The following is a 144,179-nucleotide window of genomic DNA, read 5'->3' on the forward strand; positions in this document are numbered from 1 at the left end:
ATAAAGTAGCTGCTACCTGATTGTAAAATAGCACCTCCCTGACTAGATCTAAAACAGATTTACCCTGTCCACTGCCTAACCAATATAATTCTTGTGTATATGGAAAGTCCAGTATGTGATGATTTTGACTGTATCTTGTAGGACCAGTTAAACATGCATTAAATAGGGATCATACCCAACGTTCATATTTTCTCATACAGTTTGTATTCCATTTTCGGGGGCCTCCGTGGCTCAATTGGTTAGCGCGCTAGCCACGATGGCCACGATTCTCTCACCAATGCGCTCGCTGTGAGTTCAAGTCCAGCTCATGCTTGCTTCCTCTCCGACCGCACGTGGGAAGGTCTACCAGCAACCTACGAATTGTCGTGGGTTTCCCACGGGCTCTGTCCGGTTTCCCCCCACCATAACACTGGCTGCCGTCGTATAAGTGAAATATTCTTGATTACGGCGTACAACACCAATCGAATAAATAAATAAATATTCCACTTTCGCGCAGCGATTCCATTATAACGGAGATTATTGGCCAAAAACAAAGATAAAAATCGCTGATCGATTGTTTGGCAAAAAATTTCGAGCAAAACCTTAAACGCAAATGCTAAGATAACGGTGTGCATGTACGATACGCTGCTCCGTTATTTCCTGTTCATGGAAATCGGCTGGGACAGTCCATAAACACGATTCACAGAGTGTGTGCATATACCCTATGGCGTTGATTTAAAATGGCGCATTACTTTATGGCGTTTTCTTTCTTTGCTTCTTTATAAAACGATGGAAGTGCTGTCTCACCCAAAGGCCATTACGTGTTACGTATTTGTTGGTTTGTTTGTTTTTAAGGGTGTGTGCAAAAGATAAACCACAGAAGCTTCCTATATTTATTTATTTGCTTGATGTTTTACACTGTACTAAAGCAAGCTTCCTGTATGCGAGGTACATATCACAGAATATCGGTGGAAGGTGAAAGGTGATCAGCGGACATTTATGGAATGCGCAAACAACCACGCCTGCGTCGTTGACCGCTTAATGTCACCAAAGCTGCACGAAATGCGCGAGCAGGAGAATCTCCAAGATACCCGTCTTTGTCTTTTCGTGTCATTGAATGGTACCAAATGCCATATCGAAGACACCACACAGGTACCTATTACGAGAGCTTGGCAAATAAAAACACAAGGCGGCTCAGACTCATTATTCACCTCATTAGTTCTAATAATGTTTTACATAAATTTAATTTTCGCTCCTTTTGGTCCAACAATATGTATTAAAATCAATGAGAAAATTTTGACTGCAATTATAACTGGCTTTAAGGGTTTCTGCCCCATCGTGCTTGTGACATTGGAATTTCATGTTAGACACTCAGACGTCGAGTATCCCCAGTGGGTGGATCTTGGCGGTAAACGGCTTCTGCAAGTCTCCAAATCTCATAACACAGACCTTTCGAAAGCATACTTTTTATTTCAACAATAAAAACGCAAGGACTGAATGGTTAAAAACCGAGTTTCTTAAAACATACTTTGTACACTCTAGACCATGTTTGAACTGAAATCCACTTCAGTACATAAGATCCTGACATCTAGACAGAGTTGTCATGGTTTAAAACAAAAGAGATCACATATGTTATCAGATGGTAAATCTAACCTTATAAGACAAAGCGTCAAAGAAAATGAAACTTAATATACGGAAGAAATTGATAGACCAATAATGATTTTGTTCAGATCATCACTGAAAGACATCATTATTGCACTACAACGCAAATACTGTAAGATTTCTTAACACTGTGCTCAAGTTCAACAAAAAGTTGAAAGATCATGGATTTGATCTTACAAACTTTTTCAAAAAAGAAAACAAAGCAAAAAAATGTGTTTCAGCGATATGAATAAACCCAACAACAACATTTCAACAAAAATTTACGATAGTGACCAGGGTGAAAAATAAAAATGAACAGCACAGAGATGAGACTAGATGGTATTCATAAACGCTCATGCATTTAAAAATATTTATATAAAACGGTATTACTGTTAATAATAATTTGTGACAAGCTTGGAAAAGTTTTGCCAAACTTGTTATAATATACGATTGAAAGAAGATTATACTTTTGGCCTCTGTTTTGACAAAGGGAGTGGTTTCCCCTTTGATATCGCAGGCAAATTTGATACATCACGTAAATCCCAAGTTTTAAACCTCTACCCATGCAAGCTTGCAAAAGCATTCGAAAGAATTTCTAAATTTCCTTTATTAATGTAAAACACACATGAAGTTATGCAGTTACAAAGGAGTTATTAGAGACTGTGATAAGAAAATGTGTATCTGAAATTAAAATGGAATGAAATCACGTCTGAATACTGAAAGTACTGTGCTCTTCAAGTTTTTTAAGTAATTTAATTATGTACAGGGGCCTACAGGAATATTGAACAAAATACCATGTAAATAACTTTTTTAACTATATGGCCAATGTAATGTACTGTAATACGATGCTATCCCTGTAATTCTTCAGAGATAAAACTTAAAGCAAGTGGCAATATCAGGGATACTGCCCAATGCCATTGAACGTAGGCAACACTGGGCAAGCACGGAGTCCAAGATCTCAAGAGCTTTAATTCACTGCAGTTACCAAAACATCATACTTTACAGTTATAAGATCCGAATACACTATGGACTATTGTTGGAGCTTTTGTGTACCTGCAGAATATGGCAAGGGTAGGCTACCACTAGCCAAATGCCAAAAATTGAACACGTTTGAACGCACAAGGGTTTCATCTTGTTGAACACGCCGTCAAGTCCGACATGTCACGCGACAATTCCTTCTGTACAGGTTCGTTCATATGTTTAGATTAGACCGAAAAAGGCTGATATTCCAAAGACTGCTTTAAAGCTAAAATCCTTCTACATCATCCAGATGCACTGATAGCGGTAACCTAAAATATTCATTTATACATGAAGATGACAAAAAAGTACAAATTGATGTTCTATCACATGAGGCGGTGACAAAAGCTGGGGCGACACTATGATTGATCTAGTTAACTTCAAACACACGAGGAACAAGCATCCGAATGTAGTTTGACTCGCGTCATCGCAAGCTAAAGTAAATCCGATCAGGGTCCGTGAAGTAACAGCTATCCATACAATGCTCCAATTTTGTTTGTGTTGTTTTGGCGATGTGCGATTTTGGAGAGGTGTTTGAACAGCCATGCTGATCCAGTTCAAAGCAAGTGAGCTTTACATAGGTTATGACGGCCCGAGTGCCAACCTCAACATTATACAAACCTGACCAGTCAGGAGAAGTTTCTTATCATTGCAGTCAGCTGATTACTTGGGTATAACCTGACCAATCAGGAGAAGTTTCTTATCATTACAGTCAGCTGATTGCTTGGTATGACCTGCTGACCAACATCAATCTTTCTGACCATTTAAGCACCATGTTACGTTCAGTCACAAATCACTTCTTTGCATGTTGCAAAATGGAATATAAAAACAGATTTTGGTGCAAACTAAAGCTTTCCACATTTTGTTCTGTGAAATGGGAGTAATTGTACTGGAACATTGAAAAACATAGCTACATAAAATTTAATCCTCATAGCTCCATGATCGACGTTCCGCTGAAAATTTTTTCAGCTACAGCTCATCCAAGCTAGGCAAATCATTGGCATTTGTTTGTTTATTCATTTGATTGATGTTTTACGCCATACTCAAGAATGTTTCACCTATATGACCACGAAACCCACGATGCAGCTTGCTACCTGACCTTCACACGTACAACCGGACAGGAAGCCAGCATCAGCTGGACTTGAATTCACTGCGACCGCATTGGTGAGAGGCTCCTGGGTATAGTGTCTTGCTGGAACGCTAGGCACTAGACCACACAGCCTCCTCCCCCCACCCCCCATCCACATTTGCACCAAAATGTGTGATGAAACTAAGCTAGGCATACCATCAGCATCTGCACCAAAATGCTACGCTCATCATTTTTTAAACAATCGACGCACAATGTATTTACACGCACTCTAAAGACGACACTCAAACTGGATCATCAACATTGTCTCTACTGCGAGACTTTTTCGATGACGCACTCTTGGTCTTGAAGGCAAACCATGACCGTCGTTTCACATTTGGTGAACACTTCTTCCTCGGGGGTGTGTCACTGTTTGACCGAAGACGGCACCTACGCAAATCCAAATGCTCCACGGATGGCAATCGAAGTCGATCCCCATTCTTGGGTTTCGATGAGCTTTCTTGTTGCCGTTTAAAAACAAAACGTGTTTTAGAGTCTGAATGATCCCGATCAAGACAATGGTCACTTTTTGACAACCTGATTGGTCGCTTACTCTCCAGATATGGTTTCGGTGAGTTCAAATGATCCGTGCTTCGTGAGGTCACAAGTGTCGTCACAGGCCACTCATCTTTTACAGGATCCACCGAAATAACTATGTTGGTCAAATTTGGGTCTGACGGGCCAAAATCTGAAGACTGACAGCTCTCTGAGTGTCCATTGAGCCCGTCTCCGAGGGCTTCACTCAAGCTGTGTTCGCTGTCCCACACTGGTTCTATGCTGTTTTTGGAGGAAACAGTTTCATTATCATGTGACTTCTGTGTTTCCAGCAACCGTGGCAAGCCCGTGGCTTCTTGACTTTCTGCAAAGTCGCTTTCCTGAGAACTACAATGATCCTCTTGGAACCCGGAGTCTGTTTTCCGAGCCACCTGGTGGCCGTTCTGCTTAACAGGCTGAGTTCCACTGAGCACCGCTTCCATTGGATTGCATGAAACGTTCACGTGTCCAGACTGATTCCCCTTTTCCAGAATGCCCTGCAATCTTGTCCCGTTGGGTCTCGCATTCTTGTAGGCTTCCTGGCGAACACAGACGATTTTCCCGTCTTTCATGACAACCACGGAGCCGTCCTTTTTGATGATTGAATTACCCTTGGAGTTTTTCGGTGCCTGTTTCATCAACTGTGTAATGCTAGCCTTCTTCTCCCTAGAACCGTACACTCTGGTGAGACTGCTGGTGGAATTGTGGCGACTTTCTAATCCCGTCACACTCACTTCTGATCCCAGTCGACTGCGCACAATCGACCCCCTCACGGACCCCCTCACGGACCCAATAAACGCTGAGAACCTTGTTTTAAATGAGGGACTGCTAGGGTTGATGGTGTCTGTAAACAGCCAGTGAAAACAGAAAAGTTAGCAAATAGAAGGAAAACTAGAAAAGTAAACAAATAACATATTCAATGCATTCAACGCACTTGAAAATATTGCTATTCTAAAAACAACAATTCCGAGTTAATAAAAGTTTAATATTAAAATTATGGAGAAATGTAGATTAGAAAAGCAAATGTACCGTACTTGTCCACATTGTAAAAACTTATGAGAAAAGACTGCTCATGAAGTGTTGTTAAGTGTAATGTTAATGAAAATTACTTTAAGAAAATCTGAATATGACATCATTATCTAACAACAGGGGTAATCCAAGTGTAAATCACAGCTACAAGGCGTATGGAATGGGTGGGAATAAACTGGGGTGTTTAGGACGATGGGCACATTCCAATGACAAAAGGGCAAGGCGTTGAAGGGAAAGGTGATTACCCTAGTGATGTAAATATATACGATACACACTACTAATCGTAACCAACAAGTCCAGAACAGCAGAAGTATGAAAGTACAACGTGTTTGAAAAAATAACCGCATTATGTTTAAAATTTGGTTTGGTTAAAATAAAATTATTCCAGAAAGCATTTAAAATCCCAGCTTATACACTAGGTCATTGGGCATAAACCTGGCTGAAGGTTTACGAATGTGATTTACGAATTTATTCAGTTTGAAATTAAAAATTAATTCACCATGTTAACTGAGTAAACTTGTAACAACTTGCTCAAGATGGTTAACGATGACAAAAAAACTGCGGAAAAGTGGACTGACTAAAATCTGCTGTAATGAACTCCTTAAATATTTATCTTCAAATTCTGTAAATACCCACAACCTGTAAAAGACAAACGAATGCAAAGTTCTTAACTTCCTGGCAAAACAAAAGTGGAAGTTTAAAGTGGAACTGAGTTTATTTATGCTAGTTCACAACTATACAAATCACTGGCTATTCTAAAATGCTTTAAAAAGCATCCACCTATGAAAGTTTTGTGAGGTGACTCCATCAATCAACACATAACTGTACTTAAGATTTACCAGCAAGACGATTGCCACTGTAATAATGGATACTTTTATAATTATAATTTCACACAATATTACCTCTTATTGCTCCTCATTACAACTGACCTATGTTTTACATCTTGTATAAAACTTTAATTTGACAATTACTTTAAAACTAGGCTTTGATTTCAGGACGATTGTTTGGTACGCTGTAAATTTCAGTCCTACGTTTTGTTCTATCAATTAATAACCGTGGCAATCTATGTCCCGTTCTTTAAGCTTGCTTAAACAGTTGAAAAGAATCGAATTGAACTGAAGGAGTCATTTTCACTTTCTACAAAGTCCAATTCTTGTAAATGAGTCAACAACAACGACAATAATATTCATCTATGAAGCAACATAAAATCTGCGAGGAAATACAAGCACGTGCAAAACAGTAATCCTATGTACGTGCACTCTAATGCACATGCCTGCCAAACACATGCAATCTCTTACTCTCTGACAATGAATCTGATCCACAGTTGGCTTTTCTGTTCACAACAAGATAATAGATACACATTTTATACCATCACGCAAATATACATTCCTCCATTTTAACATACAGCCTTGGACTAAAACCGTTTCCTATAAAAAGCCTTAGGAAATGAAATGGGCCTGTGGCAGATACTCGGGATATCGGACAAGGTTCCCACGGAATGGAATCTACGTGCATATCTACATGTCAATCAGGTGCCTCTATTGACAGTGAACCTTTCCGAAAGTATGGCTGGCTCAGGTTTCTTTGATAACTGAAGGTTGGTTAAAGGTCACTGGTCTATGAAGTCACAGACATGATGGTTGAGATATCCTGATTTAGCCTAATAGGTCCGGGGGTGGGGGTGGGCGTGGGGGAGGGGGGATATAAGAAACAGTTTTAATCCTCAACATATCAAAGCCTAAGCTCATCAAATGCATGTTGACAGAAACAGTATAACCAAAAGACAATTTCTATTCAACACGTACCACTTTAACTTCTCAACCATTTGGAATATTGTCCACTCTACATAAATTTGGACTAACCAAATTCCTTATAATTATGTCAATGCCAAATTTCAGATTAACCAGGAAACAGATAAAGTAAATATGAAATGGTTGTGAGTTTTAAGGGTACAATTATAGGGCATAACATCAGGCCTTCACAATAAACTAGAGAACTGCTTCATACTAGACGCAATTCTTAGCTTGTAACTTTGTAAATTCATTTACAACACATTTATTTACGCAAACCACAAAAAACTCACCCACAGCAACACTTCAGTCATTTAAATTACACATATTCTCAATGCTAACACCACATTATGACTGTATTAAAACATTTACTTTGATAAGAATTTGACAATATAGCTTCACAATCTTTTTTTACCCATGCTTTTTAGACACTACACTACTTTATCCAGTCATGTCAAGGACTCAACTTCTGGACTGTATAAAACACGATACAAGTATACGGTGCAATATATGGTATCAAGCTTTTATAGATGTATCATTATCTACCAAGATCCGATATATACCTGTAGCTCTCAACCAAAGCTTTATACCTATAATACTACCATATCAGGTTATAAATTATGTTAATACCCACTTGTCCATTCCTTTGTTTACTTTATTGATGAGGTACTAAATGATGCACTGCAGAATGTTTAACTTACCACCGGGACTAATATAATTGTTATCTTAGTCTTAGTTTATACATCCAGTTTTAATGCTAGAGTAAAATTGTTATAAAATGTACATAATCAGTATTTCAGAGGAGGATATTTATACGATGCCAAACCCTTAATTGTTAAGATTCTGCAAAACAAATTCCTTCCATATTATCAAGCTATCTATTCCTTTATATGTGGTATCAAGAAGTCAGTGTAGCATATGCACAAGTTGTTATACGGTCCATCATGAAAATACTGTTCCGAATTAAAATCAGATGGCACCCACACTGGAAACTGAGCATGTATATATAGATAAGAAAGAAACCTGGGAAGAAACCATTAAGTCTAAATAGTCCTGCACAAATGGGAAAAATAGGCACATGCTGGTTTTGAACCCGTGCATGTATGTAATCTCTTGCCTGATTTAAGATAAAAATATTAACCATATCAGACAACTTCAGAACACTTCCACCCTTTTTAAGATATGAAAGATTAATAACTGCTTTTTTCAGGGGAAAGTGAAACTGTGGTTTCATAGAATCCTCCATTTTGGATTTAACTGGATTCATGATTTACACAAAATATAACAGTATACATTTATATGAAGAAATAAGTAAGAACACCATAACACAACATTTACAGGTATTCAGAACCAATACACATATATTATATGTATATCACATAGCACAGCAACGAGATAGCCACAGGAAATACAGAAGATTATCAACAGACAAAACTGCAATAATAAGCAGTACCAGACTTCTGGCATTAGCATTATGTAACCGTGGCATGCAGCAACCAATATTATAAGCCCACAATATCTCCATTATCATCAAATTTTCACTGAATTCTTATACATAATATAAATGTATTACATTATAATAACAACTGCATGGAATGACAGAGATATTCCACTACAAAAATATACTGTATTTCACCTAAAGTTTGGCATTTTTCACGGGAGACATTCTGATTGATGCATTCACCTTATAGGACAACTAAAGGGTTTTTTTTTTGTGAAATTTGATTAATTTCTGATCAGCAAAACTTATGCGTTGACATCAAAAATATCATCTTAATATCTGAATGCGCTGCTGAAAGTGAATTATTTCAGGCCAAACTTTAGGTGAAATACAGTATACAATAAACGCAAATGACACTGTTCAAATGACAACAATTGTCATACTTGATTTGAACACTGCCAGGAAAAGTCTGAAGTATACATTAATAATGTTGGTGCAATAAACTGTATCTGCATGTGTGTGATATAGAAAATATATATATATATATATATAAATATATATAGCATGTAATGTAGAGAGTTATTTATTCAAGCTCTCTTGAAAAACTTAAAAGTAATTTTGATGCCCTCTGATCATAAATTAAATTGTGACAATTAGGTAGAATTGTGACAAGGAAGTGCAAACAAGTTCCAAAAGCTGTGATTTAGAAATATTTAAAAAAGTGCTTGTAATAAAATTTGTGACAGATGATTCAGCACAACAGTCTAATACATTTCAATGCTGACAGATAAACATCTTTGATTTAAACTGTGAATTACAATCATATGTTCTCTGTTTTTGGAAGAACCCATTTTCTTTTTCTACAGTACTTTTAAGTTTTAGCTGCAAGAAGCAGACTCACCACTTACACAGTAATTTTTTTATTTATATTTTTAGGACTGATTTATTTATTAAATCATTTAATACAAGCCAGTCTTAATGAAGCAGATCAAGACTTTGCCGTTTTTCAATGGACAATGTTGTGACGGCCGTAAACCACAGTTACTTTATAAAAAAAATTCCTTAAAATAATATATTAAATAGATGAACAATTTGGGATTGTCAATCCATATCATTTTCAGTGATATTGATGATCAACCAATCAGATCGCTGGTTCCAACCCGTATCACTTTTGGTTATTTCCCATTGGCTACAGAAATCCTTGACCTTGAACAGCACTGGTAAGGTCATTCCGTGCAGGCTACTTTGAATGAATGAATGCTGCCGGTTTTATACATGTATGTAAAATTTTATAGATTTAATTGGATTAATATATTTAAAATTTTGCAGATGCATGGGCATTTGCTTCTTTAATAGTTGGTATTTGAGCCAGATAACATTCCAACTTTTGTTACAAGCTGCAAAAAGCCACTCTTCAAGTAATGTGTTAGTATTGGTTAGTGTTAATGATTATAGTTTTATCTTTTGACCTTTCCATTAAACAGGCTTTTATAACACACATGTATGTATGTATATAAGTCGCTGCAAGGTCATGGTTTATAACTTACATATCTCCAATAACATTGAATTAATTGGCCAATTTCCTCATAATGATAGAGTCACTGAACTAAATCTCTTCTCTTTTCTGTTGGTAGCTGTAAACTACAACTACCTGTACATATAGGATGCTCCATGTTGTCTTATTCATGCTTAACCTCTTGCACTGCCTCACCCCACCCACCAGACAAAAATTAACCATAAAACTTCAAGCTTAAACCTCCTCAAAATATCTTTTGGAGTTAACCTGGACACTAAAACCAATATAATTATAATGAAAAAAGATCTAGATGAAACAATAGTTTTGTTGAAAAAAATCCTTTTTTTTTTATTTAAGTCTGAAAAAGAGGAGCAATATCACAGACTACACAGACTGACATCACTACACCCCCGCCACTGTAACTCCTGGAGCTATACAACAACAACAACACATTCAAGGATAGGAACCCTGAGTTAACCATGGTTACTAATTTAAGGAAATATACATTTGGTTGGGGAAGTTCTACATATTTTCACACCCTAGCTCTTCAATCTTTTCATTCCACGACTTATTCTTTTTTATTTTTTTTATTTTTTGTCTTTTCAATAAGACAGGTAACAGCCTGTTGCTTCAACATATTTCTTCATGTAGAATTAATGGCCTCGTTTGAACAGAGTCTGGAAACAAGCTCCAGAGCGCATTTGCAGTGTATCTGGAAGCAGATACGTAAAGGGAGTAAATGCAAATATCATCGCACGGTCGTTGTCACTAAGCGCCATCTTGTTTTCCTGTCATTTCAAAACTGCCACGGCCAGAATTTTGCTTGGCATTCAACTAAAAATGACATGCCTATTTATGTCTCTCATTTCCATCATGTTTGCATGAAAAAAAAAAAAAACAGTTCCACACACATGATGTACGTCAAGCATCAGGCTTTATGTTAAGGTGCCAGGCTGAAGAATGGACTGATCCTTCTGTTGCTCTGTTAGCAGACTGAGCAAAATTTGTCATATTTACTGTGAAATAATTACTCTACCTGTTTGGATGATCAACTTATAATTATAGTAAAGCTTATTAATTGACTTATAAGCTAAATATGCAACACTTAACAACATCCAATTCCATTATGTTACATGTGCACTTTTTGGACCACGAAAAACTAAAACAACAGTTCCGTATGCATCAAATATAACGCATTATCATTTCTTTCAACTTTTGTGAAAAGATTGAAGAGTTGGGTTAATGTGGACAACACAGGGAAATACATGTACCTTCAGGGTCATGCAGGAAAACCATATTCTCATGATGTTAAAGTCTTCCGCTAAACTTTTCTTGATTTTGGTATGCACAGCATCTAAACGTTTTGCTCTTGGTGCTATTTAAATTTTACCTGCTGATGTTTTTTTACGACTTATTTTAAGGAGAAATATTAATGGTTAGTATTTAATGAGCAGGTAAGTCAATAATTGAAGTAAAATTAAACTTGAACAGTATTAGATTCTCAGAATAGACAGGTAAGTTTGGGAGAAAATATTACAACAACATGCAGTGTTATTCTTGAACCCACAGAATTAAGGTAAAATAAAAGATATACACATATATAAACAATAAACAAAAAAGGTTACAGAATGGCTCCCGGGCCTACCTCACTTTACCAATACAAAAATACCAGCTCACAACCAGTAAAGCATGATGGCCAACTTAGCGGCCGGAGTTAAGGTGTTACCTCGTTGATCTGACCATGGAGGGTAAAAAATAAAGAGAGAGAGAGAGAGAAAAGAAGAACACTTAAGCAAAGTTGATCTGCAAAATCAATGTATAGCATCCCAACCATATTTACAAGTCATTCGCTCTCCATCTATTCCACAGGTGTTGCAACATATTAAAATAGCATATTACATGATACCCTCAAAAATCATTAGAAATTTCATTTGAACACGTTGAACTGGAACTGCCTTTGTAAAACTAAATAAAAAGGTTCACTCAACTTCCCAGCAGGTTCAGAAGTCTACAACATGAAACAATCAACTTTAAAAAACACACAACATTTTTTAGGATAAAATTTATGATAATAAATACTACTTTAAGACGGTTGTCCAGAGTTTTTAGTTGTGTATTTGATGACCTGTAATTTGACAGAAGCACTTGAACACAGCTTTACTAAAGCTACAACATAATAAATTAAAGGAACACCCCATAAAACACATTGGGTTTCTATTCCTGCCAGCTCTGGTTACAACTGAAAACAACTGGCCTAGATGAAACACAATTTTAACATTCTGAAGATAAGAGATATTCAGTTAATTCCATGTAGATTTACCATGATACTTTGTCCTATAGCTCACCCAGGTCTACAAGTTGCTCCTGCATGTATTTAAAACTAATAACTCGCTTAGCACAGAACTATCATGAATCTCAAAATATCCTTTGAAGTGAAAAAATGTTTTCTTTCCACCAAATCAGTGCATGCAAGATCTGGTGAAGATCTGTGACCATGTGTTTGTTTTTCATGCAAGGACATAACACTAAATAATTACCCTACAGCAACAAAAAACAACATTCTATTCCAAAAAGTGCTGTACATTTTTACAGGGAAATCTGATTCCCGCAATCATTATAAATATCATACTGAACACCCAGACTTCGACGTTTCCCTCACCACAAGATGGCTAAGTACTGCCAACGCAATGTTAAACTTGATCACTCTTTCATTCAATACTTTCACTATAAAAAAGACATCTAAAAAGGGAAATCAAATCAACACTTGAATGTTTCTATGTGAAACAGAGAGTCAATTCTACATGTATATTATATATACATGTGTATTTATGGCAGGCATCTACCTCCTATCCCTAGAGTTAACCAGTTGGCTTCATTTTGTTTCAAATTCACAGTGTTACGCATCATATCTGGTGGAATTTTGGCTTTTGACAATAACGTGCACTTTTTGTACATACAAGTAAATATTACATTTATTTATTGGGCTGGGACTTACATGTAACGCCATAACAAAGACTATTTCTATTTGATGACTACAGTCAGGATTATTGGTGCATGATGAAAATTTGTCGGAGCCGTGAGAAAACATCCACCCTCCACATCCTCACGTATTCGTATCGATATGGAAATGAAACATGGTACATGACATAACACACAGATTTCAATCATTTGCTCAGAACATTCCTGGTGTCTTTCTGATATTACTGAAGATTGCTTATTAGCCATTTCTCTTATTTGTATGAATTCATATTAATTTCAGGCTTTATACACTTTCTAAGTTCTTTGGTGTGTCATTTTGAATGTTGTTTTGGGAACTGGCCCTGTGGTTATACTGATCTTGAACGTCCATTTTGGTGGAGGGCTGGTATATGAATGTCTGTTTTGGTAGAGGGCTGGTATATGAATGTCTGTTTTGGTAGAGGGCTGGTATATGAATGTCTGTTTTGGTAGAGGGCTGGCATATGAATGTGTGTTTTGGTAGAGGGCTGGTATATGAATGTCTGTTTTGATGCCTAAATAACTCTATCTTCATAAACGTGAACTTGTTTTTACAATGGACAAAAACTTCAGACCTGTGATCGTCCAGACATGAAAGGATGACAATTTCAGAAAATATGAAGATGAAATTCATATCTCAAGCAGATAATTTAATATTAATAATTTACTTCCGTATTGTTAGTTTCACTTTGTGAGCTCCAACCCAGTGGTTCCAACAAGTCTTCAACCATATGTCAGGATAACACAATCTTACAAACAACTTGGACAATGACAAACATATTCATGCAGTTTATTATTTTTCCTGAACCTGTCTTACAGATGTGTAGGCGTCCTGTAATACAATCTGGGATCAAATTAAGCCAATTTTTTACAACGCAAATGAAAGGGTTTGGTCTTTAATTAAATTTCACCGTCAACGTACATAAAGGATATCCAGTAACACAGATACATAAATGAATGAGTCTCAAAAGGCAGCAGGTGGAATGAAACTTCCGTTACAATGTCCAATATAAAATGCAGGCGAATTGAATTGGATTTATTCCAATTTTTCCCCTTCCCTCAGTTGAAAACAAATTTGGCCCTTGGAGAATAATGAGGTTTCTGTATGAATGAGATTGCTTTACGAGTGAGCCACACAAAACGATCAATGGTTTTAATATCAGTAAATGGGTTTGCAAAGTTTTTCATTATATATCACTGCCAGTGTTTTGAAATTTGACCTAAAATAAGGTTACTTTTGGTGCTGACACTTTTTCTAGTAGGTCGTCACCTGACATTCCAGCGAATTAAACATCTTTCCACAATAAAAGAAAACAGGATCAGGAAAAAAAGAAAAACTTAGTATTTAAACTTAGAATTTTGGGTCAAATACAGTAAATGTAACTGTTTTATTTTAATTCTTTTTGAGTTTTTTTTATAATGAGCAAAACTACTATTAACCTGTTAAAATGCCTTTTCAGCCTGCACATAACGGCCTTAACACATTGACTGCTGGCTACGAGATATCTCGTGTCAGCATGTTTTACCCTATATGCCACTACAAGATAACTCATACTGATACACATGGTGATGTTTTGCACCACTGATCAGCTGGAAATGGTGATAACACAACTGGGACACTTTTGGCTGTTTTAAGCAGTTGTGTTATCACCATTGCCAGCCGATCAGTGTTGCAAAACATCACCATGTGTTTCAGTACGAGTTATCTTGTAGTGGCGTATAGGATAACACATGCTAGCATGAGATATCTCGTAGCTGGCAGCCAGCGTGTTAAAATGACGCTTTGGAATTTAAACTGAATCTTAAGCAATTCAGTCAGTGTGTTTTTAACAAATTACAGGCTGTGTATAGATTGTTGGAGTTTAGTTCTGCTAACACATTAAAATAAGCTACAAGTTTACTATAATCCATACAAAATAATACAACGATTACCACCAAGCGTTCGCTTTGTAAAACTTCAATGGTACCGGTATTTTATAAATGCAAACAAAATTAAACTTCCATAAACTAATATGTACAAACTTCCTAAATTATGTTTTATTCATGCATGTTTCACTTACTCTAAATTATGTCTGTATAGTATGTAAAAACACAAATGTAACTGCAAGAACATCGCTAACTGCGAAGACTGATCCACTGGCTATCTAGTCAGTTTGTTCTCATGAAAACCAAACCACGAGAAGAGTTGTTTCCCTTAGATAGCATGAATGTTGCATATATAATGTGAACTCACATAACCACATCAAGGAAGACACATTTTTCAAGAGAGAGGACAAAACAACACAAACAACAACATTCATTAGGTGAAAAATGTCCTTCACCACAACCCTGAATAAGAAGCAAATACAAAATACTCAGATTGGACAAATCACAATATTAGTCAGTAAAGGAGAAACAGCCATAGAATTATTAGTAAGTACATGTTAGAAGTCACAGGTCAATTGTACAACGCTTTTGGATAAAAAGAAACAATTTTGACACCTTAAATGTCTTTATATAACTTGCAATGTGCCCGAAAACACATACATGAATTTTACATTCTCAAGTTTTTATAACGCCATTTTGGGAAATTCGAAAACCGGAGATCCAGCTGGCCGACTTCTCCAGAACTGACTAAGGGGTGCCAGAGACGAACAAAATGGTGGGTGAAATTGGCATGAAAATTTAAACCTTACTCTTCATAATTCCGTGATCCGGCATGATGGAGATTTTGAACCGTGGACTATATGAGTAAATAAATCATGGAATGTTGTTACAAAAACACATCACACAATGGTACTATTACAATCACGCAGAACATGTACGTAGGGTAATTATTTCTACAGTATTTTAACGATGTTTCTTTGTTTTTAAGTGCCAAAAGCCCAGGTTAGGGTCTGAAAGGTCGCTGGTTCAAACCCCAACAAGGTCATGTGCCATATCAAAATTATGACAGTACCATTAATTACTTCTCCCTCTAAGGGTGCCATATAGGAACATATGTGTATCCACTGTGTACTAAAGGCTTATTTGAATCGCGGAATTCATTTACCTTGTTTTACAGAGCTGAATATTGATTTGGGCATTTTAAGCAGTACTTAACAGTTTTGGGGCTGGTAACCAGGCAGATAGAAGGAGAAAAAGCCACTCTAGCCCACCTGACAAATGTGTGTTGGTACACCTGACACAATTAGCTGTTATTGAGCCAGCGGATTCAGCAGGTGGATTCAACCTTCATACTGGTCAAAATTAAACCTTGCTATCTGGCAGTGGTCGTTTTGCCAGGTTGATCATTAATTACCAAGATGATTAATAATTACTAATACAGTCCTTTACTAACATCAAGATGATCATTAATTACCATGATGATTAATAATTACTAATACAGTCCTTTACTAACATCAAGATGATCATTAATTACCATGATAATTAATAATTACCAAGATATCCTTTAATTGCCATGATCATTCTCCACTATCAAGATGATCATTAATTTTCAAGATGCTAGTTATTGTTTATTAGATGTTCACTGATTTTAAGATGATTCATTAATTGCCACAGCAACAATATATCTTGTAAAACCCACACTGATCAAATGAATTCCACACTCACTCTCAGATGTAAAGCTTTCTTAACTGAAAGATTACCAAACCAGACTTCACCAACCCCCTGCCCTCCTCAAACCTACATGTGCAACGGCTCAAGATATAAATGTAATTTTCCACCAAAAAAACCCTTAAGAAAACAGAACAAACATTTTCTGATGCACAGATCTGTCAACAATAATTGTCTACTTCTTTCCAGAATGAAGAAATACTGAAGTAGTGATGGTCAAATCAAATTCCACTTACATACCTAGCACACATCACTTCCTCCCCAGTGACGTTTGGAACCCAGCACATTTTTTCAAATGTCTGAGAACTCTGAAGTGGCACTGAGAGAAATAATTTATCTGTCTAACTTTGATGTAGGCCAAACCCATCAAGACCACTGGAACCCTTCTCGTAATCCCTCTGAGGCTCTATATCTTTCAAACACAATAACGAATGCACTGAGCTCTTTCAAAATCCCATCAATTTCTCACCATATGGCACATTGCAGAGCTCAAACAAACCGCAGTGGAGGTGACCCAACATGGGCTACACTAGTCACAGCAGTAAATCACATCTCAAAGGAACTAATGCTATAAATCCTCACCTGAGAGACAAAAAAATGCCCTAGGATCAGTGGTATATCAAACAATTTAACTTTCCGACACTTTTTTTTTGGCACCAGCACCAAAATCTCCAGAAATAAAAGGCAAAATAAGAAAATATTTTATGGTGTCCATATAATTTAGCTATAAGCTTACTGTTTCTCATCCAGCTGATCCACACACAATGACTTTAGCACAAAATGTGAGACAATTTCAAAAGTACGGGTTCGAACAGTCCAGTTAATAACAATTCAGACTCCTTGTAATCCATACATGCACACTTTGACACACTGTAAGATAATTCAATGGCTCCCGTTCAAACAGAACAGCTAAAAGCAATTCAAGTTCCTTGCAAACAATACTTGCACACTTTGACACACACTGTAAGATAATTCAATGCCTCCAGTTCAAACAGAACAGCTGAAAAGAATTCAAGTTCCTTGCAAACAATACTTGCACACTTTGACACACACTGTAAGATAATTCAATGCCTCCAGTTCAAACAGAACAGATAAAAGCAATTCAAGTTCCTTGCAAACAATACTTGCACACTTTGACACACACTGTGAGATAAATCAATGCCTCCAGTTCAAACAGAACAGCTAAAAGCAATTCAAGTTCCTTGCAAACAATACTTGCACACTCTGACACACACTAAGATAATTCAATGCCTCCAGTTCAAACAGAACAGCTGAAAACAATTCAAGTTCCTTGCAAACAATACTTGCACACTTTGACACACACTGTGAGATAATTTCAACATAAATTAACTGGAAAAGTTCAGTTAAAATAGTGCTGGTCCCAATTCTGAATCCACGTGCTCCATCAAATTCCATTCAATTTCAACACCTTTCAACATCAGTTAGACCAATTCAGTTCCTTTGAGTCCATACATACACAACTTGACACAGTCTGAAACAAATTTCCAAACTCTTAATTGGTTGGAATAATTCAGTAAAAAATGATGCAGATCCTTCTAAATGTAATAACCCATCCAAATATATTTTGATATAAATCAGCTGAGAGACAAACACTTCTTCCACATACTGTGCCATCATCAGTACATCAGCTGAGGGACATACACTTCTTCCATGTATTGTGTCAATGTCAGTACATCAGCTGAGAGACAAACACTTCTTCCACATACTGTGCCAACATCAGTACATCAGCTGAGAGACAAACACTTCTTCCACCTACTGTGCCAACGTCAGTACATCAGCTGAGACACAAACACTTCTTCCACATATTGTGCCAACATCAGTACATCAACTGAGAAACACTTCTTCCACATATTGTGTCATCATCAGTACAGCAGCTGAGAGACAAACACTTCTTCCACATATTGTGCAAACGTCAGTACATTAACTGAGAGACAAACACTTCTTCCCCATATTGTGTCAACGTCAGTACATCATCTGAGAGACAAACACCTCTTCCACATACTGTGCCATCGTCAGTACATCAGCTGAGAGACAAACACTTCTTCCACATACTGTGCCAACGTCAGTAAATCAGCTGAGAGACAAACACCTCTTCCACATATTGTGTCAACATCAGTACTGTTTGACCAACTTATCGCCCGGTCACAGAACACATGGGACAGGGAATTTTCCAGATTCGGCTTGGAGACAATCACGCCTAAAGACTGACAGTGCTCTGTCACATGTTAGTTTCACCTGAAGTTCATTTTCACTTGCTTTCCACCAATACGACATACATGTCACATATAGAAAAGCTCACCAGTACAACTTGCCAAATCACTAATGTTTTACTCCAGGCACTTTTTCCCCACCCAGAATATACAGGTACCCAGAGAAAAATTCTGGAATGTGGCATTAAACAGCAACCAATCCAAAAAAAAAGTTTACAAAACAGTCAAAAGATTTTGAGAAACTCTCAGTCGCATTTTGATAAAATTCATGCTTAGTTTACATAGTTGTTTAGTTTGTCAGATATGAAATATAGCAGATATTTTAATACCACAATGCATCAGAGAATCCATAAGCAGTTGTCATGGCAACCAACATCCTGACGATCCATTCCATGCTGATGTTGGGACATCTACATACATGTTACCGCACTGAATTCTGATGCAGACAACTTCAAGCTACCAAATACAGCCTATCAGAAAACACTTTGCCAGAGATTATCAAACAATCTTCAAAATGTGTAGAATTCAAAATCTTCTTCAGTAAATAAAAACATTCTCAACATTATCATTTTAACTGACAATCCAAAATCAGTCAAATCTTTAAAATGAGAGAACCTAGTCTGAAACTTTTCATTTCAAATTTTGCATGATGACCTCTGATATGTTCTCCTTTAATTAAAATTAATGCAGGTATTTCAGAGTACTGAGTCATGCTACATTCTTTGCCAGGTGCAAGAGACAAGCATACAGATTAGCCAAGGACCTACTTTTTTTTTTTATCTCTTTGTCGAGCGAATGTGTAAGTGAGACACCCTGATTTACGAGTCTGGCTAAATCTATGTACGAAAGCTATTGTAGATCATGCTCAGTGAGATTCCCTGGTTTAGGTAGGCAGGGACAACATACAGGTGAAGTATTACATACATGTACGTTCATCATATCTACGAACTGGGTGAACACACATAAGTGATGGAGACGGAAGGTGTTCGTCTGCAAACACAAAATGGGCAATACACAAAAATGATGATCGGTTGTTTCTTTGTTCACTTGCTTTGGGTTTAACATTGATTTAACCATTTGACAAATTTTATCCTATTGGTGCTTCACGCTGTACTCAAGAATGCTTCATTTATACCAAGGTGGCCAGCATTATGATGGAAGGAAACCTGGCAAATTCTGGAGGAAATCCACAACCAGGTTGCTGTAGACCCCATTATTTAAGAGATGATATCTTAAGGGTGTCTCAATGTGGCCAACCAGTACCAAAGCTGACAAACTTCTAGTGCAGTCTAAATGTAATTCCATCCCAAGGACACTGAACATGAAATTGGACAGGATACCGCCCAGTCACAGTATACTGACACCAGACATGGCACCTCAGTCACACACAGTATACTGACACCAGACATGACACCCACCCAGCCACAGTATCCTGACACCAAACAAGACACCCAAGCAGCCGCAGCATACTGATACCAGACATGACATCTCACCCAGACACAACAATGTATAGCCAAGATGTCCCTTATCAATGTAGAGCATGACCTGCTTTAGAATTGAACTTCCGTCCCCCGTATCGGAAGACAGTAACTCTATAACTGAAATGAGTTGTGGACTAAGTGTTTTTTTTTTTCCTGCAAACAGACTAAATGTAACCTACTTATACTGTTAGTTACAGGGTGACTCAGTGACAGGATACACAAATATACGGTGTCAGTAATCCTCATATTCACACCTCACCCAATATGAGGATAAGTGACACCATATACCTGCATATCCTATCACAGAGTAATCTTATAACAAATTTATCCTGCAAAGACTCATCAAGAGGTGAGAGGTGTGACCATTGTATGCACAACCAACAAAGGGTGACACGTTTGATGTCGTCTGCAGGATTCGAGAATATAGCTGTACCCCGTGTGACCATTGTTGTCCAATGAAAGGCGGAGTATTCTGTCTGATGCAGGATAAATTCATATATGTTTATAAATAGGAGTACATGTGAATGATACCTCAAAACACACTAAAGAGTTTGAAAATGTACCTGAATGATCTGTTTGATTGAACGATTGTTTTAAGAGCATGGAGAGCTGAAAAGCAGGTTCAAAGCTTCAATGACAAATTGATTTGATTAATGAAACCCCAAAGTCAACGGGGATCAATGATGATCCCATGAAAAGCATGAACACAAGAAACATTCAAAAGGCTCACACATAAATTTTCCATACATTAATTTTTGTCGCAGACATGATTAATGATTTACGTTTTAATTTCAATGTAATTTACATGTTTTAATTTTAATGTATTTTACATTAGTTTCAATTTAGTGAACTTAATATCTTTCTATCCCATAGAAAGGCACAAACAAACAACATCCTTTTAATATGATACCGCAAGAAACAATTTCTTAAAAGTTTTTCCATAAATTGGTACATTAATTTTAGGGGGATTATTTTCATAATCTCACTGTCTTATATTTGTTCCATACACTAAGTTACAAAACATATGTCTCACAAAAAACATAGGAAAATGGATTAGCTACGTTTGTGACAATGAACTTCAACCGACAACAAGGGATGAATGGAATATCTTTGAGAAACTCAAGAATAAGCCATGTCAGCATTTCAGGAGTCCCGCGAGCTCACGCAGATATGGATGAGCACTGAATTTACATGTACCGCTCACAGAGCGGCTCTGTCGGCCCTACCGCGCTGTGAGCAGCTACCGCAAACTCACTTGTTTTGGCTGACTATGAGTTCGTGACAGCCCCCACCCTGTCTTGTTCAAACCTGAGTGAACTCAATAGACTCCTGAAAATACCTGGCTCCTAACAGACAAACTCATTGGTGGAGTACTAATGTTTCGAACTTTAGATGTCCAGCCTGATTGGTCACAGTGGTTGCTACGCAAATCAAAAACTTTGGATTAATCATAAGCTGTTACAGACAACATCCCTAAACTATCCCATTACCCTTTTCTGATTTTGATTTCAAATATAGAGAAATCCCAAATGTCATTAACTTCAAATAGATAAGACATCTGCCCAATTTAATGACTGCCTGAAACTCTATGTGATTATCAAAACCTCTTCCCACAGCGTCATTGCTGCGTCCTCATGCAGAACAACTCTGAAACTCCACACTGCAACAAAACCTCATTCATTTTTAATTTCCAAGTATCTTTAAAGAGAACAAGGTCATGAGTCACACTTAATTACACACCAGACTGAAATTTTATGCCTCCATTTTCTTTAAATATTGATACGCGTTATCACAATTGCTACCGCTGGAACCTGACTCCGATTCGTATTGATTTTTTTGTCCAATGCATCTGTTATGTATCGTATGCAGGACTACACTAGGTGTGAAAATTTACAGTGATCTTAGCACGGCAAATTAGATCAAAACTTATTTTCTACATCAATTTTATAACACCTCACAAAGATATCACAAACTTTCTATTCTAATTCCATATATGTTCTCTGAAACAAAACTGTCTTTCTGCATGAAAACAACCTTCTGACTTAAATAATACAACTATGCGGTAAATACCACAAAAAGGGTAACAAGACTAATATTCCCTTTTGTCACAATCAAGAGCATCCCTCAACCTTTTCGCATATACAAGAGCAACTTTCAATGCAAATTACGTACATTTCAATTTGACTTTGGAAACGAAACAACAATGGTGGGACTGGGCAGTTTCTTGGCTTCATACGAAGTATAATATTCTATCGGTCTACACAGAATAATGACTTCAAATTATGCTTGAATAAACACCTTGCAAATATGCGAAAAGGTTGAGGAATTACAACAATCATTTACATCTTTAATACTTGTAATACTTAGTTTTCTCTCACACATTACATGCAATTTCCACAAATCAAACCATAAACGTTAAAAAAAAAAAGATATATATAAATGTTAAACTGTACATGACATTGAAGTTTGTCCATGGCTACTAAGAGTTGTTCATTTTTCCTAAATCTCACAACTGATTTTAATAAAGTTTTTTGAGGTTTGTTGAAAACATAGGACCTTTGGTATCCTACTTGAAAAATTTAAGTTTCAGCACCAAAAGTCATTTAAAATTTAATGTTCCTTAATTTTTAAGTCATTTACATATGATACACATAGTTATATGTATTAAACCGACATCAGCCATCCCTTCAAGATAATTTATGATATTTAATCTTCATAAGAACAATCAACATACATCAACATTTAATATTCAGCTAAAATACAATCAAAAAATTTCAACCCTAATCTGAATGTTTTGTTTTTTAATATCAGCATTAAGGGATGACGATATGAAATAAAGTCCTTAATATAAAAGTTAGTGGCATACGTACCATCACTGACGACAACAGCAGCTTTTCGACATAGTATCTCCATGTAACCCTCCCGGAAGGAAGGACTTCTCAGTGCGTAGATAATGGGGTTACATGCACTGTTCAGGTAACCAAAGGTGTATGCCTAAAGCAAGTAATGAAAACATTTTATACCATTAAATTTACTTTAGAATTACATATTTTTAGAGGACAATGGCAGAATATACTTAGTAATTAGATTTGTGTTTTCCGCCGTACTCAAGAATATTTCACTTATACGATGGCGGCCAGCATTACAGTGGGAGGAAACCGGGCACAGCCCAGCGGAAACCCACGACCATCCGCAGGTTGCCTGCAGACCTTCCCACTTATCACCGGAGAGAAAGCCAGCATGAGCTGGACTTGAACTCATAGCGACCACATTGGTGGACAATGGCAGAAGTTTGGATACATGTGTCTGTACTATACAGAATGCTGAGTGAGTGACTGAGAGCGTGCACTGACAACTCACATCAAAGGCCATAATGAACATCCTATGTACACCATTTATGGCACTCAATCCCTATCTGTATTCCCATTAACAGATGTAAATGACAATAAGTTGTGTCATTTTCAGCCGTAACTATAGGAGCACACAGCTGATTGGTGGGTTACTCATTCCGGTTTTTGTCACCGTGTTGTTTGAGATAACTGATTCATTGAGCAGGGACCAATCAGAATAATCCTATCTTTAAAACTGGATCATTCCTGTAATTAAGGGGCTGGGTGCAAGATGAAATGAAATACTATATTGTGGGAATCTGAGCCTTATTGAGCTATTTAATACAAGGTGGGGGCCTCTCCCAAAACTAATGTGGCTAAAAGACATAATATTTATTTATTTAATTGATTGGATAAGAGGTTAGAGGTCATCAGGAGGCCTCGCTGGCTTATTCGGCTTGTGCGTTAATCTCGTCTCAGCTTTTCAGTCCATGAAAAAAGATGTTGAGTCTTTGTCCCCAGTTCACGCTGTTCTGTCTGCAGATTCATAGAATCTGAAGGTTTGGCAACTACACATACCTGTCAAAAGGAAGGTGTTCCCCAAAATACCAGAGCACATCGTAAATTTTTAAAATTAAATGAATGTTTGTCTCAGTTAAATCAGTCAGAGAAAGGTTGAGAAAGTTGGCTTTTCTGTTGACATGGCTTTACACGCAATATTAAACACTGAAGATATGTTTCATGTCAACATCAGGATGTGCTGTAACATTAACGAGTTTCTGTGTAATTGTGTTCAACTAAACATGTCAGAAGAGCCGGTAGAGAACAGGTGTACGTGCACTAGCAGTAGTCTCATTACCAGAACGCACCGGAAATGCAACTGTTTGCGGACAAACACTGGGAAATTGATTTCCTCACAAAACATTCCTTTGAACCTGTTTGTGTAAGGATTTGGCGTTAACTCTGGAAATCATGTCACATCTGTGCAGAAATATCCTTGGTTAAATTATCTTCATTAAACTGTAAAGCTGTCACTTAATTACCATCTGGCATCTGCGAGCTGAATTCAGGAACTTTCAAGAGCATGTAAAGTCCAAGTTGTCATTAGGTCATAGTTAATTTGTTAATTAATTTCTTATTATTAGGTAAATCAGCTACCTGTGATTAGAGTGATTTAGTGAGCCAAGAGCCCCGACCATAATTAATCATTTTCTGACTCATTATTCTTCTCGTTAAAATTCATCATGTGACAATTAATCACCCACAAAACAGAGAATTATAAAATCTGCCAGATTAAAAGTTCACATGAATTCTACAAATCTTAGACAAACATATATATATATATGCAAATAGCTACATGTACATTGTTCTCGCCACGATATGACTGAAATATTGCCGATGTGGCGTTAACCCATAATCATTCATTCATTTTGTATGTAGGCATGGCTAAACCTACAGAGCAATACATGTATCTCAGATTTTGTAACTTTTGTAATTTAAAAATATATACAAAAGATAATACACTGTGTCTTTCAATTTTTCAAAAGTTCTGTCAAATGCGCCATTTCTCTGTTCGTACATGTGTAGATATTATTTTGTCACGTTGTACTACAACACCGCTGGAAATTATTTCAAGTATTTTAAGTCCACATTATTAAAAAGTTACAGTGTTAATTTACATGGCAGTTTTGTCCCGCACCAAAAAGTCGATCCCCTGTCAAAGCATTATTTCAACTGCGACATTGTCCCTATCTTGCTGCTTGTTTCTGAGGTTGTATCGGGATATATCACTGATTACAAACGGTATCATACTGTGTGAGAGCCCAGCATGACAAGAATGAGAAAAACACTCGCATTACACAATCTGGACTCAAATTGCTCAACTTTTTTTTACTTGGCTAGAAATTAAAGGAAAAGCCTATATAAAATGAAGTCACTGTTGCCAGAGAATTAAACCATGGAAAACTCAAGTTAAATATCTTTGCTCTTTTAATTCTTTTAATGGGGCAGAATCAAATGCACTCAGACATTTCAGTTAAACAGATAGAAAATTGCCCTGTGACAGGGTTTTTATTTATAATTTGAGGAGGTCCAAGCTCAAAAGAAGGCAGCTGAATTGAAAGTAATTATGTTGCAATTATTCTTCATTAAATGGTCATAACATCCAAAGTAGACGGCTACATGGACACAGTAGACAGCTGTCTGCAGCCTGCTACGAGCCCTTTTTGAACACCCTGCTGTGATGTCATCAACATATTGCAATACAAACATGGCACGTTTTTTTACGCCTTCCTTACAATTCAAATATATATAAATGGACTTAATTCTGTTTAAGAATGTCATAAATATGTAAGTATAAAAAATATTTTTATTGCCTTTTTCTCGAAGGTTTTTTTTTTAAGAGCAATGGACTCTATAATCCTGCCATCTATAGGTCAGCCCTACTGGTGTGTTATTAGACATCCTTCTACAATCCTGCCATCTGTAAGTCAGCCCTACTAGTGTGTTATTAGACATCCTCCTACAATCCTGCCATCTATAGGCCAGCCCTACTGGTGTGTTATTAGACATCCTCCTACAATCCTGCCATCTATAGGCCAGCCCTACTAGTGTGTTATTAGACATCACTGTACAACCTCAATGGCCAGGCACTGACAAACTGCAGCAAGAGCTTGAACAGGGTGTCAGCCTCAATGGTAGGGACTGACAAACTGCAGCAAGAGCTGGAACAGAGTGTACAACCTCAATGGTCAGGGACTGACAAACTGCAGCAAGAGCTGGAACAGAGTGTACAGCCTCAATGGTCAGGGACTGACAAACTGCAGCAAGAGCTGGAACAGAGTGTACAACCTCAATGGTCAGGGACTGACAAACTGCAGCAAGAGCTGGAACAGAGTGTACAACCTCAATGGTCAGGGACTGACACACTGCAGCAAGAGCTGGAACAGAGTGTACAACCTCAATGGCCAGGCACTGACAAACTGCAGGAAAGAGCAGTGCTTCTGCTGAACTGAGTCAGGAAGGGTTTTGTCTACTTGAAATCTGCAAACATGCGCATGAACATGCTGGGATTCCTTCGAATAAGCCATGTTGGGTTATTAAACACTTCATGATTTTGTGAGTTCACGCAGAATTAGATGAGACATGGTAGGGCCTCTCCCAAACTAATATGGCTAAAAGACATAATTTTTACTGCACCTTCATTTAAATGTCAACATGCTGTTGATTTATTTATTTATTTATTTGATTGGTGTTTTACGCCATACTCAAGAATATTTCACTTATATGATGGGTGGCCAGCATTATGGTGGGAGGGAAACCCAAGACCATCTGCAGGTTGCCACCAGACCTTCTCACTTACGGCCGGAGAGGAAGCCAGCATGAGCTGGACTTGAGCTCACAGCGAACGCATTGGTGACAGGCTCCTGGGTCATTACACTGCACTAGCATGCTAATCAACTGAGCCACAGAGGACACCGTGCTGTTGAGTCAACAGACCCAACTATGCTAGATGTACATTCAACAATATACATTCAATCCAGCAACTACAGTAAGGGGCCCCACCTTGTCTCATCCAAATTTGAATGAACTCGCGACACTCCTGAAATGCTGACTGGGCTTATTTTAGATCGCTATTTTGGAGCATACACTGTATAACTTCCCTTTGCATTCTGGGTTAGCAGTCTATACCAAAAAAAATTTGAAGCATACCAACATAATTAATTTGTATATCTAATGCAAATGTATATACTTTAAAAACAGATGAGCTCTGATATCACACACATGGCTGGTGATTTGGGGACATTTTGAATTTTACTGTCACACACTTGGGGTAAAGTTCTTCTATTTAATATACGCACAGGTTAAACAGTAACATGAGTTGAACATTGTGTACATGTACTTTCATTGGGCTAATGTATATATACAGCATATGTAAACATTGAAACCAAGACAATCTCTTACCAAAGCGTTTATTATTGGTGGGTATCCATGCTCATTCTTCCTGTACGAGACGTAAGATGCGTAGACGTGATATGGCAACCAACAGCAGATGAAACAGGCAAGTACAATAAACAGTGTGATAGTGACCTTCTTTTGCTGAGCTAATATCGTGTCTTTTTCTAGCGTAGAATTTGCTCGCATTCGCTTTGTATGCTGGCGAATTTCAATAAAGATCTTGGTATAGCAAAAAGTCATGACACCTAAGGGTATGAAAATGTCCGTCACTTGAATTATGACATGGTGGATGTACGCCTTGAGATCTCTGGGATATGCCGGCCCACAGTGCATTGTACCATTCTTGTAGAGCACTTTTTGAAGTCCCGTCACCGTTAGCACCGAACAAAGCATCGCCCATAGCCATGCAGCCGCGATCATCATCAGGATTTTACGCACGGTGAGGAAGCGGCTGAAGGGGCGGGTGATGGAGAAATACTTGTGAACACTGATGTACATCAGTAACTGGTTGGATGTCATCAGACAGAGAGCGTTCAAGAAGCCATTAATCACACAAATCGCATTGCTGAAGATCCACCTGCCATGGATGATAGTGATCAGAGATATTGGCATCGGAATTAGACCTACTAAGAAATCGGCTATCGCAAGATTTACCAAAAACATATTTGTGCGTGTCCTCATACCGCGGTGCCGTACCACGACACTAATCACCAAGAGATTTCCTCCAATTGAAAGCACGATGAGAAGACTCAAAATCACAGAAAGCACAATGGTTGTCGGAGGGTCCCAATATGACACTGTTCCCGAGGAATGGCCGTAGCTCACTGTACCATTCCCATCATCCTCTATTCCTGTCTCCACGAATCCTGAAGAAGAGAAATAGCCATCGGGTGGCTTTAGGGTGCTGAATGATCCGTTACTCTGGGGCAGCAACACGGCCGAGTAGTTCCAAGCGGCCATCTTGATGTCTAATTGCTCTGGTGTTTTACGTCCTCATTCCAAACATTGTGACATCCGCAAAGATATTCTCAGCAGGAAGCTAATTAAAAATTTAAACAATATACAAGAAATAATTCCAGTTTGGAGCACAATAAAGTTTTCTTTCAAAGTCTACAGATTCTTGCAATTACTGGTCACAATTCCAGAACAACTTAGGACACAAATCGTTTCATGTATATATGACCAACAATGGAATTCCAAGAGATCAGACACATGTATAGGGCATCAATTTCAGAATCTGATTATGCCTAAGTCATAAATTGGTCCAAATCCCATAGGTCCTCTTAAAATGAAAATCTTCTCAGAAGTTCTGATCTTCCAAAATGAGACTGAAGTACACTTTTTTTTGTAAAATAGCACCAAAAACTGACTCACAAAACAGCTTAGTGGGATTGCCAAGTTGTCCACACTTTCACCACAAACACGTAAGCATGTGAATCAACTCTGAAACGACCTTTTGCTGAATACTTCCACTCAGTCAGTCCAATTCTCTGTAATTTTCTCTAATGTTCCCTCCAATTTTATACTATCACTTCCTCTTCTGGCCTCTTCTGGGATGTACTCTTCCTGTCCTCATATACAGATTGGCACTACACAGTGAATAAAAACATGAGAATTATGTATTTTAGACACAATTTATGCTGTATTTCAGACACAATCAATGCTGTATTTCAGACATAATTAATGCTGTATTTCAGACATAATTAATTCTGTATTTCAGACACAATTAATGCTGTATTTCAGACAATTAATGCTGTATTTCAGACACAATCAATGCTGTATTTCAGACACAATCAATGCTGTATTTCAGACATAATTAATTCTGTATTTCAGACACAATTAATGCTGTATTTCAGACACAATTAATGCTGTATTTCAGACACAATTCATGCCGTATTCCAGACATAATTAATGCTGTATTCCAGACATAATTAATGCTGTATTTCAGACATAATTAATGCATGCACATATTATTGTAACATTACCTGAAATTTCAATCACTAAATCAAAACACTCAAGAATACAATGGCGGCCAGCATTATGGTGGGAGGAAACCCGGCAATGCCTGGTGGAAAAACCATGACTATCCACAGGTTGCTGGCAGACCTTCCCATGTATGACTGGAGAGGAACTCACAACTCAGACAGTCTACTCAGATGAAAACAGCATTTGAGATGTAATTAAAAACAAGACAAAATAGCCCAACAACAACACCACCATCCACCAATGTAGATATGTGCTGGATGCAGATAAAAATAGGTGAAAAACTGCTCTTTAGTCAATCAATTCTTACAGAATTGCCATGGGAGAAAAAGCATGTAGAGAAAGAACAGTGGTAATGAGTACCTGGAGCTGTTCAGATGGAAAATAGAGATTTAAAATGAGATGCACGAAACTTAAAGTTTATAAAGTTATTAAATTTATTCATTTATTTCATCGGTGTTTTTATCTCTTACTCAAGAATATTTCATTTATACAATGGCGGCCAGCGTTGTGGTGGTATGACCTCACTGCTAATTTGCCGACGAACCATGCAGTTGTATTCAGCGAAAAAACCGAGTAAAGACCTCTCCTAAATTATTCAAATCTTGCAGCCTCAGAATCAGGATAAAGGTCTGAAACTGACTCCATTAACCTCTGTGAACGGAAAAGAACACTAGAAGCTGTGTGAATGTCTGCATCCAGATAACAGTCACATCCTTATGAACAGGAATCTCATCGGAAACAATACCATATAAATCGTCACTGCAAATGACCCCGTAAGATGTTTCAATCAAAGTATACAACCTTAACAAAACCATAACGACAAATTACGACAGAAAGGATGGTATTCCAAAACACTGATGTAGACCTATGCTATTTTCCCACACTGTTTTTACTCTCATTTTAACACGACTAAATAGTATTACTTTGTGGGGCGTCTCCCTCTATCCTGTCTCACCTGCTGGATGCGACAGTTGTGGGGTCAGCAGTCATATTTGTCCTTTGTCCCTGTATAACTGTTTTTATGTATTGTTTTTTGTTTGTTTAAGGCCAAATTTTGTACAAATTGACTGAGTTACCTTTAATCAAATAAAGATATAAATATCATTATTCTATCACATGCTTCTTGAAAATAAGACGTACTTTTACAGGTACGTGTGACACATACATGCATTATCTGGAATAGGAGAGTTTTAAGTTCACACTCTTTTGTTGCTAAAGGTCGCTCAAGGACAATGTAAATGTTTGGAACGTTTCCAAACTGCAGAGTTATTAAATTCATGTGCACAAGATTTTATCTCTCCTAGTGTAAGTACCTCTTTATACATATACATGTAACTGTAGGCACTGAAGTAGACAAATACTTGAATATAGGTCACCAAAAGCATTGGCAATACTTTCACCTTTAACCATATCACCCTGTTCTTCAACAGGCAGATAAATATAAAACTCCTTTCCCACTTCTGGTTTTCTTGCTGTTGCGTCCATTATGAGTCATATGATACAATTCATAGCTATTGTACTATACAAATTCTTTACAAAATCTGGCGTTTTTTTTTTATGATTACACCTTTTTAGGGAATAATTCTATAAATCTCCATATAATATCCAAAGTTTTAGTTATTTTTTATTTCTTTATTGGATTTGTGTTTTACGCATTACTCAAGAATATTTCAATTATACAATGGTGGCCCCGAATCCTAAGGTATACACATGTGTGCATCTTTACAGACCTTTCCATTTGAGGCCTTACATATGGTACAGGGTTTACTGATGTAAAAACTACAAGTCTAACATTCATATGGGCAATTTCTCAAATTTTTTTTTTTAAAAAGCCCTTCTGACCTAATTTTCATGAATAATGCATGTGCATGTATCCATGGTAACAAAACCACAACTTTTAAGTTATTTGTTAGCAAGCACGGAAACTAAACCAACAAACATTTCCTTGTAAAACCACAAGTTTACATGCTGACCAGTACCTTGCCCGGCTTTCTGCATCTAACTCATACATTTCCTATTGAATATTTCACACCCAGCTACATGTACATACTCTAACAAAACCTTTCACACTCATGGTAACAGGGCATATTTTGACCTGTCGTTTAGTGCATGAAATGTGAATAGCTTGTCTTTCCATAACTTTCCTTGAAATGCACAGTAGAAAGAGGATACCAGTGACCTAATACTAAATGTCGAACTCGATACTAAATGTATTTTTTATACATATAGCCCAGAAAAGATATATATGCACAGATATGAATAAACCTTTGTTCTGTTTCACATAAAAAAGCCTGAGCTAACTGTAAGGCCACACGAATTACATGTTTTGTTTTAAACGCACAGCAGATTAAATGAAAAGCAAAAACTTTTCTTTCTCTTTCATTACTCATGTGGTGTGCAATATTACATATACTGAATTCGACCTACATTTTCATCCATGATTAAGCCATTGAATTTGCCTCATTCTAAGAGCTCTGTTAATCTTAAAGGATACATGAAATGCTTCCGTTTTATTTCTTAATGTGCAGGCTATTATGTGTAATAACATATAACTGTACATACAGATTTTTCAACTTTCACTCTGGGGGGTAAAAATGGCTTCGAAGTACAGTCTTCTTAAGGCCCCAGTGGTCAGTCTGGAATTTAAGCAGTTTTAAAGCAGTGACCTCAGCTATGATCCTTGTTTAAAAAGAACTCTGTTGGGGACAGACCGAACAAGTCTGGGGAACAGATGAAAGGAGGCGTGTGTAGGAGCGCTAGCCTGGAGGCCATGCAGTATCTTTGTACATATCACCTTGCCCACAGTGTAGCAACACGGTTCACTAAGCTCGGGGGACTTTGGGGGGGGGGGTTGTTCACCGAGTTCCGAGCAAGATCAACAATGACGTAACTCATAACAATCCAACAGCTGACGGAAAATATGCATAATATAGAGGGGTAATTAACAGGTATAAAAATACCCCCATTGCATTGCATTATGAAAAAAATTACAATATTATTTACATGGCAGATTTGTCCTGTATGAAACAGCTGATAAAGGATATCCTTGTGTAGTTGCTTATTTCCAGGCATATATTCACAAACATTGTAATTTTTTCCGTGCGCACTTTTTTAAGCAAGATTCATCAAGTTAACACAATGAAATACATTATTATACTTAACACTCTTTCAATTATTATTTACTTTACCTAATTTTTTTTCCCCAAATTTAACAGTTGTTTTACATAGTAGAAATGAACATTCACCAATCTTATATGGTCTAGGAAAACTCATGAGCCTCTCACCAATGTGGTCGCTGTGAGTTCAAGTCCAGCTCATGCAGGCTTCCTGTCTGGTCCTGTTGTGAAGTCATACCAGTAACCTGTGGATGGTCGTGGGTTTGTGCCGGGCTTTGTTCAGTTCTCTCCCACCACATTGCTGACTGTCGTGCAAGTGAAATATTCTTGTGTACCTTTACTTATTTATTTATTTATTTGATTGGTGCTTCACGCCGACCTCAAGTATATTTCACTTATAAGACAGCAGCCAGCTTTATGGTAAGCGAAAAACCGGGTAAAACCCACGACCATCTGCAGGTTGTTGACAGACCTTCCCACATACACCCAGAAAGCAGGCAAAATGAGCTGGACTTGAACTCATAGCGACTGCATTGGTGGGAGACTCCCAGGCCATGCTGGCGTGCTAACTCCCTCAGCCATGGAGGCCCCATCAAAAAAATAAATGAAATGTGAGATGGAATTAATATACATATGCATTTCTATCATATTTCCAGGTATTAGTTAACAGGTTAAAACAATGTTAGCAAAGACAAGACTTACATGTAGGCCTATTCGCATATCTGATTGCAACTGTTAGCAAACTTACTTGTATGTGACGTGTTAATATCCCTGCAACTTGCGGATGATCTCCCCACCACCACCCCCACCACACCCCCAATAATGCTGGCCGCCGTGATGTAAGTAAACAATTCTTGAGTATGGCGTAAAACACCGATCAAATACATAATTAAAAAAATAAATAAATAAATAGAAATAACTAGCTTGCTTATAAAGAAGATATGTAAAACAGAACATAAATAAATGTCCAGTGGGCAGCATTTAAACTAGCTGTCAGTCTTTCCTTTTTCATCACCTTGTACATGCTGACAGGGGTTGAATGTAACCGTCACTATAAATACAACTTTCTACGTGCCTTACAATAGTACTTAGGGCCCGGGGGTTCAAAAGTGTACAAGTTAACACTGGGAAAAGGTCAAATTATATGTTTAAAATTTTAGTCAAACTTAGCAGCAATTGCAGTTGTCCAAAGCCAAAGCATAACATCAGAGGGCTTAGTACATAATTAATATACTGTTGCGCAATTATTTTGGGGGGCGAGGTACAGAACTGAAAACCTGGTATTTATTCAGCACTGATTGGACCCAGTCTATACCCAGAGGAATGTATGTACAGCTTTCTAGACATCTGACTACCCAACACAACAATATAACGCTCTATGATGAAAAGCCTGGTGTAAACACCCCAAAAATATGCCTCATGACTTGTCTCAATCCTTTGTTTTTGTTCAAATCCAGACAATTACACCTAATCAGTTACACATCCTGTTACAGTTCAACGCTATGTAACGAATTTCCTCGTGTAAAATCATAGGTCCTCAATTTATCTTATGATTTATTGCCAGTTAATTATACTTATGAAAAATCAACCCATCTATTAATTAGGTGATTTTCATTTGGATATTGGTAATTAACATGAGTCCTCAGTTAATCTGTAAATATAAATACAAAGCTAATAACATTTTTATTTACATTTTCTTTCCTCCCATTCGATATTGATAGAACAGAATCAATGACTGGCCAAATACAATATGTATGAAAATGTACTGAGCATTTATGTGGCCTTTTAACTGAAAAAAAAAACTAAATCCGTTCAAGACTGAGTATCACCGTGTATGTCATTATGTATACTGGCCTTTACTTGAGACACAGCATATATGAGAGCTTGAACAAAAACATACCTGTCCAGAGACAGAAATTCGTACCTCGTTAACAAAGGTGACAAAATGCCCAGCTAAGTTCACCCAGGTGTGAAAGCTGTTTGTACACACACACACACACACAACTTCCAAGCCTGTTGTGAAATAGGTCAGCCTAGAGGTCACTATGGCCAAAGTTTTACTGTAAACTGACCACATAGTGGGTTACAGGCTTGATCACTGTGTTGTGGTTAACTATTGTGGTATTGACACATGCATGCTTTATCTATATGTATGCTGATCAATGTATACATGTATATGTGTATAGTATTTCTCGCTACATAATCTTCTCACAATTGGACATATCCACAACCAAATCTGCTGATCAACTACCAGCCGCTAAATCAGCGTACGATACTATCAGAGAGATTTGTAGGCTGCATTCCTCAGAGACTATTCAATCGGGATCAATTTCATCACGTCAGCAAACGACATACAAGTACTACCATTCAAGGCTTCCTGCCTATACATCTAACTTAACCGCAAAACAGTTACCCTTATTCCACAACAGTTTCGCATATGAAAGAGCAACCTTCGGTGCAGTTTATGCACACTTTGAATTTCATTCTGCAAACAAAAGTACATTTGTTGGATTGGCCTGTTTCAGGGCTTCACAAAAAATATAATTTTATAAGTCAATACAGGATAATGACTTCAGAATATGCTTGAATGAAAACCTTGCAAACATGCAAAAAGGTTGAAGGCTCACAGGAGTCCCCACATTTGCAACATAAATCTATCACACAGCACTCTGTACTCTTTTGTACTCTTCACAAAGATAACACTAGTCTCTATGCATACAAATGAACACAGTCACCACCTGAAGTCAATCTATAGCCATAGTCATCCCTGTGTACATCACGACTTATACAATTAAAGGGGCTGATTTTCTGCCCATACATCGAATGCTCAGCTCTTCTACAATAACTGTTCCCCCCCCCCCTACCCCTTCATAAATATGTCTGAACCTTTTGTACCATACAAAGCTACCACAATACACTTAAATACAGTACACAGCAGACACTTGAACCCTTTACAAATTGCCAATCACGTAAAAATTTGCCGGCCTTACTTATATTTCAGATGCTATTAATACCACTACACCATGTCTAATACTCACGCATTGTCACTGTATAAACAACCCAGGAGAGAGCTGTGCTCCTCTACACCACTTAATACACATCTGTCTATCCTGTAAGAGTTCAGGCAGGCTAGGCCATATATCACACATGTAGACCCCTTTAAACGCCTCTAAGACATTCAGTGGCAGTAATTTAGTCCATTGTGACCACCCAAAAGGTAGAAACAGAGCCAGGCTATCTCAGGGTGTCCATGAAGCCTGGGTGGAGCTAACACAAAGCACCCACCAGTGACCTCTATAAGTTTTACTGTAAGACTGGGTCAGTGTATAAGGCTAGCTCTAAGAGACTCCTTGTCATCCTTGTCACCCATACCACCCACCACACCTTCTGGGTCCAGTTGCGTCACAGTATCCCTAGTTTAAACAGTAGTTCAAAACATTCTACATCCGGCTCTCTATGTCCTTAACTTCACTGCCCATAAGGTTTGAGGAAGAGAAAGCGGAACGAGCCAAGCACGGTGAGGTAGACCATACTCAGCTATGGCTACATGTAACCCAGATTTGATGATTGCCTATAGCTGTCACTTGGTGGTTCCACATGAATGTTTACTGCCTGGCTGCCTTCCTCGTTGATTTACAAGCATCTGGCAGGGAAACAAACTTATTTAACAATTAAGAGCCAGGTAACAACTAATGTACCTCCTCCCCCCTCCCCCCCTAAACCCCCTTCCCTCCCCATGGTCATGATCCCCTCAGGGCACTTTCTTAATTCACTTTCTTGTTAACAGCACTTTGACGCAAGTGTATACTCCTAAAGTACACTGAGATATATATATATAGCACATCAATAGATTTTGTTGACAGGCAATTCACGACATTTTGTGCTGCCATCATTACAGTTACTTAAAAATTTTTCTCTTGGTTATAATTGTATATTCTTATATCCTGGGAGGATTTAATTTTTATAGCCCATATATAAATTCATTTGCTGTTTCTAAATTTGCCAATTCATGTAAATTTTTGCCAATTCATTAATATTTTGTCAATTTATGAATATTTGCACCAATTTTCTTTCCATTTAATACAATAACAAATCATGAAATAAAAAAAAAGGCTAAAAAAAAAAATCATTCAATTTTATTATCATGAATGTATTAATTGTAAAATTCCCTATTTTTTATGAAGTGAAATAAAAATCAAATGAAATCAAAATACATCACACATGTGTGTAGGTGTTTATATTGTACTGGTAGTATTCAGTAATAATATAAAATACATGTATTACTGAGTTCAATAAATTAGTGGTTATGTCTCTGTATAGCTGTAAATCGGTGCAAAGAGATAATTAAAACTGCTCATAACATTATTTAAGTTATATTTTGCCACTTTTTTCATTTCCTTTCTGTTTCCATAGATTTACAGCCATACTGGGACAGTCACTAATTAATTATACTCTGTAATTATCCCTTACTTTTATCATATACATATATACTGTATACTTCTCATTTAATGATTATAAAGATGTAAAACTGCTGTATACAAAAACGAAAGAACACCACAACATAAACATGAAGTATCTCAAGCTTTCACACATGGTGGTCCTAAACGCTGAATAACTGAACAAACAATTTAATTAATTAGCAACACTGTTTTACGTATATATATATATATATATATATATATATATATATATATATATATAAACTTTATTTTCTGAGGGTGACAAATGATGAACATTTAGTCTGTCAGTTACAAAACTGTTCTTCCCAGAGGCCCTCAGAGGCTTTTTGTTTTACTATCTAAAACAGTATTTCCATATATGTATGAATAATAGGTTTTAAACCCCTCATGGTATCCAAATTTTAAAAGTTACATGTAGCTTTAATTATATATCACTAATTCACTGCAATGTTATATCTACTAGATTTATCACTTAATATTTCTCTACACGTGACAAAGGGACAATCTCTACACATGCATCAAAATAAAACCTTTTACGTTTTTAAATATAATTCCTTTTTTTATGATTTTTGGAGAATTAGGTAAAAATACTGAACGCAGCATGACCTATTTTGAGGCACTACAATTTGAAACTAACATAAACATATTTTAAAATGAACCCAAGGATGACATATTTAAATCTTAGTGAAACATTAAGAAAAAAAATAAAACAAAATCAACACACAAAAAACATAAATTTACAGTTTTCCCATTGTATATCTAACCAATATTACACTAATTTTCATCATAAATTGTTTAGGAGCACTGGTACTTTTTAATAAGCAGGAAACTATAATGATTAAAGAGCAGATTGACAGATCAATTTATTTATTAAATCTACAAAAGCTTTGCTTTTGGAAATATCTAATGTTATCAAAATGATTTATTTATTTATTTATTTGATTGGTGTTTTACGCCGTACTCAAGAATATTTCACTCATACGACGGCAGCCAGCATTATGGTGGGTGGAAACCGGGCACAGCCCGGGGGAAACCCACGACCATCCGCAGGTTGCTGACAAACCTTCCCACGTACGGCCGGAAAGGAAGCCAGCATGAGCTGGACTTGAACTCACAGCAACCGCATTGGTGAGAGGCTCCTGGGTCATTACGCTGCGCTAGCGCACTAACCGACTTATCAAAATGACAATAACCACAAAAGTTAATGGAACAAAGTTATTGTTGAAATATGCATTTCAAGGAGAGTGCAGAAAAATATCACTGTTAGAAGTAATTATTCCTTACTCTAATCTGTCAACTGTATCCTGGAATTAAGAACTAATTACAGTGTAATATTAAGGGCACAGGTTTGAATGTTAAACATTAAAAAAAAAGAAAATTTTCGAATGAGCAATTTATTCAAAGATTAATCATTGTTCACTGATGGCTGAAATGACCCAGGGGGAGACAATAAGATGCCAGTATAAAAACAATCCAACTCGAACAAACCCCTAAACTTTTTAGAGAGTGTTAAAGTATGAGAATGCTTGTGGAGAAGTCCCAGTATATTTAAAATTGATTTACCTCACTCCATCTAACTTTCAGATTCAACGTGTATAAAAGTTTTTAGAACCAACAACAAGCGAACTTGTCACTTCAATTAATTAAGCTATGTACATTTAACAAGGAGTGACCTGTACTTCACTGAACTGCAACCTAAGTTAGTCATAAATAATTAGATGTTTATGACAAACAACCTGTGATAATCTTCTGAAACTTATCTACCTGCTCAAACTTATGATCCGATAAATCAAACAGATTAAAATCATTACGCATCTTCCCGCCTTTCCACTGACTGGTCAGATCTGTTTTTTACCTTTCACCAAACACCCTGCTTACGAACACGACATTATTAACCAATGAGATCGCTGACTGTCGACACAACAAAGGAGAAAGATGTTTATCAATGAACTCCTCTATTCAATGAGAAAGTTCTGCATACTAATGAGATGTGAGGCCAAAAGTCGTGGACCACAAATCAACCATGAACACAGCCACAAGCCTAAGCCCTTGAGCTAATTAACCTGTCTGTGTGACATCATACAATGACTGTGGGTATTTCAATCAAAAACATTACGCTGCCCTCACATAACAAGAGGAAGCATATATGTCACTCGTCGTCATATGACTGAAGAATTGTTAAATATGACGACAAACCCCAAAGCAGCATACATTTGTCACTTTAGACATTCAAATAATACATAGCCTTGGGGTGGGCTAAAGGATTTCTCTTTTCTCTAAATTGTAAATTATAAAGGGACTTTAATGTGACAACATACACGAACATGTTAGCCCTGACTTCGTACAATACCCGGAAACAAAGCTCTCACAGGTGGTGGGCCTTAATTAATGAGCAAATATTATATTTTATCATTTCTATTTTTCATTACATTTTGCAAGGATTTTTAAGCTCACATTTAAAAGCTGTTTTTTTTTAAACACCTTTTCTTTTTAATCACCAAACTTCAGGTGAAATATCGCCATGATAAGGCTGAAATATTGCCGATGTGGCTTTAAGCCATAATCATTCATTCAAGTTCAGTTAGACCCTGAGTGATACTTCAGTTAGCAATTTTCCCCTGACCTACTTAACTGTTACAAACTGTATCAAAACTACCCTTAATTTGTTGCAGATAAATAAATACCTTCACTCAGAGGAAATGACCATTTTTTCTGAAAACAGTGAGGCATTAAAACATCTAAATTCTAAGGAGGGCTTTACAGATCACACTAACTCTGACGTCACAGGAAGCTTTCCAACTCTAACCACAACACCGAATGTTGGAATAACTCTTTTTACCCATGAGTGAAGGATTACTAAAATAAATTTCCAAAAATTCCATCCTTGTGGTGAACATCAGGAAAAAAGGTGATGTGACGTCAGAGTTCCTCACTACCGTCTATATGGTCCATAAAGCCTAACACAGTTTTCAAATAATTTAATGCTTTTCAACACTCTCAAAAAAGTCTGAAAAAATAAATGACAGTATTTTTTCGCATAGTTTTCAGTTGTCTATACGATGACCTTTACTTTGTATTATATTCTGTATTGTTTACATGGGCAATCCATGAGTGAACAGTGCACTGTGGACTGCATGCATAAAGGATGCAATCAAATCCATAAACAATCAAGAAATTGACTTTCAGTAAAACAATAATTTGAGAAATGTGCCAGTGGTTGAACTGTATCAACATAGCGTGTATAAATTTAACCCTAACACAAGAAACCCTTAAGTATATATGTATGCTTTGGGTTTTTTCACTCATATCAGAATGGGGAATCATTTATATATGGTTGTACATATAATGTGTCATGTTGTAGCAGGGTGACTCCATGCTGTCAAAATGCAGACATGACACCACACCCAGAAACATTATACTGACACCAGGCCAACCAATCCATTTTCCTTGTTCTAACCTCTCAGTGCTCTCAGTGTTCTAACCTCTCGTTCCACACGAGGCAGCAAAAAGTTCTATTTTTAAAGTTTTTGGTACATGTACGACCTGACCCGAGTTAAAGTTTAACCCTATAAGATTTATGCAGGTAAACACCCCCTTAAATAAGTACTATATGAGCATATCTAGAACATAACACCCCCTTAAATAAGTACTATATGAGCATATCTAGAACATAACACCCCCTTAAATAAGTACTATATGAGCACATCTAGAACATAACACCCCCTTAAATAAGTACTATATGAGCCCATCTAGAACATAACACCCCCTTAAATAAGTACTATATGAGCACATCTAGAACATAACACCCCCTTAAATAAGTACTATATGAGCCCATCTAGAACATAACACCCCCTTAAATAAGTACTATATGAGCATATCTAGAACATAACACCCCCTTACATAAGTACTATATGAGCATATCTAGAACATAACACCCCCTTAAATAAGTACTATATGAGCCCATCTAGAACATAACACCCCCTTAAATAAGTACTATATGAACCCATCTAGAACATAACACCCCCTTAAATAAGTACTATATGAGCACATCTAGAACATAACACCCCCTTACATAAGTACTATATGAGCCCATCCAGAACATAACACCCCCTTAAATAAGTACTATATGAGCCCATCTAGAACGTAACACCCCCTTAAATAAGTACTATATGAGCCCATCTAGAACGTAACACCCCCTTAAATCAGTACTATATGAGTACATCTAGAACATAACACCCCCTTAAATAAGTACTATATGAGCACATCTAGAACATAACGCCCCCTTAAATAAGTACTATATGAGCACATCTAGAACATAACACCCCCTTAAATAAGTACTATACGAGCCCATCTAGAACATAACACCCCCTTAAATCAGTACTATATGAGCCCATCCGGAACATAACACCCCCTTAAATCAGTACTATATGAGCCCATCTAGAACGTAACACCCCCTTAAATCAGTACTATATGAGTACATCTAGAACATAACACCCCCTTAAATAAGTACTATATGAGCCCATCTAGAACATAACACCCCCTTAAATAAGTACTATATGAGCCCATCCAGAACATAACACCCCCTTAAATAAGTACTATATGAGACCACTTAAGTATTCAGTGTCAAGAGTACTTGGGAACACAAGACCACTTAAGTATTCAGCGCATCTAGAACATGAGACCAGTGCAGTACTCAGTGCATCTAGAACATAAGACCACTTCTGTACTCAGTGCATCTTGAACATAAGACCACTTCTGTACTCAGTGCATCTGAAACATGAGACCACTTAAGTATTTCTGAGTGTTAGGATCATAAGATTGCTTAAGTATTCTGTGAATCTAGAACATAAAAAACCTCCTAGGCACACCGATCTAGATAGATCATGAATTAACAACTTTAAAAAGTAAGTACGTGTATAGGCTAGCACATCTATGGAGAGAACACCAAAGATTTCTAAAGAATTTGTGGGATTACCATTTAACTGCCTAGCAGCTAACAATAATATTTAATAAATCAATCAATTTCACGTTTAAGTCATTACTGTTCCCAAGTACACATGAACCTGGTTACGTGCATTAAAAAAAACATAGAAAATTCAAATCACCAAAAAAATCACCAAAAAAAATATGTAAAATACATATTTACATTTTGTAAGCATGAATGCTTGAGGTTTAACGTTGTACATGTACTTAATAATTGTTCAGTCATATGATGAGGAGGAGTTTTAATTATGTGTATACATATATTTTGTGTTTTCTTGTGGCAGGGCGACGAAATTGTTTTGAAGCTGTCCCTTTTAATAGTGATGTTAAATCTTTGTATCTGCTCTACACGTATGTCCTTCGTATTGCATTCTGCATACCTAAGCCCTACCCTACCCCAGACCCGCCAGAGGGTCTGTAAACGCAACAAAATCAATATCAGACATGCATGATTATCAGGTGAGTAACTGCATATGAAAGTGCGACAGCTATTTTAGCCCAGTTACTATTCCTGTGCACAAAAGCTTTTCCTTTTCTCGAAACCGATCAATTTGTCGTTTTGTGGACGGAATTAAGCCCCGCTCTTTTAGCCCCGAGAACTTCTAGCAACTGGAAGAAAAGATTACTTGCTCAAAATATTTCACCTGGTGACTTTTTGTCGCCCTGTTATATCAGGTGCGCTACCAAGCAGTACAGAAGTTTTAAATTTCTCTCATAATAAGTCTAGGGCTTCAATTTACCTATATGTAACTGAAGACAGCAATAATAGTGCTTGACCACTGAGCTCACGTCTATTTCCTAATCTGTGATGGTCATGCAGTTTTATAGGTAGCAAGAGTTTGCGTGTTAAACCAGCAACTTTTGACAAGCTACTAACAAACTTTCCTATGTGTAATGTACAGGCTTAATTCCCACCATGTTATCCCCACGATGGCCAATGGTCACTAACTGTTACCAAGGGGTAATGAGAGGTAGGGGACAAAACAGAAATTACCAGCAACTTGCCAAATATTAGGGCTTACTCAAAAACACCAATGCATGGTGATCATAAAAATGATGTAAGTAAAAAATTTCTTCAGCATGTAAGGTGTTATATACACACACATGCAGCAAAATGACATATAACCATAATTCTCCAGGAACTTGCCACGTGTTGTGGCTTGTTGAGGAACTCTGATGTCCTCCATTGATCTTGTAAATGAGGTTAAGTGAAGAGCATGGTGTTGTACACTGCAATGACACAAAAATTTAAGTCTATATATAACCACCTGAGTATCACCGACTATATACATCATCAACAAAAAATATAAAAAACTGAAACTCACTTCATTAATTCAAATTTGCAATGTTTCTGACATGATAAATTAGAATCCTTACTGGTCTGGACATAAAGCTTACGTAAGCTTAGAACAACCTCATTTATGATCCACATCCTGCACTCGACTGTCAAAACAAATATAAATATAACCATTGGCCTTGCTTCTGACGCTGAAAAACCGTTGGATTTTCCTAAAGTGCATGCACAAATAACAATCTGTCACACATTTATAAAGCTCAGAGGGCTTTTTGGAAATGCTTTGAATCTGCACACATAAATAGCTGCAGGTTTGATAATATCAAATACTGATCTTTTACGTGATATACATGCCACGAATGTCTATGATCATGTACGCTGGCTGATGAGACAAAATAACTGACTGTAAAATCCTCTTTTTTAAGTTCATCAGTCATTAATAAAGGATAATTACCTCATCTGAGGTAACGAACTGTAAGTTGACCTTCATCGTGGGGTGCCTTGTGATCATCAGAGCTTCAGCAGATGCTATCATTAATCACTTACGTGTAATTACATACTAGCCCTGTTCTTGTATGCTCACTGGTGCTTGATTTTTGTTACTGTCGAGTTTCTCAATCTGAACAAGGGCAATATAGCAGTGCATATAATGGTGTTATTTATTAGGCAACACCAATTCTATTATGTGTTTTACTAGTGAACTGACCCTCAAATATCCCAAAATGTAATAACAGTAAAATTTTATTTAATCTTAATTTGGTATGATCATGTTAGTATGTTCCAACAGGAAATGTTCATTTCAAACCACTTGTGTCATTGTGCTTCATCTGTCTATGTGAAACTTCGATCAGTTCAATTAACACGCAGTATTTTTTAGATAAAACCCTTACCATTTACTTAAACACTGATTCTAACGCAAAATACACTAAGTTTGCGATATTTAATATGTACACAGCGAATCAGTGAAGAAACATCCCCCTTTACATTGCTCAATGTCCTTATTATACTGGACCGCGGCAATGATGATCGCAGAATATCACAAAAGCTACGCCTGATGTACCTCGTATAGGTGAGCCAACAACGAGGATTCTTCCAAAAAAGGTAATATTGCTGTAATTCTTCAACCTTTTCAAATGTTTACAAGGTGTTTATTCAAGCACATTCTGAAGGCACTATTCTGTGTTTGACTGATAAAATTATATTTTTTGTGAAGCCCAGGGACCAGCCCATCCAGCAAATGTAGTTTTTGCAAAATTCTATGCAAAAATCAAATTAAAAATTTGCATAAATTCACTGAAAGTGGCTCTTTCGTATTGGAAAAGGTTGAGGAATTAGGGTAAATGCTATGGTTATAGTGTAATAAACTTGAACCGCATCATACTGTGAAATACTCTTGAGCCTGTGCAGTACAAACACAGACAAACCCATAAATACCACTTATGTTTCAACATCACCCAATTAAAGTGACAAAATTTTGCTTTAACCATGATTTATTGTCATCCACCACCTTCTCCACTACCAACACATTTTGCAAACACTTCCCCACAGCACAAAAAAGAAAACTTTCCAGGAGAATGATGAGTTTCAAAACGAGGTGACCAGGTTTTGGCAGGATTCCATTAGTAAACAGGGTAATAACCATAAATAAGAGCCAAAATTTACGCCCATGTTGATTGAATGGCACAGAAATCGTTCAAAAAGACATCATACATTTCTACTCGCGAGAAGAAGTTGTTCATGCTGGCAGCCAGAAAACAAAAACTGCAAGTCTTTAGCCCATCCAGAACCCAAAATGACACAAATGTGGAGACTTCATTCCATCTCCAAGAGATAAAAGTAGGAAACGGTCTGGATTATTGCGAGCACTTGTGATGAAAATAAAAGACTTCTAAGGATGAAATGGGGAGAAATGATTTGATATACGTCTCATAAAACACAATCACATCTATCTTGATCACAACATCAGCCTTATCACTTCGTCATTCAAGAAGTAGAAGAAGGAATCAGTACAGGCTTTATTGTTCTTGGTTTCCACCAAAACATATATGCCAAAAAAAGTAAAAAAACTAAGATCTTGGCTCAGGACTGAAAGCTAGTGTAAACAATTAAACTTCCCCGAAGATAGCTTAATTTTATAAAATTATTTTTGAACCTTTGTACGTCAGTTTCAAATTTAAAATAGTATACTGTATCATAGTTGTATACTAATACACTTAAAGTGAACATAAAGTCAGCCCATAAAGAATAAGAATAAAGTAATATTCCAGAAATGTTCTAAAAATATTTTTAAAATTCTACACCACTTATTGACAAAGTAAATAGCAAACAATTATCAGTCCCTAAGAACTCATTTGGTGACTAAATTTTGCCATGTCATGGCAATATCTAGAGTGACGTCACAAAACCTAGGAGCTCTCTCGTACCATTGGTATAAACAAAGTGACAATGAGGAAATACCAAGAAAAGCACCTGTTACCCAACCAAAGAGTGTCAGCTCTGTTCCCTGTTCAAGTGCTGATGTTTTTTTAGCTTGGTGCTCGATCAGGGCGATGATTGTGGACACAAGCGTCGTATTCTAGTGGCCCTGCTTGTCCTCGTCCTTCATGGGTGTAAGCATTTGGCCTAGCTGGCTGCACCAAAATCTGGGAATTTACCAAACACAGCCGGGCCTTCTGACTGATAACAAACCCTGTCATTCAGATTTTGGGAAGATATTTTCGTGATAAATCTGACTTTGCTAAGGAAAATAACGCAAAGTCGCTATATTTTTCTTCAAGAAATGACTCTCCCGAGGCGTTTTATTTGCCAGCTCACCCTGACAAGTTACTGCAGTATTTTGCCCAACATGTACGCATTGTGACAAGGGCAGCCGTTCTCAGTTCCCTATTCATAAATGTGTGGTTCAAAATGCATCAGTTTAACACTTTGAGTAACCGCAAAATCCAATTTATTGCATTGATATCTGTCTATCCACTAAAAACCACACTGACAATCGAGAGCTGATAGGTTTTTTGACACGACAGCCAATTATTATGCGACGCTTTCAATGCTCTTGATTGGCCAAGTTTATAAGGGCTTCTACAACATGGCTACTTGGAGTGAATTGTCCATCAGTGCCAAATACCCAAAACTGAACTTCATCTTTCCGGCTTTCAAAACTTTATAGAACTTTTAACATATTTTTCAGTGATAACTATGTCCTATATCATTTTTTCTATATACATAAAGTAACAGACTTTATGTTCACTTTAACCATTTCATAATTTTGCAATGATGTCATAGCTGCTCTGAGCCAATCATCAGCACACTCTTTAGTCACATGACCATAGAGCAGTGGAGGGAAAAACAAACTGAATTTATTACCCAAGGTAAGGTACATGTAGGCCTTGAATAAGATTTTAGCATGAATAATGAAAAATATAGCTTTTAGGTAAGAAGTTTTTATGGATACGTAATTAGAATGTGTCAAACCTTCAAATATGATAGCCGTAGTGCCCTGTAGAACTTTTATCTTTAGAAATCAGCAAAAATCAGCATTTCATCCATTTAGTTCCATGTGATTCATTACCTACTGATTCTTCCCAAAAACCCAGAAAATCAAACCTATGAACTTACTTCAGATACAATTTGAAAATGTAATTTATAAGATTTTTAAGATAAAAATGTGTTGTGGTACATATTTACTTCACAAAAATTATTAATAAAAATTACCAATAATTAAAGCTGAGGTTCCTTACAGCGATACTGGTGACCAAGCATCAAGGCCCAATTGAATGTCAAATAACAAAACACTATGACAGTAATGCACCGAACTAATCTGTTATGATCGGAAAAATTAAGCTTTGAAAACCATCTGCTTACTAAACAGATGTTAACACAAACAACGATGAATAGCTTTATTCAAATGCCAAAGTGCATAAAGAATGGACAATTCAACACAATCAACCTGCATGTACAAAATGTAACAGGCAACATGGAGAAAAAGCATGACAAAAATGAAAAGTAATCAACTGTGATTGAACCCCACACTACCAGATATCATATACAATGCGTTTAGTGCTGAAAACCACCACAGCTTCTTGATCGAGTTAGGCTTTAGGGATCATCGCACCTGGTTAAGTATGTACATTTCAGGTTGCTTGTCACATGGTACGCAATCACCCCCACTCTAGTGTTCCATCTGCTTTGCCTGGGCTCAGTTCAGTGTTGAGAGCTGACGAGGTCAGAGTGCATGCAGGTTGCTTGTCACATGGTACGCAATCACCCCCACTCTAGTGTTCCATCTGCTTTGCCTGGGTTCAGTTCAGTGTTGAGAGCTGACGAGGTCAGAGTGCATGCAGGTGACAGGAAAAGTTAGGAGAACATAAAGATATGAAATTTTGTTATAAACAGTGAGAAGGAATAAGCTGTGTTTTGTGTTGTTTTATTTAACGAAAAAAAGGTCCTCAGTCCAAAGCCATGGCGAACGACATCCTAAAACCTGTCTCTTCCTTGTGAACATGTAACGTCTGGGCCTGAATAGAAACTGGAAACTACAATATTTCTTTAACAGTTGAATTCGGCCTAATGAGAATAACATGTCGTTTTTTTTTTTTATTGTCCTTACTCAAGATACATGTGTGAATTGATATTTTTCATAAATTTCCCCATGGCTTTGAATTTATATTGGTGATAGTACATATATAGTAATACACAGTTAACTCCAAACTCTATGTTAAATGCACAGGCTTACATTTCTATTTCTGAAGTAGGGTGGTGTCATTTAAATATTTCTAGCAAGAAAACTATAGATCATATCTCAAATCTGTTGGCATGCACCAGAAACTACATGTCTTGGGCAACAATTTGGTGCAAGTTTCAGATTTGTAACTTTTGTAGTTCTCAAGTTACACTGAAATTACCTGACAGAAAAAAGTTTTTGACCATATTTCAAAAAGTTACAAATTCAAAAGAAGACATGGGATCAGCATTGCCAAATTCACAAGACTACATGAAAACATTATCAAACTTAGACACTTTTAATGATGTCATAAGTTCAACCAATGGCGAGCTTCCAAAGTTTTCAATGCATGTCCAAGATTTTTTTAAACTGGGATCACTCTACAAGTATATCAAATTTCAAAAAAATCCGTTTGTTGGTTCTTGAGAAGAAGATTTATAAAGGTTTTCATCAAAATCCAAGATGGCAGTCACGTCACATAAAGTTAAACAAAAAAGCCAAAATTTGCCTTGCAACCTTGTTCCTAAAATCACCAAATTTCAACAACATCCAATAAAAACTTTTCTTTTTACTACCCTTAAAGCTTTCAAAAAGCTTTCAAAAAAACGTAAGGAAAATAATAAAAATCCGAACGATTTCAATAGGTGTCCCAGCACAGAGTACTTGGCCTCCTAATTAATCAGATAACATTCTTTCAATACATCAAAACTTGCACTGGTATATAGTGGCTGTATGCATACATGTATGTCAATGTGACAAGCTGATCCATACTCCTTTATACAGCGCATGAGCTGATCTCTACCTTTTCGCTTTACATCACTGCCACCAATTTTGTACACAAATCTTGAACAATGCTGAGGTCACTGGGGTCACGGTGATGAGGCAAGAAGTGATGTCAGAAAATTAAACAATCCATCTCAACTTTTGCCTCTAATAACACTTTATACACATGCATTCTCTTTATCTACAGAATGTACAACATGATTCTAACCAAAACCTGAAACAATTTTATTGATGAATGCTGACTAAATAGTTCCATAGGAGGAGACAAATCATGAGGCTAAGCCTAAATAAGCCTACGCGCTTGTCTATTGGTGGCAGTGATGTAAAGTGACAGGTAGAGATCGACACATGCGCTGTTAACGGAATATGATTTATTTCTTTACTTGACTGAATGTTTTACGCCGTACCCAAGAATATTTCACTTATACGACGGCGGCCAGCATTATGGTGACAGAAAACCAGGAACGGAATATGAAGCTGATGTCAGTTCAGATTTATAATGCGGGTGCAGAAAGGACATTCATTTCCACTGTTGTAAATATTCCTGAAAATCTGACTTTTTGCAGAACTTGCCAAGCTTTTACAGCAAAGACCGATGCTGCACCAGTATCAGAAGTGTAAATCATTTCCTTTTCACACAGGTCAAGAGTTAATCAATCATAGCACCTCCACAATAAAAGAATGTTTTGTACACAGGAGAGCTCCACTGTACCGAGTATGCGAGTGTGCACATGTATAGATACACACAAGTACAAATCAATTCAACCGATCTCTTAGAAGGCAACATGTTGGCTTCTCTAGTTTAGAATTTGAACAGCATTCAATGAGAGGAAAATAAGATCCCAGAAAAGCATAATATTTCCTATTTTTTGTCTAATTTTGTTCACTGATTTATGAACACTGAGGTATTCAAATCAAAATTCTTGTTTTATGGATTTATTTATTTTTCATTTTTTTTTCTATTTGTAATTTGGCCAAAGGATCCAAAAAAAAAAATATGTATTACATATTTTTATATTGAATTTCAATTTTTGACCTCAATAAACCAAAACTGGCCTGGTAGAATCAGCCCTGGATACATCACACATGAAGGCTGCAAAACACCTGTTTGTCACAGAATATTAGCACCATGCTGACCAGAACTACAGTCTATCCCTATAAATGGTAAGCATCCACACAGAAATTAAGGTTGCCAATTTTATAGTCAAAGACCAAAGACGCCTCAACAGTCAAACAGGGTTAAGGTAGACCCTATATTTGCGTACAAGTGTGTTTGTTACACAGGGAGTGGAGTTATCCAGCAAGCACGGAGTGTGGGGGAGGGCGTATTCTCCACAACAAAGTTTATTTACTCGGGCAAAAAACATCGAATTACGGATGTTATTGGAACAAGATGGTTTTGTTTCAGTGGACGGTGCCAAAAGGCAAGCCTATAAATTTCTGTCAGGATGTGTAAAAGAAGCTGCCTAAAGCTACATCGAACCTTCAGTAACCTTTATCTAAGTACATCACTGCCGCCGTCAGGGATATAAAGACATTCCAGCTGAGACAACACTGCCGACAAAACATGCGCACATGAACGTTACCAAATTGCCACAAAACACAAACACAGGCCGGCTAGCATTACTCCTCCATTACCACCAAGAGTTTTGAAGAGGCAGTAGTAGTGTTGATGGACTAAAATGAACTGAGTTGACATAGAAGCATGGCATTACATAACCTAGCTAAACACTGATAAACAAAAGAGTACACCCTGATATAGGCCCTACTTAGTTATTCCGTCAGTATTTAGAGCCGAGCCTTGGCAATCAAAAGCAATTTCTCTTTATTTACTTCAAGAAAGCATTCAACACTATTATCCATACCTACCTGTTGAAGGAACCACAACTGTACAAATCTGACCGAACTGCAACTAAATTCTGCAGCTTCTAACTATCACAACGTAGTCAGAGAGTCTATGTGGGAGGAGAGATATCTGATTCTAGTGCTATATGCTCAGGTGTTCCGCAAGGTTCCATCTTAGGCCCTCTACTGTTTATCATTTATATAAATGACCTCCCTCTACATAGAGCAACATCATGTGTCTCTTGAATGTTTTGGTGATGACTCAACTGTATATAGCTGTTCCATCAAGCTACCTGTAATCTGTGATCATACTACTGATGAAGTAACTAAAAGTAAATCCTTATGTAATAAAAACCACATGTTCATCAATCCAAACAAATCTTAATGTCTGCTAATTGGAAGTATGGAGCATTTAAGACAAATTCTGTGCATTCTCAATTCACAGATTCATTAACGGTACAGCCCTTGAAAGAGTTGCTCATACAAAGCTTCTTCTTGTTTGTATTGATGAAATTTTGTCCTGGAACAATCATTTTAAAAATGTAAGTGTGAAAGTCAGTCAACTTTCAGGCATTCTTAGACGTTCTAAGAACCTTTGGAGTAAATTCTCTTGCAAGCAACGAGAAACGTACCAAACTACAGAAAAGAGATGCTCACATTATACCATGTGTCAATACAACTGTTCCCAGCACAACTGTCTTTAGTCAAGTGCAATGGATGCCTTTTAGTGACAGAGTTAATTTTAGAGGCCTTTGCCTCTTTTTTAAAGCCATCAATAACCCAGCGCCAAGTCATCTAAAAGAATTGTTTTTTGCCAAACAAATATGTCCACACTACTACACTGCTTTCAGCAAGCTATAATATGTACCTTCCTAAACTCAGAACAAGGTGTTTCCAAAATGGTTTCTCAGTCCTGGGTGCAGCTTTATGGAATTCTGTACCAAATGAAAAACAGGGATCAGACCTTCAGAAAAAATTCTCAAATCCTACCATTTATGTAGATTAAGGCTTATGATCGAGTAATGATATTTTTGTTATTATTTTTTAACAATTTTGTTGAAGTCCATGCTGTTATTATTAGAACTGAAAATGTTTATCGTTATTGTTTATTAAGGTCAAATCCCTGTTACACTATCGTTCACGTGTGCATCGTTTAAACCAAAATGGGGATGTAAATGAGACCATCTCCCACTCGCCTGGTTTTTGCTTTGTAAATGTGTGTAGAGGATTCCAGCGAGCAGGTGGTGCCCGAACGGGTCGGTAATGGGCCGTCTCTCACTACCCTGTCTCACCTGCTGTCTGGGACAGTTGTCCAGGGGGCATTTGTCCTTTGTCACTGTCTAACTGTTTCTAGGTATTGTTTTGTTTTTCTTTGTGAGGCCTTGGAGAAGAACAGTTTTGTACAAAACTGAATGAGTTACGTTCAAAAAATAAAGATTATGTTACATTCATTATTATTATTGCTTTCTTTTTATCTTGTCTAATTCTTAAAACTTTGCTTTGTGACCAATTAACAATCCAGGAGTTTCGAGTTCAAACTCTTTATCACTGAAGGTCAAAACATTCCTACTGTATCATGTGACACATTCATGTGAAAATATTAGGCAACCTTTGTCGATGTAAATTTACCATAAATCTGTCTTGCACAGATTTTGTGCCTGAGTTTCTGAGGCACAAACGACACATCATTCCTCTAGAAACTTCTTAGCTTCACAAACATTCAGCTCCTCAATTTTCTACATAATTCATTTCCTCTCAATAACTTTACATGAAAATTTTCACGTACCCATGTCCTTGTAAATGTCATCAAAAATAGCTGCCTAACATTTTTGACAGTCATGACTTGTCACATGATACAGAAGAACATTTTTTTTACCTTTGACCTTTATTGTCTCCCTTGTAAACAATCACATTTTAGATTCCATAAGAAAGGCATTATACATTTACATTTCAAAATGTTAGGAGTAAATTTAATGTACATCGCCTGTACCTACTGATCATGAAACTATTCGTGGGAGGGTCACGTAGCAACATGCGGACAGTTGTGGGTTTCCCCTGGGCTCTGCCCAGTTTCCTCCCACTATAACGCTGGCCGCTGCTGTATAAGTGAAATATTCTTGAGTACGGAGTAAAACACCAAATAAAATAAATAAATAAATAAATTGAAACTATTTAATCATTTGGTTATTCCTTAAGGTCAAAATTTTCACTTCTATGATAACAGTCATTTTTATGGGTGGTGGAAAACGCAGTGCCCTGGATATGTCAAATGGACATGCATGCTAATTCCATATTAATGGTAATAAGTCTTCGATCTTTGATTGAGTCTATGACTTCAGAATATGCTTGAACAAACACCTGGCTAACATGCCAAAAGGCTGAAGAATTACAATAAGTGGTTGTCAAGAAAAACAAGAGTGCAACGTTACATATCTCAGGTTGTGGAAAATTCCTTGATTTGTAACAAACTGGTATTCTCAAACAAATGGAGATATTTTCATCCCAGATATCACACCATTAATCTGTATAAGGCTGAGGGTTAAAATGTAAAGAAAATCAAATTTCAAAATTGATATCTTGTACTTTTTATCCCTTCATTTACATCATTCCACACGTGCAAATTTCACTACAGCCACCTTTCTCATATCTACAACGCTACAAAGAACAAAAGATGTTCATGTATGGGGGAGACACTAGTGTGACTGAAAATTCAGGGCCGTACCCATATGGAAATAACTGAAAGCTGAAGGAAATTCTGAAACACGTTTTATAAAAAGCAACTCAAAATGATGCTTTCTGAAGGCTTTTATGTGTTTGAATCAAAAAAAAGGAAATATGTATTGATAAACCAAAATATTTCAATTTACTTCCTAGTTTCCATACAGCTTGACTACAGTGTGGGTACCCCAATGTTTTATGAAATTAAAATGGTTCTACAAATATGGCCCTGCAATCCACCAGGACAATTCAATGTACCACGTTTTAACCTGCAAATCAGTTTGAGGATGGATATGGCCCTGCAATCCACCATGACAATTCAATGTACCATGTTTTAACCTGCAAATCAGTTTGAGGATGGATATGGCCCTGCAATCCACCAGGACACTTCAATGTACCACGTTTTAACCTGCAAATCAGTTTGAGGATGGGTATGGCCCTGCAATCCACCATGACAATTCAATGTACCACTTTTAACCTGCAAATCAGTTTGAGGATGGATATGGCCCTGCAATCCACCATGACACTTCAATGTACCACGTTTTAACCTGCAAATCAGTTTGAGGATGGATATGGCCCTGCAATCCACCAGGACACTTCAATGTACCACGTTTTAACCTGCAAATCAGTTTGAGGATGGATATGGCCCTGCAATCCACCATGACAATTCAATGTACCACACTGTGACCCACAAATCAGTTCGGGGATGGATAGAGTCAAGATATCCACCATGACAATTCAATCTACAAGGTTTTCACCTACAAATAAGTCTGGGATGTACTAACATCACAGGTGATCTGACAGCTTACCATATATGGGTAAATCAATTTACGCATTTTCCTGCCATCAAACATTTCAGCGTCGCCAAGCTTTGCAGATGACTATTGACACAACTCTGATGTCATAATTAATGCTGGAAGGAGCACTATGTATCTCTCTATAACTGTACAACTTCCCACAATTATTCATACAATTTGATCGGGAAATATGCTACCTGCCCTCAGAATGATCGTGAGCCTGGCTCAGAAGTTAACACAGGGAGGGAAATTAAATAGCGATGTGTTTAATCTGATGGGAAAATATCTGCCTCAAACAGACAATGTATCAGCCCAAATCAAATCACGAATATTGTGAGTAAAAGCGACCAATTTCCGGTTCCTGGGATCAATTCAGTCATCACAATCGCATCAGAAACTCCCCCAGAATCCAACACCTTCCCAAAGCGACGGTCCTAATTAATTAGCCAGCTTTCATAACTGAAGCATTTCAATGTGGACTCAAGGGGTAGAATTATCAGCATTAAATCATCATAACAGGCTAATCGCCGAATTATCTCGAAACGTGAAAAAAGTGTCCTGACAACCTCACGTGCCTTTTGCTTGAGTGCAACAATCAAGAAAATCAGATATCAATAAATTCCATTAGGATAAATCTGGACTAAAGCCAAGATAAAATCCACATAAAAGCCAGCAAATCGCCCTGCTTTGAACAGCTGTCAACTTTTTGGTTCTGTTCATACCCATTACTATATTCACATAAACAAATAGATGTAGTTAATTCATAACCTTTTTCCACAAATCAATTATAACAAAAAAATAGAAATTAAACAAAGAAAAAATATAAATCTATGTTAGTTAATTCAAAAACTTTTTGACAAATCAATTATCAAAAGAAAAAAAAAACAGAAATTGAACAAGAAAAAAACAAAGCTATGACCTGAGGTCCTTTTTTTTTATTTCAGTTCTTTAATGAAAACAATTTATATCTCTTTATAAATCAATTTACTGACAAATAACACAACACTTTTCCGCACCTTATTCTGCCATAGCTTAATAGCTGTTCATATGATGGGGTATCTCACATTATGTGACCAAATTTGATTTGATGTTTATTTGTGCATTATTGCATACTTGATTCATTTCACGAATATATTATATAACAGTTCAACATCTGTAAGCAAATTGCTGTACAACTGGGCGTTATAAGTCTTCCCCCAACATGTACTTCAAAGAGACCTGAAATACTGATTTCTAAAGGTTCTCAAACAAATGATAAATCTTCACAAAATCACAAGTTTTAACTGTTTAGACAAATTCTACAGCATATGCTACATAGACACAGTCATGCATGTACTCCTGATGCCTAATTTAGTGACAAATATGAGCTTTAACTACACAATTTAATCTGCTTTTCTCACACAAATGATAAATCTTCAAGATTTCATAAAACTTCAAATTTAAACTGTTTAGACATATATTCTACAGCACATCCTGTACATACTCCTGATGCCTAATTCAGTGACAAATATGAGATTTAATGACATAATTTAATCATTATTTGCCCACCCTGAGATTACTGGTTCAAATTCAGCTGAATTAAAACACGTTTTACATTTGGAACATGCTTGGGATGTGCTGCAGTAGCTGATATAAGCCCCCAAATAATTTCAAATTTCATCCATGACTAACTTTCTCTTGTATTCTTCATGGCCCTAAAAGTTCCAATGATTATAAAAATGTATAATTAGTTTTGTCTGAAAGTTGGAAAAGGGAAAGTTTTAGCACCAAAAAGAATATTTTATGACATTTACCAGCCTCTAAAAACGCACATTTGTTTGTTTATTTATTTATTTATTTATTTGATTGGTGTTTTATGCTGTACTCAAGAATATTTTACCTATACGACAGCAGCCAGTATTATGGTGTGTGGAAACCGGGCAAACCCACCACCATCCGCAGGTTGCTGGAAGACCTTCCGACTTACAGCCGGAGCCGGAGAGTAAGCAGCATGAGCTGGGCTTGAACTCACAGCGGACCGCGTACATTTGTGAGTGAATTTGACCTCAGGGTAAATTCACCATTACTTGTTAATCACACACATTCAAAGAAAATGTTGTTCCTTAGCTCTAAAACTAAATCTACAGTTAAACTACAAAATCTTGAGTAAGAAACTGCAAATTAACACTTTGGCAGAAATTTGTTCAACTAAGAATGGGATCCAACTTACTGTTCGATCTCTATTACAGAGTAACCTGATGACCAGCACAATTTTTTGCCCCCAAAGCTCATATGAAAACCCTAGATTAATCTAATAATATGTAACAAGTGCTTGGCAGCGAGGCATCTTCTAAGCGAAGCAATCTGGTTTAAGAAAACTGCTTCTGGCCATCCATCCCTTTTGGCATGCCCATCATTATTAAGTTCAAAGGTCAATATCCATGTCAGAGGTGAATGACAGGACTGGATCTTGTGCTGTAAGCCTGGAGAAGTGTGGCGAACCAAAATACCAGGCTGCCCCCTGGTGAGGAAAATATGCCCCAAGGGAGGATGATTGCATCTAACCAAAGCAAGGTCACAGACATCAGAGAGACATAAAAGGGTTGTTTAAAGGGTAAAGTTCCTAATTATTGACAGACACTAAAAATTCTCCTTAGATGGTGCAAAACAGCAGAGCTGGGTCAGGGAGACATCAAGTGTAGAAAATGTCAAAACAATTCCTTACGATTCCAGGCGGAATCATTAGTGATGTCCATTTAAGCACGCTTTCCTTCAGACCGGATTCAAGTATACTGTTTCATCAGCATGGCCAAAACAAAGTAAATGTGTTGTATTTCATGCAACTAGAACAGCTACTGTCCAAGTAATGAAAATTCAAAATTCATCCTTCAATGTTTAAGACACAATGTACATCTACATGTAAATGAATGAATGAATCAATCAATCAATCAAGAAAAACTGTCATTCAAAGCTCATGTCACATGGACACTTTTAAACACTTTATTCGCTTTAATGTCAATTTATAGATCATGTTATTTCTTTCTGGATTCATTTTTGGGCTTAACTAATGCACATCATTATTATAAATAAAGAATAAATGTGGACATAAATAGGTGTACATACTTTCAAAAAACTATTTTTCAAAAGCGTAAAATTTAGATGTCAACCTGTTACAGCAATAGCAGTGGGTTTCCTACATGGTCAGATCATCAGATAGCTGAGATTACCCTATGGCTAATTAGTTCCAGCCTGGATTGCTAATTAGCTCCAGCTGGATTGCTAATCACCCATGTCTCAGGGTCCAGCACAAGGTGGATGTGCACTTGTGAGGGTGCATGTACAGCCCTACAACGCTGAGGTCACATACATGATGTACATGTGGACACAGAGGGGTTTCGCGTAACGTCATCACCTTGGTAGAACAATAGCCAGGTAGCCATACTGGAGTCCTGTTAACATGGGCTGGTATAGCCATAGTACTCCAATATGGCTACCAAAATTAGGTCACGCACTCTCTCTATACATGTACGCCATTAACCTCCATAAAGACCAAACTGTACAAACTACAACACTGTAGGTTGTCACACTGAGGTGGATCAATTCAAGTGAAATCTATATTTACCATAAAAAACAGCTAGTATCAAGTTAAATTTCTGAACCTTTCAACATTTAATTAAAACACAAATTTCACCAAAACAAGAAAATGATCCCACGACCATAGGAATTCTGTGACGTATTTAATGACAATTTAGATGTATGTATCCATGACAAACCCTGTAGCAACCTGTATATAACCTGCATAATGACTACTTTTTTCATATATTTGCAAAATCATTTAAGAACAAGAATTTTTAAATTCACAGATGCAAGGTATGCTATTTTAACTGCACAAGACACCTGGTTTCCGCACTCTCCTTATGACTCGCACCTTACCCCAGCCTGCATGACCCAGGACTGATGTAACTGTACCTGCCCTCCACTTAACCCCTAATTCCTCCCTATCTCTGAAATCCTTTTCCTAACCCCCCTTACCGCTCCCTACCCCTCTCCAATCCTCTCTTAATTCTGTACAGGCCCTCCACCCGGGTCTCTGATTATTATTGCTCCCTGAGCTAGATTCTCTTGGCTGTCAGATAAGGCTTAGACACACATCTGGTCATACATAACCTACAGGTGCTGTCCGAAGGATGATTTAACCGGTTAAGACCTTGATAGTGGACCATATAAAATCTTGTGTATTATAGGCCTCATCTTACCACTGCTTCATGTTTCTGATACCTTATGGTATGCAGGTAAAACTAATAATACAGTAATTCTTCTTTTGCTGTTTTCAAGATGTTTATTCAAGCATATTCTGCAGGCATTATTCTGTGTTGGACGGATAATATTATACATCTGTGAAGCCCTGAATCTGGCCAACCAACCAATGTAGTTTTGTGTCCAAAATCAAGTTACCGTGCGCATAAATTGCACTGACAGTTGTGAAAATGTTGAGGAATTAGGGACTATGATAACTTTGAAGTATAAAATGAATATTATTAGATATTTTATTAAACTCACAAAAATGACTGCAATGAATAAGTAAGCAGCATAATTAAGTTTTCAAAAAGCAAATTTTAGATCATCCAGAAAATTCTTCAAATGAGATTTTTTAAAATAAGTTTCCTGCAAATATCTTGGTCTTTTTGAGGTTGTAAATGTCCAGGTCAGGAAAAGAAAAAAGGTATTTAAAAAATACCTTATCTAATTACTCTACCTCAAAATCTAATATCATGAAACAGGGGCAAGTATTCGACACAAATCCTTTAATTACATCCGGGTAAACAGTAGCAAGTATTCGACACAAATCATTAATTAACATCCAGGTAAACAGAGGCAAGTATTCGACACAAATCCTTAATTGACATCCAGGTAAACAGTGGCAAGTATTCGACACAAATCCTTAATTACCATCCAGGTAAAAATGAACCTGACTGCCAGAGTTAATTGCAAAGCACAAAGATTCTTCTGGTGTCACTTTTGCTAATGTTTATCATTCAATATACAAATATATATACATACCTTTATTACCAACAGATTCCTCACTCTTTGAAAACATCTCCGTTTTGGGGGCCACAACATACAGTTATCACAAAAGGATGAGGGATCCACAAGTACAAGGCGTCAACAAAGAAATCCCATGTATACTTGGGCTCTCTGAGATAACCAAGACAAACACCCTTGATGCTTCTCTCACCGATACCTATGATTTATGCCAAAAATAAAGTCAGCCATCCCAAACATACCACTGACAGAGACTGAATGTCATACTGTATAGACAACCCACGTCTCACTCTGACCAGATGGTGAACTCCCTATGTACCTAGCAAACTTTACGTTCAACCTACACAAAACAAAATGATCCAGTCAAAAACAAAAGAAAGAGCATGTACTGAAGTGCGAGCTGGGATGAGCCATATTGCAGGATTGTTATGATATTAAGCACCAGCATCCTGGACCTTTTCAGCCTCAGTAATTGGCAATAATTAAGGTAAGTACTTCAAAATTAATCTCTAACACCGAAGGCCCGTGCTGCACCCCAATGTTGCTTAGTTCTGACACAATCTGAAGAAACACTTGTTACCCCGAAAAAAAAAGTAGTTTTTACAGCTCTCTGGTGTAAGAATGTTTCTTGTTATACCACTGGAAAAAGGTAAGCCAAACTGTTAAAAAAAAATTCCCGCTGGTTATTAAAACATGTTCACATGGCCCACACCAATTTGTTATTCCCCCAGTGGTCAGCCCGATTTCTGGACATTACCATACCCTAACATTTAACCGACACTTCAATCCTTCCATACTATCCATCAATCAATAGATACATGAGGCCTCTCCATCGTCTCAAGACTGGCTTGTCTCATCCTGGTGTCCATGAAGAGGACAGTTCAGGCGTAAAGGAACAATTTTTTACGACCATTATCAATGGTTATCAGAGTGATAAATCGTGGACCTAATTACAGGCTGGCTGATGTCAAAGTATTCCAATGTAGCTAGCTTAAGTCCATACCTCCTTATATATATCACTTGGAATGAAACATAAAAGTAATAATGCACACATATACCAGTGATTTCAAACAATGTCATCAATTTGGGGCTTTTCCCCGTGGCTGAGGGGGTAAGTACGCCAGTAAGTAGGCAGCAACGAACAGTGATATAGTTTGGAAACAGTAATCTGATTGGTTGATCATCAAATGTCAGTGAAAATGACATACACTGGCAATCCCACAAGAGTACATGTAACAATTGAGATGGATGTGAGAGCTGTATACAGAGCTAAATACAGCTTGATCCAAAAACACTGATCAAATAGATAAATGTGATCAAGCTGTGCAAATTTCATCATGTTTAATCCAAGTTCTTTTCCTTCAATAAGTATAACTTTGTTGAAGTTTTTTTTTTTTTGAAAGATTTTCACACCCTGTAGTGAAAATTAGAATATTTCTTTTATAAGTACTGATTGAAAACATGCCTTTCACAAATAAATACAAGTGACAAACTTTGTCGTAAATCGTGACTTATCACAGCTGTAATTATGACACAAATTTTTTGACAAGTGGGTGTACAAAATATTGGCAGAAAGAAAAAGATATCACATGGATTTCAAGAAAAATGGCTGCAACAGACGGCCCTGTGGATAGTGCTGAAAATCAAGAATTTCTCCTCCAAGGCTGGAATAAATGCAACACTTCATGAGTCTGAGAAAATGACATAAACAAGCATCTTCACTGCCATCATGTCTGCCTGCTGCCAATTCTTTGAAAATCCAACATTTATTTACATTTATCTGATTGGTGCCTTACGTCATGCCTGAGACGATTTCACTTGGGCAATGGCAGCCAACATTATGTTGTGAGAAGAACCGAGCAGGAGCCAATTACCATCCTCATACTTACGACAGGAGGGGAAACCAGCATGAGCTTGACTTGAACTCACAGCGAGTGCACTTGCGAGATGCCCTTTATTCACTGCGATGCGCTAGCAGGCTAACGACTTAATCCATCTATCTTTCATCAAGTTAATAGGTTGCTTCTAACACGGCTTGAACTCCAGAATCAATATACACAGCTACTTTTGCATGTCCTCATACCTATTCACCTTTAAGATAAACATTAGCCAAAATGGTCTTATCGAACTAAAATCAACCCTGGGAACATACGTAAAAGGGTTTTTGGTATTTCCAATTAAAGCTCTACATTCTTCCAATTACATTCCAAATTCTACAAACATTTTTATTGAGGATCAGACAGAATGTCATATTCACCAGGTTAATTCATTCAGCTTTCATGAAAATTAATCTGTATAGATGTATTCTTTACAAATTCTTTGATTCTTTGATGTTGATGTTGCTCTATTAGGATTACATTACATGGCCTGCAGCAGCTATCAGAGATTATATGGCATCAAAAAACTATATAAAAATACATATATTCATTATTTCTTTCAATGTCAATTTGTTTTCTCACCATACTGAAAAGTAACTCACTAAAAAGAAAATTTTCTACTGCCCAGTAAAATACTGAAATTGTGTAGTGTCTTTATATGAACCATCCAACAGTATGTATTCTGCATATATATATATATATATATATATATATTAGCACTTACCTCCTTTAAAACGATCTGCAATTCCTCAAAAAGGCTTGAGCTTATTTGGCATAAGCAATCTGGCAGCTTCAGTTGTACCTGTGAACAAGAAGAAAGATCTATCTATCTGACTCGTGTTTTATGCTGTACTCAGGAATATTTCGCTTATACCCCTAGGATAAACCCACAACTATCCGCAGCTTGCTGGCAGACCTTCCCTTGTACGGCTGGATATAAGCATATGAAACAATGAGGTGCCAGAGTGGCATAAAAACATCAAGCATGAATATATATCACTTATACCACTTTTTTTAAAAATGAAAGTCCCAATCATACAACAGAGCTAACATAAACCAGGCAAAGAGCCAACATATGGCTCCATGAAAAGGTATGAGCTAAATCAGATTAGAAGAATCCCTTTAATATCCAAAGTAAACACTTTCTCGCCAGGTCCAGACAAAATTCCCATTAATGCACTCACAATGGCATCAGATTTGATCAGCTCAAACAATTAACAGTTTGAATTATGTTGGAGACAGGTTTGATCCCTGAAACACAGTTCATTTTCAACCAATCCATGAACTGGAGAAACCATCCAATCAGTACCGACAATATCTTTGTTTATGATCTGTTGTCATATTCCACAACCAACATCAACAACTGACACGCACACATCCTGAACCCAGCTGATGAAACACAAAGCTGTGTATTAGGATGCTGCTATAAAGAATAATCGGAAGGTAAAAACATTCAGATGAAGTTTGGAAGATAAGTAGGGTAAGTCTGTACAGACCAAACATACAGCCAGACCACCAGCAGGCCTCCTTCCTGAACATGACAGCTTGTTCTACATCTACTGCTGAAATCACACCAGGAGATTCCAGATTATACCCATTGGTGTGTGGGCTATCTTATCAGGACATGTTTTGGTGGCATATGTGTTCCACTGGCCCAATGACTGAAGAACAGACCATCCCAACACCATGTTGGGAACTCCAGCTACATCTGTGCCAATATTTTCTCCCCCACAAAACCCCACCCCAACCATGGCGAAACCCCCATCCCCCATGAGACTCCCATCACCCCCACTCCAAAAGGAAACAAATGACTTATCCAACCATCTTCTCTTAGATCTCCTAAGGTACACCTCAACAATTTAACTATAGGTCACTATATGTACTATAAGGAGACTGTGATGTTTTATATTGAAGGGGGGAAAAAAGTGTGAAACAGTGTGAAACAGGATCTCAAGCCATTCAATTGCTACATCAATAAAGATTCTATCCCAATCTCTGCAACATTACAATGTATCAGTTTCTGTTGTAAGGTCGTCTGGTCTTTATTGTGGCCTCATGATCATCAGTTGTAAACAGCGTTTGATGCTATCCTACTGACAGGTTCCCCCCCCCCCCTTCCCCCGCCATTGTAACAGCTAAATTTAATTAATCCTCACATTTCCCCCATGTATTAATAATAAATATCTCAAGACAGATAAGGTATAAACCACTAAGAAAAATAAACCAGGAGTCCTGAATTGACATTATGTGGATAACTCTATCAGATTTTAGAAATTCAAAAAAGATCATGGTTATATCATCACACGATGCTAATAAATGTCAGTTTGTTTCATATTCTATGTTTAATTCCATGCTGCTTATCTTTCTATTCTCCATAAGCCCACAACTACCCCACCTCCCCACATCACACCGCCTCCCCACATCACACCACCTCCCCCCATCACCATCCTCACCCACACCCACCCTACCACCACCACCGAATCACATCATCCCCACCCCCATCCAACACCACTCACCCTCTGCTCATTTAGCAAACAATCTGCTTTATATTTATACCCACATAGTGCTTGACTGACATTAGATAAAAACTTCCCTCTGGCTTCTCCCTCTTTTCCTGCTTCATGTTACAAAACTACACCCTGCACTGTTCATTAGATAAACACACTCTTGCACTTAGCTGTAAACTGCTATCATCTCAAACCAGACAGGTTATCTGGCATTTTCAAACTGACATGCAATTTCTCGAAAGTTTGCTTGTCTCAAAAAAAGTCTCAGAAGGTCAAACACCGAAATTACCCCCTAGTTACATAGAGACTATTAGTGCTAAAGTGAATACACACTCTCATTTACCACTCCTGCATGTATACCGGAACATGGTAATGAGACCGGAGTTGTGTCCATGCCAATGTAATTAATAAAGAAAATATTTCCTGAAAAGTTTCTTAAAAACTGCCTTGGAATTACGATGACTAAAGATTACTACAATATATTAATTTTCAATGTTTGATCTGTGTAAAGCATATAGTTACATTTTATGACAGAACTTTCTTCAAATTTTTGTGGGCCCGTGGCTGAGGGTTTTAGCATGCCAGCGCGGCACAATGACCCAGGAGCCTCTCGCCAATTTGGTCGCTGTGACTTCCAAGTCCAGCTTCCTTTTCGGCCATACGTGCGAAGGTCTGCCAGCAAATAGGAAAAAAATGTGATCAATTCTTTACCACGAACACAGATACTCTTGTCAGTAAAACCATCAATTTTCCAAGACAACATTCCTGATAAAATGATGACTAGAAATCGTATTCAAGTCTGAACTGGGATACCCTCCAATATGTAATTACCCATCAAACTTGGCTCTCCAAGCAAAAAAAAAGGTGCAATAAATTTTGCTTTGAACCATTTTGTCTGGAGACAAAATACAAAGTTGTGAATCATGGGATATTCTGCCCAGACATGGAAATTTGATGATGGCTGCAACATTGGTGTTCAGGCAGCCTAGTCTGGACGGAAATGATTGCCTCTGGCAGAGACCCATTCATCACATCGCTGTGACAGCCTTAGTCTCAGATCAGTAAAACTAGGGTAGGTTTGTCTGCTTATTGCGACTGTCTCCTAAATATGAACATAAAACTTGTATACCCTAGTTCCCCAACCTTTTCGCAAATTGAAGATCAACTTTTAGCGCAATTTATGCACATTTCTAGTTCGATTTTGGGGAAAAAAAATACATTTCTTTGGATTGTGCAGTTTCAGGGCTGCATAACAAGTACCATTTTATCAGTCTACACAGAATAACACCCCCAAAATATGCTAGAACAAACACCTTGCCAACATGTGAAAAGGTTGATGAATTACAGTATTTCAATGCCCAAACCCGCCTCCCCCCATCCCGCCTCTGCCCTTCCTCTAGTTAAGCTTGTCTGTACCAGAAAACAAAAAAGGTGAACAACAAAATTATACCAAGCATGCAAATTTTGGGTATACAATTGCACAGATTTTCATTCCTTCATGCTACTAAATTTGCTGACAAGGCAAGTTTTAATAATGATCATTAGCTAATACATGCCCAGAAAATACACAACAATACAAACCTTTAGTTAGAAGTTCAAAGTTCAAAGTTCAATTTGTAACTTGTAAAACTAGAACAAGTAAACTTACTCAAATTCTGAAGTTACGAGTTACAACTTGAAACTTCTACTCAAGGTCTCTACTGACATACAAGCTTGACCTCAAGAACTGTACATGTATTTCTGTGCATACAAGTGGCATAAACCATCTTCCACCAAACACGGTAATTTTTATGCCAAAACTACATTTTTACCATTACTTTTCACTCAGTTCTGTTCAAGCCAATATTGTATCATGGTAAGGGAGGTGAATTTACTCTATGTTTCAGTTTTCAAAAATTATGTCCTTTATGGTTATAGAGATGGAGCAAAAACTCCATGTAACTGACACGCGTGTCTGCAGCCATCACATTCACAGGTATTCTGTTACCAGACACCAATTGTGGTACTGTTGTTGCTGTTTAGGTTTAAATCATGTTGTAACACATATATTTCTACATTAATTCTGACCCTAATTCTTCAACCTTTTCAAATGCCTCTGCATCAATATTCTGAAAGACTGTGATAGAACTATATATGTATTGCAGAGAAATAATCTGCATACTTCTAAGAAGTTCGAATTTTAAGTGATACAAACGAATCATTTTAGCATAATTTTCATAATAATTTTGTATGCATTAATTCCACTGAAAAAAGTAAGTTGAAAAGGCTGAAAATTTACAGTACAACAATGATTTATTTATTTATTTATTTGATTGGTGTTTTATGCTGTACTCAAGAATATTTCACTTATATGACGGCGGTCAGCATTATGGTGGGAGGAAAACGGTTACAACCCGGGGAAAAACCACCACCATCCACAGGTTGCTGGAAGACCTTCTCACGTATGGCCAGAGAGGAAGCCAGTATGAGCTGGACTTGAACTCACAGCGACCGCATTGGTGAGACACTCCTGGGTCATTACGCTGCACTAGCGCTTTGACCGACTGAGCCACGGAGGCCCCAAGTACATCAATGAACCTGTGTAAGTACCTGTACAGGTATAAATGGCAGCTTTAATTAGTTTTCAAATCAAATACATGAATCGGGCTGTGTTTATAATACACAAAGGTTCCAAGCGCGGATTATACTTTCACTTTCTGATATTTTCCATGGTTTATGTGCCTGAAGATGTTTTTTTTTTTTTTTACACTTGGATTACTGCCATGTATATTCCATCCCACACCCTACCATGTACCTTCAGCAGACCCTGTCTGTGTGTGTGCTTTCTGATAATTTGGATATAAAACATTTCACAGTGCCCAGCCAACAAACACCAGCTTCATAAGCAAAATGAAGCCCAGCTGCTTGATGCAGCCTGCAAATGAACTATCTATGCACTCATCTTTACAGCAGCTACACATGATAGCTGTTGGTCCCTTTGAGATTTGAAGATCATCTGCATATGCTTAACATCTGAGGGTTAAAAACAGATGTTCCTGAAACCCCTTGGACACCCAATCCCAACTCATTCTTTTCCTTTTTTGCTCAATTTTCATGGAAATACAGTAGAAATTTTCCTGTAACGTTACCCAAACCTTGTTAACTTTTCCAGATGGCCAGCAGTCCAGAGCATTAAAATGTCTTCAAAATTAGAAGATATGTGACATTTAACAAACTTTTACTACACACAGAGTACTGAGTATCCACTGAACTGTTCTAAACGCAGTAATGAAAAAAAAAGAAAAATAACGCACCCATCAGGACCACTAAGTTTTACATCATGTTCAATGCAAGACAGCCATTATAGGTACTTCATTCAAAGTAAACCACAGACTTTGTACGTACGTGTAACTGACAATTTCTCTCATGAACACATGCCTATTTCACCTTTGTGGAAGGCCACAGATCTGCAGCGAACATCATGTACGACATCACCTGAATGCCAACCACTTACTGGCCCTGAAGACCTGAGATCTGCAGTGAGCTGCATGTAACCAATGGTGCCTACCACTTATTGGCCCTGAAGACCCGAGATCTGCAGCAAGCTGTATGTAACCAATGGTGCCTACCACTTACTGGCCCTGAAGACCCCAGATCTGCAGCAAGCAGCATCTAACACATTACCTCAACCAATGGTGCCTACCACTTACTGACCCTGAAGACCCCAGATCTGCAGTGAGCTGCATGTAACCAATGGTGCCTACCACTTATTGGCCCTGAAGACCCGAGATCTGCAGCAAGCTGCATGTAACCAATGGTGCCTGCCACTTACTGGCCCTGAAGACCCCAGATCTGCAGCAAGCAGCATCTAACACATTACCTGAACCAATGGTGCCAACCACTTATTGGCCCTGAAGACCCCAGATCTGCAGTGAGCTGCATGTAACCAATGGTGCCTACCACTTACTGGCCCTGAAGACCCCGGATCTGCAACAAGCAGCATCTAACACATTACCTCAACCAATGGTGCCTACCACTTATTGGCCCTGAAGACCCGAGACCTGCAGCGAACTGCGTGTAAGATATTACCTAAACAAATGCTGCCAACCACTTATTGGCCCTGAAGACCCCAGATCTGTGGTGGGTAAATTTAACCTGATAATTTCCTGTCCGAGCATGGCTATATTCATTTATTTATTTGAATGGTGTTTTACGCCGTACTCAAGAATATTTCACTTATATGATGGCAGTCGGCCTTATGGTGGGTGAAAACAGGGCAGAGCCCGGGGGGAAACCACACGACCATCCACAGGTTGGTGATAGACCTTCCCAAGTATGGCCAAAGAGGAAGCCAGCATGAGCTGGACTTGAACTCACAGCGACCACATTGGTGAGAGACTCCTGGGTCATTACGCTGCGCTAGTGCGCTAACCGACTGAGCCACAGAGGCCCCCAGCTTGGCTATAAAGATTCCACATATCTCAACTGAAACAAAATACGGTAACTATTTACCGGATGCAAAATGCACAACTTTCTACTATATTCATCACACCATTATCATTTTATAAATGAATACTTATTTAAAGTAGCCACACAGCATGCCCTTAGGGAACACATAACCTAAGAAACATGTAGCATTATCTATCCGGGAGGCCAGTGTTTATAGACATTAGCCAAATGTTCCTCATGTATGCAGCCTGCTGGAAGATCCACTAGCTATTACTTCTGGCATGATACACTGACATTATACTAATAGAATTAGGATACAAAAAACTAGACATTATTCACATGTTTGGTACAGAGACTTAGCTAGAATACACAGCACAAGAAAGGCCAGACACTCAACTGCACAATACTGTAACCCTTCAATCTTTCTGCGTGTTTACAAGATGAATTGTGCATGGTACACCGCAAGCCTGATGGGGATGACTTACAATGTCTGAGATATATTGCATAACTGCCACAAAAGTGATGTATTGTATTTCACTTAAAGTCTAGTCTTTTTCAAGGGAGTCACACACATTCTCATTGATTTTGATTGATTCATGCATTTTTTTTTTTTTTTGGTGAAGTTTTTTTTGATTTATTTCTTCTCCAAAAAAAAAAATTCAGTGTTGTCATCAAAACTATCACTACAAGGCCTCTATGTGCTTCTGAAAGTGCATTCTTACATACCAAACCTTAGGTGAAACACAGTAAATAGCCTCAAGGTCAAATACCAAGGTCACATAAAACTAATTTATAGATTTATTTACTTGACTGGTATTTTATGCCATACTCAAAAATATTTTACTTATGTGACAGGGGTTAGCATTATGGTGAGAGGAAACCAACAGAACTCAGGAAAAACCCACGATCATCCATTGGATGCTGGCAAATCTTCCTATGTACAAACGGAGAGGAAGCCAGCAAGGGCTAGACTTAAACTCACATTGACCAGGTCACATAAACTGAATTACACACTCTAAATGCCTCAGTGCAGACATCTTTGTGTGCTGTAAGTTATTTACATGCATTCAAGAGTGTTTGCAAAGAAATGGGCGAACAGACAAACGGACAGACAGACAAATGGCCACCTCTACAGAAATACCCCTTAGGCCAATTTTGGCAGAGAGGTTAAATAAATATAAATGATATTTCTGCCCCATTACATCTGAAGGAAAGACTTAGTATACCGTAAAATGAGCAGATTGCCAAAAACTGGAAATACAGACAAAAATAAAAAGGCAAAATAGTAAAAAATTGTAACAGGGTGATCTATAAGTGCTGTTTACATCAGACTGGAGGGAATTTCACTTTGTTCAGTTATCTACTGGAAGAAGCATGGACTCCAAACCCAGAGATTGCTGGTTCAAATCCCCAGCTTGTAAGCCCTGTCACACCATCAAAGTGTGATTTATCATCATGTTAGTATACACTTGGCACCTGTCCACGAAGATAAAACTTCGAAACACTGATTTACAGAGGTGCGTGTCTCAACCTATCATGTGATTATGAATTCTGCAGCTGTGTATCACTCCCCAATGTAAAAATACTTCATTTTGATTGGATTACACATCAATATCATTCCAGGCAGTATAAATGCCAGCATACAAATGTGAGAAAGGTGAATTTCATTAGCTGGCGACATGTGTATATGCTCAACTGATTATATGTCACATTTGTTGAGACAGCGAGCAATTGGTTCTGTAACATTTAGTGTCCAGATTAACTGATAGCCCTGCTATGATCAGGGTGCATATGAACTGAATCATCCCACTGTACACATCACAGAAACTACCATCCTACGGTAATCCCTCTGCACATGCCACACTCTCGCAGCGTTCAAATCTTCTTGACAAAGGACTTTCTCTTTTTTTGCAGTGATTCTCAAAAATTTCTGTTTTCTACTTTTTTCCTCCATGTGTTGGACATGTCGACGGACATATTTGGGAAGAAAATAGCAACCAATCAAAAAGATTAAGCCACAGACCTTTGGCCAGCTACATACCCATCTCAAACGTACCCAAATTACATATGTGGGTGACTAATTAGTGATGCTGTTGTTGACAGGCTTGCAGTTTCCAGCGAACACAGAAGTTACACGTAGCATCATCAACAATTCTTTCCAACAAGAACAATGGATGCTGGGAAAAATCCGTCCTAGAATGGTATCGAACCCCGATCTCATTGTAACCTATGGATTAAATGGCAAGCACCTTATAACCATGTGGCTACCGTTCCTAATGAATTGGCTCAGTTGTCAAACGTGTCACTCTCTCTCTAAACCAGAGGTTGTGGACCAATGAGGTCACAGAATGTGCACCTCCTAGCATCAGGTTGTTCAGGTGCTCAAAAAAGTGCAATGGTTTCTTGCTTTATATTTCAGCATTGATGTGTTACCCTGACCTACATATATGTCATATGTTAAGTGTTACATTTCCGGCCCCGAGGATCATGATGTAATCTTACACTTACCTTAATACTTCAGATTTTCGCATATGTCAGAGCAATATTCAGTGCAATTTATGCACATTAGTAATTTCATGTTGGAGACAAAACTACTTTGGTTTGATTGTCCAATTTTGGGGTTTCGCAAAGAGGTTAATTTTATCTGTCAACAGAGAATAATGACTTCAGAATATGCTTGAATAAACATGTGAAAAGGTTGAAGAATTACAATAAGTCAAAACTTCAAATCACTTCAGATTTGTTATTTCTTACATAACGTGGTCAAAAATACTGTTTAACGATGTCAATTCTGTGTAAGCTATTGTGAAACAATAAAATTTCAATAAAAATAACGGAAAGGAACAAACAACGCTGAAAGATTTGACTGTATAGCTGACTTAAGTCTAAGATCATTTTGTGATCCCGATGAGAGACTCCATACTGCAAATTCTCAATGATAATAACAAAATCAGTCAACGACTATAAACAAATACCATTCTTTTACTTGGACAGCATGTACAATCCTTGTAATGATAACTATTTTCAAAGCTTGATTTACCGCAGATTGAACAGACTGCGAGACATCTGAGAAATTAATTAGGATCTAATCTTCCATACTGATACAGTTTTCAGACCCCTAGTTAGCAGTTTATAGTGTGGCACAGCGCCATGTCTATCAGGAGGTTTGTCATGCCTCTGTGAAGCCACAGTGCAGTGCATCCTTCCTCCAAAGAAAACTTTATTCGATTTGCTGTCCTTTTCTGCAAAACTGCATCACTATAAATACTTTCATCGGTTGTCATATTATATTGACTGAACAATGCTTCCGATTGAGGGACGATTTTTTCCCTCCAAAATCCGAAACCTTTGTTAGCCTCATAATTCTTTCCGTTAAAGGAGGTTTCTGAGATTCTCACATTCAGCCAACCACGCATATATAATGCGTGACCGTGGATAAACAAGCTTGCATCAACAAGTTTGCACAACATTTAAACTTGAACGTTAAACCATTACCAAGAGCGGCCCAGTTAGGGTGGGCTGGAGTGGAAGCATCATTCCATCCACAAAAGACTAGCCACAAAAAAGAAGTCTATTCCATCTTTTTTTGCGAACTGGATGAACACAACTGTGAAAGCAGCAACAAGGACAACTTCCGAGTCGGCCCGCTGTCTTTAAGATTTATACAATCGAGGATAAAAGCTTTACACAACTGCACAAGAACTCCTTAAATATAACAGTCCAAACTATTCAAGAAAATGAATTCTTATTTTTTTTTTTGGTAATTTTTGAGAAAAAACAGGATTCTAATGCTATGAATGTTACAAATAACTGAAGTAACTGAATGAAGTGACCTCATTCACAGGACAGTTTTGTTTCAAATTCCTTACCCAATACTATTAGTAATATTTCCTAAAAAAATAACATTCATGTCCATGGTGCTATTCGTAGTTGATGCAGTGGAAATCATAAAAATTAAAATAAATCAAAAAGATGTATCAAATACACTTAAATACAATAAATAATTTCTTACTGTTTAGATCTTCAATTAATAAGGAGTACGACATTTAGGAAAGTTCTTTCCCTTTAAGAAATGCATGTAATGCTATACTTATAAGGTATCTGCAAACAAGGCTTGCATGTGTGTGAAAATATCAATATTGTATTATCAGTGGAAGAGCTTTAGTTAATACATGGCATGGTGACCTGGTATTAATATTGATATATATTTAAACTATGATTTTAAATCTAAACTGGTCTTGAATCGTAACATGGGCATCTGCAGCGGTGGCAATTTCTTGGTGGCCGGGGACTGGCACCCAGCTTTTCTGGCTGAGACACGCCTTTCATAAATCCTGGCTGGGGTGGGTTTTATCTGTCACTAAATAAATTACGTGTGGATGCATGCACATGTAACTATATAACCCGATTATTACCTTGAAGTAAAAGTTCATATGTAGGATGTTTGATGTTTGATTTAATCAGCCAAGTTCAGTGATCAAGAACACGACTTTAGTTTCCACTATTCTATTCATTATTCATCCATTAATGGCTCTTTCACGTTCGTTGCTAGAAGGCTGCAATACAGAAGTGCTATACATGCAACTTTTATACGGCATTCTGTGCAGCTCAAAACGACTCACCAAATAAAGAGGGTTCAAAAACCCTAAGAAATGAAACATCAAATATAATTAATTCACCTTTAGAAATGCAAATACCTTAACTACATCTACAAAACCAATTCTGCAAAAGAACAGCATCTTTTCATTTCTTTGGAATACAAGTTCACCATGGGAACACAAATGAATTCTTGGCATTACACAGAAGAGATGATCATGTGACTTGCAGCCCCTGACGAAGACCATGTTTGATCACAACATGCTTACAGTCCTGTTCTTGCCCCTCACATTTCCTTTACATAATCCATGAATAAATGCAAATTCGAGCCAGCTGTGAGATTTCACAGAAAGTCAAAATCATCTTGCCCTTTGGCCCGTCATCATTGAAGGAATAACCCATGTGAAGGACAGGAGATCAAAAGTCTGACTGACCAGTGAATGACCTACTGACAGAGAGAGACTTTACTGGAGAGGTGTTTATCCCAGTTTAAAAATGATGTCATAGACTGTACATATTTATACACAATGTACACACTGTACGTCTCTACACACAATGTACACACTGTACGTGTCTACACACAATGTACACACTGCACGTGTCTACACACAATGTACACACTGTACGTCTCTACACACAATGTACACACTGTACGTGTCTACACACAATGTACACACTGCACGTGTCTACACACAATGTACACACTGTACGTCTCTACACACAATGTACACACTGTACATGTCTACACACAATGTACACACTGCAAGTGTTTACACACAATGTACACACTGCAAGTGTCTACACACAATGTACACACTGCAAGTGTCTACACACAATGTACACACTGCAAGTGTCTACACACAATGTACACACTGCAAGTGTCTACACACAATGTACACACTGTACATGTCTACACACAATGTACACACTGCAAGTGTCTACACACAATGTACACACTGCACGTGTCTACACACAATGTACACACTGCACGTGTCTACACACAATGTACACACTGCACGTGTCTACACACAATGTACACACTGTACGTGTCTACACACAATGTACACACTGCAAGTGTCTACACACAATGTACACACTGCAAGTGTCTACACACAATGTACACACTGCAAGTGTCTACACACAATGTACACACTGTACATGTCTACACACAATGTACACACTGTACGTGTCTACACACAATGTACACACTGCACGTGTCTACACACAATGTACACACTGCACGTGTCTACACACAATGTACACCCTGTACATGTCTACACACAATGTACACACTGCACGTGTCTACACACAATGTACACACTGCACGTGTCTACACACAATGTACACACTGCAAGTGTCTACACACAATGTACACACTGCAAGTGTCTACACACAATGTACACACTGCAAGTGTCTACACACAATGTACAGATTGTACGTGTCTACACTGCACGTGTCTACACACAATGTACACACTGCAAGTGTCTACACACAATGTACAGACTGTACGTGTCTACACACAATGTACACACTGCAAGTGTCTACACACAATGTAAACACTGCACGTGTCTACACACAATGTACACACTGCACGTGTCTACACACAATGTACAGACTGTATGTGTCTACACATAATGTACACACTGTACATGTCTATACACAATGTACAGACTGTGCGTGTCTATACACAATGTACAGACTGTGCGTGTCTATACACAATGTATAGACTGTGCGTGTCTATACACAATGTACACACTGCACGTGTCTACACACAATGTACACACTGTACATGTCTACACACAATCTACACACTGTGTGTGTCTACACACAATGTACACACTGTACATGTCTACACACAATCTACACACTGTGTGTGTCTACACACAATGTACACACTGCACGTGTCTACACACAATGTACACACTGCAAGTGTCTACACACAATGTACAGATTGTACGTGTCTACACTGCACGTGTCTACACACAATGTACACACTGCAAGTGTCTACACACAATGTACAGATTGTACGTGTCTACACACAATGTACACACTGCACGTGTCTACACACAATGTAAACACTGCACGTGTCTACACACAATGTACACACTGCACGTGTCTACACACAATGTACACACTGTACGTGTCTACACACAGTGTACACACTGTACGTGTCTACACATAATGTACACACTGTACGTGTCTATACACAATGTACAGACTGTGCGTGTCTATACACAATGTACAGAGTGTACGTGTCTATATACACTGTACACACTGCAGGTGTCTATACACACTGTACGTCTCTATACACACTGTACGTGTCTATACACACTGTACGTGTCTATACACAATGTACAGACTGCATGTGTCTATACACAATGTACAGACTATACGTGTCTATACACATTGTACGTGTCTGTACACAATGTACATGTCTATACACACTGTACGTGTCTACACACACTGTACACATTGTACATGTCTATACACAATGTACACACTGTACGTGTCTACACACAATGTACACACTTATAAAGCAGCTAAATTAATTCTTAAATCTAAACAACATAAACATAGTCTTGAGGACCTGCTTACAAATCACAAAACTTTTGCCAACACCAGTGCTCTTCTAAAATATTTCAGCAAGAATGGACAATATAGAAGAAGACATTCCTCAAAGATGCTGACACTGACTTTAAATCCTGATATTTTAAAACTTGCCCTAAATCACCTAACATTTCATCCGTGAGTGAGTTGATCACTTCTGTAATTCTGAAAGATTTATTGATTGTATAAAGGTGTGATATCCCACTGGGAAAATGTAAGTTTCAGTACCAAAAATAAGGTTTTGTGACATTTGTATTTGCCTTTGAAATTGCACTTCTCGGATCTATACATTAACATATGACACTGTTCTCAGGTGTCATTCTGGTTTTGACATTCTGCCCCACAGGTATTGAACAATGAAAAAACTCCATAAACTCTTTGTAATAGCCTCTTTTACATGATCCAATTAGTTGTATCACCTCATCGAACTCAGAGAAAGTGATTTGTTGAAAAATGCTAACAATCGCATGAAATATTCATTTATTTATTTGAATAGTGTTTTACGCCATACACAAGAATATTTCACTTATACGACAGCGGCTAGAATTATAGGGGGGAGGAAAACGGGCGGAGCCCTTGGGAAACCCACACCCATCTGCAGGTTGCTGGAGACGTTCCCATGTACGACCAGAGACGAAGCCAGTATGGGATGGACTTGAACTCACAGCGACCAAATCAAATGGTAAGAGGCTTTTGCATTATTGCGCCATGCTGGAGAGCTAACCTCTCGGCCCATGGAGGCACCTGACAAGCTAGTCAAATTGAACGGGTCAACTGGACAATCACACCATGTGAACACAGCACATTAAAAAACGTAGCCTATATAGAGTTGCATCAACTAATGATTCTAAATTATCCTAGGAAGTGGCATAAAGTCTAACTAGGTATTTGTAACTACAGGCTTTTCAGGTGATTGTAGGTAAAATGTCTCCATGGCAACAGTCAAAAGTCTACAGGCAAATAATGACTAACCCTTCATGTCTAACCACTCTGGCATATGTTAATTTCTGCCTTTCTCCTTAAAAGCAAAAGAAAAGCTTAACTGACAAGGACCATTTGTCTGGGCTATTTCCACACTTCCCTCTAAACAACAAAAATGTCCAACATATTAGATGTAATCATAGAAGAACTGAGTATTACGAGAAGGCTATGCTGTACTATGTTTCTATTTCAATCCTTGAACAGTTGCATGTTTTTTAATTCTCCATCCCATAATCCAGTATTCCTTTCTTATATCCACAGTATTCAAATACTATAATGGCAATACAAGTGAAATTAACAGCTTATTACCACTGGGAACAGCTATAGTGGAGAGAGGAAAATCTTAAAAATTCCATCCCCGGAGGCTGGGAATGAGCCAATTAAGACCTCATGAGTCCAAGGGATTCACAGATCTTGTCCTTTGCCTGATAGACCAGGTACTGGAGTTACTAAACATAACACTATAACTCTGATTATAGAGTCCTGAAGCTGGGAAGAGAGAAGAAACATGATCATCTAGCCTAATCTCCCACCCACGGCAGGGCACTCAACCCCTCACTTCTCCAAAATGTTTTACACGTTTGCTACTCACACTTAGTTCCCGTGGATCATTTACCCCAGGGTGAGTGCAGAATTATGTTGGTTTACACAGCCTTCAGCTTCCGCCTCTCGTATTACCTGCTTTACAAAACACACCTGCGTCTAACGATGTTCCTGTATCAATGACGGAACAATTACGAGACTCTCACAGTGGCCAGGTGATTGAAAGGTTGTCAATGGAGAGATAAAAAAAAAGACCCTACATTCTCGTTATCCAATAAAATAATTGACCAGAAAAGCCGACCACCCAGAGATAAATTATAACTCCTGTTACTTGCTACCTCAGTAATTAATGCACATCCTACAGTCTTTAGGCTCCCAAGCACAATCACGCAAAACTTGCTCAAAACGGAGCCACCTAATGAACGATGAAAATTCTTCAGTCACATAAGCATTCAGTTTTGCTGTTAATGCTCTGACATCACATGAGCAATGCATTTGCTTTATTGGACTTTTGTTTAACACCGTACACAAGAATTTTTCCATGACATGATGCCTGTCATGCGGTTTTATGGGTCAGGTGGAAGAAACCATGCAGAGTTCCTGAGGTAAACCCCCAAGCTTTGGCAAACAGCTGACAACCTTTCTCTCTTCTCATTACAAATACATGGATACCACATTGACAGAAGAGAAATGGTCTACCACAAATGGAAGAGACACAAGCATTGTTTTCAAAAGGGCTTTGGCCAGATGCACAGTGAGAGTGAGGGAATGTAAAAAAAAAAATGGTTACAAATTCCCTGTTTCAACTCGTATCTAATTGTGTATCCAAATGATTCAAACACAAGCACTTTGAACACTTGGACATACATATACTGACCAATTAATAATAATAATAATAATAATACTTTAATTTCTGTGGGAGATCAATTAGTTACAAACCAAGTCAATCAAGCATTCACACAGGAAGTCAATTACATGTATATACTGTATATATGAAATATAGATGAAACTGATAGCTGATTACCAACTACAGTGTGACCTCACTATAGCGCGCTGCTTTGGAGACAGGTTCCTGAGAGCGCTATAGGCTACCTTGCGCTGGGACAAAATGACCTTGAGATCCAGTATATAGGCCTACAGTCTATCTTACAGGTCATGACTTTGACACTGAAAGAAGTTTTATCGATGCAAAATGAGTTTTGTCAAATGCTTTCATATTGTTAATTAACTATAAACAACTCCCTGCAGTTTCACACCTTGCTTTATAGCCATTCAATAATTTGACTAAAGTTATCAGCATTTACTGAAAGTGTATAAATAATAATCGCTTTATAAGGTACGCATGTCATAGTGGGAAAAATATGTTCCGCATGGCTGATGAAGCCGTGCGCACATTCGGAAGTAATGCTGCAACAACGTCACATGTGCGTTAGGAATGAAACTGGCTTGCAAAGAAAATGTAACCAGTTACAATCTCTTCCATTATTCACAGAAAAATCCATTTCTTTTTGCTTATACTCACATAATACTCAAAAGCTTAAAAGCCTAAAGTATCAAATGACACTTGGGCCACACACCGACAGTGTTATTTACGCACATTTCTTGGGGAAAAAACTTTATTCGTTAGCAGTTTTAGCCGTTCTCACAGGACCCCACAGCTTTTTGGGGGACAAAATTTGGGCCGCGTTATATCCTACTGTGCTCTACATCGAGGCATTTTATGGCAAAGCTACAATGTATATACAATGTAATACATCATAGACAATTCTACACACAACACTGACATTCTATGATTTTTTAATATGTATATATATATATATATATATATATATATATATATATATATATATATATAGGAAGTCAGTTCCACAGTGTCACCCCAAAATATCTAAAAGAACATTTAAGGTCATTAGTTCAAGGGTAAGGACGGATGAGGTTCAGGGAAGTTTTAGATCAAAGGTTTTGATCAATTTTGATTAATCGATTTCATTCAGACACTGGCTTGGTTTTTGACGCCACACTCAAGAACTTTTTTGGTTAACTGACAGAGGCATGCAGGTTTATGAGTGTAGGAAACTCGAAGGAGTCTAAGAATGTTAATGTTCAAATTAATTGAGGTAGCATCTAATTAACCATAGAAATTTTTACTTTATCATTATTAGTTGCTGTCATTTTTTTAGTCGTGAAAATCTGAAAGATTTTCAATGACTCTGTAAAACAATATCACAGATGGATTGATTATAGCCCTTTACTTAATTTTACTCTTGAATACATAACACTGCTAAGAATGCCCTGTTATTAAAATTGTACTCATCTTGTTTCCATGACAACTAAGCACGGCTATTAGTTTTCCAAAAGATAAGGGATATACTCTGCCCAAAAGACGGATGATAGCTTGATGACATATTTACGGTACTTTACTCCGTGAGAGTCCATGTAAACCGTGCTCATGAACAAAGATATGATGAAAACCAATGACATTTAAACAGTCATTAATCAGATGTGCATGGCGTTTATTATAGCTATACAGTCATTAATTATGCAAGTGGGCGCACTTTCTGCACCATTAGCTTTGTATAACTACCCGCGGGGTACAATTCAAGGAGGAACATCAACCGGCTTGTAATTATGAGAAGGTCTATAACTAGAGGTCAGATTCTATCCACACTGGTTAATTATGGCCAGTAACGGCCTGTAGTGACCATCGGTCATCACGGAGGAATGTCGGAGAAATCTGATAATAAGGAAGAAGGGAGAGGTTATGATTAGCGCTCAGGCGGACTGTTAATGAGTCCATGCACACAGACACGCATATTAAGCGAGGATATATGATAAGGTCAGGGTAATACAGTCATCTGCTGAATATCTTCATGAACGCATATTCTGTAATTCTTCAACCTTTTCACATGTTTGCCACAAGTTTATTCCAGCATATTCTGAAGGCATTATTCCGCGTAGACTGATAAAATTATACTTTTTGTGAAGCTCTGAAATTGTCCAACCCAACCAATGTAGTTTTGTCTCCAAATTTATATGAAAAAAGTCCATAAATTGGGCTGAAAGTTGCTCTTTCATATGCAGAATTACTATATAATGTGATAATGCATAAAGACAAATATGTACACCAGTAGTCAACATTTCTGTCATGCTACATGCGTAGGCTAAATTAGAATGAAAGACACAGTCCAGCACAGAGAGTAAAACGCAAGCAGTGATAGTGTGATTGCTGGCAAATGGTCAGATGTCACCAGTGAAATATACACCATATTATACCATATATACCATCTACATGTACCTTAGTTTGCGTTTTATTTATGTATTTCTTTGATTGGTAATGTATGCTGTACTCAAGAATATTTCACTTAGAAAACGGTGGTCAGCATTATGGTGGGTGGAAACCAGGCAGAGCCCGGGAGAGACCTCTGACCATCTGCAGGTTGCTGCCAGACCTTTCCATGTAGGGCTGGAGAGGAAGCCAGCATGAGCTGGACCTAAAGTTAGTCGTGCAAATGCTTAGAAACTAGTAACTTACATGCCCCCTAGCCCCATGGCTAGGGTCGTCAACAATACCCTTTTGTGAGCAAATCTGTGTGCATAAATTCAGAAATGAGGTCAATGTCATTGAAATTATTCATAATTCTCACCATTACTAATTTCCAAAATGATGCTTACTGTATAATTATCTTAAATTGTAAATACAACATCCATTTAATTTATAGTTTTTTTCTTCAAATTTATGTATAAATTCAAGATGCATAGAAGTAACTGTCTTTAACTGTAAATACAAGATGCACTGAAGAAATTGTCTTCAATTGCAAATACAAGATGCACTGAAGAAATTGTCTTCAATTGTAAATACAAGATGCACTGAAGAAATAAAAGTCCAGAGGCTTCCAATGTTGAATAAAAAGAATTCACCCAATATAGTTATTGTTTAGGTAAAATAATGACTGCTAAAAGCCTACAGTTCCTAAGCTACGTGCACTAGCATGCATACACATGTAGAGCAGCGTGTACACACATAGTGCAGCGTGTACACATGTAGTGCAGCGTGTACATAGGTAGTGCAGTGTGTACATAGTGCAGCATGTACACACGTAGTGCAGCATGTACACACGTAGTGCAGCGTGTACACACGTAATGCAGCATTTACACACGTAGTGCAGCATGTACACACGTAGTGCAGCATGTACACATATAGTGCAGCTTGTACTCACACAGTGCAGCATGTACACACGTAGTGCAGCATGTACACATGTAGTGCAGCATGTACATATGTAGTGCAGTTTGTACACATGTAGTTCAGCGTGTACACATGTAGTGCAGCATGTACACATGTATGCAGTCTTTCCAGTTTTTGGCATATCACACAAAACATACATTTACATGTGTACTTTTGTATGCTTCAAAAGAATAGGGGATTTACTGTATAGCCAAGTTATGCATGGTTTCCCACTCAATGGATACAGCCGCGTGCCAGATGTGTTGCATCATGGGAATTAATGGTTGTGGCATTGCCATGGAAACCTGGCAACTATGGGCGTTGGTAAAAACATGTAAAGAGGCAAATCTCTATCCACCACAAACTTCCAAAAAACATCCATATGCATTTGGTTACACTGCCCAAAGAGGTTTTTTTTTTTTTTCGTGAGAAAAGAGTAAATACATGTATATGCCTCAACGCAAATGCGCACTCTCTGAGAAAATGTTTTCGGAGGCTATAAATATATAACACGGGAAACATTTCCCCTAGAGTACAAGAATGTGCAGTCTTGCATTTGCCAGCCAAAATGATTGCTTAACAACATCACATACCTGAATGTGTTATCGCCAAAGGCCTCTTCCTGAAAATACCTGTAGAAGCTGCTCAGATTTACTTTAAATGACATTTAGTTTTTGTCTCGTTCTTTTTTGTTCTGTGCCAAGGTATATTTTGATATTCCACCTGTGTGTTTAGGTCAAATATTGATAATTATTGGCTTTCTGCTCGTAAAGCGGAGTCCATACACCATATGGTCTGTTAAATGTCACATTCTGTCCGCATGCTAAATGAATTTACATGTCACATCCTGTCTGCATGCTAAATGAATTTACATGTCACATTCTGTCTGCATGCTAAATGAATTTACATGTCACATTCTGTCTGCATGCTAAATGAATTTACATGTCACATTCTGTCCGCATGCTAGATGAACTGACATGTCACATTCTGTCCATATGCTAAATAAATTTACATGTCACTATGCCCTTAATGCTGAACGACAAGCAAAAAAGTTACAACTTCCTCTTTTTTTAAGATCTTAGGTGTGACCCGACCCAGGATTGACCCTGGATCTACCCATCAAAGCAGATGCTCTACCATCTTTGCTATCTGGGCCGGTAGGGTAACACATGTTTTAACTTTTTCAAACTTTAGAATTATATTAAGACTGTAAATACTTGTAGTACAAATATGAGTTTGAAAATCAATACATGTCATTTGAGCTATTCTTGGTACATACAGAAATTTTGAATTATTGGTGAGCATAATGATGTGTTTTATTTCTTAGGACTCCCGCAAAATATGACATACATGGTGTCATGACCAAGCCATCATTCTACTCACCATTATAAATGTATTTCCACAAAAATCACAAAGCTGTTAATTAAAGGAACAAGCGCACTGAATTTATGTGCGTGACAAATGTGCAGAAATTGGCAACATGCACACTAATTAGTAGAGGCTGTTATCTACTGAGGATTTGCCTGTGTGATCAGCAGCTTGTTGTCAGCCATGTTGGGGTATGGGATAGGAGCATAATACTCCAACATGGCCGCCATGCACAGGTCATACAAAACCTTAAAAACTGAAGATTTCTAAACACTATATGGACTATCACACCTGTGATGACTTAGCTACCAAATTGTTTGCAGAGCTCATGTTTAATCTTTACAATTACTCTATATGACCTAAAATTTCATCCAAAAAAAGTGCATTTTCAAAAGCAAATTAATATCACAAAATATTATTTTTGGTGCTGAAACTTACAATTTATCAGTAGAATATCACCCAGCAGAATATGATCCAAGCAAACCTCATAACACCTTTCTAAAATCAACATAACTCTCAGAATAAGGAAAAATGGGCAAGTCAGTCATGGATGAAATTACTGGTCATTTAGGGTACCTTCCACTTCACATAAGACAGCTGGTGGTCCTTCAGAAAATCTGACCTGGTGTTTGTTTATAAACACTGTCATTACATGTTTAGTACATGAAGTCTGGTTACAGTTGTAGTAACACACACCATGGGCTGGGTGGAGTTTAGGGTCATGGATACAGGGCACTGGGCTTGTGATTCAACAAGCTTAATATAAACATGAAGGAGGGTTCAAACAGAAGTTACATGTTCGAGAAATGACCTGGTACAGGTCAGATTTTCAAATATATATATATATATATATATACACACACACCATAATGACCTAGAATTCCCCCCCCCCCCCCCCAAAAGTGCATTTTAGAGGCAAATAAATCAGTTAAAATGTTATTTTTGGCGCTGAAACTTACAGTTTTCCAGTAGGATACCATCCTGTATATATACCTTCCAAACAAACCCCACAACACCTTCCTAAGACCAGTAGAACTCTCACAAATAGGAACCTCTGAAGGCAGTGGGTAACAGAATTCACTACTTACTGGTATACTATAAAAGTAACGGATCACACTTGCTGCCTGCCAACCATAAAGTCTAGCTATGACGAAGCTACATGCATGTAGCTATTCACACTGCCAATTACCTGGTTTCTAAAACCGGAAACAGAAAAAATGTTGAACTTAGTCATGAGCGAACTTTTATGTCATTTACTTTTGTAACGAGGCCATAATTTCAAGATCTATTCTCAACTCCAGTAGGCAACTGCCACGGAGCATAATTATGATGCAGACAGTTTAACCTCTGAGGGCAGTTCATTGGTTACAGAATCCACTACTCTCTGGTGAATCTAGAACAGAAACGGATCACACTTGCTACCCGTCGATCATAGAGTCTAGTTATGACGAAGCTACCTCTGATGCCAGCACTTGAATTTTTCTTCTAAGAAATGAAACACATTCCACATAAAAGTCTCCAACTGGCTGTATCAGGTGTGTTAAGTCACTCGAAAAAAGCTAAATTTCAGGGGAATTACAGTATCCTTGATCATCCAATGAATGTAAAAAATGCTAAAATGAGTGTCTTAACAAAAATTTATTTAAATTAAAAGTTATAACTTAGAAATCATGATAAAATTCAATTCCATTATATTAAGCTTAATCCATATTTAATTCATTGTTCTCTATGATCTGCATCTAACAAAGTCGGAATGCATTCTCAAAAACAGGGACAAAGTTTTCAACAAAATTTTTAACAACATAATGAAATGTTGATCTAAACTCCAAATAAAGAAGGCATTTTCCCAGTAATGGAAATTATCATTAAGCTGACCATGTCTCCAAACTCAGCACAGACAAACTTGTAATTAATGTATTTTAAGGGAGTATCAAAGTAATACTGCATGCATTACTACACATAATCAAACGTCCATGTGTACCTGGGTCACTCCGGCACACTGGCATGTTAACATTAAGGTCCACTATGGGCTATTAGCATTTCCAGCAATAGTTTGCATCCAAATAAGCTAATCACCTTGGCCACAGAGGCCCCCATGTACGCATGTGCTGCAACCATTAAAAAAATTTAAGGTCCCAGTTTACCATTATCTAAATTCCTCCATACAGACATGTATGCATATTTTATGAGTTACCTAGCTACCACACAAGCCCACGGTTTCTGACTGGCTAGAATTTCACTCAAACAAACATTACTCAATCCAACATTTTGAGGCAAATAATCATAAAAAACACTGTTAAGGCTATATATTACATTTTTCTAATAGGCTCTCAGATTAGATACATTCCACAGAAATCTCAAAACATCTTTCTAAAACCATCAGAGCTCTCACAGTAGAGAGTAATTTTATGTCACTCAATTTAACGTATGTAATTTTGAAAACGAAAGAACCAATCTCAGTAAAGTTGATGTTGTAAATAAATCAACATCTTTAAAACAGCTGTCTAATCAATCCAGTACAAATGAACTCAATGCATATTATTATAATTATAATTATAATTCGTAAACATTTCTTACCTTAATTCACTCGGGGCAAATCAGAATCCATCCCGTACATGTTAAAATTTTCGTGTAATCTTACTTGTGAAAATCCCTCCATCAACCAAATATGTAGCTTGATTTCACATACACTTCCAGAGGTGAACAGCCAGAGGCAAACTGGACTTTTTGTAAATTTACGACACAATCACAGGAGTATAAGCATTTAGACACACCGCATGTTGCCGTCTGCACCAGTAGTTGTGAATGGCGTATGTGGTAGCTCCAGTACTTATAAATTTCAAGACACCAGTGCTATATACTGACGACCTTATTTTCTGTGACCCACATCTGGGTTAAGGTCATTCATGCCAAGTGGATGAAGGTTTGCTGTGAAGTACAGAAGCATGAAGTGTCAGAATTAATAGCTGGGTGAAACTTCCACCAGCCAAGTGGCCAGTCAAGTAACCCCTGGAAAGGATGAGTCAAAACCATACATCCTGAAATTTGCTGACCTTTGCACTTTCCTGACGAAGGAGATAAATTTGTTTCACTGGAACTTGTAGGGATGATTAAATGTTCTGTTACTCTCTTTTTGCACTTCTGGGCCTTCCTGTGCTAGAAGACTTATATATACTTATGCCTGTCATGTCAGAAGCCAGACAGAACTCAGAACTCACTTGCCACAATGATGATGTGCTGACATAAATATCTATCAGAACAAGGTGTCTTCACACTCAGAACTAAAAGGCTCTTCCTGTTTTGCCTAAAGACTAATTAGTTGTTTACAGGTCAAGATGTTAGCCAGGAAAAGAAAAAGTGACCCTTTACACACAAGCATAGGATAAGCGTTTACACTTTCTGTGGAAACAAAACTCGCTGACTTTGTGCAGGCCATGATAAACTGGGAGTCTTTACCTTTGTTAAGTACGGTAACTAATTAACTGTCTTTTATTTACTCCTGTTAATAACCAGGTTGTCTTCTATCTGGCATATGTAAAAAAGCCAATCTATTTTTGTCTTCAGGGATATGTACATTTATTCTGTAAATTGCATGCACGCAGTAATAACATTTGGTTAGAAGTACAGTGTTTATAAAAATTTTGTTTTTAAAAAATTTCACTTCATTATTAGTAAAGTGTTCTTCAATTAGGAAATGAAGGTTAATTATTCAGACAAACACTAACAGTAAGTGAGGTTTCCATTTCAGGACTTCAAATCTAATTGGAACTGAAGGTCTGTCATCTCTGAAACTTAATCGCTTGTTCTAAGTTTTAATCAACAATAGCCGTACTTACAGAAAAGTGAATTATTATACACATTCCTGAATTGTAAGGAAGATGTTGCTACATGTGTGATGGGTATGCTGCTACATATGTGATGGGGATGTTGCTACATGTGTGATGGGGATGCTGCTACATGTGTGATGGGGATGCTGCTACATGTGTGATGGGTATGCTGCTACATATGTGATGGAGATGTTGCTACATGTGTGATGGGGATGCTGCTACATGTGTGATGGGGATGTTGCTAAATGTGTGATGGGGGTGTGATGGGGATGCTGCTACACGTGTGATGGAGATGCTGCTACATGCGTGATGGGGATGTTGCTACATGTGTGATGGAGATGCTGCTACATGTGTGATGGAGATGCTGCTACATGTGTGACGGGGATGTTGCTACATGTGTGATGGGGATGCTGCTACATGTAAGATGGGGATATTGCTACGAGTAAGACAGGGATATTGCTACGAGTAAGACAGGGATGTTGCTACACATAAGATGGGGATGTTGCTACATATACATCAGAGATGCTACTACATGTGTGATGGAGGTTTCGCTACATGTGTGGAGGTGTTGCCACATGTGAGATGAGGATGTTGCTACATGTGAGATGGGGATGCTGCTACAAATAAGATGTTCCTACATACATATAGAGATGTTCCTATATACATATGGAGATGTTCCTACATACAAGAAGGAGCTGTTCCTACATACAAGAAGGAACTGTTCTTACATACAAGAAGGAGCTGTTCCTACATACAAGAAGGAACTGTTCTTACATACAAGAAGGAGCTGTTCTTACATACAAGGAGGAGCTGTTCTTACATACAAGAAGGAGCTGTTCCTACATACAAGAAGGAGCTGTTCCTACATACAAGAAGGAGCTGTTCTTACATACAAGAAGGAGCTGTTCCTACATACAAGAAGGAGCTGTTCCTACATACAAGAAGGAGCTGTTCTTACATACAAGAAGGAGCTGTTCCTACATACAAGAAGGAGCTGTTCCTACATACAAGAAGGAGCTGTTCTTACATACAAGAAGGAGCTGTTGCCACAAGAATGACATGGATGTTGCTACATGTGTGATGGGGACATTGCTGCAGAATGATTGGGATGTTGCTACATACAAGAAGGTGCTGTTGCTACATATAAGAAGGAGCTGTTACTACATGAAAGATAGGAATGTTGCTAAATGAAAGATGTGGAGTGAGCGAGTGCATGCGGTTTAACCTCGTACTCAGCCATTATACTGATATGGGTTAACCAGTCAATGCATTATGCCCTTCACGCTGAACCCCAAGAACCTGAACTTCCTCTTTTAAATCTTAGGTGTGACTCACCCCAGGATTGATCCTGGATCTACTGCTCCTGAAGTGGGTGCTTTACCAACTGTGCTAGCCGGGCCGGTGAATGAATAATGTGGATGTTGCTACATTTATGATATGGGTGTTGCTACACGTATGATGAAGATATGGGTGTTGCTACATCTAGGACATGGGTGTTGCCACATGTCAGACAGAAAAGGAACTCAATATGAAATAAAATAATAAGTTCCTTTTTGTTTAATTACTATATAATGCTTAATCATCATAACCTGAAAACCTTGGGGAAGACAGCCTGAGCAATGTTCCATGGGATACAACTTATACAACAAGATATTTCCTCAACCAAACACAGACATGGCCATTATAAAGATGTGCAGCCCTCAGGCACAATGCTACAACACCCACAACAGTTGACAAGCTATCACAAGGCTCTTAACTTAATAACAGGCTGATAGACCACTTTCCAGTGCAACCATCACTAATGCAACTGGAAATGAAACCTTTTGACTTCTGATGTAACAGCACACTGGACCGATTTCTGTGCATCCAGCAACGGTGCGAGGCTCTTAAGTAACATCAATACCACCTCGAGTCTCCTAGGGCACCTATCAGAGAAAAGGGCCATCTGATACTCAATGCTGAATGGTAATATCATGCCAACAACGGGCACCGTTAAACGGATTTTCCAGATCTGCTCTGGTGACTACCACGACAATCAATCAGCTTGCTGGATAGGTTTTCTTGTTACGCCAAATTCGCCCCCACACAGAAAGGTGCGCTTCGAGTAATCGATGCACTCTCGACCAATTTACAATCCATTTGCCGTTCCCTCAATCCAGTCCCAAGACAAACCACGACAAATTTGGTTAGACCACTAGAAGGACAATGACTACCACTGAGACGTTGTAAAATAAATATGGCGCGTCCACGCTCTCGTCATTGCATACTGAAACTCGTCAATATCTGGATCTGCCAATTTGCTTGATACACACAGAGTGTAAAAGACGTGAAAAATTCCCTACAGACGTGGCGCAGATGCAAAAATTCCGCAAAACTGATAAGAAAACATAAAGTGCTGATGACATTTGGAGAGCGAGGAGCAATAAATGAATATGTCATTTCTCAAGGGAAGAAATACTGGGATTTTATGGATTACAATATAAAACACCCACAAACGTGACAAGACTGATGCCTTCTGCCCAGTATACAGGGCTGCACGTTATTTTCATAATTTGTATTGTGTTACTTAATCTTTCAAAATTAAAGTTTACATGTCAAAGTGAGTCATGCAACAGGATTTGTCATAAATGATACCGTAACTTTTGAAAGCTAAATACTTTTTTTTAACACAAAAAATATGAGAAATATAGAGAAACAAGTCATAAGAAACCGGCAATTTAACAAGAAAAGCTTTACTTTCAATGACAAGTTGACTGGACATCTTATATCCACAAAGGAGAATTAACTCAACAAGACTAAAACCTGGCATGTTTGGCCAGATCTGTAAATTCAAACACATAACGGTATTTCAGATTTCAAAGCATGTTCATATTTTATCTTAAGATATAGTGAAAATTGAAAGACTTAAAGTTTACCTAAAAATAAAACCTTACTATGGGAATGCATGTATAGAAGTCCACAACCTGATAAATTTGAAGAAACAAATACTTCCATAACATCTCAAGAATTATATATACACTTCTTTAAAGCACGTCATCAAGTCAATTAGGTTTCATGTGGCTCTATATACATGTAGCAAAACCTCAGAGACTCAAGTTGACCCAAACATAAAATATTACTTTGGGAATTTGTCAAAACCCTGGGAATTTTGAAAAAAAAAAATTTATATATTATCTCGGAATTAAGAGGCCTAAACTCAAAAGGGTGCTAATCTAGAAAATGTACAGAATATGAGGCCCACACAAAACCTCATTCTGGGATTTTGATAACAAAAACGAAATACATGGCTTTAACCAAAAAGCTTACCCAGACACAGTTACTTTGCACCTGTCTCGCTAACAATACATGTATGTCACTACATAGACTTCATAATGGCGAGCTAAAAGTAAGGTTTTGTTGTCCGGTCCATACACGTAATATATAGTGTCGTTTTCCATGCAGTTCATGGTGTGGTACAATGTCCACTTCACTGGCCAGTTCTTCTAATATGGTCCTTCACCTGTTCGCTGAGAGTTATTTTTGTCATTTCTGTATAAAATCCTCGTTGTAGCTCTACAGCGTCCCCTCTTGATTAGATTCACTTATGTCATTTCATCTATATCACATAGACTTTGCATACTCATCAGATAACGTATAATCTCTTATTGCACACGGTAACATTCCCCATGATTTTCTTGTAACCATGGTTAACCTGCTGACTGAGATGTGCTTTTTTATTATGCTCACAATGCAGAACTGAATAAATCTACAGCACAACAGACTTCAAGCTTTGGACAGGGAAGAGCTGACATAACCATCTACCCATTTTTAGCCGACTCATTCCAAAAATGTGCTGCGAAATATTGATTACAGGGGGTTCGGCCTCCAGGTAATTGTTACATGCAACCGTGAAGCTATGAATTCCCATCAATCAACTCATTACCAACAAAAAGGATTCATCATTTAAAAAAAAAACAGGATTATCTGTGATCACCTTACCATATGGAGTTTGTGACAGCTATTATAAAAGATAAATCATCGTTTAGCAATCATGTGGGTAAAATCCTCCCATAGCACTTCTCCTTTGTCACGAGTTTGATGGTAATAAAATTATGGCATGCAATGTTCAATTATGGAATTGAATTAGTAAAGCCCGTTAATTGTTCACACAGAATTTGTGTTATTTTTATGCTCTAGAAACACATGCTGCAGTGTTATTTTGCTTTAAATTTTGACATAATATGTTGTACAGATTTTGACGTAACTGCTGAAAAATTATTTCTAAAACATGGCGCTATATTGATAGAATTTAGACTAATCTAAATTTTCTCTGCAAAACATTTTAAAAGATATATCTGACACAATAAGGAGGATTTTAATGGAAATATAAGTAAACTTTCAATTACTTTTAGGCATAATATTGACACGCTTTAATAAACATTTCTGCACAGACGTCCATTTAACAAGTACATCAAAAGTGTGTCAAAGGTTGCAATATTGGTACTAAAAGTGGGGTTCAGCCAGAATCATTCATTCAAAAAGCAACCTCGCAGTCCTGAAAACAAATGTACCCACCCACAAATACCTTTAAGATCAGCTTACTAATAGGTGTAAGGCTTCTGCCACCCCCATCCCTAAAGGAGACTTTCATGTCAGATTCAGTCTGCACTCCAGGAGACATGGAGCTATCAGATAACACAGACATGAAAATCTTTTTGATGATGATGTGCATACAGGAAGACCTTTGGATGCTGAGGAAACAGTTATTGGTTAAAACACCATATGTTTTAGGTACATCATTGGCTTCCATTTCTCTTAAATTGTAGGGATTGATTCTGAAGAAACCGTAAACGTGTTCAACATGCATATATGTGTCATTCGTTGTTTGATGTAGCCTGAAAGCCGTTTTGGGGATATTTTTGTTTTGTTTTTTGGCATTGCTCATTTTTCCCCACAAGGCTGATCGAAGGGCATATGTTTGCACGGTCATCATGTCCATGGGATTCTGGTCTGCGTTCCTAGTTATTTCCTTTATTTTCAGTTGCCTTGTTACCCAGTATCCACACGTTGTACACGTATTCATCTCACATTAATTTAAATACCCACTTTTCACAGCATGTCGTCAGTATTTTTTCGCTACTAATGTCTTTTCTGTGTGAAAGGATTCATGCGTGTTCAAATTTCTCTGATGTTAAAGGGTGCATTTGCCATAACTTTGTTGGAAATTCACTACTGCAGGGTTCTAGGATTGCATTACAGACAAGGTATACCGATCATAAATAACAGTCAGTAGATCAGTATATTTAATAAATGGCCAATTTAAGCCAAGACAATTTTCTGCGCAGTCATACAGTCCACACATTTGGTGGTCCGAGACACTTTACGCCTGGTTTTCTCCAAGACGCAATCACATTAGCGTAAAACAAGAGTACAGCCACAGTGTTTTATCACAGTTTATCATGACAGCCAATCATAGCAATTGTCACCGGAGAAACCTGGATTTTTCTATAAGGACAGAAGCATAAGCAACCAGCAGAGCGCACTGAAAAAGCTGTGCCATGTAGAGCACAAGTACAGTCATTTGACAGCTTAGCTCAGACAAGGAATCTTAAGCTTAAACATTCGCTTTCTTAAATTGTTCTCGGAGTATTTGTGGCAAGTGATCGACTGTGCTCTTTCATGCAGGGTAACATGAAGTTTTCTAACCTTCCACATTGGAATTTCACCAGTGTAACTTAACTGCCGAAGTTTAGTGGTTTTTTTATGGGCACTCCCATGCATCATACTGCATGCATGGCCACCATCATACACAGGTATGTAAGTGATAAATCACTGAGAGCGGTGTACGTTAAACACAAAGTAATTAAAACAAAAAATGAAATAAATGTGCGAAAATGGAGCTCACCAAAAGCACACTTTTAACAAGCTTCTAGTCAGTATTCCCTTATCTGACATGAACACAGAACTGTATTGATCGTATGGTCTGCAGATATTTTCACTATGAAACTCCATAATGTACTGCAGTATTCTGTCTGAGTTAAACTTTGACTCCATATGAGCACCACAAGCAAACCGCCGCCTGGCTAATGGCTCACCACTGGGTTACATAAAAAGCACTGTTAACATGGCTTATACTATATATTTATTTGATTGGCGTTTTATGCCGTACTCAAAAATATTTCACTTATATAACGGCGGTCAACATTCTGGTGGAAGGAAACCGGGCAGAGCCCGGGGGAAATCCATGACCATCTGCAGGTTGCTGGCAGACCTTACCACATACTGGCTTACACTAGATAGCACATATCACAAATCATCCTACACTGTAACAGGATCATCATCCTACACTGTAACAGGATCATCATCCTACACTGTAACAGGATCATCATTTTACCCTGTAATGGGATCATCATCCTACACTGTAACAGGATCATCATCCTACCCTGTAACAGGGTCATCATCCTACACTGTAACAGGGTCATCCTACACTGTAACAGGATCATCATCCTACACTGTAACAGAATCATCATCCTACACTGTAACAGGGGCCTTTATGGCTGAGATGGTAACCGTGTCAGCGTGGTGCAATGACCCAGGAGCCTCTCACTGATGCGGTTCACTATCCAGCTCACGCTGGCTTCTCCTTCGGAAGGTCTGGCAACAACCTGCAGATGTTCATGATTTCCACACGGTTTCCTCCCACCATAATGCTGGTCGTCGTCATAAAAGTGAAAATATTCTTGAGTATGGCGTAAAACACCAATCAACTACACAAATAAATACACTGTAACATTTTATAGAGTGCTTCAGAGTGACTTTGACATGTATTCTGGGAGAATTGTGTGCTTCTGCAGCATATACACAATCTTGTAGACTGATCATTTAATGATCAAGTGATCTTCACTGAACACAATATGTTTATAAGCCTACATATCACATTTATTGCACACATAACACTTTAACTGTACATTTAGTATCAGTTATATAACCAGGATACAAACCAATGGTAATCGGTTTACATGCAGTTGATAACAGCTCCGCAAATCCTGCCTATAATATTGCACTGTCCCCTCCATATATAAACCAGAAGATCTTCACACAAATAAATAAATAAATAAATAAAGTAAATGAAGTTATCAATTTCTACAGTTTGCACGTCATACATACCTTAATTGTTGTCCACAGACCATGATGTAGTTCAAACAATACTCAGAACGGGATCATCGGTATAACATCCCTGCAAAGTAAACACAAAGTCATACAAATATAAATTATTTTCAAATTTCACTCCCTACAGGCTCGGTGAAATTTATATGTATGTATATATTTGTGTACAGATTATAAATGAAAAAAAAAAAACAGGTACAAGTGCACCTGTTGTGAGCTGATAACACATTCCACTGAGGAGATTTAACCTGCTTTGTTAGTGTGATTTAATATCTTTTATTTCGTCAGTTTTACTTCAAGCTGTGCTTTCATTTTTGATCTATTGAGAGAAAAATTGCCTACTTAATTACAACAGCTAAGTCATACATGTAATCTGTTCTTTTATCTTACAAACGCTAGCTTATCTTTACCTAAGCACACGTTCTGCACAGACTGCTGGGGCCCCTTCCACAAAGCCATTTGCAACTTCAGTCAAGATTTGAAATGCGACCTTACAGCTTACTTTTCAGTTATAGACGTCAAAATTTTGTCCACTTCATCAACATTATTTGAAGACCAATGTATCCTAATTTCAACTTCAAGTACCGAAATTAAGAAGAGGTTTTAAATTTTGACTTAAGCCAAAAATGACTTTTAGGAATCGGCCCCAGGACTTCTAAATAATTGTTTCCTTTGATGTATACTGGTCATTTTCAGAGTACAATTGGAAGGAATTCATAGCAATATTAGTGTCTTATGGATATGCATTTTCCAAGCTGGTTTTTTTTTTCTCCCTTTTTTTACTTTCAAAAATTAAATAACATGAGAGTCCAATTCTACCTTACAAGTCAACCCATGGGGTTTAATTCGCCCTATTTTGGTACGTAAAATTGCATCTTTCAGAAGCAAATAAACATCTTAATATCACATCTTCGATGCCACTATTTCATTTTTTTCAGATAAGAGATGAATCAAATTTTGTAAACAAAAATTCTCAAAGAATCAATCAGAATGGATGCATCAATCAGAATCAAGGAAAACGTGTGATTTGAAAAAAAAAAAAGCTTAACTCTTGGTGAAATACGCACTTCCTCCAGGATCTATGATGGATATGTACGGCCCACACATAATCCTCGTGTTAAAGAGAGGATAATTTTGTGAGGAACTGTGAGCAACATCCTGGGGCTGAATATATAACAGGTCTAAGACACAAGGAAATCTTACAGTAAGCAATTCAAGCTCAGTCAATATTTTGCATGCAGACCAAACGGCTCCAAATCTTGTTAGCTAGGAGACTCTTCGCCAAGCTGTTTCCAGACAAAATTGTATTATTGTGAAATACGATAAAATTAAGGTGTTTTGCTGAGCAGTTATTTCTTATCTGTTGGGAGAAGAAAAATTACCTATTCTGTTACGTGTATATTTAAGTGCTTCTTTACAACCAAAATATCCCCTTTCCATTTAGAAGTTCTATTCAATGCTGGTGTTACTTGAATAAGAAATTAGCTTGGTCTCATTAGTGAACAAAAGAGATTCAAACTAATTGTTCCTTATAAATTTACATTTTGCAGGAGGGATTTTGTTCTTAGCAGTGTTCTTTCACTGTATGACCAGAAAATGTGGAGTTTAAAAGTAAGACCGACTCATCCACGATTTAAATTTATTTATTTCTCAATCTACGATGAAATGTACATCACATGCCAAATGCCCTTGTGTTAAAGAGGATAAGTTTAAAAGAAACTGTACTTTAACATTCTTGGGCTGAATATGAAACAGCTTTATGAGATGGCTACACACTTACTTCAAAGCAATTCAAACCCAGCCAATTTTCAGCCTCCAGACAGAATGTCTCCAAATCTTGTCAGCTGGGGAACTCTTCACCCAGTAGTTTCCAGACACAATCCCACTATTTTGAAATACCCTACAACTGAAGTGTTGTAGTGAACATTTATGTTTAACCTATTGGGAGAAAGTTACTTATTCTGTTACAATGTGTACATGTTACTTATTTTGTTACAATGTGTACATGTAAATTCCTCCTTAATTCCAAAATATCATCTTTCCACGCATAAATTATATTTTATGATGGTGTCACTTAAGAATTTAGTTGCTCCCAAGACTCCTTCAAAGAGAATCAGATTCAAAGTAACAGCTCAATATAAAACGACATTTTCCAGAAAGGACTGCTTTCTTTGTCTTAAAAGTGTTCCTTCACGGTATGTGACCTGGAAACGTGGAGTCAAAATGAAAGACAAACTTTTTTTCTCTCTCGAGCAGCAATGAAATATTTCACACACACGAGCGTAACTGTTCCAGGAACTGCACACCATTCTTGGGTTGAATACAAAACAGATTAAGAAATGAGACTCTTAGTTTAAAGTAATTCAAGCTTAGTCAATGTTCAACCTGCAGACCAAACGTCTCCATATCTCATCAGCAGCAATACTTTTCACCCAACAGTTTCCAGACGCCATCACATTATAGTGAAATAACAGTGAAGAATGGGTAATGAATCCCCACTGTTCCTCCAGCTGTCAGACAAATACCAGGGACCATTGCCAGCATGGCCCCAGCAAGGAACCATTAACCACATTTGTCGGCATCACAAATCGGTTCCCAGTAGGTCTGTATACATATATTACACTGACATGTATATCCCGCAGTATCAGTGAATACCAGATAAGCCTTCACAATAATTAACCTCAAGCAGTTAGCTCAGAGAACGATTCCTCAAAACCATTACAGGCTCAAGTATTTAAATTTTTTTTTTGTTGGGGGGGCTATAAAATCAAATTTTCATCATTTTCTTGTGACTTGTGATGTAGAAATGACTTTGTGGAATCGACCAACGACCTACATACATATCTAGTTATCCTCCAAACTGTCCATGATCCAGTAGTTTTTTTGACATCGTCACATTAATTGTACAACACGATCAAGATGAAGGCTGCATGGGTTCAATCAGGTCCTCTTGTAATCATGGCTCCCCCAAATTAAGCATCAAAGAGGCACGGCTGCATTTACTTGTAAAACTACCAAAACTCACACTGCTTGCAGCGCCAATTTTGAATCCAGTGAATAAACATTTGTTTAACCTTACACTAAGAACTTGGTAAACTCGGGTTACAGATTGGTATAATGACAGTAAATTATTAACCTCAACATATGTCTGACATTATCTGCAGAGTCAATGAATGAATTAGTAAATCTTCAACCTTTTCAACCACACAGTACTACATGCAGTTTTTTCCAGTGGAATTCATGTGAACAATTATAAAAACAATGTAAAAATGATTAATTTCAGTCATTAAAGATGCGATCTTCTCACAACTGTGCAAATTATTTATCTATAGCCCTTAGTTCCATCAGAATGTTTCAAAATACTGGTTGCAGAAGTGGCTGAAAAGGTTGGAGAATTAGGGTACAGTAGGGCTGTATTGTAGCCACATCCTGGTGACATTAATGGATACTTAAATCCCGACAAAAATTAATACATCTTAACTTTAACAAGATTAAATTTAATGATGCCCTAGAAGCGAACAACAACGAGAGATCAGTGATTGGATGCGATCACTGGCCGTCAGCCCTCACTATTTGTCAAAAAGAGACATATTATAAGACAAAAATAGTTGTATTATAAGCCTCTGTCTTCCTTTATTTGGTTGGAAATGCCTAGCATGAATGAATGAATGAATGCTTGGGGATTTAACCCCATACTTAACGAGTTTAAACTCATATGATGACGAGGAGTCATTAGTTGTGTGTACGTATACTGTGTTCCTTGTGAGAGAGCGAGTCCATGCCGCCACCTGAGATATCATGCCAAAGACACCACACATGACACTCCACCCAGTCACAATGTACTGACACCGGGGGAACCAGTTCTGTTTCCTGCTCTAGCCTCTCAGTGCTGAGCGCTAAGTGAGGCAGCAACAGATACCATTTTTGAAATCTTTGGCATGACCCAGGTCTCCCAACTTTGAGGCGGACATTCTAACCATTAGGCCATTTAGGCAGTCTGAAATGCCTAGTGCCTTTCACCTTTGATAAGGCTGTGTGACCTTTGAGGTGAATGGCACTTATTCTACACTGCTTCTCCAACCTTTAACTTGTCTCAAGAGACGAACTAAATTTTCTGTCTCCACAGATCGAAGGTTTGGCAGCCTTTAGCCTGCCATACAAAGCGATAAACTTTGGGAATATTTGTAGAGATGAATTTGTCAAATTGGCTTCCACTCGGAACTTCGCCTTCTTCCTAAATAGCAGGGTAGATGTATTCATCATTTTAATCCTACTCTAGAGTGTTGGGGATAAATACGATGAGAGATTCTGTGAAGTTCAGCCTGATCATATGGTATACGTACATTTAAGCAATTTAAGTCTGAACAATTTTCGAGCCTAGACAGAACGTCTGCATATCTAGTCATCTGGGAAGCCAGCCATCTACCAAGCTGCTTCCAGACACAATCCTATTAATGTAAAATAGGGTAAAGCCTCTGTGTTTTATCGGACTGTTCATCATGTACATTGGCAATCACCACGGTCATTGGGGCACTGACCACTGCGTCTGTCACCAAACGCAGGAACTAAGGATAACAAGATACCGTAAAGATGGCAATCCCTACAACATCAAATCTGACTGATTTATTTATTTATTTATTTGATTGGAGTTTTATGCCATACTCAAGAATACATAGATTCTGAAACTCTGCTTTTCTGATTAATGCCTGTTTAACAGGCAACTCCACAATACTGTATCCAGTAACCATTCCTAAAACATGGCCTTTTTCAATATGTCTTTACATTTAAAAAGCTGCGGACAGTCCCAATGTTCATTTATAAATGTGGCTGGTCCTAATGTCACTACATTTAATTTTGCTACATTCTTAAAAACCACTAACTGTCACTACTGTGTCTACATGTAATTACTGCAAATGGTCTAAATGCTGCGGACAGTCCCAATGTTCATTTACAAATGTGGCTGGTCCTAATGTCACTATATTTAATTTTGCTACATTCTTAAATACCACTAACTGTCACTACTGTGTCTACATGTAATTACTGCAAATGGTCTAAATGCTGCGGACTGTCCAATTTTCATTTACAAATGTGGCTGGTTCTAATGTCACTACATTTAATTTTGCTACATTCTCAAATACCATTAACTGTCACTACTGTGTCTACATGTAATTACTGCAAATGGTCCAAATGCTGCGAACAGTCCCAATGTTCATTTACAAATGTGGTTGGTCCTAATGTCACTACATTTAATTTTTCTACATTCTTAAATACCATTAACTGTCACTACTGTGTCTACATGTAATTACTGCAAATGGTCTAAATGCTGCAGACAGTCCCAATGTTCATTTACAAATGTGGTTGGTCCTAATGTCACTATATTTAATTTTTCTACATTCTTAAATACCATTAACTGTCACTACTGTGTCTACATGTAATTACTGCAAATGGTCTAAATGTTTCTATATATTTTAACACTGTGGATGGTTCAAATGTCACTGTTTTTTTCTAAATTTATGCTTTGATACAGACATTTGTATACCAGCCGGCTACCAATAGGGACATTCTCTATAGTAACATAACATAATATATACTGTTCCAATGTCACTACTTTCTCTAATAACTACAATATAGCCCAAATGCTGGCACAGGTACATTTTAAAATGCCACGGGTACATGTTCAAATGTCACTACTTCTTCTAATAAAGACTAAAAATGACCCATATGTTGCCAAATTTTAAATACTGTGGGTGGTTCAAATATGGATATATCACTACTTAATTTTCAACAACATCAAAATGGACCAAATGTTAGTACACCTTTAAATGCTGAAGGCAAGTCTCTCACAGCTGATGAAACTGGATATAAAATATTGGTTTGAAGAAAGAAACCTTTGGCTGTCAAATTTAAATATCAATTTGAAAGGCCTGTTCTGAGGCATCACTGCAAACTTCAGTGAATCTGCTGTCAAATTTTCCAGATTCAACAGATTTATACCTGGGAAATAATTAAACACATGGTAACTCTTTACTAGCTTTCCTAAATATACCAGACTATATAGTTAGTAACCAAAACATTATGGGAATTAAGGTATAATTCAGGATCAAAGCTATTGCCCTAACACTGGTTTACAGTGCATGTCAGCTCAGCAAGGCAATGGCAGGAAACCCATTTGTGACCTGTTGGGGATACAGCAATGGCAGTGGTATGAGTCCAGGTCATGACCAAATGGGTCCATTCAGAGTGAAGATATGGGGGGGAAGTGTGGCAACAGGGTGTATATCTATAGCTCTCTCTAATCACCCCATGGGGCGATACACTATCCTATCTCTAGGTTGTTTACAGCCTGAGAGGGTTTGCTGTACAACCTGATCTATAACCAATCTACATACATGTATGTAGGCGGTTATGGGGCCATAGACTGCCAGTAGCAGGAACCTCAATTGGCCACTTAAGACCACGCCACTTCTACATATCTCTCACAAGAGCAACTACTAGGAACCTGATAGCCAGCCATCTTGTTTCCTTCAATGACATCCTTAACAAATCGTTTTAAATTGTAGCATTTCAGAAAAAAAAAACTATTTAGAAAGTCATCCTATTTTTTTTTTTTGCCTTGGTTTTTATTCGCCATGGGTACCAGAATGAGAGAATAGATTGTCTCAAATTGAGTAGCATTCTTTCACAAATTACTGAAATTTTCCTGTTAAAAGCCATACACATGTAAAGCTTTAGGAAACCAATTCAAAAATTTATCATCGGGACTGCATGTAGCCTTAATGGTGTGGTTAGTTGTGCAAAAAAACACATCTAACACTTTTTTTTAATTCCGCTGGCACTGATACCTTAATTCCTCTATTTTACATGTAGGTTGTTGAGAGGGCCTTAAAGGTCTGGTTCACTACCTGAGTTACCTCTAAGTGATTTATTTATTTGATTTATTTGATTAGTGCTTTACGCCATACTCAAGAATATTTCACTTATACAACGGCGGCCAGCATTATGGTGGGTGGAAACCGGGCATAGCCCGGGGCAAACCCACGACCATCCGCAGGTTGCTGGCAGACCTTCCCACTTACGGCCGGAGAGGAAGCCAACATGAGCTGGACTTGAACTCACAGCAACCGCATTGGTGAGAGACTCCTGGGTCATTACGCTGCGCTAGCGCGCTAACCGACTGAGACCTCTAAGTGACATGGACGATCTACATACAGACAGGTCTGGCTGGTATAGTCTCCGCTGGTATAGTCAGCGGAATCTCAACTGACAACGTATATTAAAACTTGGCAGCATCATACTGGACATTGGACTATCTAGGATAAAAGCAGGGAAGAGCTGAACAGTAATATCAAGAATATTTCACTTATATAACGGCGGCCAGAATAAAACGGTCAATTTTCACAATTCAAATCAACACATAAGTGTACTTGTATATGTATTTATGAATGCACAAAAACCATAAACAGTAGTTTATCCGATAATATGGCGCCAGATGAATACCTGACAATCCTATCTCTGGGTACATGTAGTTAACCCACAAGCCTTGCTTAACAGCTTGATATATTGCCAATCTACCTATAATTACTGTCTCTACCCAATCTCCATTGGCCACTTAAAGACAGGCCTCTTGGGAACTTTAGTACAATTGGATGGACACGATGGATACCGAGGGTCAACTATGAAGTCGTCAGAATTTCAATCACTGATGAACCTCCTGGTTTCAAACCTCGCCATTCAAGGATTATATTCACAGAGAAACTATTTGTTTTGAATAATGCTTAAAAATAGTTTGTTTTTTCTTTGGACAGTTTTACATTAAAAGAAGAGGAGGAAAAAACTAAAATGTAGAAGCAAAGTAGATTCTTTGTTTTGATACTCAAATGTTGAAATACAACAAAAACTATAATCTTATCAGTAAACACAGGATAATGCCTTCAGAATATGCATAAATAAACACCTTGCAAACATGTGAAAAGGTTGAAAATTACAAATTTGACCAATGACGTGTAACTTTAGATATAATTTGAAAAATACATAACATGTGATATAAGATTTGGAAGTTTAAAATCATTCTGGTAGGGCACATATATGAACTTCACACACAAATTTAGAGAAAAACTAACCTGTCAAAACATACATAGATGTCGACTTTGGATGAATTTGTGGCAGATTTAGGGTAAGAACATGCACTTTCCCAGGATTCAAAAGGTTAAGAGATCTTTGATCACCAATAAGGCAATCTTGAGGTTTCCAGAAAGAATTTATTCACTAAGGCTTACTCATCGACACAAAACCACCTACTCAATTGTTAAAAGCCGAAATTAAATCCAGCGAATAAAATAAAGCTGAGAAATCTAAGTGTCAAAAGCTCCTTAGAATGTGCCGAAGCAGGCATTACCTTCATAGAGAGTCAAGGTTTCCTCAGGCATTCAAAATGAGCGGTTTCACGACATACATGTACATGTAAATTTAGTTACAACTAAGACTTAATCAACTAATGGAACATGCTCACGAACATAAATGTCAAAAACTCCCTTAGGGTGAAAGCTCCAACATTTCCTGTGCTTTCAAGCCTTCCTGAAATAAAATTTTAAACAATTCAACCGGATGGCTTCTGTCATGCGCCACTTAATTTGTTGTATTACATTTGAATACAGTTAGGACTGCAGGCTTCAATAAATCGATCCTTCTAAAGATTACTGTAAAATCTTCAAGAATTGTGCCCTCATATTGTTCATAAATAACATCATGTTTGTAACTTGCCAAAAATCCAGCCACAACTTGTATGAATACAATCATGTTTTTTTTTTTTCAGATAGCACACCCATATGTACAAGAAAGCAGTATGCAGACCACTCATGTTTCAGTTGATGTCTTTTTTTCTTCCAAATTATCCAGGCATGGATAATTTACAGTGCCAAAATTGAAACTATCCCTCGTGTTGTAAAGGATCGCTTCAGTGGCCTAATGACTAGAGTGTCAGCCTCGAAGTCCGGAAAGTGGGGAAACCCAGGATCAAACCCGAATCAGGTCATACCAAAGACTTTAAAAATGGTACTTGTTGCTGCCTCAGCACTGAGAGGTTAGATCAAGGAAACAGGGATGGTTGGCCCAGTATCAGTATAATGTGACCAGGTGGGGTGTCATGTCTGGTGTCTTTGATGTGATACTTCATTGGTGGCAGCACTTTGGTGTCATGGTATAGGGTAAACCTCTAACGGTTTAAATGAGTGATCTATTCATTTTATTATTATAAAATACCAATTATTGGTTATTTAGACAAAGTGTATTCTAAAAGATTTTAAATGACAGTGATCAGCATTAAGGTGGAAGGAAACTAGGCAGCCCCGGAGGAAACCAAAGACCATCTGCAGGTTGCTGACAGAGGACCGGAGAGGAAGCCAGCATGTGCTGGACTTGAACTCACAACGATCGCATTGGTGAGAATTACGTAATTCAATAACTTTTAGTGTCAAGGTGCACAACACACAAGAGCTAGTCTTTTGAACAGGGAAAAAGCCCAAACATTCCAGCAAATCAATATGTAGTCACAAGTACAAATTTTATTACCACTTGTTGTATTCATGTCCCTGAGCTAATAGGTTAGTTGCCCAACACCCCTTGGAGAGTACAAGTGGAGAAACAAATAATGTCGAATGCCATTCTATTAAATACTAAAAGGTCAATTGCCTTTAATATAATTCATATACAAGGAGTGGATGCACATCCGCATCAATAGAAATTCATGGCAAATCTCTGTGCGAATTTCTGAACAAAATACATGTATGTAGAAGAGACTGTAATTAGTGTTGTAAGTCTTCATAGCAATCGCTTACATTTTTCATGGTTATTTACAGGGGCTTTTAGTAAATCGACAGAAATTTCTGCACGCTTACACATACATAGAGGTAATGCATTTTCCATTACACACTTGATCAGCCTTTCCTTTACACGCGAAATCAAAATTTCTGTACGAAAGTCACACACAGCAAATTTCTTTACAGCCTCCATGCATGCTCAGATGAGCAGACAATTGAATAGAGGTTTTCCTGGATGTATTCTCTAAAAAGCTCAAGTTGTGAAATTCTAAAGAGGCCAATATTATAGTGCTATCTCAATAGATCATGTGGAATGTTCAGTCCTGTCAACATTTTAAAACAATGTAGAACTTAATGAAGTGTTCACAATATTTATACTTGTACTGTATTTCTATTGTAACAGATCCTAATATTAACCTGCCAACAGAAAGTTTAACAATACAGTAATTACCCTAAATAACCTAAAATGTCGTTCACAAAAATGCAATTTCAGAGGCAAATAAATGTTATGAAATATAATTTTCGCTGCTCAAACTTACAATTTTCCAACAGAATAACATCCCATGTCCCAACCAAACCTCTACACACCATTCTAAAATAAATAGAACTCTTAGAATCGGGAAAAATGGGAACATTAGTCATGAACTAAATTTATGGTCATTTAGGGTAGCTGTGCAAGAAAGAATTGTATACAGAGCCATTGGGGGCAGGTTTTCATTGTTTTATATTATCTTATAAATATCCGTAACAAAAAGAAATCCATCTGTGTTAGTTGACTTTAGTTTACTTTCTGTCTCTAAGGCAACGACGGGAACAATGTTCTCAATAATGTCAAATAAGTGTACTAATCTGCTCACAAATTAAGGTCACATCCACCATTAATCCCTTACATGCTACTGGACATCACCCTGTATCACCTGCCTCTGATTTTACGCCGATAAATGTGACACAGTTAGTGAATTCCTGCAGTGGATCACCTCAGGGAAGCTCGATGTTCACATGCTTGTGAAATGTCAAGTGACGCAGCGTCTCAATAAAGGACCAGCACTGCATGCATGGTTTCCACATTGCTGTTCAGAATCAATGGGGAATCCAGATGGAAATTTTTGCCCCGTAAATGTCAAATGCCGTTCTGTACAATAAACCATGATTGCTGATCGCCAAGCAAAACACCACCAACAAATCTGTCTTCAGATGTATTGTGTACGCTTTTGAATGGGAAACAAAAATATCTTCTGCAGGTAAGTCAACCACCAATCCAAACAAGAAATTGTTGATTGTGTTTAGGTCCATTAAGACGTCATAAAGCTCTGCACACCATCAATTTGAAATGCTGCACTTCTGTTTATGATTTCAAAAGGTTAACTGCGTATAATAATTCCTGTGGAATATCAGTACACATTTTTAAAGAATCGTCAAAAATATATAAGGCAAAAATTTTCTTGCAGTGTTAATAAACATAATGCACACTTCTGAGGAGGTGTCTTCATCAGATATGGCTAAATTAAATTATAACAGCAGATCCAGGTGGCATTAAAACAAAAGACAACAACAACAATACAAACAGAGTTATTTTGGAAGATCGAGAAGTAGAAATTTACCTAAACAGATACTGACATTTTTTTTTTAGAACTCTATAAATCAACTTTTAATCTGGACTTCTTGCAAGCCCAACGGATATGAGATGTTAGGCCATGAAAGCCAAAATGAGGTTTGGGTGTGACATACCTGTGCATGTAGTTTAGAAATAACTATACTTTAACTGCCAGTTTTCCTACGAAGTCACTGCTATCCAGTTTTACAGACAATCTCCTAAGATAATTTAGAGAGCAGTAGGAAATCCAGAGATGTAGTGATATGTCTTCATCATTTGTGTGGATGCAGGAGGACAATATCCCCATGTAGATGGTACAGGCCTGTAAAAACTGCCAGCAACAGTGAGCATAAACTGTCTCATGGTGACAATCATACCAAACTGAGTGCCAAGAGACTGATCCATCAAAGCAAAGTGGACGACCAGAAGTGCAGATTTCCCGCAAAATCCAGCCATTACAAACACTTCGCTATAATCCATCAAGGTAAACCTTACAGAGCAAATTCCCAAAATAAGCCAGTAGACTCTGTTAGTGTCTGAAAATAAAACCATTCAGAAGATCCATTAGCTGGCATGCGAAGCAGGTTGAGGGGATTCTCCAACACGGAAGAATGGCCGATTCACTCTTAACTGACTCGAAATTTGTTCATGAATTTATCAAATCACTTACTTCTTTTCCTCTTGTTTTTCTGGCTAAGGCCACACCAATTTACACTGTTGTTCAACAGGCAGAATAAATCTTTTTCAAACATTCAAGAGGGTATAAAAGTAACAATAAAACATAAAAACATCTACTCTGTGGGAAATGTGGACTGTTCCAGCAATTTTTTTCTGTTAAAGAAATATTTACATGAGTAAAAAACCTTGAAAACCAGGCAAAAATCAAGAAAAAAAAGTGAATGAATGACATGTCTGCAATGTTTCAGCCAAGTTATGGGGAGCTTGCAAAAGCACACCGTCACAACAGAGGTAAGACATTTAACCTGGATAGTTTCAGGCAGATTCACAGCATACAAAAGAACATTTTGTATTAATAGAAAAAGCACAGTCCAGACAGTTGAGAGGAGACTCATAGCTAGAAAGAACATCTTGTCACAAGTGAGGTATTGTCTGTATATTTCAGGACCGGCAAACTTCAGCTTATGCAAGATTATTTTGTCTCATTGGGCAATGTGGACATTTGATATCAGACTCAAAGCTTGGGCATCAGAAAAGAAGTGCTGAGGATGTCTGGAAATATGAGGGCAGGTTCAAGGCTTAAGACACAAGAAACAACACAACAAGCAACATGACTGTTCTTTCACAAGCTTTTAGAAGTAACTTGATGGTGGAAGGATCAGTGAGTGAGTGAGTGAGTTCTTAGGGTTTAACTTCGTACTTCACAATTTTTCAGTCATATGATGATGAAGGAATCGATAGAGTGCATGTAATATGCATCCTTGTTACAGGACGGATTTCCACCGCTCTCTTATCTAGTGCTGCTTCCCCACAACTTACCGAAGGCAAGTAAGCTGCCCCGCCCAAGTCATTGCACTATCCCCTACATGCTGAACGCCAAGCAAGGAAGTTACAATATCCACTTTTAAGGTCTTGGGTGTGACTCGACCCAGGATTGACCCTGAATCTACCGCTCCCGAAGTGGACGCTCTACCAACAGTGCTATCGGGGCCGGTCATCATCATGTGAAAGGATGATCATGGTGGAAGGATCACCATGGTGGAAGGATCACCATGGTGGAAGGATGATCATGGTGGAAGGATCACCATGGTGGAAGGATCATCATGGTGGAAGGATCATCATGGTGGAAGGATTTACTACTAATGAAAGACTGTGAAAGAACAATCATGCACTGAGTGTTTTTTTAGTCTGTCTCTAACATTTTGAAACCAATCCATATTCATATCTTCTATACAAGAACATCTTTCCAGACTAAAAATCCATAAATTGTCTAGACATTTGATCGTAGATTCAAAGTTTATGCACGGTCATCTTTTCAGATCTCCCTAAGAAGACACTGTCTAAGAAGGGATTCCGAGTTGTGGCTTTAACACCTTCCACAGCTATAGTCATACATAAATAGTAATTTGACAGCTATAGAGAGAATTCAAAGCGTTAATTAGAGCTTGCAAGTAGCATTCTTCCTTTTTCTACCTTAAATGAAATGTACAGATTTTAGCATGTAACAAAACAATTAAGATAGAATAGTGCAGCATGTGAATTCAGGCAAGTTTTAAATAAATGCTTAAACATGTACTTTCCCTTTCAGGCCTTATTATACAAGAATTCAAGATACTGTTCGAGGTAAGAAAGGTAGACAGCGAGTGGAAACAACATTCCAACAAACAGGCATTTATAACCACCTAGGCATTTATAACCACCTAGTCAAAAATATTTAACCTCATTAAAATAGCTTGAGTCTCACACTGACGAAAGTTCGCTAACTTCACACATATGAAAACAGGTGGCATGTCGCTGTTCATATCTGTATCTCATTAACACCATATGGCAGACACTTAGCAGAGCTTTGATGAAGATAAAAATGTTACTTCACGCGGCAATAAAGAAGCGGAGGAACGTCATACTCTATGTATGCGCTCTGAAGTAGCGCCAACATTTCCAAGTGGTTGGCTTCTGAGACCTCCAAACACTGTCAGGACTTCAATCAAGTTTTGTGATGGATTTTCACAAAGACTTGGAGACTTCAAAGATTTATACATATGTACCTTCCCTTACCTGAACTCTACCTCTCACATATCTCAAAACGTGATCCATTTTTGACTGGTAAGTTTGTGTCCATCCATCTGGTACAGGTACCCAAGCCTGGGAATAAGCAGCAGGACAAGGCCAATGTCTGCCACCAAATAGTACTTTAACAGGATTCAAGCAGACGAAAACCAGGTTTAAAGCTTTCTATAAATGTCGACACTCTTTTAGCAGGTCAATTATCGACTGAGCAGCCTATATTTAACATTTCAACTTGTACAGAAAATAATGCTCAGTCAAAAACATAAATATTGCTCAAGTGAGAAGTATTAACACAGAGTCTCCAGAGAAACAATTTTTAAGGCATAAAACTTTCTTCCATAATATTCTATTAATTAAAAAAAATTTTTTTATTTTTTAAAATCATGACAGAATTTTCATGTAAGCAGGCATGGAACATGTTTTGCTTTGATTATGCAAAACACAGAGGACGAATATCATGGCAATTTCAACATCCACTGAAGCGTACATGATGTTGCCATGGAAAAACTGCATGTTACAAGTATAATTATAAAAGTGCTTTGATTTGTGAAAGTTAGAAAATGTCAAAAAAAACCAGTGTATAAAATCATGTATCAAGGCTTACATGTACCTCTTGCTGGTTTCTACCAGTCTGCCCCACCCTTGTGTTCTGGCACCCAGAAGCTCTCAGGCCACATTACACCATGGCATTATAATCATCCTGCTCTGCCAGACATTGTTGGTTTAGACTGGGTCTTGACACTTCACAAATCTCCACCATCTTGCGTTCATATTATCTCATTAAGACCCGCTCACAAGATTTACACAAGGCTAATCATTAGACTGAGAATGAGACGAGTGGGGTGTAATGTCTGAATGATGGAACAGCCTCTCAGCTAATACATGTAGATGTAGGCTGCCTTTATGGGTTCCAGAGGACATAAATCTGTATAACTTTCCTATTTAGTCATTTTAGAAATCGCACAAAACATACATGTACACATACAAGGTGCATATCTTCATAAAAATCTAATCTGCACAAAATGAAATAGGAACAAATATATTTTACCTACTTGCATTCTGAAATACACCTGCACACATCTAAACTGCATAATTCATATGTTTTTAATAAACTGTAAATTGTAAATTGCACAGGATAACATCTTGACAAAAAGCATACAAAATATGACAGTTGCAGTTGCATAGTTTACTTACTAAAGCTGCAACTGGCTTGAAACACACACGCAAACATCTGAATCTACACATAAACCTTCATCCCTTCTTGTTTGTGTAAGTGTTCATTTATTTATTTATTTATTTGATTGGTGTTTTACACCGTACTCAAGAATATTTCCCTTATACGACGGCAGCCAGCATTATGGTGGGTGGAAACCTGGCAGAGCCCAGAGGAAACCCAGGACCATCCGCAGGTTGCTGGCTGACTTTTCCACGTATGGCTTGAGAGGAAGCCAGCATGAGCTGGACTTGAACTCATAGCGACCAAATTGGTGAGACGCCTCTGGGGTATAGGTGTTCATTTGCTTGGGTGATTTCAACCAATTGGTTCAGTTGCATTGATCACAATGGTTTCTTCTCAAAAAACAGTAGCAGTAGACCAACACATTTACATATCAAGTGCTGCCTCACTGGAACATTATACCACGGACACAGAACAAGACACCCCATTACATACATGTACCCCATATGGAATGTTCTGACACCAAGCTAAACCAACTGGTCTCTTGATCCTTTTATACCAAATACAAAAGTAGTAGAAAGTTCTAAGCTCATGCCATCATTACAAAAATGTTCTTTGGTCATAACCCAATCAATCCTCTAAAAAGGGCCTAAATCAAGTCAAGTTTTCAGTGAGACTTTGATAGAACTGTTTTTATTTCTTTCTCAATTTCATGAAAACCCCTAACTTGTTTATTATGCATGCAGTGCTAGAATATAAAAAATGAATTCTCCTCCACCAAAGTGTAGATTTTTTTCCGATAGGGCTGTGCTACACCCACCAAAGAATTTTGCCTGTATTTTGGGGGTTTTACAACTGACACCCCACCTGGTCACATATTTTATACTGACATCAGTGATAAGCCCCAAGTGAGGCAGCAACAAGTAAAATTTTTGAACTCTTTGGTATGACCTGACTAAGGTTTGATCCTGGGCCTCCTGACTTTGAGGCACAGGCACATTGCATAGCATAAAAACAACTGGATTTATTTATTTATCTGATTGGTAAACCATACTCAAAAATATTTCACTAATACCACGGTGGCCGAGGGTAGGGGTGGGGGGGACCCATGACCATTTACAGGTTGCTGGCAGACCTTATGATGTACGGCCATAGAGGAAGTCAGCATGAGCTGGACATGAAGTTACAGCGACCACAACTGTGGGAGGCTCCAAGGTCATTAGGCTGCACCAAAAACTGGAGAAGGTAACGTGAACCTCCATACTTCAATCAGTCACACCTGCATGCAGGCTTTACCATATGGAACTCTTCAAACACAGCATGTTAGTTCATCTTGAATTCTTATCAGTTAGAAAAAAAAAACAATGCATCTGCCAGTCGATGAGAACACTCTAGATATTCTCAATTTTCTCTCCTCGCTTTAACTTTCCAGCCATATTAAAATTAACAAATGACAAAAAAAACAAGCAAAATAATTATGTTTAACAAGCTTGGAAAGCAAAATTCTTGCCAATTAGGATACCTGTTACCAATTAAGTTACGCATACAAAATGTCCAGCTTTAGTCGTTCCAAAGATAGGAATATGGAAAAGGATGCCAGCAGTAAGCCAGAACACTAGGGAATAAAAATCTTTGTAGACTGAATTACCATTACCATAAATCTAAATAATTTGTCAGGCAATATGAGAGCTGAGCCATTGCTTTTATTAAGTGGAACAAAATGAAAACATAAGTAAGCAACACAGTGGAAAAAAACCCACTGAAATCTGCATCAGAAACTATGCCTTTAGTTTTGATGGATATTTATTTTTGGCTGTGCAATTAAATATTAAAAACTACAATCAAATTTTTGCTTGAATTTTACTGTGGCTACACAGATCGCATTTATGATGCTGGAGGCCTGTGTTATTTGATTTTTGTTAGTTTTTTTTTTCACTTTTTCATGCCTTAATTTTATTTACACCTGGTAGAAATAAATTCATGTTTTGCAATTTACTACTGTAGTACAAAGTGAACTACTGCACATGAATAAGGTATTGAAAATTACACATCCTAAGTGACAATAAATTCTGTCCATAACTAACTTGTTCCTTTTTCTCGATCTTGAGAATTCTACCGATTTCGAGAAAGGTGTTTTTTAGGTTACCTTGGAACATGGGATGACACTTTTTTCATAAATAATAACTTTCAGCAGCCAAAATAATATTTTGTGACATTTATTTGCCTTTGAAAATGACAATTTATGGATGACCTTTTAGGTGACCAAAGGTAAACTCTTTGGATACAATTTTGAACTCAAAACAATCAACTCCACTTTATTCAGTCAAAGAAAATTAATCAAAATAGCCTAGGTGAAGTAGTAATGGACATGGTTTTTCACTGGTCTTTTCACTCATGCTTACTTCCTTTTTGTTTTAGTACAGGTTCAATCCTAATTGGACTGGAAGCCCCGTTGTGCATTGTATTATATTTTTTTCAGTTTTTTATTATGCCACAAAAAACCATCATGCCGTGATGTACCCTCTCCCAGCCATATCTTATACTAACACTGGGCCGAGTAAAAGGACATCTGCCCTGGGGAATTAGAGGTAGGCTAACACTCACAATGTATTTCACTAATTATCAAGCCAGAAGCAGCACCGTAACCATAGCTACCCATAAACCTTATACTTTTTATGATGTATTTTTTACTGGATTCATGCATTAATATGTTTAAATTAATTTTAAAATAATAATTAAAATCATCATGATAGATATACGTGTAGACAGACAGACAGACAGATCAAAATACTAACACAAAACCCTTGGGACCAAACAATATAAGGTTTTAAATTGTAATACGCAAATTTCCTAGTTTGTGTTCAATTGGATTCATACAATTTGCACACTGTTCCTTTTCTTTCTTTCCGTTAGTTATTGGTAATTTCTAAGCTAATAACCACTCCGCTGGACCATTTCTACAAATGTGCTCTTCAACATCCATTTTTTGCCCTTTCACTATGAAATCAAGAGGAAATACTCTGGCAAAGACCTGTCAATTTGTTGAACATGACACATAAGGGTCAGCTCCCGTGAGCATATTATAAAACAATGAGACCTGTCAGTAATTTACCTGCTCTGAAATCAATAAAGCACACAGAATGTGCACTGTGTGTAAGCTCTAAGTAGTATGTGTACATATAAATATCGAAACACATAAATATCGAAACTCATCTATCGAAACACACAGCAACATGATTGAATCATCATCATGAAATAATTAAAGTACTGCAAACAACCCCAAAAGTATCATCTATGATTTTTAAGAATAAGAAGACAAACTGCAATATTTGTTTATTTGACTGGTGTTTTCTTCCTCAAGAAAATTTCAATGACATGGCGAGCATGGGAAGAAAGCTAAGAAAACTGCAATATGATAAATATTTCAAAAGTTAATGATGATGAATCACACACTGTGGTGTTGATTTCACCACCTTACATTTATTTATTTAGTTATTTATTTGATTGGTGTTCTACTCCGTACTCAAGTATATTTCACTTATACAACTGTGGCCAGCATTATGGTGAGAGGAAACCAAGCAGAGCCCGAGAGAAACCATTGCATAATGGAAAAGAGAATTAAATTTGTTCATTCTGTCAACCAGTCTATACACATTATATTAACAAACGGTGAATGACAAAATTTTTAATATCACTTAAAACACTGGTACAATTTAGAAACAATTAAAAAACATTATCAACTTTCAAAATGTCCTTAAAGGCAAAGAACTCATAATAATCAGAATAGTTTGATTTATTTTTGGGAATTTTTCCACTAAGTAAAATACATTTAAAACTTTGTGACCAGCAACGTCATACCAGGTTTTGCCACAAAACACGTACACGCAGTCTGTTGGATTTCATTCATCAAAACGCACAAAAACATAAATCTATAAATCATGCACTCTGTGAATAGACCTTGACACAAACTGAAGCCTAGCACAAATGGACAACCATTTGATGTGAAAATCAAAATTTCACATCCCAGTGTAAAATTATCTCAAAAAACCCGCACACCAGCAACATTTGTTGTCCATTTTTGAAGATTACAGCAGCAAAAGACGGTCACATGATACGTTCAAGGTCATGTGACCACAAAAACTTCTCACAGCTCCCATTTTGTGTGTACTAACCTGACTTTGTCCTAGATGCTGATTGGTTGATGTAGACGACATCAATCTCACGAGGTCCAGATGACCCGCAGATGAACAAAATCTTGTGCTCATTTGTTTCTGGATTTTTTGTTGCTCAAAATTAAAAAAAAAAAACAAAAACAAAGGGTTCCAGACTCTGGAATTCTTCCTGCAGTTACCTACACTAAAGTAAATTTCGAGGATTTTTCCTTGTATGGATCAAGAAATCTCATTTTCGACAAAAAATGTTGTCCGTGTGCACTGGGCTTAATGAACTCTATACAGGCCACTGTAAAATTTGATGTTTTAAAACCATTTCACTCCACTGCAAAAACTTAACAAAACTACATCAAACTATTCTCCTGCACAGTGTTTGATGGTCTGTTGCATAAATATATAACATACGCTATATTCTTTAATTATTTTTGGCGTCTCCGTGGCGTAGTTGGTGGGCGCACTAGCGCAGTGTAATGACTCAGGAGTCTCTCACCTATGCGACTGCTATGAGTTCAAGTCCAGCTCATGCTGGCTTCATCTCTGGCCATATGTGGGAAGGTCTGACAGCAACCTGCGGATGGTCGTGGGTTTACCCCGGTCCTCGCTGGCCGTCGTCGTATGAGTAAACTATTCTTGAGTATGGAAAAAACACCAACAAATCTTTAATTATTTTAGTGTTTAATTAAATGATAATATCTGTCAAAACAACTGTGTGGAGAGAACAGCCTGAAAGGTGTGCAAATTAAGCTGACTCCACACTCCAATAAGTTTATTGATGACATCATTACCACAAATTTTAACCAATGATAGAACATACGTATACACTAGAGGGATTTATACAGCCACATACAGCACACTGCCTCAAAATCACAAAAATAATTCTTGTTTATTAAGCATCACAATATTCATTTCGCTTAACACCATAATCATTGTTTTAAGAGTTAATATCTTTCACAAAGCTTTTAACACATTAACAAGTGTTTCCAACGTACAGCAATTCACACTGTGTGGCAGATTACAGCTTATGGAAAGGTATGACGCTATTTATTATTCGACTGGCGTTTTACTATGTACACCTGGCAGACTATGAATGTAAAGTGTTTTCATCAGTCACTGAACCAAGTGGCTTATAATAACATGTTATGGTATATATGTCATGTGCATAATTAGCAATTCCCACAAATCTATTCAATGCTGATAAGATCAGAGGCACTAACTGCCAGTACTCTTCAGGCGATGACGTGAACAAAATGGATTGGTGCATCCTGGACACTGAAGGTTAAAAGTAGAACACCCAAAAATTATGGAAAATTTTCAATACTATGTTTTCTTCGTTGGTGTTTTATGTTATATTCAAGAAGTTTTCATTTATATGAGCGAGTGAGTGCTTGGGGTTAAACGTTGTACCAAGCAATTTTTCAGTCATATGACAACGATCATTTATATGATGAAGGTCAGGGTTGTGAATGGAAGAAAATGGAATACCTGAAGGAAACCAAAATGGGGGGGGACTGGAATATGCCTGGAGGAAACCACAATGGGGGAGGAAACTGGAATATGCCTGGAGGAAACCAGAATGGGGGGGACTGGAATATGCCTGGAGGAAACCACAATGGCGGAGGAAACTGGAATATGCCTGGAGGAAACCAGAACGGGAGGAGGAAACTGGAATATGCCTGGAGGAAACCAGAACGGGGGGAGGAAACTGGAATATGCCTGGAGAAAAACAGAAGGCGGGGGGTGGGTGGGGGGAATTGGAGTATGCCTAGAGGAAACATCTGGGTTTGACTTTAACCATCCCCTTCCAGCGACGTAGAGTACAGGACAAACAGAACCTCCCGACTAATGTGGCAAACAAATGAAAGTTGTATTTGATTACATGACCCCACTGGCCAAGAAGAGCTTGACACTCAATATAAACTATAATATCAGTTCTAAATTCTGGCTGTCAAATTGTCCAATGACCAATAAAAACGAACCATTCCATGCGTAAGTCATTCCTATTTCTAGCAAATTTTATATGTTTTTTGTTGTTCATGTTTCACGCGATCGCATCGAATCCTAGTCAACTAAACCAGATATTTTATTGACCAGAAGTATCATACAATCACGCTAAGCAGATACTAGACATTTTACGGTACTAAACGCCGCCAAAGTACACATACCAAAACTCCACATTTCACCACTGTGTTGCCCTGGTGGCTTACAGACATGTCTTTATCAGACTGTCTATATCCAATAATTAGAAACAATATGGTGCCTCATGTTCTATTTTGGCCTTCCATATTTGCACATCATGCACATCCCGAGGGATTGGCACTGCCATTGATCCCAGACATTCCTGTACAATGGTTTGTTATGCGAGTACATTTTTTGTGTGTGTGCTTGCGTATGATTGTTCATCCGTGTCTACCAAGAGGTTTAATTGCATGGCTATAAATTATTATATCATCGAGAAGAACCAACAGTACAAGTACACTCCATGTTACATGATGGTTATTAATTCAGGAATTTGTGTCCATTCCTGAATTTTGAAAAAAATGAAACCCATGGAGTCCAGAAAATCTATAGTTTTCATGTTCTTCATTTGAATTTTTTTTTCTTTTAAAAGAAATTTTGTCAGAAACCTATTTCTGTAAGTCCCTAGATCTAACACTGTATGTAAGTATATCATATGCATACTGTATATTTTCATCATATTACATTTTTATTTCACTTTTAGTGCACTGTCCATACAGTTTTACTAATTACTTTTAAGTCATTGCATTACGCACGAGAAATTTTATGCCTATGTGAATAGCTTTGGAATTAGAAGGTTTTCCATGCACTGCATTTCAATGGAGAACAAAGACATGTTTTAATATCGAAAAATGAGAATATACAAAGGCCTGCAATTTGCTTAAATATAACTATTAATCAAAGCATCTCTCAGCAAAGAAAACCTGAAGTGCAATTTCAGTTTGAGTGATTTGGATCTATTGCTAGAGTTATCAACGCTTTAAAAAGCAACACATACAGTAAATTAGATTTTGGCACAAAAAAAATAGATCAACAGATATCAGCACTATCATTCAGCTCTGGTGATAACTTTTTCCTAGAGATAATGGAGCTTAATATTACATCAAGCTTTTTTTAATGAATAACACTTTGCTAGTTATTAATACATAAGGCAGTTAAATTTTTGTCCTTCATACATCCCATGGTCACATCTGTAATAGCATGATATTGTATAGCATAAAGCCAGATATAGATGTAAGCATGGACAGCTTCAGTAGCTTTAGGATTAGAACGTCGACATCTGGCTCAATGTTGGGAGACCCGGGATCAAACCCTGGTCAGGTCATACCAATGACTGTAAAACTGGTACTTGATGCTGCCTTGCTTAGCGCTCAGCCCAAGGAAGTTTATAGAGCAAGGAAACAGGATTGGTTGGCCCAGTGTCAGTATAATGTGACTGGGTGGGGTGTCATGTCTGGTGTCTTCCGCATGACACTGCAGTGGCGGCAGCGCTTTGACTTCATGGACTCACCCTGGCACACGAAGAAACAGTATCACCTAAACACACACCTAAAGGCTCCTCGTTGCTAAACATTGCTAAGTACAATGTTAAACCCCAAGCATAAATACATACATAAACATAAAGGAATGTAGCTCTTCGTGACCTGACACAAGGTAAAGGGTCAATCCCAGCCATGGACAAGGAATCTGTACACTTTACTAGCTCTCACTCATCGTGGTGTCTTGGGATGACTTGGCCATTTGCAGAGTCCAACTTTTGAGGTAGACAACATGTCATCCACCAATATTGTGTGTGTATCTGTACATCATGCGTGGTGAAGTTTGTCGTTAACTATAAAGTCTTTATGTCAGGCATTTAAACCCCATAAAACTGACCACCATGACACAAGTAAAAGTGTCACTGAGTTTTGAGTTTTGTCACTGAATAGCAATGAGATTAATACATGTAGAAGTTGTGAGTGACCTTATGACCTCTGACACTCACCGACCAAGGGGAATAATGCCAGCTGCCAGCAAAATTCCTATCCCTTGGAACATACAAAGTATATTCCTGCCACAGTAAGCGAAAAGGTCAGCCAGCAACCTGCGGATGGTCGGGGTTTACAGCCAGGCTCTGCCCTGTACCTTCCCACCAAAATGCTGGCTGCCGTCTTATGAGTGAAACATTCTTGAGTACGGCGCAACAAACGAATCAAATAAATAGATAAATATTCCTGCCATATGTCTCTCTCAGTTAACCTCTCATGAATCAGCTATCACAACCTTCCTCTTGCTCATCAACTAGGCACAGTTCCCTCTGAGTTTACATGTTCACCCAAAGCAAGAAAACACAAATTACACATCCATGTTCACCCACAGCAAGAAAACACAAAGTAAACCTCCATGTTCATCCACAGCAAGAAAACAAAAAGCACACCTCCGTGTTCACCCAAAGCAAGAAAACAAAATGTACACCTCCATGTTTGCCCAGAGCAAGAAAACACAAAGTAAACCTCCATGTTCACACATAGCAAGAAAACAAAATGTACACATGCATGTTCACTCACAGCAAGAGAACAAAAAGTACACCTCCATTGTTTACATTGTATCATAGATTCTCACCAAAATGTGAAGTCAGTTTTTATTCTATTTTCCTGGGGCTCTGGGGCCCTGGGGCCTCCATGGCTGAGGTGCAAAGTACAACCCTAATTCGTGCGGACATTAATGAACAGCTTTTTAGTGTTCCATATTTCAAACATTTAATGTAATATGATATTTAACTTGATAAAATCAAATACTTTCCATTTATTTATTTATTTATTTGACTGGTGATTTAGGCCGTATTCAAGAATATTTCACTCATACTAGAGCAGAACCCAGATGGCATGAGGACTCGTCCTATGACTGAGGAATTGTTAAGTACGACGTAAATCCTCACATAAAAGACTGTATCACGTGGAACAGAAAAAGGCAGAAAAATCACTATGATCTACATGTACTCATTCCAATCAATACAACTTTTTCATCAGGGGACTCCTCGTTTTAATCACTGCATTTAAATTAATTGGCATAGTATCTATCTCCGACTGACAGACAAAGCCACGCCCACTAAACATGCTTGGCATTGCTTCTTAGGCTTGGTTGTTTTGGCCATTCTCCTATTGACCGTTAACAAAGGTTCTAATTAGACTGGGAATGACATTGATAGAATCGTCATTCTGATTCTTTTGCGTCAGGCAATGCACAAAAAAGTACAACAGCAAATTGGATGAAATGTAACCCTCCAGAAATAAACAAGGGTGCACATGTACAATTAATGATTGGTAATTTTACCATTGAAAGAAAATGAAGAAAAGTAAGCTAAAGTTTTAATGAGAAATTACACACAATACATGTGATATGTCAGTGTCACTTCTTCTAGTTTGTAATCAGATCCAAGCATGCAACACAGGGCAACTGTAATGTATTGTGTGCCTACATGGATTTGGTTTACAGCTGACTGTAAATGTCAGGGTTTTTTTTTTCCAATCCTGTTTTCTAAATCGGCACTATGCAAATATATACATGTATATGACAGGTGAAATCCGATACGTATGCCATGAACATACTTGGTGTAAATATGTCAGAATGACTTTACAGGATATTTAAAAATCATTTTTTCCTGACTTTATAAATCAGGGCTGTGTAATAGAAACAAACCAATGTGCTTTTATCTGCAAAACTGAAAAGATATTTGCCATTTTTCCTGACTTTCTCAATCAACTCTTATACACAATACAAAGAAACTAAAGCGTGTAAACATCTAAATTAACATGAAAATAAACGATGCCATCTTTTTTTTTTTTAACTTTCTAAATCAGCGATATGCAATAAAAAGCGAAAAATGTGAATAACACATTGAATATCACTTGTTGAGAGCTGATAGGTCCAGATATCCCAACCCCAACATGCACTATACATGTAGAAAAAAACTGCATATTTAATCGAATGGTACTTTAAACCTATGAATTTGTACCTCAATATGAGAGTTAGCCATCATAAGGCTGTTTACTTCGCAAAGAAGCAGATGTTAGAGAGGCAAGCAAATGGAGGTACATTTATGCGCAGCAGAAGAAACGCCCATGATCTTTGGATATATTGGCATGAGATTGTTGGCTATAAATGCCTCATGAGCATGGGATTTACTCTGTCAGCGTGACATTGCTTTGCTAAAGCATACTATCGTCGCACATCATGGTTTGCGGAATATCATATGACCGTGTATTCACCAACGAAAACAAACGCAAGGATCGCATTACATATATTAATGTAACCCAACGTCCCTGACATCTAAACTACTGATCAATTCACAGATATTTCCCTGAACCTTTAACACACAGGAGGCTTTTATTTATCAAGTAACTTAAGACTTAAAGTCATAAATTGCAACTGTTCAAAAAGAGGAAAGAACTCAAATGGTGGGAGAGGCTTTTCTCAGTGCTAAAAAAAAAACCAGTGTACAGATTCTAAACTAGAATTTTTGACAAGTCTTAAAGTCTTTAAGAGGCATATAGAATACTATATGACATCACGAATATTTGGTAACGATGTTGGAATGTACATCAAAACGTCGGTAAAAACAAGTCCGAAGTTGTTATCCATAAAGAAACTTTGTGATGTTAAGTCTTAAAGATGTTTGATAAATATTTGCTCTAGATAAGCTGTTTCTTTAATTGTCAGCTGAAGACTAGTCTTGATTTTAATATGATGATGCCACTGAGAAGATTATGGGCATAGAAAAGCCAGGCCATCACCAACAAGTTGTTACCGGACAAATGATAAATGTCCTAACAAAAAGCCACAGTCAAAAAAGCACTAGTTGGATTTGAACTCTCACCCTCTTTACAAAACTGGTGCTTTGGATTACATATGTATATACTGTCTTTCATTTGAAGTTTAGCATGTAAAAATGCCATGTTCAGAAGCATGTAACAGCCTTAAAATAATACTTTACATCCCGATTCTTAAGTTTTTCTCAGAAGAAATTCATCACACTTTCCATAAGATAGCCCTATAAGGTGGATGCATCAATTAGAAACAAGCAAAAAGTATCACTTAATTGAAAAGCCCTAAATTTGAGGTGAAATACAGTATTTTGTATCACCCTGCAATGAAGTACATGTATACTGAATCAAAAGAAATGATGTAACAAGGTCTTACCTGAAACGTCAAAACTCTCATTGGAACTCTACCATGCATGTATTAAACTTAAGAGACCAGAGTTGACACCTGATCTAGGAGTCGTGGACTTTTTCTATGAGCTTTTCTCATTGTCCTTGTATCTGAAACTGGTTCTGGATGTTTCACAGCTGCACTGGTTGTTTCACAGCCGCCCTGTTTGTTTCACAGCCACACTGGTTGTTCACAGCAGCTTTGTTTGTTTCACAGCCACCTTGTTTGTTTCACAGCCACACTGGCTGTTCACTGTAATGCTGGTTGTTTCACAGTCACACTGGTTGTTTCGCAGCAGCTTTGTTTGTTTCACAGCCACCTTGTTTGTTTCACAGCCACACTGGTTGTTCACTGTCATGCTGGTTGTTTCACAGTCACACTGGTTGTTTCACAGCAGCTTTGTTTGTTTCACAGCCGCCTTGTTTGTTTCACAGCCACACTGGTTGTTTCACAGTAACTTTGTTTGTTTCACAGCCCCCCTTGTTGTTTCACAGTAGCTTTGTTTGTTTCACAGCCGCCTTGTTTGTTTCACAGCCACACTGGTTGTTTCACAGCACCTTTGTTTGTTTCACAGCCACACTGGTTGTTCACTGTAATGCTGGTTGTTTCACAGCCACACTGGTTGTTTCACAGCAGCTTTGTTTGTTTCACAGCCACACTGGTTGTTCACTGTAATGCTGGTTGTTTCACAGCCGCACTGGTTGTTCACTTTTAACACCGGTTGTTCACTGTTACACTGATTGTTTCACTGTTACACTGGTTGTTTCAGGACGACATTGATTACTACACAGCTGCACTGGTTGTTCATCAGGTGCCACAGTACAGCCAAACCTCAGTCACGGCTAACTTTCACGCTGCCGCTTAGCTGGTAATCCAATCCCAAAGTTGACTGGTACAGTAATCCGCTGTTAATAATAATAATTTTCTTTTTAAACGTAGCACAGAATTCTTGGCACTGGCAAAAACACCCAGCCCTCTCCCACTACTCTTAGCAAGCAGTGTTTTTGAATACCTTTACTCACTGAGGCCAAGACGCTTTGACGCTGCTTGCTAAAAACAAACTCATGCGATTATAGATAGCCAAATGGTAGTCAATACCATTCCTGCGCCGTGCAATTGACGCAGACTGGCTTCAGCAGGAACAGATACAGCCTCTCACAGATCATCTCTCGCTAACCCGACTGGAGCGGATGATCAACAGTAGTTAAAGGGGCTATCTGAGGGGTTGTTAGCCACTATGGAGAGCATTGCAGCTGCATGTACAACCGTTATCAGCCCAGTTTATCAAGATACAGCAGCCAGTCTGCTAGCTGGGCCATCTGAATTACCTTAAACGCTCTAACAGTTCAACCACAAAAGTGCATTTTTAGAGGCAAATAAATGTCACAAAATATTACTTTTTGGTGCTGAAACTTTACAATTTTCCAGTAGAATATCATCCCTTGTTACAAGAAAACATCAAAACACCTTTCTACAATCAAAAGAACTCTCAGAATCAGCAAAAATGGCCCAGTTAGTCATGGACGAAACTTATGGCCATTTAGCATAGGAAATGGTTTGTAACTGTCTATGATCAAATGAAGTTAATACTAAAGCAGCACACCTATTGTAATACATACCTCTCATTATAAAGGGAACTGAATTCAATAACTGCAAACTGATATTATAGTACTAAATTATAAACTGCATGCACACAGATTCCTAATACAAAGAAAAATAAAAACAGTATATATTAACTATATTTTATTATTCTGAAAAATTTATGCTATTTAATTCCTCGAAATATTCGAAAAATAGAATTTTTCATATTAATTAATACCAAATGACAGTAATTCATAAATGACATAATGAAGCGCCAAAGTAAAACTGAATTACCACACTTCAACCTGAAAACTTTCAATTTAATGATTTATTTATTCATTTATTTGACTGGTATTTTACGTCGCACTCAAAAAAAATTTCACTTTGCAATGTCATCCAGCAATTATGGTGGGAGGAAACACAAGATCATCAAACAGGCTGGTGCCAGGCCTTATTTCCCACATACGAATGGAAAGGATTAAAGCCAGCCTGAGCTGGATTTGAACTCGTGGCGACCTCATAAACCACTACACTTCAGCAAATACATGAATGTACTGGACAACAGTCACTTTTACAGACAGATTTCTTAAGCTGTATGTGGTACCCCATTCATTTAGTGACTATCCATATGCAACAAGACCAACACTTTGGTCAGTGAATTGATCAAGGGTCCTGCTGTTTTAGGTTTCTACACATACATGTACAATATACCCTAATTCCTCAGCCTTTTCACAAATGAAAGGGCAACTTTCAGTGCAATTTATGCATGTTTTTACTTAGATTTAAGAGACGAAACCAAATAGGTTGGTTTACCCAGTTTCAGAGCTTCACAAAAAGTATAATTTTATCAATCAACACAGAATAATGCCTTCAGAATATGCTTGAAAGAACACTCTGCAAACATGTAAAAGGTTGAAGAATTACAGTCCATGTACTCTAATAATTTTCTAGCTAGCAAATCTATAGGTTGAAGAAATACAGCATTATAACCACCATGGAACCACATAATAGGTACAAACTCAGACAAAATCAGCCAGATTTCTTAATGATAACCAAATCAAAAATTTATTTATATACTTGATTGGTGCTTTACACCATACTCAAGAATATTTCACTTATACAACGGCGGCCAGCATTATGGTGGGAGGAAACCGGGCAGAGCCCAGGAGAAACTCACAACCATCCGCAGGTTGCTGGAAAATCTTCCTACATACAGCCGGAGAGGAAGCCAGCATGACCATCTCAATTAAGAATAAAAAGCCTCCAAATTGATCAAGACTATAAAACCTGATTAAACCAGACAAATTAAGTCTGGAATATGTTTGCGAGTGGGCCTTGATAAAGTTACAAGAGCTGAGGTCAGCCAAACCTTAGACACAACAGAAGTAGTAATGGAGTAATCAAATTCATTAACATCATTAAAGGTCTTAATTAATTAACAAAGCTCCTGACAGAGGAAATTAAGCTCACGCATCTTTGTACCTTTGACATTACTGATAATCAAACTCATTAATATATACTGGTTTGTGTATTTGATCTACATATATATCCATGAACATGTACGTGACTAGTAGCATACATATACAAACTTGTGGGAAATTAAGAAACGTTATTGCAAACAGAAAATTGGTGGCGTTTTAAAGTACATGAATATATATATACATAATATATATATATATACCTACCCTTATAGTTGAACTCTGGATAAAAATAACTGACCACCATATGGTTATAGAGGGGGTAGTTAAGTCTCTTCCCATCATAATACATTCTCTCTACCCCAAACCCACACCTCCCAAACCCAAACCCCACCCTGACACACACACAGGCATTCCCTATTACCAGCAAACACTTCACACAGCTCATTTATCCTCTATGTTGAAAACAGCTGTTAGAAAATGCATAAAGACTGGCGGAGTCATCACATCCTAAGACCTCTTTGAGTCATAATCTCTGTTTATGATCCGTGATTTGTAGTCAGACAGATCAAGTAAGCATAAAACCTCTACTATCCGAATTCCTCAACTTTAGTGCATACAAAAGAGCAACTTTCAGTGCAATTTCAGCACATTTTTCATTTGATTTTGGGAGACAAAACTACATTGGATGGATTGGCCAATTTCATGGCTTCACAAAAAGTATCATTTTGTCCGTCTGCGCAGAATAATGCCTTCAGAATATTCTTGAATAAACGACTTGCAAACATACCTACATGTAACATTGCTGTGCTTTTGAAGTTTTTCCACCCTTCAGTATTAACAAAATGTCCTTTTTAGGGAGCTATAGATCCAGAGCCCAAAGAGGTGTGAACCTGAAATGGGACAGAGGTATAAAATCAAAAGAATAATTTTTTTAACTACATGCAGAATCTGTGTTGAAAAATGTTTAGGTCTAAATAACACATATGTTCCCTTGTTTCCAAAATTACAGAAAATGTCCAAAAATAAATCCAAAATCTGTAAAAAATGGAAAAATGATAATGACTGTATTATGTACTTAATTAGGTTATGTAACAAGAATGTGTGCACCACATAAGGATGCCCTATCAACTAACATCGCTCTTGAGAAATCACATGAAAAGAACTACTTGTAAAAAGTACAGAAAACAGTCTGGTTCAAAATCTACAAATCAAAATAATTGGAAAATTGTAACACATTTTTGTGTTTCCATGTTAAAAATTTCATCAGACAATGTTAACAATGGCCAGAATGTGTGCACCCACTCCAGAAGCTCTTAGCGTTTTCAAACAAGGGCGCAGCCAAACATTAACAAATCTATTTAATTAAAATTACCCCTGAATTAATAAATATTGCACTTCATCACCTGGGAGAATACTGAGTAGATACAATGTCCAACTTGTCATTGTTATGCATATATACATATTGATTGATTTAAATCATTAAATGTATGTATATATATATATATATATATATATATATATATATATATATATATATACATCAGCCATACGCTATGCTATTAGGTGTGCGTACGTATACTGTGTCTTCTTGTGGCAAGGCGAGTCCATTCCGCAAAAGTGCTGCCAACTGATGCATCATGGTGAAGACACCAGACATGACACCCCAGCCAGCCACATTATACTGACACCGGGCCAACCAGTCCTGTTTAGTTGTTCTAACTTCAATCATTTATTTAATGTACATATTACTTATGTTAGAACCACTTTTTATTTATCCTAAACACCTGTACATGCTTGTAAGGCTACTGATAAGCACTACACACAAGCTGTATCACATCTAGCTATAGGCAGCAGTGCTATGGCCATCTATACACTTACGGATATGAATTTACTACGCTAGCTATAAGCTACATTAATGTATCCAGACTAATTGGTTTGTGTAATTAATAGGTACTTAATTAGATCAACGCAAACACACAAGGTGAGAGAGTTAATCGCTTTCTGGCTGCCCTGCTGAACTAAAGCAGCCAAACAAGCTATTTCCGTTAGCACTCCAATATACAAATATAATTATACCTCCGCAGATTTTAGCATCAGTTAGTGTACTGACACCTTTGATGAACACACCGTGCAAATTACATCCCTCCTCAAGAGAAATGGTCAGCTCCATTTGTGAAATTCTTTAGATCTTTGGTTAAAGGGCAATGGGATGTTCCATACCATGCAGAAGGTGTTGCACCTAAAAGTCTTACAACAAGCCTTGCATTTCCACAGGTTTTAACAATCAGTTATCTTGAGTAACGCTTTAAAACACCAATCAAATAAGTAAGTCAATCAATCGCTCACAATCTGCTTCACTGGTTATTATTTCACATAAAATTTAGCATTTTTCAAGTGCAACACTTCCCTTGATTCTGATTTATTCATCCACCTTGTACGGTCATTGAAGGGTTTTTGTGAACACATTTCTTATTAAAAAACTAAAGTGTTGGCACAAAAAGTATCATTCTAAGTCCATTATTTGCCTTTGGAAAATATACTATGTGCTCATGTATCAAACTTTTCGGTAAATGCAATTTGAAATTTGTGGGAATCAAATGAAAAGGGGACATATTCATGTTTGAACACGAAAGTCCCAAACGTTCTTTATTTATTTATTTTTTTTTTTTGTCTTTCTCTGTTATATATGATACTGTTTGGGTATCGTGTGAACGTATGAGCTATTACCAAAATTAACCACATGGGCAATATTTCAGCCACATCACTGGGGGTGGTATCATGTGTGCCTGTGACCTTGTAGTAGTAATGCTATATGCAGGCACTGGTGTAATCACACTGCGCAGTACATACAATGTAGCCTGAGGACACTGTGCTGACTTCAATTTGCAATGAACCAAAGATGGTCTAGTGGTTACAGCGTCCGCCTCAAAGGAAGGAGATCTGGGATCAAACCTGGGTTGTACCAAACACCTTAAAAATGGTGCATGCTGCTGCCTTTCTTGACGCTCAATGCTGAAAGGTTAGGTCAAGGAAACAGGACTGGTTGGTGTTAGTATAATGTTACTGGATGGGGTGCGATGTCTTGTGTCTTCAGCATGATACTACTTTGGCAGCATGGACTCTCCCTGCCACAAGAAGACGAAGGGCGTACATTTACAGGGAGACAAAGCATATGTACGCATACCTAATGACTAGATCCTCGTCGTCATGACTGAAAAATTGTTCAGCACCGGTACCAGTAGGACATAAAACCCCAATAAAATATGCATATGTATGTGTGTATATATCCTGATTTTGAATCGTACTACCATATTTATTTATTTCTTTACCTATCTGGCTGGTGTACATGTAGTACAGAGTACTCTTGTCCATCCAGATGTCTAGTCACGCCAGAAATTTCGCTTGACGCTCCTTTTCCTTGTCACCTGATTTGTGCAGCCAAGGGAAACATCTTCCTTTGTGGATTCACACCTGTCAGCTTTCGAACGAACGTTGTTTGGTTGAGATTGGAATACTTCTCCATCTTTTATGTGCAGTTATTTAAGGTTGCGTTTTCTGTCTCATGCATTTAAGTTATGTACCTTGTTACACATATTAGGTATAAATGGCGTTCGGTCGTTTCTGCCACCTCTCAAGAATTTTTCATCATTGAGGAAACCATACAGGCAGCGCGCGGGGGAAACCGACGACCATATGTATTTTCATTTATGATAATAACAAGGAACCAAATTTTGACACGAACCCTTTACAGCTAGTGTCACTCACTGGCACAGCCCGAAAATCCGGTCCACGGATGGTTTGTAATTTACTGATGCGCGGAGACCGCGGACATCCGCCTGTTCACTCTTCACCCAATATTAAAAGTTCAAAGCCAATTTCTTGGTTATCACTGGCAGTGACACTCGTTTTTGTCAACAGACTAGACAGTCCTTCTTACCACGTTATGGTTAGAACATGGAGATTTACCTTTAACTGCTGACAAATGACAATCAGCCAGTACAGATGTCTCCACCGCCTTCCCCAGTGTTCCACCTCCACATCTTCGCGCCTTACCACGCACGTGTGTGTCAACGTTGGCCTGACAGAAAGAAAAACGGAAAACGGATTCAGTGAACAAATTACTGATTGATTTAAAATTGGCGAAAACGGTGTCTAAACCAACTAATATATGAATCACCATATCATTTCGTTTGTTTGTTTGTTTGTATGTCTTCCCTGCTATCGCATTTCCTAGAATCGATCTCTGGCTTGTGCTGTTCGTGAAGGCGCTCGTATAAACTGTGTGGTCGTGCATGACGTCATACTACTTACAGCGCATGCGTCGCCCTCAAGCGAAAGGTTGAGTGCTACGCATAAGCTATATGGGAGTGGCCTATGGTATGAGTTTGCTGAAGACCATTTTGCTTCCACCAAAATGATTCTCTCAAATGAAACGAAGATGTAGCAGAAGATGGTGACACCCTGTCCTGAGCTGAAAATTCGAACATTCTGTCTTCCGTGTTGTGTATAATTGGCTGAAAAGATTAGCATATTAAATTTAAATGTCCCACTTACAGCTAAAAACGAATTTCTCAGTGTCGTTTTCTGATTGGCTCTATGTAATGAGGCAACTTAATTGAAAGGTGTGACTGGTCAATCCCACTAAAAAAAGCAAGCAAGCAAAAAAAAAAAAAACAACTGTGCAAAACTGAACCAAGATCAGCCATTGAAAAATACGGTGTGAAAATCCCTTGGTAGATCTGCTTGTACATTTACGTACACTGGGCCTACGATTGTACATACAGGTACATGCCTTGTATTTCCTGTGATGTAGTCAGATTGAAGTTGAAATGCCTAAAGTGAACAAATTGCCAAGGTGCTAATGATTTATTCTTTGATTTAATTGTTGTTTTACGTCATACTCAAGACTAATCCATTTATACAACGGTGCCCAGCATTATGGTGGGAGGAAAGGGGACAGAGCCCGGGGAAATCCACGACCATCCACAGGTTGCTGGAAGACCACCAGACTTGGAAGTGATATATTTTTGATTACGGCGTAAAACACCAATGAAATAAATTAATAAATTTATAGTATGGCGTGAAACCTAAAATGAAAAAAAATTTTTAAAAATAAATTTAGTTTTGACCGAATTTACTAGTTTTCTTTTAACATATGAGTAATATACGTAATCAGTTTGATCACAAATAGTCATCGCAAAGGCAGAAAACTTGCTTCTGCCTCGCATGGCGCTCAACATTCAGACCTCAGAGCAAGCAAACAGGACTGGTTGGTCCGGTGGCGGTATAATGTGACTGGTGGGTGTCATGAATGGTGTCTTCGGCATGATGGTTCTGTGGCGGCAGCACTTTGCAGCACTTTGGTGGCATGGACTCGTCTTGCCACAAGAAGACGACATATATGCACACACACCCTCTTCGTCATCATAAAACTGAAAAATTGTCAAATACGACTTAAACCTAAGGCATATATACATGCATACATACACACATACATTTATTTGTTTACTTGTTTACTTTTACATACATGCATACATACATTTATTTGTTTACTTTTTTGATTGGTGTTATGCGCCGTCTCAAGAATATTTCACATATACGACGGCGGCCAGGATTATGGTGGGAGGAAACCGGGCATAGCCCGGTGAAAACCCACGACCGTCGGCATGTTGCTGAAAGACCTTCCCACGTACGGCCGGAGAGGAAGCCAGTGTGATCTATACTTGAACTCACAGCGACCGCATTGGTAAGAGGCTCCTGGGTCATTACTAACCAACTGAACCGCGGAGGCCCCACACATTAATACAGACATACGTATACAAAAACAAAATTTAAACGAATTATGGTTCACGCAGCTTTGCTCCGATTTCTTTTAACTGTAAAGGTTCCTCATTAATTAAAAGAGATATGCACGAACATTCAACCAATTATAAGTAACCGGAACTGTATACGTGAGGTATTCGGAATTAGATCTCATTTAACCAATCAGAAACACTGGCATAACCCTGCATAATATATTCAACATTGACAATGTCTGTATGCGATGATTGGCGTTTTGTTTGTACGACGTCATCCAGGACGACGTCATGCATACATGTTTAACGTATCCATATGTTAAACAGAACCTTTCAAAACGATGGTATATACAGCTGTATCTTATATACTTGATAATGGTGTTAAAACTGTTCACTCACGGACAATCGCCGTAACCTCATGTATGGATTTATTTATCTATTTATTTTATGGATTCTTGTTAATAATTCTTTATACTCAAGAATTTTTCATCCAACTGGGCCAGTTGTATAACGGTAGGGTTTATGGGTGCTGGAGTATAGAAGATCCGAAGTTAACCACCTCCAGGCATCTGACAAATCTAGATGCTATCTTATGGCCGCATTTAATCGACCTGGCGAAGGGCGCTCTGAGAGAAAAGCTTGGGTTAATTGACTCAGAAATATGAGCTATACAATTGAGCTAATAGAACTCAGAAAACGGAATCATGAAACTCATCTAGCGATATTGTTGACTCACTTGGTTAGTCAGAAAACTCAAATAAATCTTTTTTGAGACTTCAATTAGCTCATCTGTTTAACTTAGATTTTTTAATCTGTTGACCCAAACTTTTCCCTCAGTGTTGAAGAAATGCCTCAGTGTCCGATTACTGACCGGCTGCAGTGGGATTAACACACTTGCTCGATGGAGATTGTTTTGACCTTCATGTAGTTAGTGTGGAGTTCTTCTAGTCTATATTATGTACAACAATGGGCCAAGAGGATTATCACATTTCTGACATGATAATTTGACCAAAATATGCCCCTTTTAACGAAAAAAATGCAAATCACCAGAATGAACAATTTTTATTCACTGATTGATTTATAAGATTGGTTCGCGATTAACGCCGTTCTTAAGAGTAATCCCTTGGGTTTGTGGATGGAGTACCCTTTCGCCTAACAAACACCAAACTGCAGGTGAAGCAGCAAAAGTTGGATTCGAACACGCGATTCATGGGTCTATGGACTGACAATAGCATCGAGTCAATGCTTTAACCGTCTGGACCAACGAGGCGTAGAATAATTCTTAAGTATAATGTCAGAGTGATTTAAAGCTGTGTATGACTTATCCGAGTTTTAATGTCATTTTTCTCACAATAAGGTGTTTAGATTTTAATAATAAATAGCGGGTCACACCTTCCAACATTGTGATAGCATACAGCTGAATGGTAATTTTGACGTTGTATAATTGGTGTTAATTGACTTGAACTCACAACGACGACATTGATCAGAGGCTCCTTGGTCATTGTCCTGAGCCGGCGTGCTAACCACCTCGTCCACGGACGCCTCAATCTCCCCAGTATGAGGCTGAGATTACACTGGTCTTAATCTCTAATGCCATGCCGCCGTCGTATAAGTAAAATCTTGAGTACTCCTTAATATACCAATCAAATAAATAAATAAATCATTTCATGATGAAAATCTTGCCAATTCCATACATTTCCTGTCGACGATAACAAAAAACATATTACTCTCAGGCCACATATATAAAGCATTTTGGTTGGTAAAAGTTCTCCACTTGTTCTGTGTAAAAATAAAAACAATAACACACTATTAATTGGTATACACGAAATGTTAGGGATGCCATACGTCCCTAACATCCTACGTCATACGCCTAGGGATGCGAACGATGGAGTTCATCTCTGTTCTATGGTCGGCATTCCACACAAACCAGAAACGTAATGAGTATTCTGTTTCTCACTCCAAAGAGGGACGTACAGATAGATAACCAGGAAGAACTCGCTCATTTAATTCTATCTTCACTTCAATCATCTCTGTATGGTCATGTGACAAGATGAGTGAGACGTTGAGAATGGTTGAAACGTGTGCAACTTGTGTGGTAAAAAGCTACAATAAAACAAAAAAGGTGCAAATTACTTCACTGTTTACACGAATAATACACGGCAAAATGCAGTCAAAACAGTCAAAACCATCCCTCTCAGAATAAACCGAACTACTTTCGAAATATCCTAAAATTATGTCATACTGGTATGAGGTTTCTTCACTATAAAAGTTCGTACTCACACTGTGGTATAAAGAGAAATGACGGAGAGATCGATGCACAAACAACTTGGTTTACGTGGTTGCATGTAGTGAAATCGCCTCTAAGACACAAGAGTTCCTTGACCTAACTAAACACTTTGTATAACGACTGCATGTAACGTGTTACGGCACACTCCCCACCTGATGTATTTATGGTGCATCACTAACAAATATGAATTTAACAAACTTCAAGAACAGAGAATTACAAAATGCTAGAAAAAACAAAAGTTAGGACTGTCACAGAATATCCTGCGGGCATGCGTTCTTAAATCATTTACTAGACACAAGAACGACTATGTTGCTAATCGGTTGAGTGTAAAATGTGCGCATCCCGCCTTTGCTGACAGAGACTACAGCCTTGTGTACTCTGTCGTCAAAACTCGGTATGGTTCTCTCGATTATCCCTATTGGCCAATTATTCCTACGCATGTCTTTCTCCTAGAACGACGTCGTCCACGTTGGGGTTGGAGGCTGGACAGATATTCACGCCGCCACCGGTTCCAGAACATGTCAGCCAGCGTTTGCACCTGCTTCCAATGTGCCTTGTGCATGTCCCTGAGATTAAATTCGCAGACAGATTCTTCCGCATAATTGTTTTTTTGATTCGGGGTGGTAGCCGGGTAAATGATATTTGTACGATGGGTACCGCGTTAACGATTGCGATAGCTTCCGCAATGAACGTTGTCACTGCTTCATGCGTGAGATTTGCCACTGTGTTTCCGCTCTTCATTGAGTCAGAGGTGAGGTACGGTCCGTGCAAGATGACTCTACGACGAGAAGCGTTCGAACCGATGCGATCTCAAATCCGGATACGTTGGTTTTTAAAGTTGTTACCAAAGGTCTAATTTCCTTTCAAGGTTACGTTCAGTAAGGACCAAGTTTTGAACTCGAACATTTTTAGAATCACAAGGTGAACATGGGCCATGCACTGTCTCCAATTGTGGAAGCCGGAATGGCGCGTGTTGCATCGTCAACGAGATTCGTCCCAGCCTGTTGCTTCGGACATCACGTCTCGAAGCTGAAACTTCCCTTGAATAATGATGGTTGCAACAAATCCGATGGGGTCGAAAATTCCGTTTACAGTTGACAGGATTCCTCTACGAGTGTTGGGTTTTTCTGATGAATCCACATGTAAAGTAGTCCGATGGCAAATTCCAAGTGAGACCTAGATTGCGTTGCGTTGGGAGAGTCTCAGTTTGTTGTAAGGTTCAGTAGACTTTTTGCTTGCCTCTCGGGTGTATCACTTCTTCACTGTTGGACACAATTTTCTGCAAACGAAGCTTACCTCACTCTGTCAATGCTTGTTGCGTACGTTTAGCCAGATCAATGGCTTCGGTAGGTGTATCATGTGAAGAAAGTCCGTCATCCAAACAGAAATTCATTTCTACAAAATGTGCTACTTGTTTTCCGTAGGTGGCTTGCTGTGATTTAGCGATCTTTCTCAAACCTTAGGTGTAGTGACTGTTTTCCAAACATGTGTGCGCACATTCAAAAGTCTATGGTTTCGTCACAAGGGTCGTTGTTTCTGTACCAAAGTAACCCCAGGTAGTTTCCGTGGTCCTCCCGCACCTTGAAACCACAGAACTCCTGCTCTATGTCTGCCATAATTCAGATATGTAATGTCCTGAAACGGAGTAGTGTCTTCAGTAGACTATTCGTCAGGTCTAGTCCTCTGAGGAGAACGCTGTTCAGAGATAGTCCTTCGTGTTGAGCGGAGTCGAAAACACCTCGACTTTGGTTCGTCTTATTGGGATGGTAAACTCCAAAAATGGGAAGATACCAGCATTCTTCTCCGTCTACCAGTGGTGGAGCTACCGCAGCGTGACCGTTGGCGAAAACCTTTCATATGAATTCAATAAAATGTTGCCGTTTGGTAACGGACGGACCGTGCTCGTTGCTCTGCTTGTGTCCGATTGTTGGGTAGCTTCAGGCGTCCCGGTTTAAATGGTAGTGGAGCAACCAAATTTCCATTTGGATCCTTATATACCTCTTCCTCCATTATATTTAGAAAGATTCTATCCTCTACGGAGAGTCCAGAATTGTTATCATCTTCTTTTGTCTCAAAAATGGTGGAGTGTTGCTCGATGTCATAGCTAGCAGGTAAGCACGTTGTTGAACAGCCAGAGCTTTGACCTTTGATTTCTATATCATTCGGGCAAGGCGTGAACATCGATGGCCGCCCATTTCCCAACAGTTAGGTTCCTCTCCAGCCGTAAGTGGGAAGGTCTCAGCAACCTGCGGTTGGTCGTGGGTTTCCCCTGGGCTGTGCCCGGTTTCCTCCCACCATAATGCTGACCGCCATCGTATAAGTTAAATATTCTTCAGTACAGCGTAAAACACCAATCAAATAAATAAATAAATAAATAAATTTAAGACATAATATCTGACAGGTCATGGAGTCTTTTTTGAGTCTCTATTTGTCAGTTTTGTCATTGGCGCGAGCAGCTTGCATACTTCGAGCGTATTGCGAGAATTCAGTTGCCAAGAATTAGAGAGGAGATCAAATTCTCTTACTTCAGATCTCTCACGATGAAACTGTCTTCCTGACTCCATACGATTCTGTCTGGTCGCTGACCGTTGTAAGGCGTGACATCAGGAGGTCTTTTTTGTAGAAATCTTGAGAGTTCGGATGCCATGTATTATATACCTGTATTTTGTTACGGCTCTATTTGTTCATGGACCTATGTCTGTTGTACAAAGATATGCGCATCGGGATTGAGAATGGTGTTGCCATGGTTTACGCGCTCAGATGTCTGGTGGACATTCATTACCAAATCAGTATTTTCTTTGGTATGAGGAATCGAGACAAGAGCTCACTGTTTCGTGCTAACGGTGGGCTCTGTCATAATGGAGTTCAGACGGACGTCCGTTGTCACGCATTTACATGCATTCTGTGTAATGTCCGTAAGAGAATGAGCCTCGACGTAGTCACCGCCGTCGAATATGTGAGTTTTCTTCAGGTACAAAAAGGCCTGGTGTGTGATTGCTCGAATCGTCCATGTCGTCGCTTACTGCTTGAAGTGCTTAAACCTTCTGCGACGGATTCGGCGGCCTCGTTCTCTTGTCCGCGTAGCAACACATCTGTGTTCAGATCGGTTTTAACGCGTTCAGTTTGTGCTTCTGATATTCGTTGTTTCTCGACTAACAAAGCTTTTTGTCTGTGGATATCGGCGTCCTTCCTCATATACTGTACTCCCACTTGAGCCGCTTGGGCTTGTGCCATCTTTCTATCTAGGGCCGATATTATGGAAAATTTTTAAGAAGAATGAGAGTTCCCAGGTTTCTTGCTTTTCCGTGAGACAGCAGAAGCGTGTGTTTCAATCTCCTATACTTGTAACTAAACATGCGTCTCTTGATGTCACTGAGTAAATTCAATGTTGCAAATCCATATGCCTTTAAGACTGCTTGGTGTGCGTCTAAATTACACAAACTATCCGTGCGTTGCAAAAACTGAATGTAACTGTCCGACAGCTTCGTATAGGCGTCTGTAACGGACTTGAGCTCATGTCCTGCCTTTCGTAGAGATCGTATATCATTGGAACCAGATGCGGCATTATTGACGTTTTTCTCAACATTGTTCCAAACGTGATCTTGATGTCGGTGATGTCCTTGTTTCGATTTAGTGAACAGTTCTATGCCCTTTGATGTGAACGATCTAACTCGTGATCCACAGATGGGTTCAGGAGAAGCTTCGTGATACACTGAATCGTGTCCAGAGATCCTGCGACTGTCTCTTAAACACAGTTAATTCCATTTTATAGTTCCTTTTTAGGGAATGTTACAAATGCATGGAGAGATTGTCCGTTCATGTGCAATGTTTACTTTTTTTCCCAGGATTCATAAGAAATTCCTGTCTCAACATATGCACCGTGTTGGCGATGACCGGTGTCTGCGTGGTCTGGACGTTAGATGTTGTCGTGCCTGTAGTTCGGAGCCGGCGCCAGTTGAATGTTGATCCCGTAGTCCATTTCTGTGACGAAGTCAAAGTCTTTTTACTACTTTGTCCCCTCCCTGACTAGAGTGATGTGCGGATAGATAACCAGGAAGTACTCGCTGGGTGAGACGTTGAGATTGGTTGAAACGTGTACAACGTTCGAATCGAATTTAACTTGTGTGGTAAAAAGCTACAACAAAACAAAAAAGGCTCAAATTACTTCACTGAAATTATGCCATATTGGCATAAGGGTTCTCCACTGTAAATAGATATTCCTACGCGAATACTAATGAAGGCGCTTAGTGGCAGAGTTCGATTACATTACGCTGCGGACCAAAAAAGAACAAGAAAAGAAAAAGGTAACCGCTGTTAAGCAACACAGCTAGAAAGCAGTCGCAATAATGTACATCTCGCTTCTGCGAGTGGCGCGCAAGCGCCGGGAGAGTTACAATGTGTGACGGGTTCTAAAATGTTGATCCTCTGATTGAGAACATTTATCAGTAAATATCTTCAGAAATAAGCCATGTAGTCATCCCAAATTTGCACAGAATATCCCTAGCGTAAACACGAACTTACCGCCACCAAAAAAAATTCCACTGACCAGTTCTCCTTTCCCTCGTTTTAGTCTGTTTTTCCATATTTCACACTGATGGCAGCAACAACGGTTTTGAGGATAGTCAGATTCTCCTTCTTGTGTCAACTGAAACTCTCGCGCAAACACGCACGTCCCGAGACCCGCTTTGTACGTTTTGGCGTGAAATATGGTTTTGAAAAAGGCGAAAACCGGGAAAGGGAGAGCTGGTCAGTGGGATATTTTGGTGCCGATATGTGCATAGGTACGCTAGGGATATTCTGTGCAACGCTGACAAGTGTCGCCCTAAGTCAGTAGATCGACATATTAGAACCCGTAACACATTGTAACACATCAACACATTATCGCTACTAAACTAAAAAGGCAGAATAAGATCGAAATGTGCTCATATTAACACAAGTATTGGTAAAGCGTCCCTGAATATACAGACTGAAACAGCACACAAACTGCACGCAGTTACGCTAAAGTTCGGTAAGCGTTCAATGGGCACAGTAAACATGAATAGTCATTCGTTAGCCCAAGAAGGTTGTGTAGAAGTCCACAAAAAGTTCGTCCGCAACACTTGGGTTATAACTTAAGTGAGGAAAATTTGTAGGCCTACACACACTGTGGTATGAAGAGGAATGACAGAGAGATTACTAAATACTGCATGTGTATGACTTTTTTACGTAATGTGGTACTGCACATTGAGGCTGATAATAAGTTATTTACGCAATAACTCGTAATCGCCAGCCTTTCATTCTATGCAAGGTCTCTGTGACTGTTACCAGACTGATCTTTCGTCTCGTTGGTGTATTTTTGGCGACAAATGTACAAGGACAAGGTTAGAAAAACAAGATTTACCAACCCAAATGTTCTGTACACTCATAACATTAATATGTTGCTTTTAACAGAAAGTCTGTTGTCTGAGTGATCCTAGAATGTATTTTGCTGTTGCAGTAGATTGTTCTGTTAAATATAAAACACATATTCTATTAACTTAACATAAAGAGTCTACTAGATTAACAGGATATTATGTTGAATATGACAGGACATTGTGTTATAATAGCAAAACACATTCTAGCATCATTCAAACACCAATTCCTGTTAAAATTAACAGATTAATTTTTTGAGCGCAGCCTGAGAACAACATGTCATTTGTAGTCGTCGACAGGAAATATATTGCATTGGCAATATTTTCATAGCAAAATTTTAGACAAGAACCAAAAGTTCAGCAGTTCGACACATTCAAAGAACTCATACACACGCAACCTTTAATACCCATCACTATTCAGAAACGGCGCGTATATAGAAGTGTGGGAGTACTTTGTTTTGGAAAAGGGGAACCAATAAGAATTTTGCTCTGTTCGATTTATTGTTGTTACAACTGCATTTGCACGCCGAGTCGGAACGTCAAGCTATATTACACTACTGCCTCATTAACGCTACGTTGAAGAGACCAAACGTCCCACCCAGTTGGCGCCAACATATGTAGTGCCAGCGTTACTGGTTCTAAGGTCTTGTAATACACGGATTAGCTTAAAGACGAACGTTTTAATCATTAGCATATACCATGTAAATGTGGGCCCAACAACGTCCATTGGTGCTACATCATTTGTCTATACTTAGTACATATATGTGCCAACCTTTCGCAGGTAATCTGGCTATACGACGCCCAACTCCCGTACAGTTGGTGTAGCATAAAAAGATAATTAAGCATATCGGAAATGTAAAGGAGACATATCAAGTGACCGAGATATGACACACGTAAATTAAGCAAAGTGGTTATGTTGGAGACATGCATGCATGATGACCGGACGACCTACCTGTTGACCCAGAGAGAGCGGATATTCATGTCGGTGCCTAAGTCCCCCGTGGCCGACCAATGGCCGGACAGACAGATCAAAATTGTCATTAGGTATATGGTGTGGTCACGCTCTATTATACGCGTGAATATGAAAATGTTAATTTGTTTACATTATTCGTTTTGATTGGTGCATGTTTTACGTGGTACTCAGGAATAATTTCACTTATACTACGCCGGTCAGTAATAAATGTCAGTAAATGTGGGTGGAAGAAATAGGCCTGTGTTATATTAGGCGTTATGATATCAACGCGTCTAAAATGAGAGATACACCCATCGGAACATATTGACGTCACAACACACAGGGTGACGACTCCATATTAAACTAGGGAGTAATTACAGCAGCTCATACCGGAAGTCAGTTAAACCCTTTAAGCAGACGACAACATGTAATCAGTCTGCTGTGAGTACATCACCTTGTTCGAAAATTGTTCGAAGATTTAAACTCTATAGGACATTTCACGACGGGGACGTTGGTGGATGCTCAATTAATCGGTCATAGCCAGCAGGAAACCACCGCACCCTACCAAACATCCTGACGTAAAGCCGCACCATACCGTAGCCGCCATACAGATTCTATCGCGCAAATGCCTTGGTGAAAGGTAAGACACCACTCAACATCCATCAGAAAGGTGTTTGTGTCCGTGCAATAGGGTCAAATAATCGATTGGCTGATAGATCAACTGAAAGGTCACTGAGTACATGCATCCATGCTTTGTCATGGCAATATACATACACGAGTTGACCGTTTCCCGTGGGGTAACTTGACTAGTCAGTAAACGGATAGAGGGTTAACTGATTCTAGCTCTTGTGCGCACTTCGGTTACGTTCCGAAAATTCCGATAGTAATCTACTTTACCGTATATAACAACACTGTGAATCCGAGTATTAGAAATGAGATGACGCCTGGACTAAACCGCGTTAACAAAGTGCCGGTACGACTCGTAGTTTGGACTGGCTCGTCGAATACAAGTTATGAAATAAATTCATAATTTCATATGATTTTCACCTATTTCATATGATTTGCTCCTATTTCATATGATTTGCAGCTATTTTCATACAATTTGCAGCTGTTTCGTATATCATTTGCAGCGATTTCCTACAATCTAGAGTTTTGTGTTATTCAAATTAATGGCACTTTGGCACCTTGTATATATGACTGTGGTTATATATAGTACTGTATTCTGCTTATAGACTGGACAAGTCGCACCGGGCTTAAAAATAAATTCTCAGTGGATTTGAACTCATGCCAAGCCGAACGTATACTATCAGACTGTAAGCGAAGAGTCAGCTGGAGACTTCGTGCTATTTATCGTCGTTGGTTTCAACAGAGGTGTGTCTCGGAGGCAACTTGGGATGTGTTTAGGTTGATGTATTATAGTGTTTTGACACAAGGGATTAAGTTCTCAGCCCACGAAGGTCATTAGGTTCATCCGTGGCACGTTCACGGCCAAAGGGTCAGTGAGTGCAGTTTATTTATGAACTCCCCTCAAAACAACTGTTCCCGTTCGCGATATGGAATTTGTTCAGTCAATCGACGTATTATCGCGATTTAGAACTTGTACATTCAATCAACGTATTATCGCGATTTAGAACTTGTACACTCAATCAACGTATTATCGCGATTTAGAACTTGTACATTCAATCAACGTATTATCGCGATTTAGAACTTGTACACTCAATCAACGTATTATCGCGATTTAGAACTTGTACACTCAATCAACGTATTATCGCGATTTGGAACTTGTACATTCAATCAACGTATTATCGCGATTTAGAACTTGTACATTCAATCAACGTATTATCGCGATTTAGAACTTGTACATTCAATCAACGTATTATCGCGATTTAGAACTTGTACATTCAATCAACGTATTATCACAATTTAGAACTTGTACATTAAATCAACGTATTATCGCGATTTAGAACTTGTACATTCAATCAACGTATTATCGCGATTTAGAACTTGTACACTCAATCAACGTATTATCGCGATTTAGAACTTGTACATTCAATCAACGTATTATCGCGATTTAGAACTTGTACACTCAATCAACGTATTATCGCGATTTAGAACTTGTACATTCAATCAACGTATTATCGCGATTTAGAGCTTGTACAGTCAATCAACGTATTATCGCGATTTAGAACTTGTACATTCAATCAACGTATTATCGCGATTTAGAACTTGTACACTCAATCAACGTATTATCGCGATTTAGAACTTGTACATTCAATCAACGTATTATCGCGATTTAGAGCTTGTACAGTCAATCAACGTATTATCGCGATTTAGAACTTGTACACTCAATCAACGTATTATCGCGATTTAGAACTTGTACATTCAATCAACGTATTATCGCGATTTAGAGCTTGTGCAGTCAATCAGTGTACAAGTGTACAATCAAGGAAGGTACAATAATTCCTTGAACAGTCTGTAGTGTTTTGTGATTTGAGATAATCTGAAATATTTCAGTCTTCGTTTATGACGAAGTTACTAAATGTGGGTACTAGGCTACATATCACTTTTATAAAATGTGCAGCGACGTTAATTTACAGTACAGTTAAAGAGGTGCTTCAAATATAGCAAGCGCTCTGATAATCTTTCCCACTTTAAAGAATTTGGACTATTGTTACGAACCCCATCTTTAAATATTGTATGATATTTTTTTATTTTTTTGTTTGTCAGTGTCTACATTTTTCTCTGTGTACGTTATAGCCTGCACAGTAATCCAGTCTAGCGTTCTAGAGGTTTCGGCGTTAATGACTAGAGTGTACATGCCGGAATTATGTATCGGTGCTGTAAACATGTTTACGATCAAACCATCCAGAATTTTCTTTACATTAATCTATAAATATGCGCCTTGGAGTTTTGAAGCTCGCAATCATTTACTCAAGTCCACTTGAGGGCAGTCATATTTAGTGTCATCCACTGTGAATAATTTTGCTGGGTTTGGAGATATCAGCTTTCACTCCATTCCTCATTCGTCATTTGTACCCTGTTTTCTGAACAGAGCACATCGTGTGCTTGTGTTTCGCCACTTGCTATTATTGAGATATTGAATGTATTTCACTGAGATATAACATGTATCTTGGAGCTTGTATCACTCATTGTCCCTTTGTGCGATTACGTACATTTTGTGACTTTGTGTTATATAGTGAAACATACAGCTCGGCATAACGGACGTTACTGTCAACCGGTCCACCATGAGAAGTTACACATTCACAGACAGAGTTGGACCCCTCGGACTGTCATCCGTAGATCAAGGGATTCATCATATATATATATATATATTGTCAGTTGTGTTATTTTTCAATTTTGTTTAGATGTATGTATTGAGCTCATTCAACAGTCTTCACATTTCTTTGTTCGACCTTGTGCAACGTCGATCGATGAACTGAGAGTTAAACAAGCCAGTTGTTTCTCATGTTTACTCTCCTACATTGGTACCCTTACACTGTGGAAGTAGAATACAGACTTGTGTCATAAACGTCAAGAAAAAAAAATGGTCACATTTTATGGATGACATGGAGAGCAATCCACACATTGTCAGGAAACTTTATTCTTTAGGATACTGGTTAGATAAAATTGTCCGGGTATCTTTTTTTCTTGAGTTTATATCAGAAAAACTGATATAAAATGTTTCAGTGCCAAGATAATCTTTTGGGGTTTACACTCCAAGAATTATTCTGTTAATTCTAACCGTTAATTCGGTTAATTTTAACCGAATATTTAATTTTTGCAGAATGCATTGCAGCATCACTTAGGCAACAGACTTTTTATAAAATGAACAGATTATTTGATTTCATGTTGTCATGAAATTGCTTTATTCTAATACCCCAGTCTTCATGCACGATGTTGGAGCGTTAAACCATATGTACCGTTAAGCTATAACCATTCTTTCATTCTAATACCACAGCATTTATGTATACACAAAAGAAACCTGCAAGTCAAGAAATTAATTCTTGATTTGAATAGTGATGTCATTCATTCTCCGAGAGCATTCCTCGCGCCTTTCCATCATCATAAAAGACTGCCGACTGGTTCTCTTTGCATGAATTCATCTTACTTTATACACTTTCTTATTTCTTTGGTGGTTTGTGTTGAACGTTGTTACGAACTTTTAATTGAAATGAAACGCCCATTTTACTTGATATATTTAGTATTTATGCAAATGCCTGCGTTGCCGCCTACACTCCACAAAAACAGTTATAGCTCACGAGAAATTTCCAAATAATTATTTACCTCAAAAATATTTCACTCATTCGATGGCACGGACTAAACCACACCCTTTTTGATTTAGAACCGTCGCTAAAATGTTGAGAATTGATACTTTAAGTATTTGCATATTGCGTGAGATCCAGTAATTTTTTTTAGAAAAGAAACCTGCCTTCTCGTTGGCGTCCAATGTAAGTAGTAAAGTTAAGTTTAAGTTAAGTAAGCTAAGTAGTTTAATGAATCATCAAACGTAAAACCAATGAACGCGTGGGTTTAAGCACGTATATCCATCGACAAGTTTTTAGCCCATATACTTTTGTGTGGGTTCTTTATAAAAGCACGTAATGACCCAGGAGTCTCTCACCAATGCGGTCGTTGTGAGTTCAAGTCCAGCTCACGCTGACTTCCTCGCCGGCCGTACGTGGGAAGGCCTGCCAACAACCTGCGGATGGTTTCCCCCGGGCTCTGCCCGGTTTCCACCCACCATAATGCTGGCCGCCGTCGTATAAGTGAAATATTCTTGAGTACGGTGTAAAACACCAATCAAATAAATAAATAAATTTATAAAAGCAACTGACTTTCTTCCTACGCTCTGTGTGTAGCTATAATGGTAAATGTAATCCTAAATCTCTAAACCCTCGATCTGATCTGATGCAATTTAATTTCTGCCTTTGTGCGCATGGCTGGGTTTATAAATACGTCCATGACATTCAATAAACGCCAGCAAAACGCTGGCCTTCATCGTATAAGTGAATTATTTCTGAGTACACCAATCAAATAAATGAATAAATAACTTTGACAGCCATACTTTTAGCGGGCCATTGTCGAGTGGCTAAGGTGTTTGCCTTTCAATCGCTATAGAACACACGAGGTGCTGGTTCAAACCTGGTAATGGACACGGAATTTGTCGACTTCATCGCTATCGCTGTGCGAGGGGCCTTGGGAACAACGCTCGAATAGGTGTTGACTCAGTCCATATAGCCCAACGCACTCGGGTAACATTTCTTGTCGAAGAGAGGATTCCCTGGTCTCAAATGACGCTGAACATCGATTTCCGCTGACGTTCAACGTTTGTTGTCCGTTTTTGAAAGGTGCAGTAGCAGATTGTATACACCATTTTGCCTATAGGCATTTAACATTTCCTGGTACGCTGACTAATTTCTGTAGAAATCAATAATCGCATAATCCAGATTCTGACTTAGTTTTAACTTTTGGTATTATTACAGGGGTCGGTTCAAGAAGAGTACTTAGTGTTAAGATGCCCTTAGCTAAGTGCACTTTATATTTTTAGAACGTACGTTGTCATGGTAGTTAACGGCTTACTTTGCTAAGTGAGCTTCACGAAAGCGGCCCCTGCTCTTAGATTTAAACTTAATCTGTAATTTTGAAGTCAGCATGTTATGGACGCAGGAAACCAGAAACCGCGTACTTTGGTAAGTCACGAATTTTCCGGTCTATGACGTGGAAGATAGGTAGTGTTATTAGTATTCTCTCGTGTGGTACATAGACCTGCACGCCATACTGAAGGATTAAAATTAAGTGGTCTTCGACGAACGTAAAACCCGCCCAGTGCACACGGACAATATTTGAGATTTCTTGATCATGGATAGTGAGGGGGCTCTGTGGCTCAGTTGGTTAGCGCACTAGCACAGCGTAATGACCCAGGAGCCTCTCACCAATGCGGTCGCTGTGAGTTCAAGTCCAGTTTTGCTGACTTCCATTCCTGTGTGGGGTAACAGCAGCAAGAATTTCTGACTCTTGAAAATTGGATGCAAAACTTCGGATCGTTTACTTTTCTTCAACAAAAAATCCAGACACAATGAACCAAGAACACATGTCAAGATCTTGGCTGAAAAAGCTTGGTGATCCTGCCATGGGGCCAGTGCTCCTATACATCAAGTCATAAATTGCAACAGCTTAAAAAAAAACTCCGTATAGGACCTAAATTCTGGTTGTTACATTGTTCTCCCATAAAGAAACAATGTACACATTTTAACTGGCTAGAGCAAAATTTTTTAATTGTGGCTGTGCTTGAACTTTTAACTTAGTCTTAAGACGTTTGTTAAATACGAGCCTGGTGCCCGAGATCACAAAGCGATCTCAAACTTAAGTCAAAATTTAAAACCGCTTCAAAATTCTTATTTCTTATGTAACACGGTCTGTGTGTAAGAAGAGCAGATTGGACAGAACTGAAGGTTTCCGGAAGTACACGAAAACACCTGACAGGCCTTCAACTGGAAATCCTGCGCGACTTTCCGGAAACGCATTTGGTTCACCCAGAACGAACTCGTCAGGAAAA

General features: G+C 38.0%; 1 protein-coding gene across 4 annotated transcripts; it reads right to left on the bottom strand.

Moving 5' to 3' along the window:
- Positions 1-1,296: 1,296 nt before the first annotated feature.
- On the bottom strand, positions 1,297-121,127 carry LOC135478034 (tachykinin-like peptides receptor 86C). 4 transcript variants are annotated; one of them, XM_064758294.1, is made up of 8 exons: positions 120,186-121,127; positions 93,489-93,558; positions 61,988-62,065; positions 29,037-29,251; positions 27,669-28,701; positions 23,247-23,370; positions 19,820-19,885; positions 1,297-5,141 (listed from the first exon to the last, which is right to left on the bottom strand). In XM_064758294.1, exons 5-8 carry the CDS (start codon positions 28,620-28,622, stop codon positions 4,009-4,011), a joined length of 2,277 nt encoding a protein of 758 aa, XP_064614364.1. In that variant the 5' UTR covers positions 28,623-28,701; positions 29,037-29,251; positions 61,988-62,065; positions 93,489-93,558; positions 120,186-121,127; the 3' UTR covers positions 1,297-4,008. The 4 variants fall into 4 exon arrangements, with proteins under 4 accessions (XP_064614364.1, XP_064614368.1, XP_064614365.1 ...); XM_064758298.1 differs by lacking the exon at positions 19,820-19,885; XM_064758295.1 differs by lacking the exons at positions 61,988-62,065; positions 93,489-93,558; positions 120,186-121,127 and adding an exon at positions 59,405-59,569.
- Positions 121,128-144,179: the final 23,052 nt, after the last annotated feature.

The sequence above is a fragment of the Liolophura sinensis genome, chromosome 11, assembly GCF_032854445.1.
Source record: "Liolophura sinensis isolate JHLJ2023 chromosome 11, CUHK_Ljap_v2, whole genome shotgun sequence".
Lineage (NCBI taxonomy): Eukaryota > Metazoa > Mollusca > Polyplacophora > Chitonida > Chitonidae > Liolophura > Liolophura sinensis.

What these genes read in the sequence shown, in the direction of transcription:
- LOC135478034 (XM_064758294.1), bottom strand. Translation starts at nt 28,622, where the DNA reads ATGGCCGCTTGGAACTACTCGGCCGTGTTGCTGCCCCAGAGTAACGGA. An exon ending in TGCTGTTGTCGTCAGTGATG is followed by an intron (nt 19,886 to 23,246) that starts GTACGTATGCCA and finishes TTGTGTTTGCAG; the next exon opens with ACGAACACCTTCCGTCTCCA. An exon ending in TAGATATGATGAACGTACAT is followed by an intron (nt 5,142 to 19,819) that starts GTATGTAATACT and finishes GGCTGTTTACAG; the next exon opens with ACACCATCAACCCTAGCAGT.